Raw genomic sequence first — 144,179 nt, 5'->3', positions numbered from 1 at the left:
AAGAACATTCTATTAACAAGACCCTCATTCTATAGATGAGGAAACTGAGACACAGCCAAGGTATAGGAGTGAGCCCAAGTTCACACAGCTAGAAGTAGTAGCTCCTCATAAAGTGTTATTGCATGATTGTGAACAGCAGAGCCCCTGTTTCCAATGACCTGGAACACTCACCACTCAGGGCCGTCTGTGTCCTTGAACCCACATTCTGAGTGTCCTATCTGGGCGGCTTTTTGTGTAGACGGTACAGCACAAACATGGTGAGAAGCAGTTTTCACCTACTGGAATATTGTTGTCTCACTTCTGAAAGGGCTTCCCCCAGATAGTGCTAATGGTAAAGAATCCACCTACCAATACAGGAGACACAAGAGATGTGGGTTCATTCCCTGGTCAGAAAGATCCCCTTGAGAAGGGTTGGCTATGCACTCCAGTATTCTTGACTAGAGAATCCCATGGACAGAGGAGGGCTGGGCTACGGTCAGGTGGGCTACAGACAGGTGGGCTACAGTCCACAAAGTCACAAAGAGTCAGACACAACTGAAGCAACTAATATGTACCCTTGCACTCCCATCATAGAGCCACCTCCCTGACAGAAGCTGAATTAACAAGATAGGGGACTTGCTAGTACAGACTCCCTTCAGCCATGGCTCTGGCCCAGACTTATGATCTAGGCTGTGTCAACCTGATGCACTCGACAGGACTTTCACCTGGGAACCAAAGGTGAAACAGAGCAGGACCCTATGCTCCTCCCTCAGCCCTCTATGTCCTCTGCCTGCCTTATATCTGTGGAAAGGCTTCAGCCAAAGAAAAAGTTTAATCAGAGAAGTGAGAACATGCAAAAACAAAGGAAGACAAAAAAATAATTAAGCACAATCAAGGACCTTTAATTCTTTCTCAAGGGCTATAGATTATCAGTTCAGTTCAGTTCAGTTGTTCAGTAGTGTCCAACACTTTGTGACCTCATGGACTGCAGCACACCAGGCTTCCCCATCTGTCACCAACTCCCGGAGCTTGCTCAAACTCATGTCCATCGAGTCAGTGATGCCATTTAACCATCTCATCCTCTGTCATCCCCTTCTCCTGCCTGCAATCTTTCCCAACATTAGAGTCTTTTCCAAGGAGTTAGTTCTTCACATCTCATGGCCGAAGTATTGGAGCTTCAGCATCAGTCCTTCCAATGAATATTCAGGACTGATTTCCTTTAGGATTGACTGGTTTAATCTCCTCACAGTCCAAGGGACTCTCAAGAGTCTTCTCCAGTACCACAGTTCAAAAGCATCAGTTCTTCGGCACTCAGCTTTCTTTATAGTCCAACTCTCACATCCATATGTAACTACTGGAAAACAATAGCTTTGACTATATGGACATTCGTTGGTAAAGTTATGACTCTACTTTTTATTTTTATTTTTTTTAAATAAGAACAAAGACTTTATTTCAAACAGATTCAGTGGTATGTCTACTACAGCAAAGTCTGGTTGTAGCAAACAGTTTCCTTTCAAATCTGCACTGATGTATAAATTAGACATTATTTGGGAATGATTAATTTCTGGTAAAATGTAGATTCAATCCAACATGATGCTAATTTCTACATTTATTGTAGGCTGTATTTCAGTACTAGAGGTTAAATTTTCATCACCAAAAAATGAGAATAAGCTTACAGCTACTACTAAGGTAATGAGCTGTGAAATTACTTTCCTACTATTGTTCTGAAAATATACCCCTAGATTGTTAAGAGAAATTCCAACTTCATTCAAATCTGTTATTTAATTTTTCAGTTATCATCTACTGTTGGCTTGATTGTCACTCCTCTTCTTATTTTACACCAAGCAATTAAACGCCAGTGTTTCTCAACTCTTCGGCTAAGTGCAATCTTTTCTCCTACTTCTGTGCACACAGGATTAGTCAAGATGATTTTACCCAAATCAGCCTTGACTGCACTAACTCTTCCTCCTGTCTACAGGGATCCTATATTCACCATAAGCTCTTCATTCTTAGACAGCTTTTGTACTTTCGCTGCTTTCTTGTCTCCTTCAGTGCGAACACCTAGAAGCCTTCTAAGCAGGAAATAGGAAATTTCCAATTCTGTGAAGATCTCAGGTAAAGCTCCAACTGCACCAAGTACTTGCCCCAACATTCTGTCAGCCCAGCACAAAGTGGGGTCAATTTTTATTCCAACTCCAATAAGACCTCCTGGGGCAGCATACTGAAGATCATTATGCTCTGCGAAAAGTGATACAATTTTGGAAAAGATAGGTTTACACATGAGTTTTCCTTCACTGTCTTTGGAAACAATACCAGGTCTGATTTCTATCTCCTGGCCCACCTTTAATACTTCTTTTAGAATACTACCACCAGCTACACCCCCCTTAAGTTCATCAACTTCACAGCCAGGTTTGTTGACATCAAAGGATCTAATAACAATAAGTCTGGGTTCTGAAGTAAAGTCTCTTGGGGGTACTGGAATTTTCTTTACTATGCACTCACAGACAACTTCAATGTTGTATTTTAGCTGAGCAGAAATTGGGATAATAGGAGTGCCTTCTGCTACTGTACCTTGAGCAAATGCAAGGATCTGTTCATACTGTTCTTTAGCCTGGCTTTCTTTTGCCAAATCAATTTTATTTTGTAGAATCAAAATATGCTTCAGTTTCATGATTTATATAGCAGCCAAGTGTTCAGATGTCTGAGGCTGAGGACAAGACTCATTATCAGTTATCAACAGAAGAGCGGCATCCATCACTGCGGCGCCGTTCAGCATAGTAGCCATCAGAATGTCGTGGCCAGGACAGTCAACAAAGGAAACATGCCTGACTAATTTGAAGTTCCCTTTGGTCCCTGGCATGTCTGTAGGAAACTCATCGGGCGTGCTACTTCCACAGGATCTGTAACATTCTGGCTGAGGACAACTTGGGTCATCAAGTTTATAAATCTTAGCATTAGCATAGCCAAGTTTGATTGTAATATTTCTTTCCAGTTCATTTTTGAAATGGACAGTGTGGACTCCAGAAATAGCTTTTACAACTGTAGATTTCCCATGAGCTATGTGACCAATTGTACCTATATTAATTGTGGCTTGTCTGATGATAACTTCATGTGAAAGTGGCATCAACTTGGAAACATCCCACGTGGCAGGCTTCCACGTTGTACAATGGCACACCGGGCCCCCTGCCGGCGGGCCCCACCTCCCTGGGTGGGCCCCCTGTCTCTGCTTTTTAATATGCTGTCTAGGTTGGTAATAGTTTTTCTATAGATTCTGAGCCATATCCTGTGAGCTGCCTTATAGATACTGAAACTCCCAGGTAGAAGAAATTAACTATATGATGACCAGACTGAAGCCATTACATAAGCTGCCACTATTCTGAGAAAATGGGAACAAACTTACCTTGGAACTTAAGAAAAACTATATCTAAAACAATCAAGGTGTTGCTGGTCAGACCACTGATGACCAATTTCAAGATGACAGTTAGAGCTGACTGTGCTCTTTCTGCCCGTAGCCCCCACCCTAAACCTAGAAAAGCTCTTGTCCACTGACTGTCAGGGGCGGAGGAGGGTGGTCAGCCTTTGGACAGGCATTGCTCTCCCTCCCCCACATTGCCAGCATCCAAAATAAAGCAAACTTTCCTTTCCACCAATATTGCTCTTTCAGGTCTCTTTTAACAGCGAGCAGCAGGTCCCTACTTTTGGTTTTAAAGGGAAGCAATAGCCCCTGACAAATTAGGTTGGTATCAGAACAGCAGTGAGGGATCAGTTCCTGGGCTTGACACATGGTCCACCAGATATCTCAACATTTTTGCAAGCCAACAAGTATGCAATTAGTACATCCTTTAGCCAGAGTCACCTACCACTTGCAACTAAACCCTGGGTAATACTGATGTGAAGAACTGACTCACTAGAAAAGACCCCAATACTGGGAAAGATTGAAGGCAGGAGGAGAAGGGGATGACAGAGGATGAGATGGTTGGATGGCAACACCGACTTGATGGACATGACTTTGAATAAGCTTCAGGAGTTGGTGATGGACAGGAAAGTCTGGTGTGCTGCAGTCCAAGAGGTCTCAAAGAGTTGGACATGACTGAGTACCTGAACTGAACTGAATACTTACATTTGCAAATACTTAACAAACATCATGTACCAGGAGTTGGTCTTAAGACCTCCTCATGTACAGACTCACTTCATCCTCACAATAATCCCATGAGGTAGATACTATGATTATGCCCCTTTTACTGGTGAGGAGACTAAGGCATAGTAGAGAAAGTAGTTTGAGGCTAAAATCACTGCAGATGGTGACTGCAGCCATGAAATTAAAAGATGCTTACTCCTTGGAAGAAAAGTTATGACCAACCTAGATAGCATATTCAAAAGCAGAGACATTACTTTGCCAACAAAGGTCTGTTTAGTCAAGGCTATGGTTTTTCCAGTGGTCATGTATGGATGTGAGAGTTGGACTGTGAAGAAAGCTGAGAGCCAAAGAATTGATGCTTTTGAACTGTGGTGTTGGAGAAGACTCTTGAGAGTCCCTTGGACTGCAAGGAGATCCAACAAGTCCATTGTGAAGGAGATCAGCCCTGGGATTTCTTTGGAGGGAATGATGCTAAAGCTGAAACTCCAGTACTTTGGCCACCTCATGTGAAGAGTTGACTCATTGGAAAAGACTCTGATGCTGGGAGGGATTGGGGGCAGCAGGAAAAGGGGACGACAGAGGACGAGATGGCTGGATGGCATCACCGACTCGATGGACGTGAATTTGAGTGAACTCCGGGAGTTGGTGATGGACAGGGAGGCCTGGTGTGCTGTGATTCATGGGGTCACAAAGAGTTGGACACGACTGAGCAACTGAACTGAAATGAACTGAACTGAATTTGCCCCAAATGATAAGCAATGAAGTCACAAGGCTAGGATTTGAACCAGGCTGTGTGGATCTAAACCTGAACTCTTAATCACCACACATACTGTTTCTCTACAGGCTTTTAATTTAATTTATTTATTTTATTGATTACATAATAGTTTCATCATAGAACCATTCAAACACTATAGAAGAGTAGAAAAAAGAAAATAGGACTTCCCTGGTGGTCCAATGGTTAAGAATCTGCCTGCCAATGCAGGGGGCACAGGTTTGATTGCTGGTCCGGGAAGATTCCACATGCTGTGGGGCAATGAACCTAAATGCCACAACTACTGGGGCCCTTGTGCCCTCGAGCCCGTGTTCCATGAGAGAAGCCACCACAACGAGAATCCTGCACACTGCAACTATTGAAAACCCTCATGCAGCGACAAGGACCCAGCACAACTGAAAATAACTTTCTTTTAAAAGCAACTGTACTGTTGATGGTAAACCATTGTCTACAAATGTATTAGCTTCTTAAATTCAATTAAAATTAAATAAATTAAAGATTTGGTTCCTTGGTCGCACTTACCACATTTCACAGGCTCAGTAGCCACATGCATCTCCCGGCTACTGGTTTGGATGACAAAGCACAGATAGAAAATGTTTTCATCATCACAGAAAGTTCTGATTGGTAGCCCTGAGTAACTTGGCCATTTTTTCCACAGTTCTCTGGGACAGTGAACAAATACATGTAATTTTATATAAAAGGAATGTTTTACATGCTGTTTTGGTTATTCTCTTGTCTATGGCTCATTTTTCCCTAGCTTTGACCTCTCCCCTCTCTCACTGGGATAAGCCAGGTATGTAGGAGCCCTTCTGGGCCTTCCCCTGTGCTCTTACCCTCATGGGAAGTTTCATATCACATGTAGAAAGGTTTGTTGTTGGTAAACACTTGCTTTTCTTCTGTTAATAAAACATTGTGGAAATACTTCTGAGTCAGCCAATCCAGATCTAACTTATTCTTGTTTGTGGCCTTGTGGAATTTCACTCTTCATGTATAAGACAGATTTTGAGGCACCTTCAGCGTCTTTCACAGGGGTTGGGTGATTGGATTTAAAAGCATTTTTATGTTTAATTTTCATAGATATTACCAGATTCCAGCCCAAAAGTGAGACTGATCCCCATTTTCTCCAGTAATGAGTGAGTACATTCTGCCTTCCCCCACTGTCCCCAGACACTCCACATTCTGACCCAGCATTAGGTGCTATTGACAGCTTACAGTGAACAGTGTCAGATTCGTGATCTCCAAAGAAGAAGATTTAGCTTCGGGACCAGGTGCCAGGCTTGCTGACTCAAGAGCTTTTGTATCAGTTCAGTTCACTCGCTCAGTTGTGTCCGACTCTTTGTGACCCCATGAACTGCAGCACGCCAGGACGCCCTGTCCATCACCAACTCCCAAAGCCAACCCAAACCCATGTCCATTGAGTCGGTGATGCCGTTCAACCATCTCATCCTCTGTCGCCCCCTTCTCCTCCTGCCCTCAATCTTTCTCAGCATCAGGGTCTTTTCAAATGAGTCAGCTCTTGGTATCAGGTGGCCAAAATATTGTAGTTTCAGCTTCAACATCAGTCTTTCTGATGAACACCCAGGTATGATCTCCTTTAGGATGGACTGGTTGGATCTCCTTGCAGTCCAAGGGACTCTCAAGAGTCTTAACCAATGCCACAGTTCAAAAGCATCAATTCCTCTGCACTCAGCTTTCTTTATAGTCCAACTCTCACATCCATACATGACCACTGGAAAAACCATAGCCTTGACTAGATGGACCTTTGTTGGCAAAGTAATGTCTCTGCGTTTTAATATGCTGTCTAGGTTGGTCATAACTTTCCTTCCAAGAAGTAAGCATCTTTTAATTTCATTTCATGGCTGCAATCACCATCTGCAGTGACTTTGGAGCCCAGAAAAATAAAGTCAGTCACAGTTTCCACTGTTTCCCCATCTATTTGCCATGAAGTGATGGGACTGGATGCCATGATCTTAGTTTTCTGAATGTTGAGCTTTAAGCCAACATTTTCACTCTCCTCTTTCACTTTCATCAAAAGTCTCTTTAGTTCTTCTTCACTTTCTGCCATAAGGGTGGTGTCATCTGCATATCTGAAGTTATTGATATTTCTCCTGGCAATCCTGATTCCAGCTTGTGTTTCATCCAGCCCAGTGTTTCTCATGATCTACTCTGCATATAAGTTAAATAAGCAGGGTGACAGTATACAGCCTTCACATACTCCTTTTCCTATTTAGAACAAGTCTGTTGTTCCATGTCCAGTTCTAACTGTTGCCTCCTGACTTGCATACAGGTTTCTCAAGAGGCAGGTCAGGTGGTCTGGTATTCCCATCTCTTTCAGAATTTTCCACAGTTTATTGCGACCCACACAGTCAAAGGCTTTGGCATAGTCAATAAATCATAAATAGATATTTTTCTGGAACTCCCTTGCTTTTTCAATGATCCAGCAGATGTTGGCAATTTGATGTCTGGTTCCTCTGCCTTTTCTAAAATCAGCTTGAACATCTGGTAGTTCACCGTTCATGTATTGCTGAAGCCTGGCTTGGAGAATTTTGAGCATTACTTTATGAGTGTGTGAGATGAGTGCAATTGTGTGGTAGTTTGAGCATTCTTTGGCATTGCCTTTCTTTGGAATTGGAATGAAAACTGACCTTTTCTCCTGAGCCACTGCTGAGTTTTCCAAATTTGCTGGCATACTGAGTGCAGCACTTTCAGAGCATCATCTTTTATGATTTGAAATAGCTCAACTGGGATTCCATCACCTCCACTAGCTTTCTTCGTAGTGATGCTTCCTAAGGCCCACTTGACTTCACATTCCAGGATGTTTGGCTCTAGGTGAGTGATCACACTATCGTGATTAACTGGGTGTGAAGATCTTTTTGATACAGTTCTGTGTATTCTTGCCACCTCTTCTTAATATCTTCTGCTTCTGTTAGGTCCATACCATTTCTGTCCCCTATTGAGCATATATTTGCATAAAATGTCCCCTTGGTATCTCTAATTTTCTTAAAGAGATCTCTAGGCTTTCCCATTCTATTGTTTCCCTCTATTTCTTTGCATTGATCACTGAGAAAGGCTTTCTTATCTCTCCTTGCTATTCTTTGGAACTCTGCATTCAAATGGGTATATATTTCCTTTTCTCCTTTGCTTTTGGCTTCTCGTCTTTTCTTAGCTATTTGTAAGCCCTCCTCAGACAGCCATTTTGGTTTTTTGCATTTCTTTTTCTTGAGGATGCTCTTGATCCCTGTCTCCTGTACAGTGTCACATACTCTGTCCATAGTTCATCAGACACTCTGTCTAACAGATCTAGTCCCTTAAATCTATTTCCTACTTCCACTGTATAATCATAAGGGATTTGATTTAGGTCATACCAAAAGGGTTTAGTGGTTTTCCCCACTTTCTTCAATTTAAGTCTGAATTTGGCAATAAGGAGTTCATGATCTGAGCCACAGTCAGCTCTGGGTCTTGTTTTTGCTGACTGTATAGAGCTTCTCCATCTTTGGCTGCAAAGAATATAGTCAATCTGATTTCAGTGTTGGCCATCTGATGATATCCATGTGTCTTCTCTTGTGTTGTTGGAAGAGGGTATTTGCTATGACCAGTGTGTTCTCTTGGCAAAACTCTATTAGCCTTTGCCCTGCTTCATTCTGTACTCCTGCAAGGCCAAATTTGCCTATTATTCCAGGTGTTTCTTGACTTCCTACTTTTGCATTCCAGACCCCTATAATGAAAAGAACATCTTTTTTGGGTGCTAGTTCTAAAAGGTCTTGTAGATCTTTGTAGAACCATTCATCTTCAGTTTCTTCAATGTTACTGGTCAGGGCATAGACTTGGATTACTGTGATATTGAATGGTTTGCCTTGGAAATGAGCAGAGATCATTCTGTTGTTTTTGAGATTGCATCCAAGTACTGCATTTTGGACTCTTTTGTTGACTATGATGGCTATTCCATTTCTTCTAAAGGAATCCTGCCCACAGTAGTAGATATAATGGTCATCTGAGTTAAATTCACCCTTTCTGCTTTTGTGTAGCAGAGTTTTATTAAAGTGATAAGAGACAGAGAAAGCTTCTGACATAGACATCAGAATGGAGATGGAGAATCCTTCCCCCCCCCCACCCCCCCACCTCCCAGCTAGTTTTAGCAAGCTGTTTTATTTCTGTTAGAAAGCTATTAATCAGATAAGAGAGACACCTCAAGGCTGTTGGAGTTTCACCAGGCCCCTCTCCCATAATAAGCATTTTTGAGACAGGATGGCACGAGGTATTTCATCCTCCAGCCATAAAACAATTAGTATGAATACTGATTTGTTGAGCTATTATTAACCCGAGATATGCAAAAAAAAAAAAAAAAAAAAAAAAAAAGTCTTCGGTGGAATCATTTTGAAGAAAGGCAAATTCCAAAGCAAAGACAGAGTTTCATTAACATAGCTTAAGAAAAACATTTCCATAGAGAAACCTCCTTTTAATTTTGTATGGAGAAGGAAAAAAAAAATCTGACACCTGTAGTTTGTTTCCTCCTTCCAATTAAGGGAGAGATAAAAAATGTCTGATGCTTGCAGCCTATTTCCTCTGTTTCGAGACCCCTGACCTTCCTGCCTGTTACCCTTTCACTATCACATTCTGGACTTTTTTTAGAATTATGATTAAAAGTGGTGTCTCTCAACAGTGGCAAACTGACTCCTGTGAGAGCAGTTGCCAAGGTACAGGCAATGAAAGATTGAAAACAAGGTCAGTTTGCTTTTAGCAATCACCACATGTAGGCCATTATAACAATGTTATTGCTAATGTACTCCTCTCTCCAAAATCTTTTGTTGCTGTTGGTGGAACATAAACTGGTGCAGCCACTATGCAAAACAGTATGGAGGTTCTTCAAAAAAGTAATAGTAGAGTTGCAGTATGCTCCAGCAATCCCACTCCTGGGCATATATCCAGAAAAAATTATAATTCAAGGAGATAAATGTGCCCTTATGTTCATAGCAGCACAATTCATAATAACCAAGATATGGAAACAACCTACGTGTCCATGGACAGATGAATGGATAAAAAAGATGTGGTGCTGGGACTTCCCTGGTGGTCCAGTGATTGAGAATCTGCCTTCCAATGCAGGGGACCCAGGTTCGATTCCTGGTCAGGTAACTAAGATCCCACATGCCACAGGGCAACCAAGCCCATGTGACACAACTACTTAGCCCACATATTCTGCAGCCTGTGCTTCACAACTGAAGAAAACCACACACTGCAACAAAGACCCAGCATACCCAAAAAAAAGATGTGGTACCTATATACAATGGAATACTACTCAGCCATAAAAAGATGGAAATAATGGCATTTACAGCAAGATGATGGCCCTAGAGATGATTGTGCTAAGTGAAGTAAGTCAGAAAGAGGAAGACAAATGCCATATCAAATACCACATCACTTATTTGTGAAATGTAAAATATGACACAAATGAATTTATGTACAAAACAGAAACAGACTCTCAGACATAGAGAACAGACTGTGGTTGCCAAGGGGGAGTTGGTTGGGGAAATGAGGGATTGGGAGTTTGGGATTAGCAGATGTAAACTATTATATATAGAGTGAATGAACAACTAGGCTCTACTGTATGGCACAGGGAACTATATTCAATATCCTGTGATAAATCATAATGGAAAAGAAAAGGAAAGAATTCATATGTATAACTGAACCACTTTGCAGTATAGTGGAAATTAACACAGCATTGTAAATCAACACTTCAATAAAATAAATGTTAAAAATCTTTTGTTGGCCTGCATTCTAAACTATTGCTGTGGGTACAGTTGAGTTTTAATAATACATGTAAACATCACATCCCAGCTACAAAATTGGCCTTAAATGCACATGAATTCAGCCACACATATTTGTTTCAAAAGTGAATTATGATGGTTCTCAATAATCTTAGTGCAATTCAGGTGTGGCTTGTGCCTTCAGCTGCTGTGGTACCACACATTGAAGAGTTCAGTTTGGTTCAGTCGCTCAGTTGTGTCTGACTCTTTGTGACCCCATGGACTACAGTGTGCCAGGCTTCCCTGTCCATCACCAACTCCCAGAGTTTACTCAAACTCATGTCCATTGAGTCAATGATGCCATCCAACCATCTCATCCTCTATCATCCCCATCACCTCCCACCTTCAATCTTTCCCAGCATCAGAGTCTTTTCCAATGAGTCAGTTCTTCGCATCAGGTGGTCAAAGTATTGGAGTTTCAGCTTCAACATCAGTCCTTCCAATGAATATTCAGGACTGATTTCCTTTAGGATTCACTCCTTGACTCTTTGAAGTTCAAGGGACTCTCAAGAGTCTTCTCCAACAACACAGTTCAAAAGCATCAATTCTTCAGCACTCAGCTTTCTTTATAGTCCAACTTTCACATCCATACATGACTACTGGAAAAACCATAACTTTGACTAGATGGACCTTTGTTGGCAAAGTAATGTGTCTGCTTTTTAATATGCTGTCTAGGTTGGTCATAGTTTTTCTTCCAAGGAGCAAGTGTCTTTTAATTTCATGGCTGCAGTCACCATCTTCAGTGATTTTGGAGCCTAAGATAATAAAGTCTTTCACTGTTTCCATTGTTTCCTCATCTATTCACCATGAAGTGATGGGACTGGATGCCATGATCTTTGTTTTCTGAATGTTGACTTTTAAACCAATTTTCACTCTCCTCTTTCACTTTCATCAAGAGGCTCTTTAGTTCCCCTTCACTTTCTGCCATAAGGGTGGTGTCATCTGCATATCTGAGGTTATTCATATTTCTCCCAGCAATATTGATTCCAAATTGTGCTTCATCCAGCCCGGCATTTCACATGATGTGCAGGGTGACAATATACAGCCTTGACGTACTCCTTTCCCGATTTGGAACCAGTCTGTTGTTCCATGTCCAGTTCTAACTGTTGCTTCTTGATCTGCATACAGATTTCTCAGGAGGCAGGTAAGGTGATCTGGTATTCCCATCTCTTTAAGAATTTTCCACAGTTTGTTGTGATCCACACAGTCAAAAGCTTTGGTGTAGTCAATAAAGCAGATGTAGATGTTTTTCTGGAACTCTCTTGCTTTTTCAATGATCCAATGGAAGTTGAAGAGTACACAACAGTTTTTTCAAATAGAATGAGGCTTGAATCACATATTCTGAAGCACCAAGCTTTAACATTGTTCTTCAAGGGTCAGGGCACAGAAACTGTGCAGAAGGCTAGGAACAATGCAACAACAATGCAAGTAAGGAAATAGACAATCCATGGAAAATAGAGTCAAATTTTGAAGAAGAATGTCAGGAAACATGATGAAAGTGCTGGTCTTCTGTTGCCAAAAGAAATCAGAAGGACGGTTTTTGAACACCTGGATCATTTTTACCAGCAACAAGACACTCATTCTAAAGAAATGGATCCAATAATGTCAGTGTTTGCTCTTTAGTTTTTTTCTCTAAATTCAGTATAAGAGGAAAATATTCAGAGATCTTACTAAATGTAATAGAAACGTGGGCTTCCCCGGTGGTGCTAGAGGTAAAGAACCTGCCTGACAATGCAGGAGACCTAAGAGACGCAGTTTCGATCCTTGAGTCGGGAAGATCCCTTGGAGGAGGGCACAGCAACTCACTCCAATATTCTTGCCTGGGAAATCCCATGGACAGAGGAGCCTGGCTGGCTACAGTCCATAGGGTCGCAAAGAGTTGGACCTGACTGAAGTGATTTAGCACACATGCACACACACAATAGAAATTTATTGATAGCTTATGGTGAATGGTATTGGATTCCTGATCTTCAAAGGAGAGAATTTTGCTTTGGGACCAAAGACATAGCTTCAGTCACTCAGAGCTTTTTGTGGCAAAAGTTTTATTCCAGTAAAAAAGGGACAGAGAAAGCTTCTGACACAGACATCAGGACGGGGCAGAGAGTGCTCCCCTCATGAGTTTGGGTGGGGCTTTATATACTTTTCCAATTGTGTGAAAGCTGATGTAGGACTCTTTGTGATCCCATAACCTACACAGTCCATAGGATTCTCCAGGGCAGAACACTGGAGTAGATAGCTGTTCTCTTCTCCAGGGGATCTTCCCAACCCAGGGATTGAACCCAGGTCTCCCACATTGCAGGCTGATTCTTTACCAACTCAGCTGCCAAGGAAGTCCACTTTTTCAATTGGTTACAAAAAATAGATCAAATGAATATCTCAAGTTTGTAAAGGTCTTACCAGACCCACTCCCACAACACACATCTTAATATAACAGGATTAGTCAGAAGGTTTTTGTTAAGAAGGGGAAACATATCCTTGAGCAAGATACACTGTTGTAAAATTATTAGTACAGAGCTTAAGGAAAAACATACTCTTGAGCAAGATGTGTTGTTTTGCTGTGTTATCATTAGCTCTGGGCTTAAAGAAAGTTAATTTTAGGCAAAATAGATTGTTGCCATAACTCAGAGCTTAAGAAAAAAAGTCTTGGGTGATTAAGATGAAGGAATGTAGGAAAAAAAATGTTTGCCCCTTCCTTCTCCTCAAGGGACCCGGTCTTCTTATCAATCTACCTAAGAATAAGCTCTCTCACTTATGATGAATCTTCTGGTGAAACTCAAGGGAAAAGTTTCAGCTACAGAGACATATGAAAACCACTGAGAACAATCCTGAAGACAAAAAGATGTGGAGAATGCTGCAGTTTCTGAAATTCATTGTAAATTAAGGTTTTTACGAATCAGTCAAATTTATCTTCAAGACTTTTCTTAATGATTTGAATAATTTACTTCAGGTGAAAGAAAACTTTCAGAATTAAAATGAATAAACCTGGGACTTCCCTGGCAGTCCAGTGGCTAAGACTTCACCTCGTAGTGCAGTAAGTGTGGGTTTGATCCTTGGTTGGGTGCTAAGACCCCACATGTGTAGGCGCCAAAAAACCAAAACATAAATAAACCAGAGCAATGTTGTAACAAATTCAATAAAGGCTTTACCAAAGGTTCACATCAAAAAATCTTTTAAAAAAGTTAATAAAAACTGTCTTCTGTGAACTGTAAGTGAAGAGATTGGTAGACCAATCTGGATATTCTATTTAATGTGATGATGCAAATTTTGACCAACTCATTGACATTTTCAAAAGTTAGGGTTTAAGCACAAGAACTATAATGTTATTTCATCATTGAGATGGAGTAGGTAATTTTTTCTTTTTCAAAAATTGCACCAATGTATTTTAAAATATTAACTTTTATCTTTTGTAATATAATCCTTCTTTAGTTTAAAGTTTATTTACTAACATAATTATGCACATGCAATTTAACAACAGAAACATTTACTGTTAGAATAGAAACATTCTGCATTTCCCTTCTGATCATTATCATCATCAGTTTCATTTCATAGTTATCACTGAAAATCCTTTTGCTATAGAGAGGAGATAGGATGTTACAAAATGAATCAAAAGATAGAAAATATTTTCAAACATCTAGAATTGGCCTTAAATTATATCCTGATACACTGAGCTTTATAATTGTTCCTTGAAGGCTGTGCACAGAAAACATGCAGCCAGTGGGCACTTGTTGGTGGGATTAGTGCTCAGGTGACCACAGATGCCAAGCAGAAGAGGCACAGCCATCAAAGCAGCCATAACTGATTGAATGATCCATTTACACCTTTGCTTCACCACCTCAAGTCCTTGGATCCTCTTGGCTTATCTTTGAAATAAACTGCTTTCACATACATTTCCCTGACTGCAGTTAAATTGAATCATTTTTCATGTTTATTGGACATCTAACAACCTTCTTCTGTAAATTTCTCATCCTTATCCTCCCTGGGATGGTGATGCTCAAGCTGTTTGGGTCAGGGACCCTTTTGAGAATATGACGAAGCTTTTGCATCCTTTTCTGAGAAAAATACACACACATTAACTTGTTCAGACCTTCACATTCAACTTCAGGGGGCTCAGAAACCTCCTCTTCCTCATTTTACAGATAAAGAAACTCAGGCCCAAGATCTTAGACTCAGTTCAGCTCAGTTCAGTTCAGTCACTCAGTCGTGTCCGACTCTTTGCGACCCCATGAATCGCAGCACGCCAGGCCTCCCTGTCCATCACCAATTCCCGGAGTTCACTCAGATTCACATCCATCGAGTCAGTGATGCCATCCAGCCATCTCATCCTCTGTCGTCCCCTTCTCCTCCTGTCCCCAGTCCCTCCCAGCATCAGAGTCTTTTCCAATGAGTCAACTCTTCGCATGAGGTGACCAAAGTACTGGAGTTTCAGCTTTAGCATCATTCCTTCCAAAGAAATCCTAATTGGGAGCAAATTCCATGCCCTGGGAGGCTCAGTTTTCTCATCTGCAAAAAGGGGAAAGTCTCACTTACCCTAATAGGACTAACGTTAAGAATGGATTAATGTCTGAACATACTAGTCTAGAAGTTTCAAGATTACTGCAAGGGTTGACCTCGTTTTTCCTTTTCTTCTCTCCCACCCCCTGCCTTGGAAGGCTTTTTTTTTTTTTTTTTTTCCATTTAGTATGAATTAGTCCCAATGTTTAAAAATGAGTGTTCTCACACTTAAATCCATCTTAGAAAACTGTAAGCTGTAGCAGTACTGTCACGTGTGATGGAGGGGCTGGGCTGGAGAAGCAGCATGACCTTGTTAACAAAACAATAGCACAGGTTGCAGTTTATCCTCTGCAAGAGGACTGACATCACTCGTTCACTTTACCTGCCAGGCTGGGTGGTCCCTTGGACTGGGAACTCTTGCCCTGGGCATGTTCCCCTGCACATACCTTTGGTCAGGTTTTGGTCAAATTAGTCACACAAAGGTGGTAAGGCTTGATACAGATTGAGGTGATGCTATCTTTCTCTGGGAAATTTGCATTCTAATGGGATTTAACAGAAGGACTGTCCTAATCCTATCACTCCTTGGCCATGAAAAATTCCAGTAATGATGTGAGAACTTTTTTGCACACTTGGCCAGGGACTAAAACCGTTTCACATTCAGTTTGTTCCTCTCCATCACCACTTTCTGAGATGCTGAAAGCTGGATCAAGAGTTCAGTTTTGGAGAAATGTATTGGAATTGAAGGGCTTCCCTCACAGCTTAGTCAGTGAAGAATTTGCCTGCAGTGCAGGAGATCTGGGTTCAATTTCTGAGTCGGAAAGATGCCCTGGAGAAGGAAATGGCAACCCACTCCAGTATTCTTGCCTGGAGAATCCCAGGGACGGCGGAACCTGGTGGGCTGCCGTCTATGGGGTCACACAAAGTCGGACATGACTGAAGCGACTTAGCAGCAGCAGCAGCAGCAGCAAGTTTGAGAACTACTGTTCTTGAGTATCACTGCAAATCTGAAGAAGCCTCTAAGAACACTAGAACACAGGGAGGTAAGAAGGATGCTTGAAAGGGGGTCAGAGGCAGAGGAAAATGGTGAAGGATGAGCAGCTCGGTGTGTAAATCTGTAAGCAGATAGGATAGGGGATCCCGAGGAAGGGGAACCAGACATTACTTTCTTGATGTAACACAAGCCATTTTGGTATCCAAGCCATTTTGGGATCTAAGCCTGACTTCAATGCTTCCCCGAACAGATTTCAGTAATTAGTGATCGGAAGGGAGCAAAAGAACAAAGACTGTTATCAGGCAAGAGGAGTAACAATAGCAAAGAAAATAAATTAGGTGTAAAGTTTCCCAGTTTTGTTTCAAAGATAAAAATTTGTCTGAAGCTCAACCACTCAGATCAACTGGACCTAAGGGATGATGATGTTGACCTTTCCTGACCCTTCTGACTGTAATCAATTATTGCTTAGACTCTGTTGACTTTTGCCCCAATTCTGTGCTGATTCGTTTCTGCCCCAGCCTCTTCATGAATGTGCGTACACCACCCAAACCCCCTTCAGTTCAGTTCAGTTTAGTCCCTCAGTCGTGTCTGACTCTTTGCAAGCCCCAAGAACCGCAGCATGCCAGGCCTCCCTGTCCATCACCAACTCCCAGAGTCCACCCAAACCCATGTCCATCGTGACTGTGATGTCATCCAACCATCTCATCCTCTGTAGTCCCGTTCTCCTCCTGCCCTCAATCTTTCCCAGCATCAGGGACTTTTCAAATGAGTCAGCTCTCTGCATCAGGTGGCCCAAATATTGGAGTTTCAGCTTCAACATCAGTCTTTCCAATGAACACCCAGGACTGATCTCCTTTAGGATGAACTGGTTGGATCTCCTTGCAGTCCAAGGGACTCTCAAGAGTCTTCTCCAACACCACAGTTCAAAAGCATCAATTCTTCGACACTCAGCTTTCTTTATAGTTCAACTCTCATATCCATACATGACCACTGGAAAAACCATAGCCTTGACTAGATGGACATTTGTTGGCAAAGTAATGTCTCTGTGTTTTAGTATGCCATCTAGGTTGGTCATAACTTTCCTTCCAAGGAGCAAGCGTCTTTAAATTTCATTGCTGCAGTCACCATCCACAGTGATTTTGGAGCCCAGAAAAATAAAGTGAGCCACTGTTCCCACTGTTTCCCATCTATTTGCCATGAAGTGATGGGACCGGATGCCATGATCTTCGTTTTCTGGATGCTGAGCTTTAAACCAACTTTTTCACTCTTGTCTTTCACTTTCATCAAGAGGCTTTTTAGTTCTTCTTCACTTTCTGCCATAAGGGTGGTGTCATCTGCATATCTGGGGTTATTGATATTTCTCTCAGAAATCTTGATTCTAGTGTGTGCTTTCTCCAGCACAGCATTTCTCATGATCTACTCTGCATATAAGTTAAATAAGCAGGGTAACAATATACAGCCTTGACTTACTCCTTTTCCTATTTTGAACCAGTCTGTTGTTCCATGTCCAGTTCTAACTGTTTCTTGCTGACCTGTATACAGGTTTCTCAAGAGGCATGTAAGGGGGTCTGGTATTCCCATCTCTTTCAGAATTTTCCAGTTTGTTGTGATCCATACAGTCAAAGGCTTTGGCATAGTTAATAAAGCAGAAATAGATGTTTTTCTGGAACTCTCTTGCTTTTTCAATGATCCAGCATTTGTTGGCTATTTGATCTCTGGTTCCTCTGCCTTTTCTAAAACCAGCTTGAAAATCTGGAAGTTCATGGTTCATGTATTGCTGAAGCCTGGCTTGGAGAATTTTGAGCATTACTTTACTAGCGTGTGAAATGAGTGCAATTGTGCGGTAGTTTGAGCATTCTTTGGCATTGCCTTTCTTTGGAATTGGAATGAAAACTGACCTTTTCCAGTCCTGTGGCCACTGCCAGGTTTTCCAAATTTGCTGATATAGTGAGTGCAGCACTTTCACAGCATTATCTTTTAGGGTTTGAAATAGCTCAACTGGAATTCCATTACCTCCACTAGCTTTGTTCGTAGTGATGCTTCTTAAGGCCCATCTGACTTCACATTCCAGGATGTCTGGCTCTAGGTGAGTAATCACACCATCGTGATTAACTGGATTGTGAAGCTCTTTTTTGTACAGTTCTTCTGTGTATTCTTGCCACCTCTTAATATCTTCTGCTTCTGTCAGGTCCATACCATTTCTGTCCTTTACTGAGTCCATCTTTGCATGAAATGTTCCCTTGGTATCTCTAATTTTCTTGAGGAGATCTCTAGTCTTTCCTATTCCATTGTTTTCCTCTATTTCTTGGCATTGATTTCTGAGGAAGGCTTTCTTATCTCTCCTTGCTATTCTTTGGAACTCTGCATTCAAGTGGGTATATCTTTCCTTTTCTCCTTTGCTTTTCGCTTCTCTTCTTTCTCAGCTATTTGTAAGGCCTCCTCAGACAGCCATTTTCCTTTTTTGCATTTCTTTTTCTTGGGGATGGTCTTGATTCCTATCTCCTGTACAATGTTGTGAACCTCCATCCATAGTTCATCAGGCACTCTGTCTATCAGATCTAGTACCTTAAATCTATTTCTCACTTCCACTGTATAGTCATAAGGGAATTGATTTAGGTCATACCTGAATAGTCTAGTGGTTTTCCCCACTTTCTTCAATTTAAGTCTGAATTTGGCAATAAGGAGTTCATGATCTGAGCCACAGTCCGTTCCTGGTCTTGTTTTTGCTGACTGTATAGAGCTTTCTTTATCTTTGGCTGCAAAGGATATAATCAATCTGATTTCGGTGTTGACCATCTGGTGATGTCCATGTGTAGAGTCTTCTCTTGTGTTGTTGGAAGAGGGTGTTTGCTATGACCAGTGCATTCTCTTGGCAGAATTCTGTTAGCCTTTGCACGGCTTCATTCTGTACTCCAAAGCCAAATTTGCCTTTTACTTCAGGTGTTTCTTACTCCTTATTTTTGCATTCCAGTCCCCTATAATGAAAAGGACATCTTTTTTGGGTATTAGTTCTAAAAGGTCTTGTAGGTCTTCACAGAACTGTTCAACTTCAGTTTCTTCAGTGTTACTGGTCATAGACTTGGATTACCATGATATTGTACGGTTTGCCTTGGAAACAAACAGAGATCATTCTGTCGTTTTTGAGACTGCATCCAAGTACTGCATTTCGGACTCTTTTGTTGACTATGATGGCTAGTCCATTTCTTCTAGGAATTCCTGCCCACAGTAGTAGATATAATGGTCATCTGAGTTAAATTCACACATTTCAGTCCATCTTAGTTCGCTGGTTCCTTGAATGTCGATGTTCACTGTTGCCATCTCCTGTTTGACCACTTCCAATTTGCCTTGATTGATGGATCTAACATTCCAGGTTCATATGCAATATTGCTCTTTACAGCATCAACTCTTACTTCTATCACCTGTCCCATCCATTACTGGGTGTTGTTTTTGCTTTGGCTCCATCCCTTCATTCTTTCTGGAGTTATATTTTCACTGATCTCCAGTAGCATATTGGGCACCTACTGACCTGGGGAGTTCATCTTTCAATGCCCTATCTTTTTGCCTTGTCATACTGTTCATGGGTTCTCAAGGCAAGAATACTGAAGTGGTTTGCCATTCCCTTCTCCAGTGGAACACATCTGTCAGATCTCTCCACCATGAGCCGTCTGTCTTGGGTGGCTCAACACGGCATGGCTCAGTTTCATTGAGTTAGAGAAGGCTGTGGTCCATGTGATCAGACTGGGTTGTTGTCTGTGATTGTGGTTTCAATCTGTCTACCCTCTGATGCTCTCTCTCAGCGCCTACCATCTTACTTGGGTTTCTCTTACCTTGGACGTGGGGAGTCTCTTCACGGCTGCTCCAGCAAAGTGCAGCAGGCGCTCCTTACCTTGGAAGTGGGGTAGCTCCTCTTGGCCGCCGCCCCACCCTTTAAAGCCCTTCATGAATATGCAAATACCTTTAGCTTAAAACTTCCCCAAGTTTGCTGTTCAGGGTGACACTACTTTGGGAAAGATTTGTGGTGATCTCTTTATTTGCTACAAGTAATAATTCCTTCTTTCTTCTGCTCTTTGGCTTGGCTGTGTCTTTTGGCTCAACACTCACCAAGAGGTGAGCTCAGTTTGGGGGTAATACATCTACAGATTACAGCACTTCTCCAAGTATAACCCCCCAACTGAACGGGGAGTTAGTCTCTTCCAAACACAAGCCCATGTGCCTAATGCTCAGTGAGGCCAAACAAACCAAAACATCAGAGGTTTGTACAGAACAAGGTTTATTGCAGGGCCACACAAGGATGTGTGACTCATGTCCCCCCAAACCCCAAACTCCCTGAAGGGTTTCAGCAAGGCCTTTTCAAGGCCAAGTGAGAGAGGGCGGTTCTAGGGTGTGTGATCAGCTCCTGCATGATTCTTTGATTGGTTGATTTTGAGATAACAGAGCAGTTAACATTATCAATCCGTAGGTACCAGTAGGTCTGGGTCCTCCATTAATATTTATTTTTATTTATTTTATTTATTTGGCTGTACTAGGTCTAAGTTGTGACATGTGGGATCTTTCAGTGGTGGCATGTGAAATCTGGTTCTCTGACCAGGGATCAAAGCCAGATCCCCTGCATTGGGAGCACAGAATCTTGGCCACTGGACCATCAGGGAAGTCCCCACTAATTTTTTCCTTTTGTTGGGGGAAGCACACTGACTGAAGCCTCCCACCCTGACCAGGTACCATAGTAATTATTTGTGTGAATTATTTTATAACAAGAGGTCCTGGTAAGGAACATGGAACTAACAAGCCACCACCAATCAGAAGAGTTTGGGAAAGGTCAACAGGAGATGCCATGTGCCCTTCCACCTCTCAGAACCCCTCTCATTGACATCGATCTTGGCCGAGCAATGTGTGCACCACCAGGAAGGACCTCGTGTCCTAATGATTGGCCAAAGACAACCCAGAAACTAATCCCATCACCATAAAACCCAAGACTTCAAGCCACGCAGCAGAGCAGCTCTCCTGGGTTCTCTTACCCTACTGCTTTCTCCCCAGGAGTCCCTTCCCAATAAAGGGGTACTTTGTCAGAATTTATGTCTCCTTGGACAATTCATTTCTGAGTGTTAGATAAGAGCCTACCTTTGGCCCCGGGAAGGAGATCCCCTTCCTGCAACACTTTTGGTGGTGGTTTCTAGGATCTGAAAAACTCAGGATACATGCATGAGATACTGTTATCTGGGTACTTTGGAAAAGAGCTATGGCACAGGATGTGGCAAAGGGGTGTGTTCAGGGAAGGCCCTGAAGGTTCCTGCTTGGTTACAAGCCTTGTTCCACCTGTATTGGAGACAACTGTAGTTAAATTTTGTCACCACCTGAAATTTCTTGTGACTCAATGTGTTCCCAAAACCACGTTTGATTTGGTCCTCTTCCATCTCAGAGATGAACAGTGACCTGTTTGTGATTGGTTTTCAAGTATCTACTGCAGAGAGACATAAGCCTCCCCACTTTCTTTCCTCATTTACATGCAGAGTATCTTTTAATGAAGATGATTCAGGTTTCCAGCATTTGGCCTCCTCCCTCCCCTCCCCTCTGCTTCCCCACACTATAACCTGCAATGCTAAATAAACACACAAAGGGAGCACATTAAATGCACAGAGAAGTAATGACATGAAGGCAAGCAGGAGTCCCAACCAATCTCATTTTGCTTGTAATTGACACATTATACAATCTTAAAAAAAAAAACTGCAGATATCTAACTGCCTGTATCGCCAAACACTGATGAGTCCAGACTCCTGAGACCCTTCAATATATTCCAAAGCCATATTGCTTAAATCTAGGACTGCAATAGAACTCAATAGTGCTAGAATCTAATCGGAAAAAAAAATCTTTTTTTGCTTCTGAAAGAGCAATGTTAAGAGAGAGGAGCCTGTCTTAATCTGTAGGAAATACATTGAGCCACTTGGTTCAGAATTTCTGCAGGATAGCAGCTTTTGGTGCCCTAAAGGCTGCTTACTGGGAAGGCTTGTGACTTTGCTTGAGCATTTCTGTCTGGAGGAGAGAGCCATGTGCAGAGCGGCTGCAAGTGTCAGGAGACAATGTCCACAGAAGCAACACTCAACTCAAGTAACAGATGGGGAATTAGTCAATAAATACCCACCATGTTCTCACCTCTTGGTTGGCTCTGAAGGCAGTCTTCTATTCCTCAGGACACCCAGTAGAAGCAATCTCCAGTTGTTATGGAATCTGATCCCACAGATTCTCTTGCTCCTTGCTCTTTACAAAATCAATACTCACAGAAGATGGTAGAGAGGAAAGTTACCTTTAATCAGAAACCTGGCTATCAGGGGAGATGGTGGACCCAGAGTCCCCCAAAACTATCTCTGAAGATTCTGCTCAGCCATGAAAGCTTCTAAAGGGAAACTAGGAAGTAATCTCAGTTACTCATTGAGATGGAGGGAGAGACATCACCATCCCCCACTGTGTGCAGGCTTATTGATTTCTCCTGATCTTTCTTCAGATGTTCTTTCACTCAGTTTCTTCGTGAGAATATTGACAGGGAAGCTGAGGAAGAGATCTGGTCATCTGTTAATTCCTTATTCTTTCTACTTTTTTGATCTACAGAAAAAGCCAATAAGTTAGGCAAAATATTGTGTGAACAAAATATTTGAAAAGTATGCTAGAGCCAGAGATGAGTAGATGGGGGTGTCTGATTTAAGATTAGTGAAGAGAAAAGGGGCGTCCTGCAGAGAACACTTTCCTACAGAGTTTTTTTTTTTTTTTTTCTGCAAAAAGGTGCTTACAAATCCCCACTTTTCAGAACATCATTTTGTTTCTATGGGAAAATGGGTGAAAGTCTGTTTTCTGTAACTTCATGCTGACACAGATTGTCATATTCTTAGACTGGAAGATGTCAATGTGAAAGTGAAAGCCTATGCTTTGCAACCCCATGAACTGTAAAGTCCATGAAATTCTCCAGACAAGAATACTGGAGTGAGTAGCCTTTCCCTTCTTCAGGGCATCTTCTCAACCCGGGGATCGAACCCAGGTCTCCCGCATTGCAGGCAGATCCTTTACCAGCTGAGCCATGAGGGAAGCCCAAGAATACTGGAGTGTGTATCCTATCCCTTCTCCAGTGGATCTTCCTAACCCAGGAATTGAACCGGGGTTTCCTGCATTGCAGTTGGATTCTTTACCAGCTGAGCTACCGCCTGCAGCATCTTTTTGCTGACAGCTGCCCACTTACATATACAGGCAGAAGAGGCTACATTATTTTGGCTACATTACTTTGTGGGCTACTTTGCCCACAAAGATATAGATTATTATGAGTAATAGTGTTAACCCCACTCTCCTAAGGCTAGTTCTTGGAATTGTACTAGCCATGGATTCTGTACTTCTCAAGATGGAGCAGCTTAAGTTATAGCTACAGTCTGGTCATCACGCAGTTAGCTTTCCCCTCTGGTGGCAGTTACAGGATCTGTAAGACAAAACAGGAATATTCATCAGACCCTGAGTCTGTGACTCTATCGTCCTAATTATTAGCTGGTTGAACCTGCTCTTTTGTGACTTAAAGAGGCATGGGAGACTTCAGCTTTTCTATAAACATGGAGAGGCCTTTGTACTTTGGGGGATGGGATGCGGGGTTCTGTTTGGATCCACAGTTATTACCATGGGAACTGGCTTCATCACATACCCTCTGTCACACTGCTCTCTTACTGCTTTGCTGGAGTTTTTCTCAGATAATTTCTCAAAATATGATCCCTGAATCCCTGTCTTGGGCTCTACTCCTGGGGAAAGCCAAATGAGAAATACTTTAAGTGGGATACTCAATAAGGGAAAGGGACAACAGCCTTTACTCTTAACAGCAGAAAATAAGCCATTCTATTCAGGTAAATGATATTAATGAGTTTAATCATCCATTTGTTACCAAACATTAATTAGGTACCTACTGTCTACCTGAAGTCAAGGATAGATCTAGAGAGGTTGGGGTATGATTGTAAGAGGCCTGCGATACCAAGCTAATGCTTTTGAACCTTCTTGCATCAAGAGGAGGCAACTATTGAAGAGTTTTAAATATGGGGGTCATATAGCCTGAGCTGGACAATGGAAAGCTTAATCTGGCTCCATGGTGTGGACTGGAGCTTAAGATTGGGCAAAGGAGACACATTAAGAAACTGCTGGAATATTTTTAGTCCATGTGTGATGCAGAAACCTGCCCTCTGTGCAACCAGCACCAAATTGAATCTCAAAGACACAGTTTTGGATGACATAGAAACGAATAGTTTTATTGCTTTGCCGGGCAAAGGGGGCTGCAGCATGCTAATGCCCTCAAAACTGTATGTCCCAACTGGGGGTGGAATAAGTGGATTGTGAGGAGTCTTGTAGTCAAGAGGCAGAGGTGCTGATAAGGATCAGGGTGCATGCAGGGCCTTCACTCCTTCAATCATCTGGCATCAGGTGGTCTTGTGACGGGTTTAATGGTTCTCAAGGTTACTGAATGGTGACCTTGTCTCTGGAATAAAGAATATGTCACCAAGTGGTTAGCAGCTTCCATTTTGGTGGGGGTTTTAGTTCTGCTCAAAGATATTGTTATGTATACCCCTTGAGGAGGAACCAGGACCTTACCCCAAGGTCACACTATTTTTAAACTTTTCTTACTACTCCTCCTTTACTTCTGCATCTGCTCTCTTCCCTGTTTGAAACTCAGAGAAAGTCAAGGAGGCTGCATTAAACCTATTTCCTACAAACAAGAAACAGGGGACACAGAAAGGATTTATATCCAGGAGAACCACAGGATCCTGCTTCACTTCAACATGAGCTACTATGCTCATTTTAATTGTTTAAAAATTTCTATTCTCTCTGCCTAGGATTGTGAATAGATGTGTTTATATGAAAATTAAATCATGTCATATTTTGAGTACAGAGAATAGAGCTTCCATGTAGAGCTGTGCAGCAGCCCCCAGAACCTGCACGTGTAGGATCTTATATGTCTTTGCTACTCACACAGACCAAGGAAGAAACAAGAACTCCAGCAAGTTTTAGGGCTGGTCCCACATGCTGAATATGCTTCCAGGTGCTAGCTTAAATAGCAGTGAGCAGGGAGTGTTGAAAGAAGAGACTTGGGAACTGGTCCTTTGAAGAGACAGGTCAAAGATCCTCAGCCATTTTCCAGCAATTTCACAACCTCTACTGAAGGAAGTCAGTGTATATTTGCAACCTGGTTTGTGCTCGAGAAAAACAAATGAGTGATACACCATCAAAGGAACTGTGGTTTGAATTCTCTCTGAATGTACATTTATTTCTTTTATCTGGATGTATCTGTACACACTTTGCTGTGAAACAGCATAATTAACCACTGCGTTTCAGAGAGGTGATCATTTGCAGCTTATTCGCAGCTCATTTTCAGCCCAAATTTTAGCTTGAAAATGCTTTTTATTCTCCCTTTGGCAGCAGCTCTCAGAAGTTGATTTTGCTGGAAGGTTTCTATTTTTATCACTCTGATTGCTTTATTTATGTTGCAAATCATTGATTTCATGTTTGAGAAATTGCCATGTTTGGGGCAGCAAAGCTTTTAGTTAATAGATTGATGAGTTTTACATTTGTTGATAAAATTTTTTAAAAAAAATAAAGACTCTTAAAATTCCACTCATCATGCCTTACATTCAGGATAGTAATAAACAGTAACCTCTTACCATTTACTTCACCTCTTGGTATTGGAACTGTGTAACTCAGGTGGGACTTGAACCTAGCCAAAGCCCAGCTTGAAACTTGAACTCATGCTCTTTTAATTTGAATCACTTGCCTGGTGTCTGGATTTAACTGAGGCTCAGGTGCCTTGTGACAGAGAAGGCAATGGCAACCCATTCCAATACACTTGCCTGGCAAATCCCATGGATGGAGGAGCCTGGTAGGCTGCAGTCCATGGGGTCGCTAGGAGTCGGACACGACTGAGCGACTTGACTTTCACTTTTCACTTCCATGCATTGGAGAAGGAAATGGCAACCCACTTAAGTGTTCTTGCCTGGAGAATCCCAGGGACGGGGGAGCGTGGTGGGCTGCTGTCTCTGGGGCTGCACAGAGTTGGACACGACTGAAGTGACTTAGTAGCAGCAGCAGCAGCAGCAGGTGCTTTGTGAAAAGAAATAGAGGAAAACAATAGAATGGGAAAGACTAGAGATCTCTTCAAGAATATTAGAGATAACAAGGGGATATTTTATGCAAAGATGGGCTTAATAAAGGACAGAAAAGTATGGACCCAACAGAAACAGAAGATATTAAGAAGAGGTGGCAAGAATACACAGAAGAGCAATGCAAAAAAGATCTTCATGACCCAGATAATCACAATGGTGTAATCACTTAACTAGAGTCAAACATCCTGGAATGTAAAGTCAAGTGGGCCTTAGAAAGCATCACTACGAACAAAGCTAGTGGAGGTGATGGAATTCCAGTTGAGCTATTTCAAATCCTAAAAGATGATGCTCTGAAAGTGCTGCACTCAGTATGCCAGCAAATGTGGAAAACTCAGCAGTGGCCACAGGACTGGAAAAGGTGAGTTTTCATTCCAATCCCAAAGAAAGGCAATGCCAAAGAATGCTCAAACTACCACACAATTGCACTCATCTCACATGCTAGAAAAGTAATGCTCAAAATTCTCCAAGCCAGGCTTCAACAATACGTGAACCGTGAACTTCCAGATGTGCAAGCTGGTTTTAGAAAAGGCAGAGGAACCAGAGATCAAATAGCCAACATCTGCTGGATCACTGAAAAAGCAAAAGAGTTCCAGAAAAACATCTATTTCTGTTTTATTGACTATGCCAAAGCATTTGACTGTGTGGATCACAATAAACTGTGGGAAATTCTCAAAGAGATGGGAATACCAGACCACTTGACCTGTCTCTTGAGAAATCTGTATGCAGGTCAGGAAGCAACAGTGAGAACTGGACATGGAACAACAGACTGGTTCCAAATAGGAAAAGGACTATGTCAAAGCTGTATTTTGTCACCCTGCTTATTTAACTTCTATGCAGAGTACATCATGAGAAAAGCTGGACTGGAAGAAACACAAGCTGGAATCAAGATTGCCGGGAGAAATATCAATAACCTCAGACATGCAGATGACACCACCCTTATGGCAGAAAGTGAAGAAGAACTAAAGAGCCTCTTCATGAAAGTGAAAGAGGAGAGTGAAAACAAAGATCATGGCATCCAGTCCTATCACTTCATGGCAAATAGAAGGGGATACATTGGAAACAGTGGCACATTTTATTTTTGGGGACTCCAAAATTACTGCAGATGGTGATTGCAGCCATGAAATTAAAAGACGCTTACTCCTTAGAGGGAAAGTTATGACCAACTTAGACAGCATATTAAAAAGCAGAGACATTACTTTGCCAACAAAGGTCCATCTAGTCAGGCTATGGTTTTTCCAGTAGTCATGTATGGATGTGAGAGCTTTACCATAAAGAAAGCTGAGCGTTGAAGAATTGATGCTTTTGAACTGTGGTGTTGGAGAAGACACTTGAGAGTTCCTTGGACTGCAAGGAGATCCAACCAGTCCATCCTAAAGGAAATCAGTCCTGAGTATTCATTGAAAAGACTGATGTTGAAGCTGAAACTCCACCTGATGCAAAGAGCTGACTCATTTGCAAAGCCCCTGATGCTGGGAAAGATTGAAGGTGGGAGGAGAAGGTGACAACAGAGGATGAGATGGTTGGATGGCATCACCATGTCGATGGACATGGGTTTGAGTTATCTCTGGGAATTGGTGATGGACAGGGAGGCCTGGCGTGCTGCAGCCCATGGGGTTGCAAAGAGTCAGACAAAACTGAGCGACTGAACTGAACTGAACTGAACTGAGGTGTTTTGTGTCTCTTCACAGAAAGAATTCAGTGAGAGATAAAGTGTCAGGTAAAAAGTGGATTTATGCTTCCCTCATAGCTCAGTTGGTAAAGAATCTGCCTGCAGTGCAGGAGGCCTGGGTTTGATTTCTGGATTGGAAAGATCCCCTGGAGAAGGAAGTGGCAACCCACTCCAGTATGCTTGCCTGGAGAATCCCATGGACAGAGGAGCCTGGCAGGCTACAGTCCATGTGGTCACAAGAATTGGACATGACTTAGTGAATATCTTCCCTGGTGGCTCAGATGGTAAAGCATCTGCCTACAATGCAGGAGATCCGGGTTCAATCCCTGGGTTGGGAAGATCTCCTGGAGAAGGAAATGGCAACCCACTCCAGTATTGTTGCCTGGAAAATCCCATGGATGGAGGAGGCTGGTAGGCTACAGTCCATGGGGTCGCAAAGAGTCGGACACGACTGAGCTTTCACTTTCTTTAGTGACTAAAGAGAGAGACACTCCACAGACAGATTGTAATTGTACTTAATGGCTTGCCTGGAAGACACTGCCCCTCTGCTTGACTGTAAACTAAAGTGCTTTTAGTTTGTCTCTGCCCCCCGTGAATAGAAGAAATTAACACACCCCTTTGGAAAAGGAAATCGCATTCTACTCTGGTATTCTTCCCTTGAAAATCCCATGGACAGAGGAGCCTGGCAGGCTACAGTCCATGGGGTTCAAGAGTTGGACATGGCTGAGTGCTAAGCGCACACACCCAAGACATACCTTCCAAAGGCTTGCCATTCCCTTGCAGATGTTTTTCAAGACTGAAGACCCTTTGACTTTACTTCCCAACTGCTTCTCCCTCTCTATTCTGCCTTTTGACTTTAGTTCCTCATTGCTTTTTTATGATTTATAAAAGAACCTGGCATTCAAACCTCAATAAGATGGTTATTTTGAGGTGCTAGCCTGCCAGCAATGGCACCCCACTCCAGTACTCTTGCCTGGAAAATCCCATGGACGGAGGAGCCTGGTAGGCTGCAGTTCATGGGGTCCCTAGGAGTCGGACACGACTGAACGACTTGACTTTCACTTTTCACTTTCATGCATTGGAGAAGGAAATGGCAACCCACTCCAGTGTTCTTGCCTGGAGAATCCCAGGGATGGGGGAGCGTGGTGGACTGCTGTCTATGGGGTCGCACAGAGTCGGACATGACTGAAGCGACTTAGCAGCAGCCTACCATCTTCTCAGTCACCTGGCTTTCCGAATAAAGGCATTTCCCTTGTCTCAGCACCTCATCTCTGGGATTCATTGGCCTGTCGTGCAGCGAGCAGAGTGAGCTTGGACTCAGTAAAAAGTGGGATGAGATGGTTGGATGCCATCACTGACTCAATGGACATGAGTTGGAGCAAACTCCGGGAGATGGTGAAGGACAGGAAAACCAGGCATGCTGTAGTCCGTGGGGTCCCAAAGAGTGAGACATGACTGTGCAACTGAACAACCAACAACAACACATTTCAATTATTTTGGGGTGGAGATTTCCAGGAATTGGATAACCACCCATTTCTGACCTTTGTACTTGGCCTCAGAACTGTCGTGGCATCTGATGGTGTGTCAGTCTGCTGATGTGTTATGATGAGCGTATATTGAGGTTCAAGGTCTAGTGGAAATTGACTTGTCTGTCTTGGACCCATTTGGTTCTAATTAGTTTATGTGTGTCCTTGAGGTCTGTCATTCTTTTAAAGTTTGTGCCCTGCCCTCTTCCCTCCTGTTTTAAACTGAGGACCAGACTTATCTAATCTTCTCTCATGAAGATACATCTTGATACCTGTCTTCTCAACCAGGTTGGATAAATCAGTATTCTCCCTCAACAAAACTCTGAGTACCTTGTTCCCCAATATCTGATCTTGTTGAATGGGATGGAATAAAGTAGTCATGGAAATCCTTTGCTGGTTTGTCTGTGCCTTGACTTGATTATGTGAAATGAAATATTTCCTGCCATATCAGTGGGCAAGAAATGTCACAGTCATCAGTGATATCTGGCCTCCAAATGTGAATGGGGGCTCCCAAAAGGGAACACAATACTTGTGATCCAGCAGCTGCTGCCACTCCCACGGTGATTGCTGAGGGACACAGAAGGATGCAAGAAGCAGCCATCTGCCACAGCTGCCACCCTTTACAGTGAACAATGACTTTTTAGTTTTTCAGTCGTGTCCCACTCTTTGCAACTCCACGGACTTTAGTATGCCAGGATCTTATGCCTATGGAATTCTCCAGGCAAGAATAGCTATTCCTTTCTCCAGGGCATCTTCCCAACCCAGGGATGAAACCCAGCTCTCCTGCATTGCAGGCAGGTTCTTTACCATCTGAGCCACCAGGGAAGCCCATAAACAATCAAGAAACAGGATTTGGCCCCAGATAACTGAGATGCATATGAAAGGAATGAATTTAGTAAGCCCAGAGGCTTGCATCTTCCCATACATCTTTGTCATTCAGTGACTCAGTCTTGTCCTACTCTTTGTGATCCCATGGACTGTAGCAAGCCAGGCTCCCCTGTCCTTCACCATCTCCCGGAGCTTGCTTAAACTTATGTCTATTGAGTCAGTGATGCCATCCAACCATCTCGTCCTGTCGTCCCTTTCTCCTCCTGCCTTCAATCTTTCCGAGCATCAAGGACTTTTCTAATGAGTCGGCTCTTTGGATCAGGTGGCCAAAGTATTGAAGCTTCCACTTCAGCATTAGTCCTTCCAATGAATATTCAGGATTGATTTCTTTTATGATTGACTGGTTGGATCTCCTTGCAGTTCAAGTGACTCTCAAGAGTCTGCTCCAACACCACAGTTCAAAAGCATCAACCCTCTGGTGCTCAGCCTTTTTTATGGTCCAACTCTCACATCCATACATGACTACTGGAAAAACCATAGCTTTGACTAGTTGGACCTTTGTCAATAAGTAATGTCTCTGGTTTTTAATATGCTGTCTAGGTTTGTCATAGCTTTTCTTCCAAGGAGCAAGTGCATTTCAATTTCATGCCTGGAGTCACCATCTGCAGTGATTTTTGAGCCCCCCAAAATAAAGTCCATCACTGTTTCCATTGTTTCCACATCTGTTTGTCATGAAGTGATGGGACCAGATCTTCGTTTTTTGAATGTTGAGTTTTAAGCCAGCTTTTTCAGTCTCCTCTTGCACTTTTATCAAGAGGCTCTTTAGTTCTTCTTTGCTTTCTGCCATAGGGGTGGTGTCATCTGCATATCTGAGGTTATTGATATTTCTCCTGACAATCTTGATTCCAGCTTGTGCTTCATCTAGCCTGGAATTTCACATGATATACTCTGCATAGAAGTTAAATAAGCAGGGTAACAATATACAGCCTTGATGTACTCCTTTCCCAATTTTGAACCAGTCTGTTGTTCCATGTCAGGTTGTTCCATGTCTGTTTCTAACTGTTGCTCCTTGACCTGCATACAGGTTTTGCAGGAGGCAGGTAAGGTGGTATGGTATTCCTGTCTCTTTAAGAATTTTCCACAGTTTGTTGTGATCTCCACACAGTCAAAGGCTTTAGTGTAGTCCATGAAGCAAAGGTAGATGCTTTTCTGGAATTCTCTTGCTTTTTTGATGATCTAATGGATGTTGGCAATTTGATCTCTGGTTCCTTTGCCTTTTCTAAATCCAGCTTGAACATCTGGAAGTTCTCAGTGTGATCACTCACTTAGAGCCAGACATCCTGGAGCACAAAGTCAAGTGGACCTTAGAAAGCATCTCTATGAACAAAACTAGTGGAGGTGATGGAATCCAGCTGAGCTATTTCAAATCCTAAAAGATGATGCTGTTAAAGTGCTGCACTCAATATGCCAGCAAATTTGGAAAACTCAGTGGTGGTCACAGGACTGGAAAAAGTCAGTTTTCATTCCAGTCCAAAAGAAAGGCAATGCCAAAGAATGTTGAAGCTTTCCATACATAGAAGGATACTAAGTTTCTTAGTTTGATATCTGGTTTTCCTTACTACTTAATAATAATCTTTGATGTTCAGACTGCCTACCCCATTTGTTGTAAACTTCTGAATAGCCTAACTCCCTCTCCTGCCTCCTCAGAGAAGTTTTCTGAGATGCTGCCTCCTGGGCTGAGAGTTCTTAAAATTTGCACCAAATAAAATAACACTCTATTTACAGATTGTGACTAATATTTTTTTAGTCGACAGTTATGTCACCATATTTTGATCTTTCTTGGCTCTATTTCTAATTATTGAATTAAGAAAATTGTGTTACATGTAGATGTCTATCGACAGATGAATGGATAAAGGAGTTGTGGTACATATACACAATGCAATATTACTCAGACATAAAAAGGAAAGCATTTGAGTCAGTTCTAATGAGGTGGATGAACCTAGAGCCTATTATACAGAGTGAAGTAAGCAGATGAGAAAGATAAATATCATATACTAATGCATAAATATGGAATCTACAAAGATGGTACCGAAGAATTTATTTGCAGGCAGCAGTGGAGAAAGAGACATAGAGAACAGACTTATGGACATGGGGAGAAGGGAGGAAAGGGTGAGATGTATGGAAAGAGTAAACATGGAAACTTACAGTACCATATGTAAAATAGATAGCCAACGGGAATATGCTGTATGTCTCAGGAAACTCAAACCAGGGCTCTGTATCAACCTAGAGGGGTGGGATGGGGAGGGAGATGGGAGGGAGGTTCAAGAGGGAGAGGATATATATATATATATCTAAGGCTGATTCATGCTGAGGTTTGACAGAAAACAACATAATTCTGTAAAGCAATTATCCTTCAATTAAAAAATAGATAAATTTAAGAAAAGAAAGTTGGGTTACATGAATACTTTGTAAAGTTTCTTTGTTTGGTATTGTTTTCTTTTATGCAACAGAGTTCTTCAAGTGAAATTTTACTTGGACTTTTGATGTATAAAATCATTTATTGGTTTTATATTACTGCTAAACATATCTTCCCAATACTTAGTGGCCTAAAGAAAGAAAGTGAAAGAAAGTGAAGTCGCTTAGTCGTGTATGACTCTTTGTGAACCCATGGGCTATAGCCTACCAGGCTCCTCTGTCCATGGGATTTTCCAGGCAATAGTCCTGCAGTGGATTGCCATTTCCTTCTCCAGGGGATCTTCCTAACCCAGGGATTGAACCCAGGTCTCCTGCATTGTAGACAGACACTTTATTGTCTGAGCCACCAGGGAAGTGACCTAAAGCAAGTAATAATTTATGATGCCTCACAGTGTTACAGAACCAAACCAGAACATGGAAACATTTGAGTTTGGAACAGAGAAAGGGTTATTGCAGAGCTATGCAAGGAGACAGGTGACTCATGCTCAAAACCCACAAACTCCTAGATAGTTTTTGGGAAAAAGATTTCGTAGGCAAATCTGTGGTGAGAGTTGCAGAATGTTTGATTGGTTGGTGGTAAGGTAATAGGTGGTTCTCCAGGAATCTTGTGCTGAGTCTAAAGTTACCATCCTCCACCTGGGTGGGGCTTTAATTCTGTAGAAGAACTCAAAGATACTATTATGTATATCCCTCGAGGAGGAACCCTGGTCGGAGGAGCCTGGTAGGCTATAGTCCACGCGGTCGCGAAGAGTTGGACTTGACTGAGCGACTTCATTTTCACTTTTCACTTTCACTTTTCACTTTCATGGACTGGAGAAGAAAATGGCAACCCACTCCAGTATTGTTGCCTGGAGAATCCCAGGGGTGGGAGCCTGGTGGGCTGCCATCTATAGGGTCGCACAGAGTCGGACACGACTGACGTGACTTAGCAGCAGCAAGGAGGAACCAAGATTTTGCCCCAAAACTGCACTATTATTTCTTGACTGCTCCACCCTAGTTTCTGTATCTCCTCCTTTCCCTGATCAGCAACTGTTTTCAGTTCAGTCAGTTCAGTCACTCAGACTCTTTGTGACCCCATGGACTGCAGCATGCCAGGCCTCCCTGTTCATCACCAACTCCCAGACTCATGCCCATTGAGTTGATGATGCCATCCAACCATCTCATCCTCTGTTGTCCCCTTCTCCCGCCTTCAATCTTTTCCAGCATCAGGGTCTTTTCAAATGAGTCAGTTCTTTGCATCAGGTGGCCAAAGTATTGGAGTTTCAACATCAGTCCTTCAAAAGAATATTCAGGACTGATTTCCTTTAGGATAGACTGGTTGGATCTCCTTGCAGTCCAAGGGACTCTCAAGAGTCTTCTCCAACACCACAGTTCAAAAGCATCATTTCTTTGGTGCTCAGCTTTCTTTATGGTAAAGCTCTCACATCCATACATGACTACTGGAAAAACCATAGCCTTGACTAGATGGACCACTGTAGGCAAAGTAATGTCTCTGCCTTTTAATATGCTCTCTAGGTTGGTCATGGCTTTTATGTTTTAGCCTGTCTTTTGGAATTCAGGGAAGGTCAAGGAAGCTGAATGAACCTATTTTCTACAAACAAGAAATTGATGCTGAGCAGGGCCCTGCAGGACTCCAGGGCTCAGAAGCCTTTTTGTCCCCCATTCCTCATAAGCATGGAGAACTCCAGCCTCCAGGACCTTCTCTGTGTTCCAAAGGGCAGAACACTTATCAATCAAGGAAGAGGCAGCAACAAAACCAACTGAGGCAGAGGCTCATCAAGATCAGGGGATAGACCACCTAGGATCCTTGCTGTTGTTCAGTTGCTCAGTCATGTCTGACTCTTTGCGACTCCATGGACTGAAGCATGCAAGTCATCCCTGTCCTTCAGTATTTCCCAGAGTTTCCTCAAACTCATGCCCATTGAGTCAGTGATGCCATCCAACCATCTCATCCTCTGTTGTCCCTTTCTCCTCCTATCTTCAATCTTTCCCAGCACCGGGGTCTTTCCCAATGAGTTGACTGTTCACATCAGGTGACTAAAGTATTGGAGTTACAGCATCAATCCTTCCAATGAATATTCAGGGTTGAAACCTAGGATCCTGTGCACACCCTAACTTGTCGGCAACCCCGCCCTTTTGCAACTGCAGAAGAAAGAATAGAGGACTATTCCTGCCTTGATTCTTATCACGTACTCCTGCTTAACTATATAACCATCCCCTACTCACCAAGGATGGAGGGGCACATTTCTCAAGGTACTATGTTCCCCCTTTGCCTGGAAAAGTAATAAAAACAGTCTTTCTTTCTCTTCCAGAACTCTGTCTTGATATTTCTGTTTGTCACTGATGCACAGAGAGCCAAGATTTTGGCAGTGAAACTGGGTAAACAGAAAGGATTTGTAGCAGAGAGGGCTCCACAGGGTCCTGGTTGGTTTTAACTCCCATGGGTGGAGAATTTGGGGCCAAATTGGGTGAATGGTTTAGCGTGGTATTTCTTATGAGGTCAAAATCAGTTGTTAACCAAAGTCTTGACTGGGGCAGCATTTCTAAGGTGTATTACTCATATAGCTGGCAAGGACATGCTGGCTCTTGAGGCCACAGAGGTTGGGGTGGGGTGGTGGTGAAAGTGAAAGTGAAAATTGCTCAGTCGTGTCTGACTCTTTGTGACTCCATTGACTACTTAGTCCATGGAATTCTCCTGGCCAGAATACTGGAGTGGGTAGCCTTTCCCTTCTCCAGGGGATCTTCCCAACCCAGGGATTCAACCCAGGTCTCCCGCATTGCAGGCAGATTCTTTACCAGCTATCAGGGAAGCCCATTGGTGGTGGTGTCAACTGAAAAAAATGCACAATATGAGAGTTGTGAGTTAAGTTTTATTTGGGGCAAAATGAGGACTGTAGCCCAGGAGATAGCACCTAAGATAGCTCTGAGAAATTGTAACAGGAGGGAAAGGGGCAGGGCACAACTTTTGAAAGAATGACATAGCCGAAGGAGACAACATAAACTGATTCGAATCAAATGGGACCAAGATGGCAGACAAGACTAGACCTTGATCCTCAATCAGCAAGTGAAATGACACACCCAGAGTTGCCATGACAGTTCCAGTCAGTCAGTCAGTCAGTTCAGTCGCTCAGTCGTGTCCAACTCTATGCAACCCTATGAATTGCAGCACACCAGGCCTCCCTGTCCATCACCAACTCCCAGAGTTCACTCAAACTCATGTCCATAGAGTTGGTGATGCCATCCAGCCACCTTGTCCTCTGTCATCCCCTTCTCCTCCTGCCCCCAATCCCTCCCAGCCTCAGAGTCTTTTCCAATGAGTCAGCTCTTTGCATGAGGTGGCCAAAGTACTGGAGTTTCAGCTTTAGCATCATTCCTTCCAAAGAACACCCAGGACTGATCTCATTTAGAATGGACTGGTTGGATCTCCTTGCAGTCCAAGGGACTCTCAAGACTCTTCTCCAACACCACAGTTCAAAAGCATCAGCTTTTGATGCTTCGGCGCTCAGCTTTCTTCGCAGTCAAAGTCTCACATCCATACATGACCACAGGAAAAACCATAGCCTTGACTAGGTGGACCTTTGTTGGCAAAGTAATGTCTCTGCTTTTGAATATGCTGTCTAGGTTGGTCATAACTTTCCTTTCAAGGAGTAAGCGTCTTTTAATTTCATGGTTGCAATAACCATCTGCAGTAATTTTGGAGCCCCCCAAAATAAAGTCTGACACTGTTTCCACTGTTTCCCCATCTATTTCCCATGAAGTGATGGGACTAGATACCATGATCTTAGTTCTAAGGCACCATCAAAAGACCAAGGATTGGGGAGTGGCCCAAATTCTGGAAATCTCCATCCCCTCCCCAAAATAGTTGGAATAATCCTCCCACTCACTAGCATATGAAATTACCCAGCCTATAAAAACTAACCAGGCCACATTTCATGTCTGCACTCACCCTCTGCAATGGCCCACACTCTGTGGAGTGTGCTTCTCTCTGAATCTGAATAAATCCACTTCTTACCTATCACTTTGTCTCTCACTGAATTCTTTCTGTGATGAGACAGCAAGAACTTGAGCTTCCTTAGATCCTGAAACCAGGTACCATGGGTTTTGGCTGAGTATGAGACCCAGCCAAATGGGTTCAAGTCCCAAGCAGGGTTTCAGCTGGGTTTGAGTCCCAGCCACATGGGTTCAAGTTCCAAGCAGGGTTTTGGCTGGGTCAGAGTCCCAGCCATGTGGGTTCAAGTCTCAAACAGGGTTTTGGCTGGATTTGAGTACCAGCACATGGGTGCAATTCCCAATCTGTGGTAAATGGTTTCAAAATTGCACCAAAATGGTGGAGAGGGAAGGTCAATAGATGTGATTGTGGTGAAGGGGAAGTTCTTGTGATCAAGCACTTATCTAACAAAAGTAAATAAGTTAAAGTTGCTCAGTCATGTCTGACGCTTTGCGACCCCATGGCTATAGAGTCCATGGAATTCTCCAGGCCAGAATACTGGAGTGGGTAGCCTTTCCCTTCTCCAGGGGATCTTCCTAACCCAGGGATCAAACCCAGGTCTCCTGCATTGCAGGCAGATTCTTTACCAGCTGAGCCACATAAGGAGCTGATGTACTCATAAAGAGATTTAGTGCTTTTCTAGATATGAGGAGATATATGGCCTGGACTCATAAAATCAGTTCCTGAAAATATCTAAGTATCTAAGACTTTTTCTGTTAGGGGAAACACACTGACTGAAATTACCCACCCTGGCTAGGCACCATAGTAACCATTTGCATGAGTTTTGGATGCATATGAGTTACTAGGATGACAAGAGGTCTTAGTAAGGAACAAGGTAGCTAATAAGCTACCACTAATCAGAAGAGTTCAGAAAAAGTAAAAAACAGACACCACGTGTACGACTACCTCCCAGAATCCTTTTTGATGGCATCCATCTAGGCTGAGCAATGCATGCAACACAAGAAAGGACTCTGAGTCAGAATGATTGGCCAAAGACAACCTAGAAAACTAATCCCATTAACATAAAACCCGAGACTGCAAGTCACATGGCAGAGCAGTCCTCCTAGGTTCCCTTACCCTACTGCTCTCTGCCTGGGCGCCCATTCCAATAAAATTGCTTGCTTTGTCAGCTTATGTGTCTCCTCAGACAATTCATTTTTGAGTCCACTCTTGGGCCCTAGAAGGGGTCCCCTTTCCTGCAACAGTTCCACCAGTTTTCCTGGAGCACAAAGTGCCTCATTCTTGTTCTCCACATGAACTCCCTTCAGGGTGTGTTGTAGGTCAACAGTTGCAGCAGCACAAGATTCGGTCCCTGCAGAGGCAGATGGCAAATGCCCTTGGCAAGTGCCAGTTTGCAGTTGACAGGTGGGTAGAGTGGGGAGAGGGCTCAGCTTTTATTCACAAGAGCATCTCCAGAGGGCTGGTTGAGTGTTTTCACAGTGCAGCAGCTTCCTTCCCCCAAGACAGGTTTCTGCCCTTTAAGCTGCAGTAGAATTTTTCTTCCATCCATCCTCCATATATATGGATATATGGATCTTTGTGCCCTGGAGGCATTAAGCTCTGCTGCCCCTCAGCAAGCAGGGTAAGGCTTTTGTTTTATAGGAAACTCTGGTTCAAGGAAGAGACTGGAGCCTTTTGCCTGCTCCCACTCCGAGTTATTGTAAGACAATGAGACCAGCTCAATGAGACCAGAGGTTTGCACCCCATTTCATTCTCTCTTGATTTCCCTCCAGAAGGTCAAGAGACTGGGAGCAGGGACGGGGTCTTCTCTAGGCTTCATACATCATCCTGAGCAAATCCTTTGTTATTTTCAGCTTTTCTCTCTGGGAAAATCAAGGGCCACAGGTTGGGTTGGGAGTGGGACATGAAGGGGACATGGCACAACCTCTAAAAGAATAACATGGCCCAAGGACAGGACATGAACTCAGTTCAGTTCAGTCACTCAGTCATGTCCAACTCTTTGTGACCCCCATGGACTGCAGCATGCCAGGCTTCCCTGTCCATCACCAACTCCCGGAGTTTACTCAAACTCATGTCCATTGAGTTGATGATGCCATTCAACCTTTTCATCCTCTGTCATCCCCTTCTCCTCTCACCTTCAATCTTTCCCAGAATCAGGCTCTTTCCAATGAGTCAGTTCTTCTCATCAAGTGGCCAAAGTATTGGAATTTCAGCTTCAACATCAGTCTTTCCAATGAATATTCAGGACTGATTTCCCCCAGGACTGACTAGTTAAATCTCCTTGCAGTCCAAGGGACTCGCAAGAGTCTTCTCCAACACCACAGTTCAAAAGCATCCATTCTTCAACACTTAGCTTTCTTAGTAGTCCAACTCTCACATCCATATATGATTACTGGAAAAACCATAGCTTTGACTAGATGGACCTTTGTTGGCAAAGCAATGTCTCTGCTTTTTAATATGATGTCTAAATTGGTCATAACTTTCCTTCCAAGGAGTAAGCATCTTTTAATTTCATGGCTGCAATCACCATCTGTAGTGATTTTGGAACCCCCCAAAATAAAGTCTCTCACTGTTTCCATTGTTTCCTTATCTATTTGCCATGAAGTGATGGGACTGGATGCCATGATCTTCGTTTTCTGAATATTGAGCTTTAAGCTAACCTTTTCACTCTCCTCTTTCACTTTCATCAAGAGGCTCTTTAGTTCTTCACTTTCTGCCATAAGGGTGGTGTCATCTGCATATCTGAGGTTATTGATATTTCTCCCAGCAATCTTGATTCCAGCTTGTGTTTCATCCAGCCCAGCATTTCACATGATGCATATAAGTTAAACAAGCAGGGTGACAACATACAGCCTTGATGAACTCCTTTTCCTATTTGGAACCAGTCTATTGTTCCTTGTCCAGTTCTAACTATTGCTTTTTGACCTGCATACAGATTTCTCAGGAGGTAAGTCAGGTGGTCTGGTATTCCCATCTCTTTAAGAATTTTCCACAGTTTGTTGTGATCCATACAGTCAAAGGCTTTGGTGTAGTCAATAAAGCAGAAGTGTATGTTTTTATAAAACTCTCTTGCTTTTTCAATGATCCAACTGATGTTGGCAATTTGATCTCTTGTTCCTCTGCCTTTTCTAAAACCAGCTTAAACATCTGGAAGTTCACAGTTCACGTATTGCTGAAGCCCGGCTTGGAGAATTTTGAGCATTACTTTACTAGCGTGTGAGATGAGTGCAATTGTGCGGCAGTTGGAGCATTCTTTGGCATTGCCTTTCTTTGGGATTGGAATGAAAACTGACCTTTCCCAGTCCTGTGGCCACTGCTGAGTTTTGCAAATTTTCTGGCATATTGAGTGCACCACTTTCACAGCATCATCTTTTAGGACTTGAAATCGCTCAACTGGAATTCCATCACTTCCACTAGATTTGTGGATGCTAAGCTCCACTAGCATGTCATGATGCTTCCTAAGGCCCATTTGACTTTGCATTCCAGGATGTCTGGCTCTAGGTGAGTGATCACACCATTGTGGTTATCTGGGTCGTGAAGATCTTTTTTGTATAGTTCTTCTGTGTATTCTTGCTACCTCTTCTTAATATCTTCTGCTTCTGTTAGGTCCATACTTTTTCTGTCTTTCATTGTGCCCATCTTTGCATGAAATGTTCCCTTGGTATCTCTAATTTTCTTGAGGAGATCTCTAGTCTTTCTTATTCTATTGTTTTCCTCTATTTCTTGGCATTGATTTCTGAGGAAGGCTTTCTTATCTCTCCTTGCTATTCTTTGGAACTCTGCATTCAAATGGGTATATCTTTCCTTTTCTCCTTTGCCTTTAGCTTCTCTTCTTTTCTCAGCTATATGTAAGGCCTCCTCAGACTACCATTTTGCCTTTTTGCATTTCTTTTTCTTGGGGATGGTCTTGATCACTGCCTCTTGTACAATGGCATGAATCTCCATCCATAGTTCATCAGGCACTCTGTCTATCAGATCTAACCCCTTGAATCTATTTGTCACCTCCATGGTATAATCATAAGGGATTTGATTTAGGTCATACCTGAATGGTCTAGTGGTTTTGCCTATTTTCTTCAATTTAAGTCTGAATTTGGCAATAAGGGGTTTATGATCTGAGCCACAGTCAGCTCCCAGTCTTGTTTTTGCTAACTGTATATAGCTTCTCCACCTTTGGCTGCAAAGAATATAATCAATCTGATTTTGGTATTTACTATCTGGTCATGTCCATGTGTAGAGTCTTCTCTTATGTTGTTTCAAGAGGGTTTAAACCTCTGGTTTAAGAGGGACATAAACTGATTATAATCAAATAAGTCCAAGATGGTGGATGAATCAACTTCCCTTTGACCCTGAGCCTCAGCACATACTTGTTATAACACATTAGCACTCTAAATGACACACCTATAGATGCCATGACTATAAAGGTAAAACTGTGTGTGGTGGCCCAATTCCTGGAAATCCCCACCCCCTCCTCAAAATAGCTGGAGTAATCCTCCTACTCTTCAATCTATAACATTATCCACCCCTATAAAAACTGACAACCCCATACCTTAGTGCCTCTTACCTTCTAAAATGGCCTACACTTAATGAAGTGTGCATCTCCATGAATAAATCTTTCACTTTACTGTGGGTTGCTCTCAAATTCTTTCCTGCAAAAAGCCAAAAACATACACTTGGTGGCCTGTCCTAGGGACTTGGATGCACTTTCTTCCCTGCAACAGGAGGATGGGCTTCTTGATCCCATCCCACACACCACAGTTTTGTTAGGAAGCTGTTTTGTTAGGAAGGTCCACAACCTATAGTTAAAACTCAACATTCAGAAACTAAGATCATTGCATCCAGTCCCATTACTTCATGGCAAATAGATGGAAAAAAATGGAAACAGTGACAGATTTTATTTTCTTGGGCTCCAAAATCACTGCAGATGGTGACTGCAGCCATGAAATTAAAAGACACTTGCTCCTTGGAAGAAAAGCTATGACAAAACTAGACAGTGTATTAACAAGCAGAGACATTACTTTACCAATAAAGGTCCATCTAGTCAAAGCTATGGTTTTTCCAGTAGTCATGTTTGGATGTGAGATTTGGACCACAAAGAAGGCTGAGGGCCAAAGCATAGATGCTTTTGAATTGTGGTGTTAGAGAAGACTCTTGGACTGCAAGGAGATCAAACCAGTCAATCCTAAAAGAAATCAATCCTGAATATTCATTGGAAGGGCTAATGCTGAAATGGAAGCTCCAATACTTTGGCCACCTAATGTGAAGAGCCAACTCATTAGAAAAGTCCTTGATGCTGGGAAAGATTGAAGGCAGGAGGAGAAGGCGACGACAAGATGAGATGGTTGGATGGCATCACTGACTCAATAATGGACATGCGTTTGAGCAAAGTCTGGGAGATAGTGAAGGACAGGGAAGCTTGGGATGCTGCAGTCCATGGGGTTGTAAAAAATAGGACATGACTGAGTGACTGAAAAACAACCTGTGTAATTCATAGTGTATGCTTGCAAATACTGACTTTCCTTCAAGTCACGTGATGACCCTCTATTGCCTTTTCAAGCTGACTTGGGGGAAAGAGTAAGTGGTGGGGAGGACTTTGGGTTTTCCAGAGAAAATATAAACTGCTATCTGCTGAGCACCAGCTCTGCTCCAGGCGTATCATGTTCACAATCTTATCCTTAGAGCCCCACTGTAAGCACAGGATTGAGTGGGAGGGAAACGTCCCTTCTTCCTTTCTAGATTATTTGGCAGGTCTAACAATTAAATTGACATAAGACAGACTGAGAGTGGGGGAAAAGAAATTTAATTTACTATGTGTAGGAGTCCCATAAAAATATGAGGCTCAAAGAAGTGACCAAAGCAGGAGGCGTTTGTACATTATAGACAAAGAAATAATATATTTGTGAAGAACTGACAAGACAAGGGGTTTGGGCTTGGGGCAGTGAACTGGTGAAGAAGTAACAGGTTTGTTCATACAGACTACTGGGCCCTGTATTCCCTACTTATGGCGATGAGGGTGCCTTCTCCCTTCCCGGCACTGGGAGGGTACATTTCACGTGGAAGATTCAGAGTGTCTCTTACTGGCTGCCTCTCAAATATCTTTAATTCAGAGTTATCAATATGCCCAAATGGCATGTTTTGAGGTGAGATATTCTGAACTCCCACAACCAGTATTTCTACTGGCAAGGAAACAGGCATCAGGGGTTGCTGCTTTCATAATGCCTCCCATCTCACAGGTGCTGGACCACGTGTGTACCCCAGGCTATCTAGTCTTCCTGCTCCAGGCTGCTGCCTCCTACCCTGGGAAGGCAGGATCCAGGTGGGATTAGCTTTGTGTGTGCTGTGGAAGTGGCACGGGCTCTGTCACAGCTGCTTTTCCTTTTTGCCTCTCCGTGTCACTGTATGTGTTGGGGGAAGAGGCAGGTGGAACAGGGCTGTCTGGTTTGATGAGGGGGATGGCCAGGAGAGGGTCAGAGATTGCAGGCAGAAGCTTTACTGTCTGAGCCACCAGGGAAGCCCTCTGTCCCCTTACCTGCCTACTTTCTGCTGCACAGAAGAACTTAGCAGGTTCTCTTCTGGGTGGTGTGTGAGGGCTTCCCGCAGGGCCTTTGAGGGAAGTGGTCTGGCAGGTGGATAGCTAAGTCCCTGTGTATTTCTCCCTCCAGGTGGCTCCTCTGCAGAGGGGTTCATTGGCAGGCAAGGCCTAGTCCTATTAATGGCAGGAGCATTTATTTTTACTGTGGCTGGAGAAGGGAAAATGTTAGGTCCTGGCAGGGCCCACTCATAGGCGTGATTCCCTTCAGCCCTCAGCAGCCCTCTCTCTGCAGTTCCCCCTCCTCAGCTCTTGAAGGTTTAGCCCAAGGGGAGGGGAAGGCAGGGTCAACTCCAGTCCCAGAGAATCCTCCTTGCCCCTACACATACACACACATAACATGCATGCATACACAGACACACACAAGCACACACACACATGTATATACACACATGCACTCTCTCTCTCTCAGGCAACTTGGGATGGGGCACTATCTCTCTTTCCAATTAGGATTCTTGAAGGGACCTGTTCAGAGAACGTCTAGGCTCTGCCATTGCAGAAGCAGCAGACACTGAGCTGGAGGCATCCAGCCAGTTTCCAATCAGTCTGATCTAGCACCACCTGGATGTGTCAAGTCCAAAATCTTGGCTTCCTTAGCACCTGGGGGAGACTCTTAAAGGCACGTGTTTCTCCTACTTATCACTTACTCTGATTTCCTGTTTTTGTTCACTTCTGGATCCCATTCTGTCTCTTGTGGCCATTCCTACTTTTGGATGTGCTCAACTCCCCAAACACCAGCCCCCACCTCCTTTCCCTGCTGCCTCCCAAACCACCCACACTCCCATGAAGTCTCTGCCACCAACATTCACAGGTCACTGTGGGGCTGGGCGCCTGAGTCAGACCAGCAGGTCAGTAAACACCGGGTACCAGGGATCCCTGTTCTTAGAAGTCCCCAGCACAGCGGCTGCCTGGGCTTTGCCCCTCACCGTCCCTTCTGGCCCCCACTGTCCTGTCCAGTTTGACCTGTGCTCTGTTCCTCCTCCCCCTTCTCTGTATTTCCAGCCCCTTCACTCCCTCCCTCTGGGGTACCCAGAGGAGCTTCATTTGAGAACAGTTGCACTCTTCAGTCATGCCCTAGTTTGATCCAGGGCATGTGTTGAGGATTATCTTTTTCAAGCCAAAATCAATAAACAAAGATAATAGAAGCAGATACCCATCTGTATCTGCATCCTCCCTGAGGCTTTCCCTGCCTAGTATTAAACTAGCAATCATCATTTCAGTCCCTGTTACTCTGGGAAGGGTTTGATACGGGCACAGAGCCAGGGGCATGGGGGCTGTGCAGCAAAGTGGTCAGCCTCTGAGGCTTGTCCAGGATGGGCACACGCGGAGCTTCTTGCTCCTCACACAGAACACTTTGGTCTGACACTGCTGGTCCCCAAGTGCCTGAGCATTTTTCCTTCACCAAGTAATTCTCTGCAACCTGCTGAGTGTTCCACAATTTAGTTCAAGTCTGACACTAACTGGAGTTAGCACAGACCCTGAAGGTTAGGAGCTAAGTTCCACATGACTGTCCCCTGAATGTTAGATGCCAGTCACAAGCAGTGGGTCCCCAGGTGACACACAACTTCTATCCAGCTTGCTTACAAATTGGATGTTTGCACAGTCCCTTCCCTGGATTCCATCATTTGCTAGAACAGCTCACGGAACGAATTGAGCACCCAAACCTAAGTCTGTCTTGTCAATTCCTTTCAAATTTACTGTTTCTTTGTCTAAAAAGTATAAAAGCTGTCTGCTTTGGCTACTTTGTAGGTACCATTTCTATGAGACCTTCGTGCTTACCATTTAAACTATTTCTTTTCCTCCTGTTAATCTGCCTGTGTTAATTTCATTATTGGTCCAGCAGCAAGAACCCAAGAGAGGTAGGGAGGAAAGTTCTTCCTCCCTGACAGGTGTACAAATAGCCCAGTACCTGGATGTGTTTGCTAATCCAGAAGCTCCCCATACGTACTATTGAGATTTTTATGAAACCTCATCACATAATAAAGTAATGCTCAAAAAAAAAAAAAATAAAGTAATGCTCAAAATTCTCCAAGTCAGGCTTCAATAATACGTGAACTGTGAACTTCCAGATGTCCAAGCTGGTTTTAGAAAAGGCAGAGGAACCAGAGATCAAATCGCCAACATCTGTTGGATCATCGAAAAAGCAAGAGAGTTTCAGAAAAACATCTATTTTTGCTTTATTGACTATGCCAAAGCCTTTGACTATGTGGATCATCATAAACTGTGGAAAATTCTGAAAGAGATGGGAATACCAGACCACCTGATCTGCCTCTTGAGAAATCTGTATGCAGGTCAGGAAGCAACAGTTAGAACTGGACATGGAACAACAGACTGGTTCCAAATAGGAAAAGGAGTTCATCAAGGCTGTATATTGTCACCCTGCTTATTTAACTTATATGCAGAGTACATCATGAGAAATGCCGGGCTGGATGAAGCACAAGCTGGAATCAAGATTTCTGGGAGAAATATCAATAACCTCAGATATGCAGATGACACCACCCTTATGGCAGAAAGTGAAGAAGAACTAAAGAGCCTCTTGATGAAAGTGAAAGAGGAGAGTGAAAAAGTTAGCTTAAAGCTCAACATTCAGAAAACGAAGATCATGGCATCTGGTCCCATCAATTCATGGCAAATACATGGGGAAACAACGGAAACAGTGGCTGACTTTGTTTTCCTGGGCTCCAAAATCACTGCAGATGGTGATTGCAGCCATGAAATTAAAAGACGCTTACTCCTTGGGAAAAAAAAAAAATTATGACCAACCTAGACAGTATATTAAAAAGCAGAGACATTATTTTGCCAACAATGGTCCATCTAGTCAAGGCTATGGTTTTTCCAGCAGTCAGGTATGGATGTAAGAGTTGGACCATAAAGAAAGCTGAGCGTTGAAGAATCGATGCTTTTGAACTGTGGTGTTGGAGAAGACTCTTGAGACTCCCTTGGACTGCAAGGAGATCCAACCAGTCCATCCTAAAGGAGATCAGTCCTGAATATTCATTGGAAGGACTGATGTTGAAGCTGAAACTCCAATACTTTGGCCACCTGATGTGAAGAACTGACTCATTTGAAAAGACCCTGATGCTGGGAAAGATTGAAGGTGGGAGGAGAAGGGGATGACAGAGAATGAGATGGTTGGATGGACTCAATGGACATGAGTTTGCATAAGCTCCGGGAGTTGGTGATGGACAGGGATGCGTGGCGTGCTGCAGTCCATGGGGTCACAAAGAGTTGGACACAACTGAGTGACTGAACTGAACATCACATAGCCATGATCAATTAGGAACTCTGATTCCAGTCCCTCTCCCCTCCTTGGAGAATGAAGAGAGGGGCTGACAGTTCCAAGCTTCTAATCATGGCTTGGTCTTTCCTGTGATCAGCCCTGAGCCAAGAGCCCACATAGAGTCACCTTATTTAAACAAAATCTTACCTCCCAGGAAATTCCAGGGGATTTAGAAACTCAATATCAGGAACAAGGGTCAAAAAGACAAAATATTAGAACTAAAGATTCTTCCAGCCACCCTATCTACAAGGATTTTAGGAACTCTGTGTTAGAATCTTGAAGCAGAGACAAGTACATGCATTTCTTATTATTTCATGCTCTGGACACAGAGAGACCCGGCTTTGAATCTTGGCTGCATGACTTATGGGCTTTGTGACCTTGAGCAAGTTACTCAATCTCTCTGAACCTCAAGTTTCGCATCTGTAAAATGGAAATATTAATGGAAACCACCTTGTAAGTTTCCCCGGAAGATTAAATGGGAAAATACACATAAATCCTAGTGTTTGTTGCTTCATGTGCCCTTGTTAAGGAGCTCTTTTATGTGAATCACTGTGTGAAGTTGGATGGACAGGAGACTTTTGCCAAAGGAAGAGTTATAATAATGTTATTAGCCTATCCCCTTCCTTTTGCCAGGCCCTCTACATGCATTTGCTTAGTTAATCCACACAATAACTGTCTAAAACCCACAAAGTGCAAGTGGTCTGTTGCAGGGCCATGCAAGGAGAAGGTAGCTCATGCCCCTCAAACCCAGAACTCCCTGTAGGGTTTCAGCAAAGTATTTCTTAAGGCAAGGAAAGGGAGGGACCTGATTAGTTGTTACTAACTTTTGGGAGTTGGAATCCTTTGTTCTTATAACACGTTCATCAGGTCATGATGTTCCTGTAAACCTCCAACAAATGTTATTCTTTTTTTTTTTTTTTGCAACTTTTACTTCTGACTCTTAAAGGTCAGAGCCCTGAGAATAGGCTCTCCTCTATATTTCAGGCTAGAGACAACATTCTTTTACAAAAGGGGCAGAGCAGTGTGACTAAGCACAGGCAACACAGCACAAAGTTTAAAGTAACAGGAATGCATCTAAATCTCACTCCTGGGCATATACCCAGACAAAACCATAATTCAAAAGATACATGCATGCTTATGTTCATAGCAGCACTATTCACAATAGCCAAGATGTGGAAACAAGCTAAATGCCCATCAACAGATGAATGGATAAAGAAGATGTGAGATATATATATATATATATATATATATATATATATATATATATATATAATGGAATACTGCTGCTGCTGCTGCTGCTAAGTCGCTCCAGTCGTGTCCGACCCTGTGCGACCCCATAGACAGCAGCCCACCAGGCTCCCCCATCCCTGGGATTCTCCAGGCAAGAACACTGGAGTGGGTTGCTATTTCCTTCTACTCAGCCATAAAATGAATGAAATAATACCATTTGTAGCAACATGGATGGACCAAGAGATTATCCTGCTAAGTGAAGTAAGTCATAAAGACAAAGACAAATATCATGATATCGTTTATTTGTGGAACATAAAAGAATCACAAATGTTCACTGATTTGTGGATGCCAAGGGGGAGGGGTGGTGGGGGAAGGAAGGATTAGGAGTTCAGGGCTAGCAGATGCAAACCAGTGTTTCTGATCCAACCAATGTTACCCCAGGATGGAGGTCAGTACTAAGGGAGGTGTGTCAGGACCAGTACTGGCTAAGTATCAGAGATCACTCTAACCTCACAAGACAAATGAGGGACTGGATTTTTCTCTCACATGAAGGATACCTGGCCATCATCATCTCTATAGCACACTTCATGATGTGACCAGGGAAACTTTCCTCTTTGTTTTTTAGTGCCTAGTCCCCATTCTGAAAGTACCTTCAATTCTAGGACAGTTGCTGAAGCTCCAGCCATTACATCCACATTCAGAGAGAAAGTAAAGGAAGCAGGGAGAGGTAAAATATTCACCCCCTGATAGAGGTGACTTTGAAGGGCTATCTTAAAAGCATTACTAGCAGCTTTGTCAAAAAAAAGTAAACATAGAATTGCCAAATGATCAAGTAATTCCACTTCTAGGTATAGATCCAGGATAATGGAAAGAGGGATTTGAACACAGGCTTCCCTGGTGGCTCAAAGGTTAAAGCGTCTGCCCACAATGCGGGAGATCTGGGTTCGATCCCTGGGTCAGGAAGACCCCCTGGAGAAGGAAATGGCAACCCACTCCAGTATTCTTGCCTGGAGAATCCCATGAACAGAGGAGCCTGGTGGGCTACAGTCCACAGGGTCACAAAGAGTCAGACACAACTGAGTGACTTCACTTCACTACTTTATTCATAATAGAATTGTTCACAATAACTAGAAGGTAGAAACAATCCAAGTATATATGGACAGATGAATCAATGAAAAAAATGTGGTATATACACATGCTATGTGTAACCTTCCTTCATGGATTTCAGCCTTGTCATGGAGAAGGGGCTTGTGTAACTCAATGAAGTTGTGCAGGGTCACCTAAAATGGCCAGGTCATAGTGAAGAGTTCTGACAAATTGTGGTCCCTTGGAAATGGAAATGGCAACCCCCTCCAGTATTCTTGTTGTAAGAACTCCATGAACAGTATGAAAAGGCAAAAAGATATGACACCAGAAGATGAGCACCCCCAGCTTTGCAGCCAAGATGGAAAAGCTTTATACTATCAACAAAAATAAGACCTGGAGCTGACTGTGGCTCAGATCATGAGCTCCTTATTACAAAATTGGAGCTTAAATTGAAGAAAGTAGGGAAAACCGCTAGGCCATTCAGGTACAACCTAAGTCAAATCCCTTATGATGTTACAGTGGAGCTGAAGAATAGATTCAAGGGATTAGATCTGGTAGACAGAGGGCCTAAAGAACTATGGACAGAAGTTTGTAACATTGTACAAGAGGCAATGACCAAAACCATCCCAAAGGAAAGGAAATGCAAGAAGGCAAAGTGGTTGTCTCAGAAGGCTTTACAAATAACTGAGGAAAGGAGAGAAGCGAAAGGCAAGGGAGAAAGGGAAAGATATATCCAACCAAATGCAGATCTCCAGAGTATAGCAAGGGGAGATAAGGAGACCTTCATAAATTAACAATGCAAAGAAATAGAGGAAATCAACAAAACGGGAAAGACTAGATATCTTTCAAGAAAATTGGAGATATCAAGGGAATATTTCACTCAAGGATGGGCATGATAAAAGAAATAGTAAGGACCTAACAGAAGCAGAAAAGATTAAGAAGAGGTGACAAGAATACACAGAACTGTACAAAAAAGATCTTCACTATCAAGATAATCACGATGGTGTAATCACTCACCTAGAGCCAGACATCCTGGAATGTGAAGTCAAGTGGACCTTAGGAAGAATTACAATGAGCAAAGCTAGTGGAGGTGATGGAATTTCAGATGAACTATTTCAAATCCTAAAAGATGATGCTGTGAAAGTGCTGCACACAATATGTCAGCAAATTTGGAAAACTCAGCAGTGATCACAGGACTGGAAAAGGTCAGTTTTCATTCCAATCCCAAAGAAAGGCAATGACAACGAATGTTCCAACTACCACACAATTGTGCTCATTCCATACGCTAAAAATGTTTTGCTCAGAATCCTTCAAGCTAGGCCTCAGCAGCATGTAAACTGAGAAATTCCAAATGTACAAGCTGGATTTTGAAGAGGCAGAGAAACCAGAAGTCAAAAAGCCAACATTCATTGGATCATAGAGAATGCAAAGGAATTCCAGAAAAACATCTACTTCTGCTTCATTGACTACATTGAAGCCTTTGAGTGTGTGGATCACACACACACACAAAAAACAAAAACCTGTGGAAAATTCTTAAAGAGATGGAAATACCAGATCACCTTACCTGCCTCCTGAGAAACCCGTATGCAAGACAAGAAGCAACAGTTAGAACTGGAAATGAAACAATGGACTGGTTCAAAATCAGGAAAGGAGTACATCAAGGCTATATATTGCCACCTTCCTTATTGAACATATTCAGAGTACATCCTATCACTTCATGGCAAATAGATGGGGAAACAATGGGAACAGTGACAGACCAAATTGTTTGGAGGCTCCAAAATCACTGCAGATGGTGACTCCAGCCATGAAATTAAAAGACGCTTGCTCTTTGGAAGAAAAGCTATGACAAATCTAGATAGCATATTAAAAAGCAGAGACGTTATTTACTAACAAAGGTCCGTCTAGTCAAAGTTACGGTTTTTCCAGTAGTCATGTATGGATGTGAGAGTTGGACCATAAAGAAGGCTGAGGGCCAAAGCATAGATGCTTTTGAATTGTGGTGTTGGAGAAGACTCTTGAGAGTCCTTTGGACTGCAAGGAGATCAAACCAGTCAATCTTACTGGAAATCAGTCCTGAATAATCATTGGAAGGACTGATGCTGAAGCTGAAGCTCCAATACTTTGGCCACCTGATGCAAAGAACTGACTCATTGGGAAAGACCCTGATGATGGGAAAGATTGAAGGCAGGAGAAGGGCATGACAGAGGATGAGCTTGTTGGATGACATCACCAACTCGATGGACATAAGTTTGTGCAAACTTTGGGAATTCATGAAGGACAGGGAAGCCTGGCATGCTGCAGTCCATGAGGCTGTAAAGAGTTGGACATGACTGAGCGACTGAACTGAACTGAGAGTACATCATGTGAAATGCTTGGCTGGGTGAACAAGCTGGATTCAAGATTGCCAGGAGAAATATCAACAACCTCAGATATGCAGATGATACCACCCTAATGGCAGAAAGTGAAGAGGAACTAAAAAGCCTCTTGATGAAGGTGAAAGAGAGTGAAAAAGCTGGCTTAAAATTCAGTGTTCAAGAAACTAAGATCATAGCATTCAGTCCCATCATTTCATGGCAAATAGAAGGGGAAAATGTGGTAATAGTGACAGAATTTATTTCCTTGGGCTCCAAAATCATTGCTGCCATGAAATTAAAAGATGCTTGATCTTTGCAAGGAAAGCTGTTGCAAACCTAGACAGAATATTCAAAAGCAGGGACATCACTTTGCCAACAAAGGTCCATATAGTCAAAGCTATCGTTTTTCCAGTTGTCATGTATGGATGTGAGAGTTGGACCATAAAGAAGGCTGAGCCCACAGAATTGATGTTTTTGAACTGCGGTGCTGGAGAAGACTTGAGAGTCCCTTGGACTGCAAGGAGATCCAACCAGTCCATCCTAAAGGAGATCAGTCCTGGGTGTTCTTTGGAAGGACTGATGCTGAAGCTGAAGCTCCAGCACTTCAGCCACCGGATGTGAAGAGCCATCTCACTGGAAAGACCACGATGCTGAGAAAGATTGAAGGCAGGAGGAGAAGGGAGAATGAGGATGGCATCACCAACTCAATGGGCGTGGGTTTGAGCAAACTTCAGGATATAGTGAAGGACAGGGAAGTCCGGTGTGCTATAGTCCATGAGGTCTCAAAGTGTCAGACATGACTTAGAGACTGAACAACAACATTGCATATAGTTCCCTATATGTACAACTTTCCTAGTGGCTCAGATGGTAAAGAGTTCGTCTGCAATGCAGGAGACCTGAGTTCGATCCCTGGGTCAGGAAGATTACCTGGAGAAGGAAATGGCAATCCACTCCAGTATTCTTGCTTGGGAAATCTCATGGACAAAGGAGTCTGGCAGGCTACAGCCCATGGGGTCGCAAGGAGTCAGACATGATTGAGTGACTAACACATTCATTCACATGTACAACAGGAACTTGCTGTTTATCCATCCTATATATAGTAGTTTGCATCTGCTACCTCCAAACTTTCAAGCTTTCCAGCCCCCACCCTGGTCTATTTTCCCTGTCTGTGACTCCATTTCATAAATAAGTTCATTTGTGTCATATTTTAGATTCTACATATGAGGGATATCATATGGCACTTTGTCTGACCTACTTCACTTAGTATCATAATCCCTAGGTCCATTCATGCTGCTGCAAATAGCATTATTTCATTTTTTATGGCTGAATAATATTCCATTGTACATATATACCATATCTTCTTTGTCCCTTCATCTGTCAATGCATATTTAGGCAGTTTCTGTGTCCTGGCTATTGTAAATAGTGCTGTTATGAACATAGGGATACATGTATCTTTTCAAATTAGAATTTTCACCAGATATATGCCCAGGAGTGGGACTCAGGATCATATGGCAACTCTATTTTTAGGTTTTTTTTTTTTTTTTTTTTTAAGGAATGCATTTTTAAAAAGGTGTCTAATTGAATCTTGCTATTTGTGGTCCTGATATTCTACAAAGCTGCCATGGACACTGGATTCATGAACCTGGAACCACCCCCCAACCCTCCACCCACCGCTGGTGGAAGTACAGGATTAGAGTCCTGGTCTTCTAGTCATAGTGCTTTTGTCAATCAATTGATACATACTTTGTTTACTGTGTGTTTCTGTTTAAAGACACCTTTTAATATATTTGGTTGATTCATAAGGGTTGAACTCATGCCTAACAGCACTAGAAATTATGCTGGGATGAAGCTCACCTAGCACGTGCCTTTTCTCTGTAAGCTTCATTACCACCTTCTGCATTTGGGATCCTAGACAGCAATTCAGCACTAGGCTCAGAAAATAGCAAAACCACCAACATATAGTGCAAACATGTACACGTATAGCACTAAGTAGACGTCAAAAAGACCCTTGTTTACAGGAGGAACTGAAGTAAGGAGGTGTGTCACTTTGTGTGACCTCTGCTGGGAACATGTGGCAGAGTCTCAAGGTTTTCACTCCTTCCTGTGTGTCTGTAAATGACCATAGGGCTATGAGTATGGATTGTCATACTCATAGGTTACAGAAGAAGTTTGGTGTGTAGGCAAATTCACAAATCCATGAACAATGAGAATCAACTGTATAAAGTCAGTGTTTTCACTTTCGCCACCTGGATTTAGCATTACTAATGAACACTATTTATCCAAATTGAACTTAATTTTGCTTTGGCAGTCTATACCAACTTTCAGTCCCCTTCTCGTTGTCCCTTTTCCCTACAGTGTCTGTGATTGGGCTGCAGATGAGTGTTGCAAAGGATGACGTGGGCTACAAGGAACATAAAAACAGGGAGAGGTGACAGGTGACTGTCTCAGAGTGGGTGGTCAGGTGCAAGCCCTCAGAATTTGAGAATCTAGTCCTCTCTGATTATAGTTTTCTAAAATCAAAGAACAATGTTGTGAAAGAGGGAAATACTCTGGAATTCCATCAGTGGATAAGTGCATTAGAGAGATGGGTGTGTAATTTTTTTTTCCCCTTCTATTTCCTATTTTAAAAATTTTCTGTAAGATGCTTATACATTTTAATTTTGAAAAGAAACTAAGACAAAGAAGCATCGGTTTAAGAGATCCCAGATTCCTTTTGGGCACAGCATAGCTCACAATCCCCCAAAAGGATTATTTTTTGCCATTCACACTAGTCTGGGAAGGGGTAGGTCTGAAACATTTTTATTCATTGAAAGTTTTTGGTTCCTCATCTCCTGCTGGACAACACTGTGTTTAGGTGAACTAAGGAAAGAAGGCAGTTTTCTGCAAACAGTTTCAGCCACTGGTGCTTCCAGCCCCTTTTAAACCAACAGCCCTCATTAGCATCAGCTTATCCTGTGCCTTCCTCTCCTGCCATGGAGCTCTTCATTTTCCAAACTGAACACTGGGAGTTTGCACAGGCCATGACATTTCAAGAAAGGTCACCTCCCTGAAGGCATTCCCTTAAACTTTTTCTATTTCAAAAATGTTCCCCCCCCCCCCCCAAAAGAAGCTGATTTGTAGCTGAGGGCTTGTGGTTCATCTGAAGTAATGGACTTTCTACCTCTTGTTGGGTAGAAACCCTCATTGCCTAGGGACAGGTCAAGAACAGAAACAAACACTTCTGCTGGGATCCCTTTGCTGCTCTGCACACATTTCTTTGTCTTTTTGTGTCTGATGCCCATTCTCTGCTCCAGGCGAGGCAGGAGATGGGGAGGTGGGACCTCCCTGCGCTGGTTTCCTAGGGTGGCTATGACAAACCATCACAATCTCGGTGGCCCAAATAGCAGTATATTCTCTCCAGGTTAGGGGGCAGAAGCTTATATTAAGGTGTCAGCCTGTTGGGCCTCCTCTGGGGTCTCCAGGTGAGAATCCATTCCTGCTTCTTCCAACCTCTGGGGGCTGTGGGTCTTCCTTCTTGTGTGGCTGCACTCCTGTAACCCCTCCCTCCATCCTCACTCTGCTTCTCTTCTGCCTGTCTTCTCTCTGCCTCCCTCCTGGGAGGACACATGTGATTGCATTTAGAGTTCACTCCCATTATCCAGAACAATCTTCCCATCTCGAAATCCTCAACTTCATCACTTCTCAAAGTTCTGCTTTGCCAGATAAGGTAACTTTCACAGCTTCCAAGGATTAGAACAGGTATATTTTTGGGGGCCCATTTTCAGTCTACCACACTCTGTAAGAAAGAACGCCTTCCTACTGCCATATATGGGCATTACCAGTAGATGCTTTATGACTGTGGCTTGAGCAGAAATTTTTTTTTTTATTAACACTGGAGTGCCTTTGGGAAAGAGGCAGGTGATTGGGGAGTTTGAAAGAAGAAGCCTCTAGAGTGGCCCAAATTAAGAGAAGAGATATTCTAAGTCCCAGATGAGCTAGGGGTAGAGGATGGCACATGGGATAAGGCAAAGGGCTTTTGGATTGAAGGGGGTGATTCCCGGGCTGGCTAGTGCTATGGGGGTAGCAACAGTAGTGGGCTCTCCAGAGACCAGGTGTTATGAGACTCTCTACCCCTGTGAACAACGGCAGCACTAAGCTAGTTGGTAGTGCTTTTTTTTTTTTTAAATGAAATGAATGTCTTTCTAAAATATAAAGGGTTTATGTAAAAGGGATGGGATGAATCGGATGGTTAGGATTTTGGAGGATGAAGCATAAAAGGTCACACTTCCAAAAGGAATTTTTTTCTTTCTAAGAAAGTGACACTTTCTCCCACTGGAAGCCAGTATTTCTTAAAATGACCCCTCACTCCTGATCCCCTTTCCTCCCTGTATTCTCCCTTGGAAACTTTCTCTTCTATCTCAAACCCCTCTTCCCTTCCCTCAAGGTTGAACAACTCAAATCACTCTGGGGAAATCGCCTGCCTGATATGTCCCACAGCCTGAAAGCACGTGGGAGTATCAGTAGTCATCCTGCCAATGAGCCTCAGGTGAGGCAACTCAGTTGATGCTGAGAGCTTCTCCAGTCTCCCAGTGGCAGAGGCCAGGCCTGGAGAAGGTGAAAAACCTGGCTTTGCATCTGTAAGATCCATGCCTCTGAGGTCAGGCCAGAAGAATGGGAAATGGTGGTCCAAGAAGAGGATATATAGAATCAGATATTAGGAGATCCATTCCACAGTTAGATCCTGAGTGGCTGGGAGATCTATGTGCTAGGAGAATTCTGTGATTGTATACCCAAGTAATCTCACCTAGAGGTGGGGAGGAAAAGACCAAGGCTGATGTTTGGAAAACCAGGATAGGGAACATAGGTCACTTTTTGATTTGGACGATGATCATAATTTGTCTGTGTTCAGACATTATCATAGGGTGGTCTTGTTTTCATCTCTATCCATCAGCCTCACAGAATGGCCTCATCTGATGTTGATGGTCAGAGGACCACAGCCCAGCAGAGAGCACTAAGCCAGCTCCCAGATGTTAAGTGCAACTTTTCTCTTTTTCACCTTACACAATCGACCAGGCATGAAGGGCAAGAAAACCCCATCTTTCATTACATTGGCTCTGTTGGTGTAACATCCAGGAGAAACAAAAAAGGCAGGGTTACCAAATTTCCCATCTCCCAGCAGCAGACATACAATGCTTTTTGAAGACTAATTAAAATTTCATGTCAAAATCATTTAAATGCAAGAGCACTAAACATAGTTGAATTTCAGTTAGGTACACTCTAGAGACACATAGCCCAGAGTCTGACCTACTTTAAAAGTGGGGTAATCTTGGGGTGATTCTTTCATGGACGCTAAATAATTTACATTGAAATTCCATCACGTTTGCTGTGATGTTTTAAAAATGACAACGGTTTCTATTTTCATGACCTTGAATATATTGTATTTTCTTTTCCCCATGTTATAGTTGTCTTAGTAAAAGAAAAGAAAGCCTCTGGAATAAATATATGCTTCCCAAATTCATACAATTCAGGAGAAAATAAAATAATGAAATATTGATGCTGCAAGGTAGCTACCAGGGCCTAACCATCACAAGGGTGCAAGCTAGAGCAGAAGAGCAGTGTGCTGAACCTGGGTAAGGCAGATGACAAGACCCTGCCCCTCAGGCCTGAGAAAGTCAGCTCTGAGGGTGGGACAGGGGCACAGAAACATCCTCTATCTGGTTTCTTGCTGGATTCCCCAGAGCCAAGCATGATGTTGATGAACCACAGGTGCTCAATAAGTGAACAAAAGCACTTTTCTGAATAAATAGAGATACAAAATACATTTCTGGAAAGTCAGTGCTTTACAGGTGTTCAGTTCAGTCACTCAGTCATGTCCGACCCTTTGCGACCCCATGGACTGCAGCACCCCAGGCCTCCCTGTCCATCACCAACTTCTGGAGTTTACTCAAACTCATGTCCATTGAGTTGGTGATGCCATCGAACCATCTCATTCTGTAATTCCTTTCTCCCGCCTTCAATCTTTTCCAGAATCAATGTCTTCTCAAATGAGTCAGTTCTTCACATCAGGTGGCCAAAGTATTGGAGTTTCAGCTTTAGCATCAGTCCTTCCAATGAACACCCAGGACTGATCTTCTTTAGGATGGACTGGTTGGATCTCCTTGCAGTTCAAGAGACTCTCAAAAGTCTTCTCCAACACCACAGTTCAAAAGCATCAATTCTTTGGCGCTCAGCTTTCTTTACAGTCCAACTCTCACATCCATACATGACTATTGGAAAAACCATAGCTGTGACTAGATGGACCTTTATTGGCAAAGTAATGTGTCTGCTTTTTAATAAGCTATCTAGGTTGGTCATAGCTTTTCCTCCAAGGAGCAAGCACCTTTTAATTTCATGGCTGAAGCCACCATCTGCAATGATTTTGGAGCCCCAAAAAATAAAGTCTGACACTGTTTCCCCATCCATTTGCCATGAAGTGATGGGACCAGATGCCATGATCTTCGTTTTCTGAATGTTGAGTTTTAAGCCAACTTTTCCACTCTCCACTTTCACTTTCATTAAGAGGCTTTTTAGTTCCTCTTCACTTTCTGCCATAAGAGTAGTGTCATCTGCATATCTGAGGTTATTGATATTTCTCCCGGCAATCTTGATTCCAGCTTGTGCTTCTTCCAGCCCAGCATTTCTCATGATGTACTCTGCATAGAAGTTAAATAAGCAGGGTGACAATATACAGCCTTGACTTACTCCTTTTCCTATTTGGAACCAGTCTATTGTTCCATGTCCAGTTCTAACTGTTGCTTCCTGACCTGCATATAGGTTTCTCAAGAGGCAGGTCAGGTGGTCTGGTATTTCCATCTCTTTCAGAATTTTCCACAGTTTATTGTGATCCACACGGTCAAAGGCTTTGGCATAGTCAATAAAACAGAAATAGATGTTTTTCTGGAACTCTCTTGCCTTTTCAATGATCCAGCGGATGTTGGCAATTTGATCTCTGGTTCCTCTGCCTTTTCTAAAACCAGCTTGGACATCTGGAAGTTCACGGTTCACATATTGCTGAAGCCTGGCTTGGAGAATTTTGAGCATTACTTTACTAGCGTGTGAGATGAGTACAATTGTGCGGTAGTATGAGAATTCTTTGGCATTGCCTTTCTTTGATATTGGAATGAAAACTGACCTTTTTTTTGTGGCCACTGCTGAGTTTTCCAAATTTGCTGCCATATTGAATGAAACACTTTCACAGCATCATCTTTTAGGATTTGAAATAGCTCAACTGGAACTCCATCATCTCCACTAGCTTTGTTCATAGTGATGCTTTCTAAGGCCCACTTGACTTCACATTGCAGGATGTCTGGCTCTAGGTGAGTGATTACACCATCGTGATTATCTGGGTGGTGAAGATCTTTTTTGTACAGTTCTTCTGTGTATTCTTGCCACCTGTTCTTAATATCTTCTGCTTCTGTTAGGTCCATATCATTTCTGTCCTTTATCGTGCCCATCTTTGCATGAAATGTTCCCTTGGTATTTCTAATTTTCTTAAAGAGATTTCTAGTCTTTCCCACTCTGTTGTTTTCCTCTATTTCTTTGCATTGCTCGCTGAGAAAGGCTTTCTTATCTCTCCTTGCTATTCTTTGGAACTCTGCATTCAGATGCTTGTATCTTTCCTTTTCTCCTATGCTTTTTGCTTCTCTTCTTTTCACAGCTATTTGTAAGGCCTCCTTAGACAGCCATTTTGCTTTTTTGCATTTCTTTTCCATGGGGATGGTCTTGATCCCTGTCTCCTGTACAATGTCACGAACCTCCATCCATAGTTCATTAGGCACTCTGTCTATCAGATCTAGTCCCCTAAATCTATTTCTCACTTCCACTGTATAGTCATAAGGGAATTGATTTAGGTCATACCTGAATGGTCTGGTGATTTTCCCCACTTTCTTCAATTTAAGTCTGAATCTGGCAATAAGGAGTTCATGATCTGTGCCACAGTCAGCTCCTGGTCTTGTTTTTGCTGACTGTATAGAGCTTCTCCATCTTTGGCTGCAAAGAATATAATCAATCTGATTTCGGTGTGGACCATCTGGTGATGTCCATGTGTAGAGTCTTCTCTTGTGTTGTTGGAAGAGGGTGTTTGCTATAACCAGTGCGTTCTCTTGGCAAAACTCTATTAACCTTTGCCCTGCTGCATTCTGTACTCCAAGGCCAAATTTGCCTGTTACTCGAGGTGTTTCTTGACTTCCTACTTTTGCATTCCAGTGCCCTATAACAAAAAGGACATCTTTTTTGGGTGTTAGTTCTAAAAGGTCTTGTAGGTCTTCATAGAACCGTTCAACTTCAGCTTCTTCAGCATTACTGGTTGGGGCATAGACTTGGATATTACCGTGATATTGTATGGTTTGCCTTGGAAACGAACAGAGATCATTCTGTTGATTTTGAGATTGCATCCAAGTACTGCATTTTGGACTCTTTTGTTGACCATGATGGCTACCTCATTTCTTCTAGGGATTCCAGCCCACAGTAGTAGATATAATGGTCATTTGAGTTACATTCACCCATTCCAGTCCATTTTAGTTAGCTGATTCCTAGAATGTCGACATTCACTCTTGCCCTCTCCTGTTTGACCACTTCCAATTTGCCTTGATTCATGGACCTAACATTCCAGGTTCCTATGCAATATTGCTCTTTACAGTGTTGAATCTTGCTTCTAAAACCAGTCACATCCACAACTGGGTGTTATTTTTGTTTGGGTCCATCCCTTCATTCTTTCTGGAGTTATTTCTCCACTGATCTCCAGTGGCATAATGGGCACTTACTGATCTGGGAAATTCCTTTTTCACTATCCTATCATTTTGCCTTTTCATACTGTTCATGGGTTCTCAAGGCAAGAATACTGAAGTGGTTTGCCATTCCCTTCTCCAGCTGACCATATTCTGTCCGACCTCTCCACCATGACCTGTCCGTCTTGGGTGGCCCCACACGGCAGGGCTTAGTTTCACTGAGTTAGACAAGGCTGTGGTCTGTATGATTAGATTGGCTAGTTTCCTGTGATTATGGTTTCAGTGTGCCTGCCCTCTGATGCCCTCTCCCAGCACTTACCATCTTACTTGATCGTGGGGTATCTCTTACTTTGGTCGTGGGGTATCTCTTCATGGCTGCTCCTTCAAGCCCAGCCACTGCTCCTTACTTTGGACGAGTCACCCCTCCTGACCTTGAACATGGAGTAAGTCTATTGGCCCTCCTGTGCCCGCGCAGCCACCACTCTTTGGACATGGGGTTGCTCTTCTCGGCCGCCGCCCCTGACCTTGGGCGTTGGGTAGCTCCTCTCGGAGGTGCTTCCTGCGTGGTCCGTCGCAGCCTCCGTGTTTTCTGCGCGGTCCGTCGCAGCCGACTATACTAAAATAAAACAAAAAATAAAGCCCATGTTCCAGTTTTACCAATTGCCCCAGTAATGTTCTCTCTTGAACTCTTCCCACGTCTTCCCCCTCCTATACAGGACCTAGTTTAGGATCAGGTATTACATTTGGTTGTCATATCTCTAATCACTTTTAACCTGGTATCTATACCCAGTCTTTTTTGTTTTAATGCACTTGACATGTTTTGAAAGCATTCAGTCTCTTTTTCCTTTGGGGGAATTGCCTGACATTCCTAAATGATTAAATTCAAATTAAACATTCTAGCTGGGATATGGCAGAAGTGACATTTTGTCTCAATGTATTATATCTGGCTTCACAATATTCATTTGACCCTCAGTGGTACTATTAATTTTGATCATCTGGTAATTACTGTATAGTTAGCATTTTCCCCTTTTAACTAATAAGCAATCCATGGTTGGGGGGACACTTTGTTTTTCTCAATTAAATGTAAAAACAAAACAAAACAAAACAACAAAGTTGGATATACAGTTCAGTTCAGTTCGGTCGCTCAGTCGTGTCCGACTCTTTGCGACCCCATGAATTGCAGCACGCCAGGCCTCCCTGTCCATCACCAACTCCCGGAGTTCAACCAAACTCACGTCCGTCGAGTCGGTGATGCCATCCAGCCATTTCATCCTCTTTTGTCCCCTTCTCCTCCTGCCCCCAATCCCTCCCAGCATCAGAGTCTTTTCCAATGAGTCAACTCTTCGCATGAGGTGGCCAAAGTATTGGAGCTTGAGCTTCAGCATCAGTCCTTCCAAAGAACACCCAGGACTGATCTCCTTTAGAATGGACTGGTTGGATCTCCTTTCAGTCCAAGGGACTCTCAAGAATCTTCTCCAACACCACAGTTCAAAAGCATCAATTCTTCGGCACTCAGCTTTCTTCACAGTCCAACTCTCACATCCATACATGACCACTGGAAAAACCATAGCCTTGACTAGAAAGACCTTTGTTGGCAAAGCAACGTCTTACTTCTCAATATGCTATCTAGGTTGGTCATAACTTTCCTTCCAAGGAATAAGCGTCTTTTAATTTCATGGTTGCAATCACCATCTGCAGTGATTTTGGAGCTCTCCCCCCGCCCCAAAAAAAAGTCTGACACCCTTTCCACTGTTTCCCCATCTATTTCCCATGAAGTGATGGGACCAGATGCCATGATCTTCGTTTTCTGAATGTTGAGTTTTAAGCCAACTTTTTCACTCTCCTCTTTCACCTTCATGAATAGGCTTTTTAGTTCCTCTTCACTTTCTGCCATAAGGGTGGTATCATCTGCATATCTGAGGTTATTGATATTTCTCCCGGCAATCTTGATTCCAGCTTGTGCTTCTTCCAGCCCAGCGTTTCTCATGATGTACTCTGCATATAACAGTAGGACCTTGATATTTATCCATTCTATACATAACAGGTTGCACCTGTTAACTCCTAACTCCCAATTCATCTTCCAGCCACCTTAACAACCACAAGTCTGTTCTATATGTCTGTGAGTCTGTTTTTATTTTGATGATAAGCTCATTTGCATCGAATTTTAGATTCCACATACAAGTGATATCCTATGGTATTTGTCTTCCTCTGTTTGACTTGAAAAGCGAAAGTCGCTCAGTCTGTCCGACTGAGCGTCCGACTCTTTGTGACCCCATTGACTGTACATATAATCCATGGAACTCTCCAGGCCAGAACACTGGAGTGGGTAGCCTTTTCCTTCTCCAGGGGATCTTCCCAACCCAGGGATCGAACCCAGGTCTCCCACACTGCATGCGGATTCTTTACCAGCTGAGCCACAAGGGAAGCCCAAGAATACTCAGGTGGGTAGTCTATCCCTTCTTCAGTGCATCTTCCCGACCGAGGAATCAAACTGAGATCTCCTACATTGCAGGCAGATTCTTTGCCAACTGAGCTATCAGGGAAGCTTATTTCACTTAATATGATAATCTCCAGGCCCATCCATGTTGTTGTCTAGGGTACCAGTTACTCTTATCTTCAATAGAGGAGATTTTGAGCACATGTAACTTGGTACAGTCTTCCTGAGGGGGAATTTGATATTCCACATCTTTGATTCAGTCATTTCCCTTTCAGTAATTTACTTAAGAACAATTAATGATGTCCACAAAGGTTTAGCTATAAGGATGCCCATCATAGGCCTGTTTCCAACTGAAAAAACAAATGCCCTCAAACCTTAGGGCACTGAAAGATGAATTATCTACTGATAAAATACTATGAAACAGCATTCACAGTATAATCTTATATATTACACAAATGTACACATATATAGGCACAGAAGTTCTAGAAGATGTTAACAGTCTTAGTAATGCTACAAGGTGGGATCATGAAGTGTTTTTTTCCTTTAAAAATTTTTTGTAATAAAATATTTTATACTATAGTCTATTTTTTAAATATAGTTACCCCTTTTCTTTTGTGTCCTCTTACGTGGTCAAACAGGAGATGGCAAGAGTGAACATCAATATCTTAGGAATCAGTAAACTAAAATGGATGGGAATGGGTGAATTTAATTCAGATGACCATTATATCTACTACTGTGGGCAAGAATCCCTTGAAGAAATGGAGTAGCCCTAATAGTCAACAAAAGAGTCCAAAATGCAGTAGTTGGATGCAACCTCAAAAATGACAGAATGATATCAGTTTCTTTCCAAGGCAAATCATTCAATATCACAGTAATCCAAGTCGATGCCCCAACAACTGATGCTGAAGACATTGAAGTTGACTGAACCTATGAAGACCTACAACACCTTCTAGAACTAACACCAAAAAAAGACGTTCTTTTCATCATAGTGGATTGGAATGCAAAAATATGAAGTCAAGAGATAACAGGCAAGTTTGGCCTTGGAGTACAAAATGAAGCAGGGCAAAGTCTAACAGAGTTTTGTCAAATGAACATGCTGGTCATAACAAACATCCTTTTCCAACAACCCAAGAGACGACTCTACACATGGACATCAACAGATGCTCAATACCAAAATCAGATTAATTATGTTTTTTGCATCCAAAGATGGAGAAGCTCTATATTGCCTGTTAAAACAGTCTGAAACTGATCGTGAGCACCTTGTTACAAAAATCAGGCTTAAATTGAAGATAGTAGGGAAAACCACTAGGCTATTCAGTTATGACTAAATCAAATCACTTATGATTATACAGTGGAGGTGATGCACAGATTCAAGGTATTGGATTTGGTAGACAGAGTGCCTGAAAAACTATGGACAGAGGTTCATAACATTGTACACGAGTCAGTGACCTAAATCATCTCAAAGAAAAAGAAATGCAAAATGGCAAAGTAATTGTCTGAGGAGGCTTTCCAGATAGCTGAGGAAAGAAGAGAAGCAAAAGGCAAGGGAGAAAAGGAAAGATATGTCCATCTGAATGCAGAGTTCCAGAGAATAGAAAGGAGAGATAAGCAAGTCTTCTGAAGTGAACAATGCAAAGAAATAGAGGAAAACAACAGAATAGGAAAGACTAGTGATCTCTTAAAGAAAATTGGAGATATTAAGGGAGTATTTCATGCAAGGATGGGCACAATAAAGGACAGAAATGATAAGGACTTAACAGAAGCGGAAGAAATTAAGAAGAGGTGGCAGGAATACACAGAAGAACTATATAAAAAGATCTTCATGACCCAGATAACCACGATGGTGTGATCACTCACCTAGAGCCAGACATCCTGAAATGTGAAGTCAAGTGGACCTTAGTAAGCATTACTATGAACAAAGCTAATGGAGGTGATATAATCCTAGCTGAGCTATTTAAAATCCTAAAATGTGATGCTGTTAAAGTGCTGCACTCAATATGTCAGCAAATTTGGAAAATTCAAAAGTGGCCACAGAACTGGAAAAGGTTAGTTTTCATTTCAATCCCAAAGAAGGGCAATGCCATTGAATGTTCCAACTACTGTACAATTGTGTTATTTTCACATGCCAGCAAGGTTATGTTCAGAATCCCTCAAGCTAGGCTTCAGTAGTATGTGAACCAAGAACTCCTTATGTACAAGCTGGATTTAGAAAAGGCAGAGGAACCAGAGATCAAATTGCCAACATTCGTTGGATCATAGAGAAAGCAAGGGAATTCCAGAAAAGCATCTACTTCTGCTTCATGGACTATCTAAACACTTTGACTGTGTGGATCACAACAAACTGTGAAAAATTTTTTCTTAAAGGGATGGAAATACTAGATCACCTTATCTGTCTCCTAAGAAACCTATATGCAGATCAAGAAGCAACAGTTAGAACTGGACGTGGAACAATTGACTGGTTCAAAGTTGGGAAAGGAGTATGACAAGACTGGATATTGTCACCCTGCTTATTTCACTTCTATGGAGAGTTCATCATGTGAAATGCTGGGCTGAATGAATCACAAGCTGGAATCAAGGTTGCAAGGAAAAATATCAATAACCTCAGATATGTAGATGATACCAATCTAATGGCAGAAAGTGAAGAGGAACTAAAGAGCCTCTTGATGAAGATGAAAGAGGAAAGTGAAAAAGCTGGCTTAAAACTCAAAGTTAAAAAAAAACTAAGATCATGGCATCCAGTCCCATTACTTCATGACAAATAGAAGGATAAAAAGTGGAAGCAGTGTCAAATTTTGTTTTCTTGGGCTCCAAAATCACTGTGGACTGTGACTGCAACCATGAAATTAAAAGACACTTGTTCTTTGGAGGGAAAGCTATGACAGACCTAGACAATGTATTAAAAAGCAGCAGCATTACTTTGCTGACAAAGGTCTGTGTAGTCAAAAAGTTTTTTTCAGTAGTCATGTATGGATATGGGAGTTGGACCATACAGAAGGCTGAGCACTGAAAAATTGATGCTTTTGAATTGTGGTGCTGGAGAAGACTCTTGAGAGTCCCTTGGAATGTAAGGAGATCCAATCAATTAATCTTAAAGGAAATCATCCTTGAATATTCATTGGAAGGACTGATGTTGAAACTAAAGCACCAATACTTTGGCCACCAAAAGGGAAGAGCCGACTCATTAGAAAAGATCCTGATGCTGGGAAAAATTGAGGGCAAGAGGAGAAGGAAGCGACAGCAGATGTAATGGTTGAATGACATCACTGACTCAAAGGACATGCGTCTGAGCCAACTCCTGGAGATAGTTAAGGACAGGAAAACCTGACATGAGGCAGTCCATGAGGTCACAAAGAGTCAGACAGGACTGAGTGACTGAATAACAACAACAAAATCCAACTGGATGATTGACCTACATTGATTTTTTCCCTAATTTTTATTTATTCAGTCAGTGGGTTCTCTGGACTTCTTTCTAATTTCAATGAGAATAAGAAATACCTGTATCTCAAGGTAGAATCAACACACCAAGAGCTTAGGAGGTAACAAAGACCACTCCCCTAACCATTGTCAGACAAATACTTACACACAGAGACAAGCAGATAAGAAATGATGGAGCTTCTCTGGTGGTCCAGTGGTTAAGAATCTGTCTGCCAATGCAGAGGACATGGGTTCTATCCCTGTTCTGGGAGGATCCAATATGCTGAGGGTCAACTAAGCCCATGCACCACAACTCCTGAAACCCACACTCTCTAGAACCTGTGCTCTGCAATGAGAGAAGCCACCACGATGAGAAATCCTCATACCCCAACTAGAGAGTAACTGCTGTTTGCTGCAACAAGGGAAAACCTGCTTGCAACAAAGAAGCCTCAGAGCAGCCATAAATAAATATTTTGTAAAAAAGGAAATGGTGGGGGGACTTCCCTGGTGGCCCAGTAGTTAACAATAAACCTTCAATATAAGGGACATGGGTTCCATTCCTGGTTGGGGAACTATGATCCCACATGTCTCAGGACAACTAAGCATGAGCACTGCAACTAAGACCTGAAGCAGTCAAAAATAAAATACAGAAAGAAAGGTTAAAAAGAAAATTGTAGGATCCATGCCAGGAGTGTCAAGGTCCTTTTAGGACACTTTTCTGACTGATAGTGAAATAGAAGGGTCACTAGATGATTCCTCAAAGTTGGCCTGATTTTGACCTTCTGTGCCTCATAATTATGTCAACCTAACTTATTCCATAAATAGGATTGACTAATCCATACATTCTTCATAGGCCACCCAGCCATTAAAAGGCACAGAGGCCAAGAGTGCCTATCCGTCCTGTCCAGTGTCCTACCCCCCTCATTAGATGGAGAGAAAATTGGGACGACACTTAAAAACCTGCAAGTGTTCTCTATTCAATGATATTTTGAATCAATGCTCATTTTTAAAGAAGTTGGTTCAGCAGTTTTAGCTGGTATGACCACTGGTATTCTGGAACTCCAGGGTTTTATAAAGTTTTACTACCTGAAGCTATTTTGCAGGTCTGATCAATATCTGTTAGTCAGGCGTAAGACCTTTGCTCAGGTGAAAACAGTAATTTTGGAGTTGATCGAGAGGGTATTGTAACTATTTTAACTTGTGACATGGAGTGTTACATCACCACGTATTCACCACCATCTGCATCTGCCCCCTCAGATGCATATTCAGCCTTCTTGCTCTTTGAAGATGGGAAGCTCAGGTAGCCCTGCCATGAAAGCTCAGTTGTAAATATGAGTGGTGTCAACCAGAGCTCCAGTCTAGCAGTAGGTGATCCCACACTCAAGGCCTTCTTCCAACACTCACTCCCACACAGTTCTCATCAGGCCTGGCTCTTGTGAATCAGTCTTCTTTCCACTCTTCTCCCATTTCAAGTGATGGGAGAAGAGGTGAGAAGTGGTAAATTTAAGAGACATGACACCCACCTTTTCTTCTGCAGACTTGGGAGAAATTGCCTTCCAGAAAAGTTGTTTAAACTATGTCAACAGGTGTGGCCAGGGGAAAGGGACTCCCTCTCTCCACAGCTGAAGAGAAGGCTTTTCCACCAGAATGATTACAAAGCTGGGGCCCTGCCCAGAATGCAGGGCCAGGAGTCCCCAGGGGAGCGGCCTTCAGCTCTCAGCCCAGCTTGGCCATTCACTGGATATTTGATTTGGAGATGGCACATAGTCTCTGAGTCACAAATCCTCATCTATAAGTAGAGGTGGTAACAACAGACTCGCAGGGTGGTTGAGGATTAAATGAGAAGCTGTGTGAAAAACATCTGACATTGGTGAGTTCAGTAATTGCCATGCAGTTATTACCTTCAAGTCCTGAGGGGGAGAAGCCCTGATGAGGCCTGAGAGAGGGACTCACTGATCAGTCAGTCAGCTTCATCCCCACCCAAAGCCTTCCACTTCCACATCTATTCCAATTTGCATCCAAAGAAACTAAGTTCATAAAGTTCTCTGTGTTTCCATTTTTCCTCTTAGTAGTTTTTCCTAAACCTCTGATACTTGCTGCAAGTGCAGGACAAGTGAAAATACAATTGTAAATATTACAAAAACAGTAACAAAACTTTGAAAACTTCAGATGAGCTAAAATTGAGCTTGTTTCACTCATGACCTTACCATGGAGATACTGAAGCAACATATTTCTAAGGCAACTTGCTGCTGCTGCTAAGTCGCTTCAGTCGTGTCCGACTCTGTGCGACCCCATAGACGGCAGCCCATGAAGCTCCCCCGTCCCTGAGATTCTCCAGGCAAGAACACTGGAGTGGGTTGCCATTTCCTTCTCCAAAGGCAACTTAGAGCAATTTTTAATACATGTTTGCATATGAGGCTAAGTCACAGCTCATAATAGAGGAAACCAAATGTGTCAGTCTTTTAGGGAGATCTGACTAAAAAAGTCAGGAGTCAGGAGATAATCCTGACTCCCAGGTTGTCACAGGAAAGCCAGGGGCCCGATTTTGGTGTAAGGTCTGCCACCACTTGTTTGCTGAGACCTGACCTCATCCCAGGCCCATCATTCCTCAGTGATCAAACAGGCTGATTACATCTTATTTATTTATTTTTTGGTTGTGAGGCATGTGAGAGCTTAGTTTCCTGGCCAGAGACTGACCCCTTGTTCCCTGCAGTGGAAGCACAGAATCTTAACCACTGGACCCCTGGGGAAGTCCCAGGCTGACTACATCTAACATGTGTATAGTTTTAAGCATTTTCCTGGGGGGCACTCTCACAAGGACATAAAAGCACTTTATAATATAAAGTAGTACTGTGTACATATACATGTTACTATTACTACATTTTATTTTTTTATTAAAAACGATTTATTTATTTGCCTGCACTGGATCTTCTTTGTGGCACACTGGATCTTTAGTTGCAGTATGTGGGCTCTAGTTCTCTGACCAGGGATCAAGCCCAGTTCCCCTGCATTGGGAGAATGGAATCTTAGCCACTGGACCACCAGGAAAGTCCCTATTATTACATTTTAATAAAATTTTCTCCAACACGACTTGCTCTAGGGAGGTTCCCCCAAAACTGGCAGAGGTGTCCTACATGACTTGCCTATCTGTGCATCGTGCTAGGGGTTCTGAATCTCCACTGTGCATTGTATTACCTAAGACAAGAAACATTGGCATCTGGCGACCAGCCCCAGAGAATCTGAGGACACTGGGCTAGGGTTTTAGAAGCTCCCTGTGTGGTTCTGAGGTGCAGCCAACATTGACAAGCACTGTGTCAGGTGAAGGCGTTTCTGTTTGACATAGTTTGGATGAACCTCATCATAAAAACACATTTTGATGGCTCCTGGGGGCCAGATCCTTGAACCTCTCTTTTTGTGAGAAATGGTATTTAAAAACTATCTATTTATTTATTTGGCTGCATAGGGTTTCATTGCATCACACAGGCTCTCTAGTTGTGGCACAAGGGCTTAGCTGCCCCGTAACATGTGGGATCTTAGTTCCCTGATCAGGGATCGAACCTGTGTCCTTGGCACTGGAAGGTGGATTCTTAATCACTGAATGACCAGGGAAGTCCTAGGAAGTGGCATTTAACAAAGAACTTTGGTTCATTAAATCACAGTATTATTCCCATGGTAAGGGCATCCTCACGGTTAGTGACTAGAGAAAAGGAACCATGTACACAGGGCAGAGATGCTGCTTGTTCTAGTTTTACAGGTAGACAGTCTACAGTTTTTATAGATCTTTTCCTTATTACTTCGTTTTCATCAGTTGTCCTTTGCCAACTTCCTCTGCTTTGACTCATGTTTTCCTACATATCCACATCCTCTGTGCATACTATAACTCAGTTCTCTTAAGATGACATTTTAGTGTCAGGCTGGTGGTTATTGGCAGCTGGTAAAACTCTCTATTGGAGGAGGGGAGGGGCCTCCTCCTTACAATTCCCAGTACTCCTTTATGAGGTGAAACATCACATTCAATGTTTTTGCAATTAACAGATAAAAATGGGCAGTCAACCAACAGTTCTGATGCCATCTTTGCTTCATCATCTCAACATACTATTTTAAATAAGGACATCTTTGTTGGATACCCAAGAAAATCATTATTACTCATTCTGATGAGTGGATTAATACAGTCAGCCATGCATTTTTGTCCAGACTTTTGTGATGCAGTGTTTATTTCCTTCTCAAATAAAGCAAACTCAATGCAGTGGCAGAACTTGATGGGCCTCTTATCCTTTTTCTTGAAAAATAACAAACTTTCTAAATGTCTTGACACATACTTGATGTTCATAAAATATCTGTTTTAGGAGAAGCAAGATCACAACTGTCACTTTCACTCTTTCTGTCAAATGTCAAGAAAGAACAATTAGGCAACTCCCATGCCAGGCAAGTGGAGTTAAAGTCATTTATTTACTTTAATGGTGTTATGAGTTGCATTCATTGAGATTAATTTGGCTCATCTAACTTGAGCAGGCTACCTCATTAATCTAAAAAGAATGAAAAACAACGCATGACAGGGACTGCTGTAAGTTCTTTGAAAGCAAAATTTAAAAGCAGGAAAGCAAATGATGGGGTGGAGACTGGCAATCATGCACAAATAGGACTTTGGCTGTTTTCCAAAAGGGATGATGACACTTCTGTTGGGTCCTCTCACTTCAGGGGGGCCTGGGCAGTTGCTAGAGGCGGGATGTGTATAGTGGCTGTCTTGTACCATATGCTTTGAGGGATCATTGTTGTTTTGGGGGACTAGTTCCCATTAGTCCTCAGGAGTTATGATCGGAAACTGGCAGATCTGGCTGTAGCAGATACAGCAGTAACACTGGAAGCTGAAAGGGAACGGTCTCACATTACAGAGGAGTCAACTTCTTTCACAGAAAATCCCTGAAAGCAGGGGAAACTTCATTCATCATTAGTCAAGTAAACTCTTCTGTGAAGAACTAGTTCCTGTCCAGAAGATAGGTAGCCAACAAGTGACATGTGAGTACAAAGCTCCCAACTAAAGATGTCTGTCTAAGGGGGCTTCACAGCACAAGACCTACTTTGGTCTGAACGTGTTTACCTGCTTTCGGGATAGCAGTTCAGCAACACCAGTATCAGTAATGTTCCCCACCTCATCACAAAAGTGCTTCATTATGAAATAAATTATAGAAACCAGATCACCATAAGCCCATTCTCCTGCCATACTTCCTGCAACAGTGTGGGAAGGGGATTTCCAAAGTAGTGACTTTCAGCCAAAACTCACACTTATGGGCATTAAAAAAATTTTTTTTATTGAAATATAGCTGATTTACAATGTTCTGTTAACTTCTTCAGTACAGAAACATAATTCAGGTATACATACTCTTCTCCTGGTGGACTTCCCTGATGGCTCAGACAGTAAAGCATCTCCCTACAATGCAGGAGACCTGGGTTCGATCCCTGGGTAGGGAAGATCCCCTGGAGAAGGAAATGGCAACCCACTCCAGTACTCTTGCCTGGAAAATCCCATGGATGGAGGAGCCTGGTAGGCTACAGTCCATGGGGTTGCAAAGAGTTGGACACGACTGAGTGACTTCACTTCACTTCATACTCTTCTCCATTATGGTTTATCGCAGGATATTATTCCTTGTGCTATATAGGACCTTGTTGTCTATGCATTCTATATACAATAGTTTGCATCTGCTAATCCCAACTCCCAATCCATCCCTCCCCTGCCTCTCCTCCCCCTTGGCAACCACAAGTCTGTTTTCTATGTCTCTTCCTGTTTTGTAAGTTATTTTGTGTCATATTTTAGATTCCACACATAAGTGATATTGTATGGTATGTCTTTCTCTTTCGGACTTATTTTGCTTAGTATTATAATCTCTAGTTGCATCCAGTTCAGTTCAGTTACTCAGTTGTGTCCGACTCTTTGCGACCTTATGGACTGCAGCACACCCGGCTACCCTGTACTTCACTATCTCCCAGAGCTTGCTCAAACTCATGTCCATTGAGTTGGTGATGCCATCCAACCATCTCACTCTCTATCATCCCCTTCTTGTCCTGCCTTCAATCTTTCCCAGCATCAGGGTCTTTTCCATTGAGTCAGTTCTTTGCATCAGGTGGGGAGCTCCAGTGTCAGCATCAGTCCTTTCAATGAATATTCAGGATTGATTTCCTTTAGGATTGGCTGGTTTGATCTCCTTGCAGTCCAGGGGACTCTCAAGAGTCTTCTCCAACACCACAGTTCAAAAGCATCAATTCTTCAGTGCTCAGCTTTCTTTATGGTCCAACTCTCACATCCATACATAACTACTGCAAAAACCAAAGCTTTGACTACACAGACCTTTGTTGGTAATGTCTCTGTTTTTTAATATGCTGTCTAGGTTTGTCATAGCTTTTCTTCCAAGGAGTGAGCGTCTTTTAATATCATGGCTTCAGTTGCATCCATGTTGCTGCAAATGGCATTATTTCGTTCTTTTTTATGGCTCAACAGTATTCTCTATCTTCTTTATCTATTCCTCTGTCAATGGACATTTAGGTTTTCTTATCTTGGCTATTGTGAATAATGCTAAAGCAGTTATGTTTTGACCAATTGGCCTTCCTGAGCCTTTCAGAATTTATAGAAGGTCCAGTATTTACCAATTTTATAACTAATAGCTAGTACCAACTAAGGAAGAAATGTCTAATCTGAAAGAAGTTTGGCTACAGAAAGTTCCCCCATTTCAAGACAAAATCTAAAACAGTAGATCAAGTTCAAGCTCACTTGAACTCCATGTCTTCCCACTTACCCAGAAGCCAACACAGCTCAAGAGTTGGCCACTGTTACTGCATGGGCTCCAAACAGAAAGGCAAGTGAATGGCCCATGTCCAGACCATGTACTGCTTATCTATAGCAGGCAAAGTTCTGTTTTCCTCAAGTTGACTATTGGATGAAAAAAGCTGGAGTTGGAAATTGCGACCCAAGTTTCTTAGCAGATTACATGTGTTTTGCTCAGTGTCTGTTGGACCAGGCAGACTTGGGCTTTTTTATCCCATAAGGGTGGAGAAGGTATCCTCCTCTACCATCTGGCTCAGTAGAACTCATGTCACTTCTAGGCAACTGAAATATTCTGCAGGAATGGGGCCTGATCTCTTCAAAGATAGGTACCTGTACAAGGTGCTGGTGGTGGGGAGTGGGATGGAGTGGATGTTCTGCTCCCTGTTTGGCTATAAGTGGCAGGGCTCACATTTGTGATCCTAAGAGGTGATCAGAAAATTTCTCCTTCAAACTCAAATGCAGACACACAGTCCATCTGTAGGTGTAGTGGGGAAGAACCTTTGTATTTGACTATGAGTTAATCACCAAAGGCATGTTGCCTACAAGTTCATATTTTACATAACGGCCCATCTTTGGGAACCCTGCCTCCCAGGAAATAAACATTAAGGTAAAATACCTTTGTTTGGAGTCCATTTTGGAGGAAGGAAAGAGTTGTTAGACTTCTACTCGATTTGTGAACTGGTTCATTTGCTTCTTTGAATGCTAGTATTTGTATGTGCCATTTGTGTTTTGTCTTGAATTTCTGTCTTAAAAAAGAGGAATATTTCAACTATTCCTTAGAGAAAGTCCTCTCAGGTGGATTTTGGATAAGTGATCTTAATTTCTGATTACAAAAATTAACCTGTGAGTGAGAAGATGATATTTTACTGTAAAAATATGTGGCCAGAGTACCTGTTAGGATCTCCACGATGGGTTAAGATAGGGTTATCTTGGAATCCTGTGCACCATGCTCTGCTAACCTTGCTGTGTTAATTATATCATTTATGGCCTCCAATGTCATTGTATATGTAAAACCCCAAAACCAAACTTGAGGGTCCTCTGAGTTCTTTGTTTCATTTTGTTTGCTAATGCTTCTCTACTTACAGCTGAATCAATTTTGTGATGTTTAAAAATTTTACTGATGTCAAATAGAAGAAAGAAACAGAAGATTCCACTTCGTTCCTATAATCACCAAAAGCCTCAACCCAAAATCAGTCCTGTTGGTGGAGGCCAAGGCAAAAAGGCATCCTGTTAAAGGTTAGAGGTGATCAATAGATATTTATGGTTTTATGGTGGCTATTCTGTGAAGAAGCAGGTAAGAATGATGATCACATCCTGGGCTATAAATCTAGCATTAGTGACTTTAAAAAAACTGAAATCATTTCAAGAATCTTCTCTGGTCACAATGCAGTAAGATTAGATGTCAACTACAGGAGAAGGCAATAGCAACCCACTCCAGTACTTTTGCCTGGAAAATCCCATGGGTGGAGGAGTCTGGTAGGCTGCAGTCCATGAGGTCGCAAAGAGTTGGACACGACTGAGCGACTTCACTTTGACTTTTTACTTTCATGCATTGGAAAAGGAAATGGCAACCCACTCCAGTGTTCTTGCCTGGAGAATCCCAGGGACGGGGGAGCCTGGTGGGCTGCCGTCTATGGGGTTGCAGAGTCAGACATGACTGAAGCGACTTAGCAGCAGCAGCACAGGAAAACAAAAACAAAAACGATTAAAAACACAAACATATAGAGACTAAACAACATGCTTCTGAATAATCAACAGATCATGGAAGAAATCAAAAGGAAATGGAAATATGCATAGAAACAAATGAAAATGGAAACACAACAATCTGAAACCTATGGAATTCAGTGACAGCAATACTAAGAGCAATACAAAGTTCATAGCAATAGAAGCCTACCTCAAGAAAAAAGAGAAACATCAAATAAACAACCTAACTTTACACCTAATGCAACTAGAAAAAGAAGAAAAGAAAAACCCCAAAGTTAGTAGAAGGAATGAAATCATAAAAATGAGAATAGCAATAAATGAAAAGACATGAAAGAGACTATAGCAAAAACTAAAAGCTGGTTCTCTGAGAAAATAAATAATATAGACAAACCATTAGCCAGACTCATCAAAAAAAATAAAAGGATTTGCATTTCTCTGATAATGAGTGATGTTGAGCATCTTTTCATGTGTTTGTTAGCCATCTGTATGTCTTCTTTGGAGAAATGTCTATTTAGTTCTTTGGCCCATTTTTTGATTGGGTCATTTATTTTTCTGGAGTTGAGCTGTAGGAGTTGCTTGTATATTCTCGAGATTAGTTGTTTGTCAGTTGCTTCATTTGCTATTATCTTCTCCCATTCTGAAGGCTGTCTTTTCACCTTGCTAATAGTTTCCTTTGATGTGCAGAAGCTTTTAAGGTTAATTAGGTCCCATTTGTTTATTTTTGCTTTTATTTCCAATATTCTGGGAGGTGGGTCATAGAGGATCCTGCTGTGATGTATGTCAGAGAGTGTTTTGCCTATGTTCTCCTCTAGGAGTTTTATAGTTTCTGGTCTTACGTTTAGATCTTTAATCCATTTTGAGTTTATTTTTGTGTATGGTGTTAGAAAGTGTTCTAGTTTCATTCTTTTACAAGTGGTTGACCAGATTTCCCAGCACCACTTGTTAAAGAGATTGTCTTTAATCCATTGTATATTCTTGCCTCCTTTGTCGAAGATAAGGTGTCCATATGTGCGTGGATTTATCTCTGGGCTTTCTATTTTGTTCCATTGATCTATATTTCTGTCTTTGTGCCAGTACCATACTGTCTTGATAACTGTGGCTTTGTAGTAGAGCCTGAAGTCAGGTAGGTTGATTCCTCCAGTTCCATTCTTCTTTCTCAAGATCGCTTTGGCTATTCGAGGTTTTTTGTTTTTCCATACAAATTGTGAATGCAAATCAAAACCACTATGAGGTACCATTTCACACCAGTCAGAATGGCTGCGATCCAAAAGTCTACAAGCAATAAATGCTGGAGAGGGTGTGGAGAAAAGGGAACCCTCTTCCACTGTTGGTGGGAATGCAAACTAGTACAGCCACTATGGAGAACAGTGTGGAGATTCCTTAAAAAACTGGAAATAGACATGCCTTATGATCCAGCAATCCCACTGCTGGGCATACACACTGAGAAAACCAGAAGGGAAAGAGACACGAGTACCCCAATGTTCATCGCAGCACTGTTTATAATAGCCAGGACATGGAAGCAACCTAGATGTCCATCAGCAGATGAATGGATAAGAAAGCTGTGGTACATATACACAATGGAGTATTACTCAGCCATTAAAAAGAATACATTTGAATCAGTTCTAATGAGGTGGATGAAACTGGAGCCTATTATACAGAGTGAAGTAAGCCAGACAGAAAAACACCAATACAGTATACTAACGCATATATATGGAATTTAGAAAGATGGTAACAATAACCCTGTGTACGAGAAAGCAAAAGAGACACTGATGTATAGAACAGTCTTATGGACTCTGTGGGAGAGGGAGAGGGTGGGAAGATTTGGGAGAATGGCATTGAAACATGTAAAATATCATGTATGAAATGAGTTGCCAGTCCAGGTTCGATGCACGATACTGGATGCTTGGGGCTGGTGCACTGGGACGACCCAGAGGGATGGAATGGGGAGGGGGGAGGGAGGAGGGTTTGGGATGGGGAACACATGTGTACCTGTGGTGGATTCATTTTGATATTTGGCAAATCTAATACAGTTATGTAAATTTTAAAAATAAAATAAAATTAAAAAAAAATAATAATATTTAAAAAAAAAAAAAAGGAGGTGGGGGAGAAGAATCAAATCAATAATATTAGAAATGAAAATGGAGAAATCACAACAGACAACACAGAAATCAAAAGATCATGAGAGACCACTATGAGCAATTATATGTCAAAAAAAAAAAAAAGGACAATTTGGAAGAAATGGACAAAATTCACTTCCAGAACTAAAACAGGAAAAGTAGAAAATCTTAACAGACTCATCTCAAGGATGGAAATCGAAACTGAGTAAAAAATCTTCCAACAAACAAAAGCCCAGGACTAGATGGCTTCACAGGTGAATTCTACGAAAAATTTAGAGAGAAGCTAACACATATCTTACTCAAACTATTCCAGGAAATTGCAGAGGAAGGCAAATTTCCAAACTCATTCTATGAGGCCGCCATCACCCTGATATCAAAGCCAGATAAAGATGCCACAAAACAAGAAAACTACAGGCCAATATCACTGATGAACATACATGCAAAAATCTGTAACAAAATTCTAGCAAACAGAATCCAACAACACATTAAAAAGATCATACATACATCATGACCAAGTGGACGTTATCCCAGGAATGTAAGGATTCTTCAATATTTGCAAATCAATCAATGTGATACCCCATTTAACAAATTGAAAGATAAAAACGTATGATTATCTCAATAGATGCAGAGAAAGCCTTTGACAAAATTCAACATCCATTTATGATAAAAACTCTCCAGAAAGCAGGCAAAGAAGGAACATACCACAACATAATAGAAGCCATATATGACAAACCCACAGCAAACATTATCTTTAATGGTGAAAAACTGAAAGCATTTCCTCTAAAATCAGGAAAAAGACAAGGGTGTCCACTCTCACCATACTATCCAACATAGTTTTGGAAGTCCTAGCCACAGCAATAAGAGAAAAGAAAGAAATAAAAGGAATCCAGATTGGAAAAGAAGTGAAACTCTCACTGTTTGCAGATGACCTGATCCTCTACATAGAAAACCCTAAAGACAGCACCAGAAAATCACTAGAGCTAATCAATGAATATAGTAAAGTTGCAGGATATAAAATTAATACACAGAAATCCTTTGCATTTCTATCCACTGACAATGAAAAAATAGAAAGAAATTAAGGAAACAATGCCATTCACCATTGCAACAAAAAGAATAAAACACTTAGGAATAAATTTACCTAAAGAAATGACCTACATGTAGAAAACCTACATGTAGAAAACTATAAAACACTGATGAAAGAAATCAAAGATGACACAAATAGATGGAGAAATATATCATGTTTGTGGATTGGCAGAATCAATATAGTGAAAATGAGTTTACTACTCAAAGCAATCTATAGATTCAATGCAATCCCTACCAAGCTACCAACGGCATTTTTCACAGAACTTGAACAAATAATTTCACAATTTGTATGGAAACACAAAAAACTTTGAATAGCAAAATCAATCTTGAGAAAGAAGAATGGAACTGGAGGAATCAACCTTCCTGACTTCAGACTATACCACAAAGCTACAGTCATCAAGACGATATGGTACAGGCACAAAGACAGAAATATAGGTCAATGGAACAAAATGGAAAGCACCTATGGATGCCTTATCTTTAACAAAGGAGGCAAAAATATACAATGGAGAAAAGTCAATCTCTTTAACAAGTGGTGCTGGGAAACCTGGTCAACTACCTGTAAAACAATGAAACTAGAACACTTTCTAACATTATACATAAAAATAAACTCAAAATGGATTAAAGATCTAAATGTAAGACCAGAAACTATAAAACTCTTAGAGGAAAACATAGGCAGAACACTCTCTGACATAAATCACAGCAATACCCTCTATGACTCACTTTCCAGAGTAATGGAAATAAAAACAAAAATAAACAAGTGGAATGTAATTAAACTTTTTTGCACACAAAGTAAGCTGTAAGCAAGGTGAAAGGCAGCCTTCAGAATGGGAGAAAATAATAGCAAATGAAACAACTGACAAAGAATTAATCTCCAAAATATACAAACAGCTCATGCAGCTCAATACCAGAAAAATAAACTACTCAATCAAAAAGTGGGCCAAAGAACTAAACAGACATTTCTCCAAAGAGATATACAGATGGCTAACAAACACATGAGAAGATGCTCAACATCACTCATTATCAGAGAAATGCAAATCAAAACCACAATGAGGTAACATCTCATGCCAGTCAGAATGGCTGCCATCAAAAAGTCAACAAACAATAAATGCTGGAGAGGGTGTGGAGAAAAGGAAACCCTCTTACACTGTTGGTGGGAATGAAAACTAGTATAGCCACTATGGAGAACAGTGTGGAGATTCCTTGAAAAACTGGAAATAGAACTGCCATAAGACCCAGCAATCCCACTGCTGGGCATACACACTGAGGAAGCCAGAACTGAAAGAGACACATGTACCCCAGTGTTCATTGCAGCACTGTTTACAAAAGCTAGGACATGGAAGCAACCTAGATGCCCATCAGCACATGAATGGATAAGGAAGTAGTGGTACATATACATAATGGAATATTATTCAGCTATAAAAAAACACATTTGAACTCAGTTCTAATGAGGTGAATGAAACTGGAGCTTATTATACAGAGTGAAGTAAATCAGAAACAGAAACATCAATAAAGTATATTAACACATATATATGGAATTTGGAAAGATGGTGATGACCCTATATGCAAGACAGCAAAAGAGACACGGATGTAAATAACAGACTTTTGGACTCCATGGGAAAAGATGAGGGTGGGATGATTTGAGAATAGCATTGAGACATGTATATTACTGTATATAAAATAGATGACCAGTGCAAATTGTTGCATGAATAGGGCACTCAAAGCTGGTGCTCTGGGACAACCCAGAGGGATGGGGTGGGGAGGGAGGGGAGTGGGGGGCTCAGGAATGGGAGGACACATGTACACCCATGGCTGATTCATGTCGATGAGTGGCAAAAAACAATACTGTAAAGTAATTAGCCTCCAATTAAAATAAACAAACAAAAAAAACTAAGATCATAACATCTGTTCCCATTACTTCCTCGCAAATAGAAGGGAAAAAGTGGAAGTAGTGATAGATTTTACTTTTTTGGGCTCCAAAATCATTGTGGACATTGATTGTAGCCATGATATTCAGACATTTGTTCCCTGGAAGGATCGCTATAGAAACCTAGATTAAATATTAAAAAGCAGAGACATCACTTTGCTGACAAAGTTCCATATAGTCAATGCTATGGTTTCCCTAGTAATCATGTACAGATGTGAGAATTGGTCCATAAAGAAGGTTGAATGCTGAAGAATTTATGCTTTCAAATTGGGGTGCTAGAGAAAACTCTTGAGAGTTCCTTGGACTGCAAGGAGATCAAACCAGCCAATCCTAAAGGATATCAACCCTGAATATTCATTGGAAGGACTGTTGCTAAAGGTGAAGTGCCAAAACTCTGGGCACCTGATGTGAACAGCTAACTCATTAGAAAAGACCTTGATGCTGTGAAAGATTAAGGGCAGGAGAAGATGGGTGTGGGGTGGGGCGCGACAAAAGATAAGATGTTTAGATAGCATCACTGATTCAATGGATATGCATTTGAGCAGACTCTGGGAGATAGTGGAGGACAGATAAACCTGGCATGCTGCAGTCCATGGGGTCGCAAAGAGTCAGACATGACTTAGCGACTGAACAGTGACAACAAGGCTTGCTCTGGATCAGTTGCTCTCAGAAATAGGATTAAATTAAGTCCCTTTGAAATACTGTATGGTTGTTTTTTCTAGGCATCTTCCTAGATGGGATAAATCTATAAATGCTCTGAAAAACCTAGAAGTTGACAATTATATTAAAACTTTGCACATTATACTAAACATTCCTCAGGAATTTGCCTCCAACAGGTCTGCATACACAACTGAAGTAAATGGTAATTTCATTATGGCTGGAGAGGAGTCAATGTATTTTATTCTATAGCATAGGCATTTAGTATATATGTATTGAGAACTAGAACCCAAGTCCATCCCTATGCCCAATCCTATGTTCAATTACAGATTAGAAACAAAGAGCTAAGAGTTTCCATCAGGTCTAAATCAGATCAGATCAGCTGTTCAGTCGTGTCCGACTCTTTGCAACCCCATGAATTGCAGCACGCCAGGCCTCCTTGTGCATCACCAACTCCCGGAGTTCACTGAGACTTACATCCATCGAGTCAGTGATGCCATCCAGCCATCTCATCCTCTGTCGTCCCCTTCTCCTCCTGCCCCCAATCCCTCCCAGCCTCAGAGTCTTTTCCAATGAGTCAATGCTTCGCATGAGGTGGCCAAAGTACTGGAGTTTCAGGTTTAGCATCATTCCTTGCAAAGAAATCCCAGGGCTGATCTCCTTCAGAATGGACTGGTTGGATCTCCTTGCAGTCCAAGGGACTCTCAAGAGTCTTCTCCAACACCACAGTTCAAAAGCATCAATTCTTCGGCGCTCAGCTTTCTTCACAGTCCAACTCTCACATCCATACATGACCACAGGACTAAATAGTTGTAGATAATAAAGGAAAGACAATTTTACTACTAAAGATTCTAAAGAATCTTCATTGCCCCTGTTCAGGAGGAAAGAGCCACAACTGCCTTTGTCCCTTTTCTCACGGGAATGGACACTGACTGTAGGGAATTTTAATGGGTAAGAAACTTTGTTTTGTTATAAGTTAATCACTAAAGGGATGCTGCCTATAAGGTTAAATTATACATAATGGCCCATCTCTGGGAACCCTGCCTCGAAGGTAATGAGCATTAAGCTAAAATACCTCTGTTTAGCTCAGAGGAAACACTCTGACCAGGCCCACCTGTGAATGACTGCAGGAGGAAATTAAAACATCCTCTCAAGAGTCTGATCAGAACCAGGGGGGTATTTGACTTTACTCCCTACCCTTTTAGTATAAAAGAAACTTGAATCCTAATTTAGGCAACATTGCTTTTTTGGGACATGAGCCTACCATCTTCTTGGTCTGCTGGTTTTCCTTGCCCCAACAACTCATCTCCTGGTTTGCTGGGTTGGACTGGGTAACATAAACTCTGGTCAAAGATGATGATGGGTCTGGGGCAGGTTCTCTGGTGTAGAGGATTTCCTGCCTTCTTCAAAAGGCCACACATCCTGCCCTTCTTCTGTCATCTGGTTACTTTCAGATGATATGATTCGTTTCCTGCACTGCATAAAGCATCTTTCCTGAGTAATTATTTCCCCCATCAATGGCTTCTGAAATTAAACAGTTTTTCATTCAGAAGAGGTTGGGGACTCCTGATACAAACCTCAGCAAATACCTTACTCAGAAACAAGATTTTATGTTCTCCAGCAATAACTGTTCATCTGTCTTGTAGGTTAACAACTACTTCCCATCATTTCATCAGCAACCTTGACACATCTATAAGTTTACTAAAATCTTTTGGTCAAATGCACTTAATTAAAGGAGTGAACTGATGTACACAATATTCTGAATTTCAAAATTAAATAGGTATAAATAATCCCTAAATAAACAATGGGGCAAACCTAACGAATGGGTACCATTTTAAGTTTTGGTTATTCTTACATTTATGCATTAATTCCATTTTTACAATCAGTTTGAATAGTTCTATGGTAAGTCATATTGAGATTTTAAAAATAGGATTAGGCTAAATTCTTTACAATATTACATCTCCTCATTCATAACTTAAATAATAGAGAGGACCATCGTGGTTTCTTTCATGTTCTTCAATTACATTTTTAGTTCTCCAGTAAGACCTCAGAATATGTAACTTTTTAAAAAATTGCTGCTGTGGATGGTATTCACTTCCATACCACAGAACTTCCTAATATTGCTGATCTATGTTTGTATAAAGTATGTTAGTCACTCAGTCATGTCTGACTCTTTGCGACCCATGGACTGTACTCCATTAGGCTCCTCTGTCCATGTTTGTATATTGATGCTGTATTTAGTCACCAGAACTGTCTTCATTTGTTCTGACAGCTTATCAGTTGACTGTCTTAAATCTTCTAGGTAGATCATATTTCTTACAAATGAGATTTATTCTCATTTCCCTGTATCTGTATCACTACTCTTTCTTGTTTTACTGCATTGGCTAAGATCTCCAAAACCACTGTTGCCTAGAAGTAGTAAAGGATAGCCTTACTTGATCTCTGACAACAATGTGTCTAATATTTTACCCTTGAATATGTTTATTTTTAACAAGTTCAGAAATTTCTAGTTTGATAAATTATTTTTAATAAAAAATAACGTTAAACAAGATTTACTGCAGTTTAAAATTACTCCTCGTGAGGACATCGAAATTAAAGAGAAACATGAAACAAATCAACGTTGTTTGTTTTACTTTGCTATCCAGGAAGCTCAGAGCCATATAACACCTCTGCTCAACTGAGACCACAGCCTGCTCAACTGTATTATATTGGCACCATTCCTTCTCAACCCCCACTTATACTAATTTATATAATCCTACATGCTTTCTCCTTACTTTACTATTTTAACACATGGATATGTCAACTACCACAAATCGTTAATAAAACGAGATGAAGTATAAATGAAAACTTTAAGAGAGACGTGGCTTTAGCTGGATTTAAAATTAAGAATGAGAAATGCAATGTGGACCCCAAAATACTGGTAGGTCTTTGTGTGATTTCCTGATAACTAATGAATTTGTTATTAAAATGTGTAATACTGTGGTTAGTGAGTCTTTTGGGTGGCTATGTGAATCAAGTCTTAGAAGACACCTGAAGTTTAAAAAGTTAAAATTCTGTGTATCCTCAGGAATCTAGTCCAGAGGAATCCAGTAGTTAAGTAAGGCTTGCTTATACTTACACTGGCCCAGAGCATGGCTCAGAGGTAAAGAATCTGCTTGCCAATGCAGGAGATGCAAGAGACTCAGGTTTTATCTCTGGGTTGGGAATATCCTCTGGAACAGGAAATGGTAACCCACTTCAGTATCCTTGCCTGGAAAATTCCATAGGCAGAGGAGCCTGGCAGGCTACAGTCCATGAAATTGCAAAGAGACTGCCATGACTGAACAACTGAACATGAGCATGATACCAACACTGTTAGGCTTAATTATCTGTCACAAGTAGCCATTAGTAAATATTTTCATTTCATACAATGAAGAAAAACCCAGGAGCTATTATTAACATTTTGAGTAATAGGTGGTTAATAAGTTTGTTGAATGCACACCCAGGTTGTTTCAAATCCCTTTTGGAAGGCATCAAGGAAAAATGATTACAAGACTTCCCTGGTGATTCAGTGCAGAGTCTTAACCACTGTATGCTGTGAGACACAGCCAAAAAAAAAAAAAAAAAAGTTATAGTTCAGTGATCAAGCTAAAAAATAACTATACCTCCCAACACAAGTGTAATATGTAAGACCCATAATTTGTGATTTTATTATGTGTCAGGCCTTTAACTATAACATAAACATTTCTATAATTTAGATAAAGATTTGAATTTTCTCTGTTTTGGAGGCTCAAGAAACGGTTTTCTTTTTTCTTTAATCTAGATAAGTTATCTAGTCTCCATATGACTTGACACTGTTCCACAACCCCCTTTCACAAAGACAGACAAATCTTTAGTAGAAATTAAATTTATAAACATTTAAGATAATTTGAGAAATACACGGTAAAAGAGAACCATGTGGTTATGTGGTATGTTGTGACTAAGGAAAAAACCCCATAATTCCTGGTTATATTACTGTTCTGGCTCATCAGAATTCACAGCATATGTGGGGTTCTCTCATGTCCAATGAAGTCAAGCAAACGTAATAGAAGGTGCTCCAGGCTGACAGACTTCTTCATCATACAAATCTTCTGGTAGCTCCTTTTCATCCTCATCAGGGAAATATGTTGGAAATGGTAGATTTTTACAGAAATCCTTATATGCAGGCAGTACAGAATCTTTGATCTGGGGGGGGGTGGGGGAAGCAAAGATCTTATTAATAAGTTATTTAAAGATAGTCTGGTTTACTTATTTATAATCCTAGAATATCTGTTCTTGCATTTTGTTTATTTTTTCTTTGTTTTTGGTTTCTATATTTTCTAATGTGAATAATATAGTTGTTACACACTGAGTTCCTCTTACTTTATATATACGTATATATATATTTATTCCAATAAACTTAACTAATCCAATGACAGAAACATAGACTTCCTCAAGTTAATCAACTACCTCATGAGAATTCCATGGATAGAGGAGCCTGGTGGGCTACAGTCCATAGGATTGCAGAGTCAGACACAACTGAAGTGACTGAGCACAAACGCACACAAATGCTATTAGAACTATCTTATGGAAAAAAACTGAACTGAACCAACTTTTTTGCCAACCCAATGTTATTATTCTATATTCTACCATAGAATTTTTTGAGCTCAAAGAAAATAAAATTTATCTAGTACTTTTGTTAGTCTTAATTCTAACACATAACCCCAAATAACAAGTTTTATTAAGGAAATTAGCATATATTTAACAAGTAGTGTTCTCTCTGAGTAGCTAAGGATAATAGAGGAGTAGTATTTAACAAAAAACAATAATAACCCCAGAGTCTCTAAATTAGCTCTATTAACTAATCTTTATATTCTAAAAATATTTTAATTACATTTGTGAATTCATAAACTGAGGAATAACATAGATATTGATATGATCTAAAATGTTGTTATATTTTTGGAAAGTATTATTGGATTCTTTAAAGCTTCTGACTCATTCCACAACCTCCGTTCAGGGATAAATAAAAAAAATTACATGTTAATTATACACACAGATTAAAATAAGACATTTTGGCAATAAGAAATGAGTAATTTGGTTGATGTTAGTACACAGCTGCTAGGAATAGCAAAGTACAAAAAAAATCTATATTTATTTCTCTCATTAAAATTGTTAGAAATTATCAGTCAGTTGCCTAAAAGGAAACACTTGTTTTAATTTTTTTTCTAATTCACTAATCTGGGTTCAACTTTAACTTGGAAAAAAAAGATATTCTTACCAATTAAACTCTCTCAGAATTTATAAAAGAAAACCCAAGCAAATACACAATAAAGAGAACAACAAAACTTTCTGTGGTAATATACTGCAAGATATTGAGTATACTTCCCTTTGCCATACAGTAAATCCTTGTTGGTTATCTATTTTGATATATAGTAGTCTGCATCTGCTAATTCCAAACTACAAATTTATTCCTCTCCTATTCTTTTCCCCTTTGTTAACCACAAGTTTGTGTTCTATGTTTGTGAGTCTATTTCTGTTTTTGTAAATAAGTTCATTTATATTATTTTTTTTAGATGCCACATATCAGTGACATATGATATTTCTCTTTGACTTAGTATGGTAATCTCTAGGTTCATCCATGTTGCTGCAAATGGCATTTTCTTTTTTATAGCTGAGTAATATTCCACCGTGGGCTTCCCAGGTGATGCAGTAGTAAAGAATCCTGTCAATGCAGGAGACACACACTCGATCCCAGGATTGGGAAGATCCCCTGGAGTAGGAAATGGCAACTCACTCCAGTATTTTTGCCAGGAAAACTCAATGGACAGAGGAGCCTGGTGGGTTATAGTCCATGGGGTTGCACAGAATTAGTTAGATATGACTGAGTGAGTGCACGCACACACACGCACACACAATTTTCCACTGTATAAATGTACCATGGATTCTTTATATCTCTTTCGATGTACATTTAGGTTGTTTCCATGTCTTAGCTACTGTAAATAGGGTTGTGATGAACAATGGCAAACGTTTACTCCTTTGAATTATCATTTTCTCTGGTTATACATCCAGGAGTCAGACTGCTGGGCTATATGGTAACTCAGATTTTTAGTTTAAGGAATTTCCATACTATTTCCTACAGTAGCTGCACCAATTTACATTCCCACCAACAGTGTAGGAGGGTTCCCTCATCTCCATACCAACTCCAGCATTTATTACTGATAGACATTTTAATGATGGTCATTCTGACTGGTATGAGGTGACTTCCCCACTATAGTTTTGATTTGCATTTCCCTACTAATTAGCAAGATTGAGCTTTTTTTTTTCTTTCTCATATGCCTTTTAGCTATCTGTATGTCTTCTTTGGAGAAATGCCTGCTTAGATCTTTTGCCTGTTATTTGGGTTGTTTGTTTTTTTGAAGTTGAGCTGTATGAGCTGTTTATATATTTTGGAAATTATTCTCTGTTGGTAGCATCATTTGCAAATATTTTCTCCCATTCTACAGGTTGTTTTCCCACTTTGTTTATGGTTTCCTTTGTTGTGAAAAGCTTTTAAGTTTCATTAGGTTCCATTTGTTAATTTTTGTATATCCATTACTCTATGCGATGGATCAAAAAAGATATTGCTGTGATTTATGTCAGAGTGTTCTGCCTGTTTTCCTGTAGAAGTTTATAGCATCCCATATTATTTTTAGATCTTTAATCCAATTCATTTTTGTAAATGGTGTTAGAGAATGTTCGAATCTTATACATGCAGTTGTCCAATTTTACCAGCACTACTTATTGAGAAGACTATCTTTCTCCATTGTATATTATTGCCTTTTTTATGTAGGTTAGCTGACCATAGGTGTGTGGCTTTATTTTGGGGCTTTCTATTCTATTCCATTGATCTATATGTCTGTCTTTGTGCCAGTACCAAACTGTTTGGATTACTGTAACTTTGTAGTATAAAGTCAGGGAACCTGATTCCTTCAGCTCTGTACTTCTTTCTCAAGATTGAATTTGCCTATCCTGGATTTTGTGTTTCCATACAAAATTTAAAATTTCTTATCTAGTTCTATGCAAAATGTCAATGTAAATTTCATAGTGAATACATTAAGTCTATAGATTGCCTTGGTCAGTATGATCATTTTAATAATGTTGATACCTCCAATCCAAGAACACGGTATATCTTTTCATCTGTTTGTGTCTTCTTCAATTTTCTTCATCAGTATCTCAGTTTTCTGAGTATAGGTATTTTGCCTCCTTTAGTAGATTTGTTCCTAAATATTTTATTCTTTTTGATGTGATGGTAAATGGGATTATTTCCATAATTTTATCATGATTTTTATTGTTAGTGTAAAGAAGTACAACAGACTTCTGTGTATTAATTTTGTATCCTGCAATTTTACTAAATTCATTGATGAGATCTAGTAGTTTTCTGATAGCATCTTCAGGATTTTCTATGTACAGTCTCATTTCATCTGCAAACAGTGATAATTTTACTACTTCTTTTGCAATCTGGATTGTTTTTCTTCTGATTGCTGTGGCCAGAAGTTCCAAAACTATGTTGAATAGAAGTGGCAAGAGTGGGTACTTGTCTTCTGCCTGATCTTAGAGGAAATGCTTTCAGCTTTTTGCTGTTGATTATGATGCTAGATGTGGGTTTGTCATATATGGCCTTTATTATGTTGAGGCAGGTTCCCTCAATGGCTGCTTTCTGGAGAGTTTTACCGTAAATGGATGTTGAATTTTATCAAAAGCTTTTCCTGCACGTATTAAGATGACCATATTGTTTTTATTCTTCAACTTGTTAATGTGCTGTATAATATTAATTGATTTGCAGATACTGAAAAATCATTACATCCTTGGGATAAATCCCAATTGATTGGGATGTATGATTCTTTTAATGTATTTTTGGATTCAGCTGGCTAGATTTTTTAAATTTTATTTTATTGGGGAGTTTTGCATCTATGATCATCAATGATATTGGCCTGTAATTTTCTTTTTTTGTAATTATCTTTGATTTTGATATCTGGGTGATGGTGCATGTGTGCTAAGTTGTTTCACTTGTGTCTGACTCTGTGTGACCCTATGGACTTGTAGCCTGCCAGGCTCCTCTGTCTATGGAATTCTCCAGTCAAGAATACTGGAGTGGGTTGCCATGCCCTTCTCCAGGGGATCTTCCCAACCCAGGGACTGAACCTGAGTCTCACGTCTCCTGCATTGGCAGGTGGGTTCTTTACTGCTAGCACCACCTGGGAAACCCAGGGTGATGGTAGCTTCACAGAATGAGTTCAGAAGTGCTCGTTCCTCTGTAATTTTCTGAAACTGCTTCAGAAGGATAGGTGTTAACTCTTCTTTAAATGTTTGATACAATTTTTCTGTGAAGTTATCTGGTCCTGGACTTTTGTCTGTTAAGTTTTAAAATTACTGCTTCAATTTCAGTACTGGTAACTGGTCTGTTCATATTTTCTGTTTCTTCCTTGCTTAGTCTTGGGAGACTGCATCTTCTAAAGAATTTGTCCATTTCTTCCAGGTTGTCCATTTTATGGTTATATACTTGCTTGTGGTGGTGGTTTAGTCACTAAGTCGTGTCCTATTCTTGCGACCCCATGGACGCACACCAGGCTCCTCGTCCACGGGATTCTCCAGGCCAGAATACTCGAGCAGGTTGCCATTTCCTTCTGTAATACTTGCTTGTAGCAGCCTCTTATGATCTTTTGTATTTCTGTGGTATAGGCTTTAACTTCTGCTTTTTCATTTCTGATTTGGGTCCTCTCCTTTTTTTCCCCATAATGAATCTAGCTAAAAGTTTATCAACTTTGTTTATCTTTTTAAAGTATCAGCTTTTAGTTTCATTGATCTTTTCTACATTTTTTTTTGTTTGTTTTTAGTGTCTATTTATTTCTGCCCTGATCTTCATGATTTCTTATTTTCTACTAACTGTGGATTTCAATTGTTTTTCTTTCTCTAGTTGCTTTAGGTATAAAGCTATGTTGATATTTTTCTTATTTCCTAAGGCAAGTTTGTACTGCTATAAACTTCCTTCTTAGAACTGCTTTTGTTCAATAGGTTTTCAGTCATCATGATTTCATTTTCATTTTTCTCTAGGTATTTTTTTTATTTCTTCAGTGATCCATTGGTTGTTTAGTAGCATATTGTTTAGCTTTCACATGTTTATGTTTTTGATTTTTTTCTTGTGGTTGTTTTCTTTTTCACTGTCTGCACCAAACAGCTTGTGGTATATCAGTTCCATGGCCAAAGAATGAATCCACATCCTCAGAAGAGAAAGTGCTGAGTCCTAACCACTGGATCACTAGGGAATTCCCTGGTTGCTTTTTAATCTCATAGCACTGTGATCAGAAAAGATGCCTGATGCAATTTCAGTTTTCTTAAATTTACCAAGGCTTGCTTTGTGACCCAACACACGACCAAATCTATAGAATGGTACATGTGCCCTTGAAACATATATTTCCATCTGGTCTAATGTGTCATTTAAGGCCTGTGTTTCCTTAGTGATTTTTCTGTCTGGATGATCTGTCCATTGATGTAAGTGGGGCATTAAAGTTCCCCACTAGTATTACTGTCAATTTCCACTTTTATGTCTATTAATATCTGTCTTGTTGCGGTGCTCCCATGTTGGGTGTGTATACACTCACAATTGTTACATTTTCTTTCCTTGATCATTATGTAATTTCCTTGTCTCTTTCAACATTTATTTTTAAAAGTGGTCTGATATGAATATTGCTACTCCAGCTTTCCTTTTAATTCCATTTGCATGGAATGTCTTTTTCCATCCTAATGCTTTCAGTTTGTATGTCTCTAGAACTGAAGTGGGTCTCCTCTAGACAACACATATACAAGTCTAGCTTCTGTATCCATTTAGCCAGTCTATGCCTTCTGATTGGAGCAATTAATCCCCTTCAGTTCAATTCAGTCACTTAGTTGTGTCCAACTCTTTGCAACCCCATGGACTACAGCATGCCAGGCATCCCTGTCCATCACTAACTCCCGGGGCTTACTCAAACTCATGTCCATTGAGTTGGTGATGTCATCCAACCATTTCATCCTCTGTCATCCCCTTCTCCTCCCACCTTCAATCTTTCCCAGCATCAGGGTCTCTTCACATCAGGTGGCCAAATATTGGAGTTTCAGCTTTAGCATCAGTCTTTCCAATGAATATCCAGGACTGATTTCCTTTAGGATGGACTGGTTGGATCTCCTTGAAGTCCAAGGAACTCTCAAGAGTCTTCTCCAACACCACAGTTCAAAAGCATCAATTCTTCGGCACTCAGCTTTCCTTATGGTCCAACTCTCACATCCATACATGACTATTGGAAAAATCATAGCTTTGACTAGACAGACCTTTCTTGGCAAAGTCATGTCTCTGCCTTTTAATATGTTGTCTAGGTTGGTCATAGATTTTCTTCCAAGGAGCAAGTGTCTTTTAATTTCATGGCTGCAGTCACCATCTGCAGTGATTTTGAAGCCCCCCAAAATAAAGTCTGTCACTATTTCCCTTGGTTCCCCATCTATTTGCCATGAAGTGATGGGACTAGATGCCATGATCTTAGTTTTCTGAATGTTGAGTTTTAAGCCAACTTTTTCACTATCCTCTTTCACTTTCATCAAGAAGCTCTTTAGTTCTTCACTTTTTGCTATAAGTGTGGTGTCATCTGCATATCTGAGGTTATTGATATTGCTCCCAGCAATCCTGATTCCAGCTTGTGCTTCATCCAGTCCAGCATTTCTCATGATGTACTCTTGCATTTAAGGTAATTGTCAATATATGTTCTTATTGTCATTTTGTTAACTGTTGTGGACTTCTGTAGGTCTCCCCCACACCACTTTCTTTTGTTCTCTGATCTTATGATTTGATGATTACCTTTAGTGTTATGTTTGGGTTCCTTTTACTTTTGTGTATGTGTTAGTCACTTAGTTATGTCCAACTCTTTTGCAACTCCATGGACTGTAGCCTGCCAGGCTCCTTTGTCCATGGAATTGTCCAGGCAAGAATACTGCAGTGGGTTGCCATTTCCTCCTCCAAGGGTTTTTCCTGATGCAGAGACTGAACCCAGGTCTCCTGAATTGCAGGCAGATTCTTACCATCTGAGCTATGGAGAAGTCCTACAGCTCAGATGGTAAAGCTATTTGTGTATATATATATTATATATTTTTGGTTTGTGATTGCCATGAGGTTTTGGTACATCAGCTATATACATATGATTAAGTTGCTGATTTTGTAATTTCAATTGCATTTTATATACCCCACATTAGTACTCTTCTCCCGTCATGATTACTGTTTTTTGGTTTCATATTTTACATCTAATTGTTTTATGTATACCTTAACTGTGTATTGTGGATACAGATGATTTTACTGCTTTTGTCTTTTAACCTCCCAACTAGTATGCGTGGATGATTTCCTACCTTTATTGTATGTCTGCTCACTGTTTATCAGTGAGCTTTTCCATTTCATAATTTTCTTGTTTCTAATTGTGGCCTTTTCTTTTCTGCTTAGAGAACTTCCTTTAGTATCTGCTATAAAGCTGGTTTGGTGATGTTGAAATCTTTATCTTTTGCTTGTCTATAAAGCTTCTGAGTTCTCCATCAAATCTGAATGAGAGTCTTGCTGGGTATCCTTGTTCATAGATTTTTTTCATCACTTTAAATGTATCATGCCATTCTTTTCTGGCCTGCAGAATTTCTGTTCAAAAATCAGCAGACAGTCTTATGGGAGTTCACTTGTATGTTATAGTTTTTCCCTAGTAGCTGTTAATATTTTCTCTATCTTTAATTATTGTCAATTTGATTCTTATGTGTCCTGGTGTGCCCCTCTTTGGGTTAGTCCTATATGAGACTTTCTTCACTTCCTGCTGCTACTGCTGCTGTTAAGTTGCTTCAGTCGTGTCCGAGTCTGTGCGACCCCAGAGACAGCAGCCCACCAGGCTCCCCCATCCCCGGGATTCTCCAGGCAAGAACACTGGAGTGGGTTGCCATTTCCTTCTCCAATGCATGAAAGTGAAAAGTGAAAGTGAAGTTGCTCAGTCGTGTCCGACTCCTAGCGACCCCATGGATTGCCGCCTACCAGGCTCCTCTGTCCATGGGATTTGCCAGGCAAGAGTACTGGAGTGGGTTGCCATTGCCTTCTTCACTTCCTGGACTTGGGTAATTGTTTCCTTTCCCAGGTTACGGAAATTTTTAGCTATTACCTCTTCAAATATTTTCTCATGCCCTTTCTCTCTTCTATGATCCCAATAATAAGAATGTTAGTGTGCCTGATGTGAGCCCAAAGGTCTCTTCAACTGTCCTCATTATTCATCTCTGTTTGCTTGTTTTCTGACTGTTAAAAACTTCTAACTACTTGGTCTGCATATCCATTCTTTTTCTAAGTTCTTGGATAATCTTTTAATCATTACTTTGAACTCCTTGAATACAATGCCTAAACTTCACTTCACTTAGTTGTTCTTCTGGGGTTTTATCTTGTTCCTCCATCTGAAACATACTCCTCTGTTGCCTCATTCTGTCTAAATTTCTACTTGTATTTCTTTGTGTGTGGTACGTTAGTTAGGTTTCTCAATCTTGGAGAAGTGGCCCTCTATATGGGATGTCCTGTGTATCCCAGCAGTACACTCCTAGCTCATCATCAAAGGCTCAGAACCAGTTGTCCCCAGTGGACGATCTGATCTGTTTGCAGACTCAGTTCCACAGGCTGTGTGATTTAGTTTTCTTGTTTCTGGTATCTGTCCCCTGCTGGATGGGGCTGCTCTATAAGCTTGTGCAGGCTTCTTGAAGGGACAGCGGTTGGTGACTGCTCACTGATAGGTAGAACTGGTTCTTGGCCCTCTGGTGGGTAGGCTTGTATCAAGAGGTGTGTCCAAAGGTGGCTATGGGCTCAGGAAGTCTTTAGGCAGCCTGTCTGTTGATGGATGCAGCTGTGTCTTTGCCCACTTGGTTGCTTGACCTCCAGGTGTCCTAGCACTGGAGCCTATAAGCTGTTGGGTGGGGCCAGGTCTTTGTACTAATGACCCAAGCAAGACATCAGCCTCCAATGAGAGTTCATGATGAATACTCCCTAATATATCTGCCACAGGTTTTTACATCCCCATGTTGAACCACAGCTGCTTGACAACTTCTAGGAAATCCTCCAAGACCACAAGGTAGGTCTGACCCAGGCTCCTAGGAAATGACTGCTTTTGCCATGGTTTCAGGTGCACATGAGATTTTGCATGTTCTCTTCAAGAGTACGGTCTCTGCTTCCCCCAGTCCTGTGGAGCTCCTGCTATCAAGCTCTGCTGGCCTTCAAAGCCAAATGCTCTGGGAGCTCCTCTTTCTGATGTCAGGCCTGGGGAGGTTCAGAACTCACTCCTGTGGGAGAACTTCTGTGATATACTCATTCTCCAGGTTGTGGGTAGCCAGGTGGTAGAGGATTTGATTATATCACAAATGTACACTCTACCATCTCATTGTGGTTTCTTCTTTATACCACTGGATGTAGAGTAACTTTTTTGGGAGATTCCAGTCTTTTTTTTTTTTTTTTTAAATTGATGGCTGGTCAGCAGTTAGTTGTGATTTTGGTATGCTCCTAAGAGGTGAACTCAAGGTCCCTCTACTCCACTATCTTTTGCCAAAGTTGCTGGTACATGTTTTTGTGTACTGAATCTTACCACTGGCTTTATTATTTCCCTGCCTTCAGGACTCTCCTTTCATTCTTTTATATTTACGTATATTGGCAAACCAGTTCAAATCCTTTTTAGGAAAGCTGGAGGTAGAACACACACATGAAACAGGAAAAACTGAAAATAAACTCACATTATAAATCAGGATATAGGGACAAGTACACATGCATAGTAAGTACATTATGTTGTAGAAAACAGTTCTTTAGGCTCACTTAATACATTTAGTGAATTCCAACAACAAAAAGCTTACATTGATTAAACAGGTTTTATTATCCCTAAGACACTTACTAACTTTAGAATGAAAAAAAAAAGTTATTGGCAGCCTAGTACTCTGTATTCTGATGGAGCCAAAAGCTCCCGTGGAGTGAGTAAATTGATGTGGCTGCCTGTCCAGCAAGAAGAGCCTAGACCCCCAAGGACAAGGGGCTTATTCACCTGCTATGGAATCATTGGGAAGAATGGACAAAGTGGGGTGAATAGTTTCAGAAGATTTACCAAACCTCTGACATTTAAAGCACAAACCCACAAAACACTCCCCTAAACCCACACTTTAATATAAAGACAGTTAAAGGATAGCATATTTCAAAGACTTTTTTCAAGATGAGTTTTTTTATCAAAATCTGTTTGTTGGAAATATATTTACTAGTGTGTTAACACTTCAAAGTGGCCAGACATTTCTCTGATGGTACAGTTTCTCAAAATGTATTTGGATTCCTCTTTTGGAATTGCCTTCAGTGTACTTTCTGAACATCTTCAGTGATAGCAAGCCACCAGTCATTAAGTGGACTGAGTTTTTGGAAGCAATCTTTGTTGAAGTGCATGGAAAATCTAAATAGTAAGTGTTGTTGATTGTAAACTGTTTATAACAACCAGATCTGAACCCTGTACATATGGTATTTCAAGGTAGTTGACCTATTCATCCCTGTTGGTGTCAAGGACAATAGTGAGGTAAACCTGAGCAGTTCTTAGCTGGAAGCTAGCCTAGAACTGTATACAGCAAATGGAGAGAAAAGGAGGATTTGGCAATGTTTAAAATGTCATCTGCTATCTAGTATAATTTATTATGAAAAATAGTCATTTTCCTTTTTTTCTCTTTTATTAGGTTGTGATTTAAAATGATGTAACAAAATCTGGAGAAAGGAATGCATTGAATTCTGAGGCCAAAATGTTAGGAGAAGCACAGTGATAATCTGCTGGCTTCCAGTACCAGTATGACTTGGGTGACCTGGAGCTTGGAAACACCTAAACCTAAAAACCTGAAAACCAAAACCAAAACAAAACAAAAAACAAAAACCTGCCCAAATCTTGCAATAATTAATCAAATGTATTTTTTTCCCTTAAAAAAAAATGAGAATTCAATCAAAGAAGTGAAGAGTTCCAGAAAAGTGAAAGTGTTAGTCACTTAGTCGTGCCCAACTCTTTGTGACCGTATGGACTGCAGCCTACCAGGCTCCTCCGTCCATGGGATTCTCTAGGCAAGAATTCTGGAGTGGGTTGCCATGCCCTCCTCCAGGGATCTTTCCAACCCAGGGATCAAACCCAGGGCGCCTGCATTGCAGGTGGATTCTTTACCATCTGAGCCACCAGGTAAGTCAGAAAGTGAATTTTAATTACTGTAAGACTGATGGTGACTGAAGCCATGAAATTAAAAGACGCTCACTCCTTGCAAGAAAAGTTATGACCAACCTAGATAGCATATTCAAAAGCAGAGACATTACTTTGCCAACAAACGTCCATCTACTCAAGGCTATGGTTTTTCCAGTAGTCATGTATGGATGTGAGACTTGGACTGTGAAGAAAGCTGAGCGCCAAAGAATTGATGCTTTTGAACTGTGGTGTTGGAGAAGACTCTTGAGAGTCCCTTGAACTGCAAGGAGATCCAACCAGTCCATTCTGAAGGAGATCAGCCCTGGGATTTCTTTGGAAGAAATGATGCTAAAGCTGAAACTCCAGTACTTTGGCCACCTCATGCGAAGAGTTGACTCATTGGAAAAGAGTCTGATGCTGGGAGGGATTGGGGGCAAGAGGAGAAGGGGACGACAGAGGATGAGATGGCTGGATGGCATCACTGACTTGATGGATGTGAGTCTGAGTAAACTCTAGGAGTTGGTGATGGACAGGGAGGCCTGGCGTGCTGCGATTCATGGGGTCGCAAAGAGTCGGACACGACTGAGCCACTGAACTGAACTGAAGACTGAAACAAATTCGGTACTTTATGCTAGTAATGCAACCTACTTGACCTGACTGGAAAAATCTAGGATTTAAGTTTCAGCCTATTCTGTTGTTCTTGTTAGAATAATGAAGAGCCTATTTCTGGGAGCTGCTGATACACTTCTACTACAAGTTCACTTTTCAGAATGGACAATTCAAAATTCAAAAGTTATCTCTCATTTTGTATTATGTTGACTTAAATCCCAGGTTGAATATTTATTTTGTTTTTATTTGATGGGAAAAAATGTCTCTAAGAGCTTAAGAATTTTTTTCAAGTCTATCTCATACAACATGTTTTCTTATCTTCATGTTTGAACACAAAAATGCATTTTCAAGGAAAAGACAGAGCAATGCTAATAATAATAAATCTCTCAAAATGTCCACTTCAAACCACCTTTCCTGTTGACTCTCATTTAACTTTCACCTCACATAATTCCAGTTCCCATGTCAAAGTACTCTTTAAAAATGAAAAAGTTTTTGGAAGGATGGAGATATATTGGTATTTTTAATAAGTAGTTTTGCTAATAACCTTTTTGTATTTCTAAAGAGCCTCTTAGACCTACCCTTTGTGTGGGCTTATGGTTTTAGAGACATAACCTATAGGTTATTTTATGCAATTTTCTCACTCAGGTGCTCCTACATAAGTAGAAAAATTATCAAAGAACATGTGGGGAAATAGCAACTTATTTTCAAGTCACATATGGGTGAGAAGAGAACTCATGGCACACATCCACATCTCTGAACAAGAGAAAATAAAGACCGTTACACATACCTTTACTAAGCAATTTCTGTGTCCAGGGACAGAACCATTGACATAGATTATATTGTGTTTTGTGTTTATTCGCCACACCTAAAGTAGAAATAAAATCAAACTTTAAGAGTTGAAAGTATGAGAATACACTTACATTAATACAAAAGCTGAGGCTATAAGTAGCCTGGAGTCATAATCATGTTAGCAACTCAAAATACTGAATGAGAATAAAAATTTCAAATCCTATGGATGACTTGTGTTGTAATACCACAACACATGTCTGATGTAAGTGGTAGAAAACTCTCATTTTAAGTATAAATGTGACTGAACAATCAAGACTACTAGGATATCTCAATATTCTGCTGGCACCATTAAGAGTAACAAGTGGAAATTCAAGTTTATTTTTAGTTAATATGAGCTTGCAACTAGAAACTAGGAAGCCACCATCTCTCTGGGTCTAATTTTTTAAAAAAGTGTGCTAAGCAGATGGCCTTCAAACAGGCCTTCAAACAAATGTGGGGAAAACATTTATACAAGTGAGAATGATCAAGAAATAGTACTGAGAAAAGGTTTGGGGGAAAATCCAGTTTGACCTACACCTCATGGGTAAATGTTAAATACTAGGGAAACTGAAATCTCTCCTGTCACACATATGCACACATGAAAAGAAAATACACACAGTAGATACAAATAGATGTCTGTGTAAAGAGAAGAGTGAAAAAGTTGACTTAAAACTCAACATTCAGAAAACGAAGATCATGGCATCTGGTCCAATCACTTCATGGTAAATAGATGGGGAAACAATGGAAATAGTGAGACTATTTCCCTGGGCTCCAAAATCACTGCAGATGGTGACTGCAGCCATGAAATTAAAAGATGCTTGCTCCTTGGAAGAAAAGCTATGACCAACCTAGACAGCATATTAAAAAGCAGATTTGTCGACAAAGGTCCATTTAGTCAAAGCTATGGTTTTTCTAGTAGTTATGTATGGATGTGAGACTTGGATTATAAAGAAAGCTGAGTGCCGAAGAATTGATGCTTCTGAACTGTGGTGTTGGAGAAGACTCTTGAGAGTCCCTTGGACTGCAAGGAGATCAAATCAGTCAATCTTACAGGAATCAGTCCTGAATACTCATTGGAAGGACTGATGCTGAAGCTGAAACTCCAATATTTTGGCCACCTGATGTGAAGAACTGACTCATTGGAAAAGACCCTGATGCTGGGAAAGATGAAGGTGGGAAGAGAAGGGGATGACAGAGGATGAGATGGTTGGATGGCATCACCAACTCGATAGACATAAGTTTGAGTAAGCTCTGGGAGTTGGTGATGGACAGGGAAGCCTGGCATGCTGCAGTTCATGGGGTCACAAAGAATTGGACACGACTGAGAGACTGAACTGAACTGGCATATATAAAATTAATAGAAGAGGAAAAATAATTATATAAATTTAAAAATTTATTATTTTTAATTATATAAAATTTTAAAAAGTTCTGCTGATTAAAATTTATAAATAACATATATCTAGAATAAGAATGAAAGAATGTGCACCAAAATGTTACCAAAGATTATCTTCGGAGGTGGTTCTTTTGAATGTCTTATTTTCTTCATGTACTTTCTATGTGTTTCACACATATACACAGATTAGTTGTTTTAATAAAAATATAATTATATGCCACCTATTATCTACAACTCATTTTCACTTAGATATTACATATATTCCTCAAGTTCAAAGAGAGTGAATTTAACTCCCCTCTTTTAAATATATAATTATTTTACAATGGATGTATAACACAATGCTTTTTTAGTACTTTTTTTCCTATTTTGATTGTCTCTATTGTCTCCCTCTCTTCTTTTCCTCACCCACATCCACCCACACATTTGACATTTAATAAAAAATAATCTGGTATATAACCATCTATTCTGTGTTTACATGGTGTGGCAACATGTACATAGGGAGCTTATGTTTATTATAAGAGTATTACACATAATGTTCTGAATATTTATTTTTTCACATAACACCTTGCGGAAATTTTCAAGTCAAATAATATATAATTAACCTTTTCTTTTTAATGAGGGCATTTTCCAAGGCTTGGATGTTAAATGAATACATATGATAGCAACTCCAATGCATGCACACATACACACAGCTCATGTAGCCCCACCCCTCAATAATTGTAAAACCATACACTGACACATGTTAAATACATATACTGTTGCATTTGCATTTAGGCATTAATTTATTCCTAAAAAGAGTCGCTCCAGAAACTTACTTTTAGTCCAAATGCTGTCCTATCCACATTCCCCAACTGTCCAGGCATTTTAGTTCCAGGCCAGACTCTGGCAACATCCTAAAGAAGAGAACCCAAATTAGCACTTTTCAAGTAATGCCTCTCAATTTCCAACAGTAACAATCTAACCAAAATGCAAGTAAGAAATGTCATAAAAATTTTCCATACCCTCCCCCCATTTTGCTAGGCCCCAGTAAAAAACTAAACACGGACTTAGTCACATTTACCTCTAGAAAATTCCCTTTCTAAATTAGATTAGAACAATAAAAGCACAGACGGAGAACATCTTTAGGAGAAAACTTCAGTAACAAGAGAGCAGCAAACAAGGTGTTTAGAAGGACATACAAACACATCTCAATATCATTCAGAGAAAAAATGTGGACTGCCTGGCCTGTTCTCATCAATCTTCTATAATAACTGACTTGAACTCCATCCATCCACTGCAGCTGGAATGGTCCTACTCTCCCACTCCTGCTTCTGATGTTATTATCTTTCTGCAGAGTGACTGAAGGACAGACTCAGTTATCTCTAACAGTGAGAAACTTGGCTTCCATTATCAATATATTTATTCATCTGGTCAATCCTACAGTTCACAGAAAATTATCTCAGAATGGCTAATTAACACTACTTCAAAAAACAAAATTAGAACTCAATACTTGCACACAGAACATTTTAAGTTTAGATTCTGGGTATAGAGCCAACAACTGTGTTCACAAATTACTTGAGTTAGTCCACTCTAGACCTCCATTTTAGTGAGGGTCTGTTACTCATCTGAAATAGGTTTATTTTCTTATATTTCATTATGGATCCCTCCACCCGTTTTTATTTTACTTTGAATATGTAAAACATTAACATGGTTCCAAAGTAAAAAGTGTAATAAAAAAGTATATCTTCAGTGTCACTCCTGCCACTACTGGGCTCTTAACTCATCCTTAGTAGGCAATCAATCTTATTAGTTTCTGGTTTATCTTTTTCATCCTTCTTTTTGCAAAAACAAGCAGGTAACGTGTGCATTTGTTACATCCTGGAAATCATGTCATTGTTTCACAATGACCTTGCTGTTTGTTTTTCAGCTGCGAACTCATCCCAACTCCCAGGTATGAACATTTATGCTTATAAATAACAAATAATGTTACAATGACTAATTTTGTACAAATGCATCTTTATATTTTGGGGAGAATATCTTTAGGGTAAACTCTGAGAAGTAGGATTGCTGTGTCAAAAGCAAATACGTGGGTAGTTTGTTAGATATCACCACATTTCCCCCCATAAAGAATACAATCTTTTATATTTCCATTAGCAATGGATGAGAGAACTTCCTTGCCAAGAGAGTGGAAAAAATTAAACAGCTTGACAGCACAATCTGCTAGGTGAGAAATTAACTCAGGAGTGTTTTTAAACTGTATCTCTCTTATAAAACGTAGAATACATTATCGAGCTTCAGAATTGACTTTGCATCCTCTGATGCTCCAAAGAGTAACATTCCCCCAGGTTCTTCAGGCTATACCTTTGGGAGAGGTGTTCACTAGGGCTGAATTAGTAATAGAAAACTCCTTCTCTCCTTCCTATGCCCCTATTGTCTATTTCTCATTTCTTTCTCTACTACTTTCCCCTTTATCATTATATTGTCCTTGACAACTTTTACCAATGGTCTCTTTTAAGGCAGAAACAAATCTGTTAAGGAACCAGTGAAGCCAGATGGAAGGGCACTCTGATCCCTGATCATAGTGGACTTCAGAGTTTAGCATGGGAGGCAGAGATGGGAAAGAAAGTAGGCAGACAGTACTGAGAACATTGGCTGTAAGTACACAGGATATAACCAGATAATTCGTGTATGGCTTTGGAAAGTGAAAAAGGCCAGAACCCATAGAAGTGTGACTTTTACTAGCACCCAACTGAAATAAGATTCAAATTATGTGACTTGATCCTAAAGACAGACCAATAGCACCATATGCACAAAAGCTGAATCTTCACCACTAAAAAGAGGATCACTATCTTATACTTACACCAGTTGAAATAGCTCCAGGCCTCCTGTGGGTTTTTGTTTGACCGTGAGTAGCCGGCTGGCCTTTAAATCCCCATCTTTTCATGACACCTTGAAAACCTTTACCAATACTGAGCAAGATAAATCGGTTACAATTTACGTAATGAAGAGAGGTAAAATATCCCCAACTGCATACTTTGATAGTATTTTAGAGTTTCAGCGAAGTTCCTTATCTAAATAACTAGAAAAGGCCATATAAGCAAAACTGCAAATGAACATGCCTTTATCTTTCTCCTGATTGCACCACTTCCTGGAGTCTCATTCTATATAAAGATCGTAAGACAACAGCAAGTTAAGCAGAAGTTCTATCATCCTAATCCTATGCAACGACACAGTAAAAGTGGGACATTTTAGAAGTTCAAGGTACTTGCAAGAGATGCAGTAGGCAATCATTAAGATCCCCACCTCCTATAAAGCAACTGTACTCCAATAAAAGTTAAAAAAGCAAAACAAACAAACAAAAATCCCCTACCCCCCAGTATGCATGCCCCTGTATGATCAATCACCTCCCCTTGAGTCTGTGTAGACCAGCAACTCATCTCTAAGCAATAAACTATGGCAGAACTGATAAACATCACCTCTGACTCTACATTACAAAGAGACTGGCTTCATCTCTGCGCTCTCAGCTCTGAAAGAAGCCAGGTGCCATAACATAAGCTATCCTATTGAGAGTCATGCAGCAAAGACCTCTGTAGCCAACAACTGTGGGCCTGATGCTCACCAGTGGCCACATTAATGAGCTTGTAGGCAATTATCCCCACGTTGAACTCAGAGATGACTGCAGTCTTGAGTGATGAGTCGGCTGCAGCTTCGTGAGACACTCTAAGCCAGAGGCACCCAGCTAAGCTGTACTGGGAGTCATGATCACAGAAACTGTGAGGTAATAAATGCTTATTGTTTCAGGCTATTGTGTTTTAAAACTCTAGGCAGGTATATACAATATAACATGAAATAAAATATTAATAATGCCCTAAATGCTCAGCAAGATGAGAAGTTGGATCTTGGTTTCAAGGTCTGAATCAGAAGCCAATGGAGAAATAAAGTCAGACACGAACAATTTCTTAAAAGTCTTAATATTTCAATTTTTAAACAAAACCATTCTATTTTCAAATTCTGCTAACTAGAGAAACATCATGCAATGTAGACAGAAACAATACTAAGGTTCAAACAGTATTAAAGTTTGTCTCTGATTGTTAAATATATGCGGACGATTGGTACAAAGAAATGCCTAGAATGAGTTGTAAGACTCTATCAGGCATATTGTGTGGATCACAATAAACTGTGGGAAATTCTGAAAGAGATGGGAATATCAGACCACCTGACCTGCCCCTTGAGAAATCTGTATGCAGGTCAGGAAGCAACAGTTAGAACTGGACATGGAACAACAGACTGGTTCCAAATAGGAAAAGGAGTACGTCAGGGCTGTATATTGTCACCCTGCTTATTTAAATTATATGCAGAGTACATCATGAGAAACGCTGGACTGGAAAAAACACAAGCTGAAATGAAGACTGCCGGGAGAAATATCAATAACCTCAGATATGCAGATGACACCACCCTTATGGCAGAAAGTGAAGAGGAACTAAAAAGCCTCTTGATGCAAGTGAAAGAGGAGAGTGAAAAGTTGGCTTAAAGCTCAACATTCAGAAAACGAAGATCATAGCATCCAGTCCCATCACTTCATGACAAATAGATAGGGAAACAGTGGAAACAGTGTCAGACTTTATTTTTTTGGGCTCCAAAATCACTGCAGGTAGTGACTGCAGCCATGAAATTAAAAGACGCTTACTCCTTGGAAGAAAAGTTATGTCCAACCTAGATAGCATATTCAAAAGCAGAGACATTACTTTGCACAAAGGTCTGTCTAGTCAAGGCTATGGTTTTTCCTGTGGTCATATATGGATGTGAGAGCTGGACTGTGAAGAAGGCTGAGCGCAGTAGAATTGATGCTTTTGAACTGTGGTGTTGGAGAAGACTCTTGAGAGTCCCTTGGACTGCAAGGAGATCCAACCAGTCCATTCTGAAGGAGATCAGCCCTGGGATTTCTTTGGAAGGAATGATGCTAAAGCTGAAACTCCAGTACTTTGGCCACCTCATGTGAAGAGTTGACTCATTGGAAAAAGACTCTGATGCTGGGAGGGATTGGGGGCAGGAGGAGAAGGGGACGACAGAGGATGAGATGGCTGGATGGCATCACTGACTCAATGGACATGAGTCTGAGTGAACTCCGGGAGTTGGTGATGGACAGGGAGGCCTGGCGTGCTGCGATTTATGGGGTCACAAAGAGTCGGACACGACTGAGTGACTGAACTGAACTGAAGATAAAAACAATTTCTCTACCTTTCATTAGATATTAATATGTCAACATTTTTTTAATGTTATGTTCCCTTAATTTAACAAAGCCATCACTAAATAAATAATCATCAGAGATTAATGGATTGAAGTAAATAAGCCCACCTGACTAAGACGACTTGTTTTAGACAAATCAAGATGATATCAACATAAAAACAATATGAATATGTATAGGATATAACAGCTAAATATTATCAAATCACAGGTCAAAGCTATTTGTATATGAATAATTTAAATGTAGCTTTTTTTCACATTAATCAACTAACACATCACTTGTGGTATACACTGACCAGCATACCTTGTTTTATTGTGCTCCACATATGCTGTGGATTTTACAATTTGAAAGGTTTGTGGCAACCCTGTGTAATCAGATGACAGTTTCTTTTAAGCCAGAAGTATTTTTAAATTAAGGCACATAAATTGTTTTTTTTTTTTTAGACATAAAGCTATTGCACACTTAACAGACTATGATACAGTGTAAACATAACTTCTACATGCACTGCTGCTGTTGCTAAGTCGCTTCAGTCATGTCTGACTCTGTGCAACCCCACAGACAGCAGCCCACCAAGCTCCCCTGTCCCTGGGATTCTCCAGGCAAGAACACTGGAGTGGGTTGCCATTTCCTTCTCCAATGCATGAAAGTGAAAAGTGAAAGTGAAGTCGCTCAGTCATGTACGACTCTTCGCGACCCCATGGACTGCAGCCCACCAGGCTCCTCTGCCTATGGGATCTTCCAGGCAAGAGTACTGGAGTGGGTTGTCAATGCCTTCTCTGTCTACATGCACTGCTGCTGCTAAGTTGCTTCAGTTGTGTCCGACTCTGTGCGACCCCACAGACGGCAGTGCATCAGGCTCCCTCGTCTCTGGGATTCTCCAGGCAAGAACACTGGAGTGGTTGCCATTTCCTTCTCCAATGCATGAAAGTGAAAAGTGAAAGTGAAGTTGCTCAGCTGTGTCCAACTCGTAGCGACCTCATGGACTGCAGCCTACCAGACTCCTCCGTCCATGGGATTTTCCAGGCAAGAGTACTGGAGTGGGGTGCCATTGCCTTCTACTACATGCACTAGGAAACGAAAAAATTTGTTTGACTTGCTTTACCACAGTGGTCTGGAACTGAACTGTAAAATATCCAAGGCATGCCTGTATGTAATTCTTTTTGGCCTCAAGAACTCAAAATAATGCTTATCCTTGATCAAAGAGGTAAAGTAGGAATTTAATGAATTTCCATATTCACTGAAAGTCACCATAAACTTTGTAAGATTAGCATCTAGGAAGTAAATAATAAAATATTTCACTGCAGTTTTGTTTCAGAAACTTAACACTGAATTTTAGAATGTGTTTGAAAAATAAATTCTTTGCAATTTAAAAATGGAATAGTACCTAAAAAGTCATTTGACCTTATGATACTGTTCAGCAAATAACACTTTAAAGAAAAAAAGGGAAGGGAGTGGCAATGCCAAATCTAAAGTGAGCATGGTTTCAAAATACTAACAGTGGTCATTCTTGGTAGAAAGTTTGTTGGTACCTTCTGAGTTCTCAAACTGATTCAGCTCCTGCTTACAGAGAGAGCATGCAAGTGTGCACTGGTAAAAAAACCATTCTGGGTAAATTTCAGAAGATAATTTAGCTCATTTTACCAGCAGATGATTACAAAATCAAAGTGGTATCCTGAAAGTGTTAATTACTGTCAGCTAATTACAGACTGTTTTTCAATCTAGTTCTAGAACACATCATGTTGTTATACTGCATACAATGGGAGTCTCTTCAATAAATAATCTTTAAACAAAAGGATAAGACACACATGATGTGACAAATCACTGGCTGAATTGAGACCATAGAGAACAAAAGGCACCTGTTGCTCTGGGGTGGGGGGTGGGGGTGCAGAACAGGTGTCTATTCCTTTGTTTCTCTCAGTTGTCACCCAACTGGAGAACAAAAACAATACAAAAGCAGGAAATAAAGGAATATACACTTAGTATACCCATGCACAGTTCCAACATAGGATTTTCACAGGTCGCATAAAATAAAACCTTCATCTTACTAGGGATATAAAATACATAATATGCTTTAATCTCACCCACCCCTTTTTTGCTGCCATTTTTAGTTAATGACAGCAGAATAAATGAAATAAAGGAAAATTCAAATCAGCTAAGAACACAATGTTAAGGTCCAAATCTAGTGAAACATATGTGAAAATTAGGTAAACATAAAATGCGTACTTTATTTACAGCATTCATACTTGCTAAAACAAAATTTCAAAAAACCTCAGAGATACGATTTAAATTTAGACTTCACTGTCCTGTTTCTCAGTGTTTCTCCTCACTGAACTTTAAGTTCATGAAGCACAGGGATTGTGCAGCATCTGAAAGTAGCACCCTATCTTGAGAACTCAGAGTAACCCTGTTACTGGCTTTAACTGTGTCTGGAAGAAATAATTATTTCCTTGATTTGGTCCTATAGTTTCCAAATGCTATATATAATGGGCTTTTTAATAGAAGTTTAAGAAGACTGTATTAAGAAAAGGGGAGGAAGGGTGTGAAGGTCTGACTGTTAAGAACCTTGCAGAAGAGAATGCATAATTTAGTGTTTCTAACTGTATTCCATAAATCTCCAGAGATTACTACTATGAATTTAATTTCTCTGTCATACTCTGACAAACACTTAAATGTCTACCAGCAGATATAAAGATTTAATACACACTCATCAAATATTTCCCTACTTAGTGGGTAACTGCCTTTGATTGCATGGTTCGGGATACACTTGTATATGAGGATAAAGTAAGGTCTATAGGTGAGGAGTACTCTCAAGTCCATCCATTCTGAGTTGTCTGAGGAATTTTGAAGGAATTTCACCAAGTTTTGCCCTGGCCACTGAAGACCCCTGTAAATGTCTGAAGTCAGTTTCTACCCAATGCAGTGTTCTTGTCTAACCCTATTCAATCAGAGACGTAAAAAGCTCCTGAGCACACAGTAAGTCATCGTGGAATGTTTCAGGTGCTTTGCATTTCATCACACACAAGGTAAAAGCTAGCATGGAAGATCTGTTTGGCTGTTACTCTCCAGGATGAATTCGTGACAGCCTGACCTGAACAGGAGGTATTCTGTTTCTGTCAAAAAACTATAAAGCTATAAACTATCAATAAAAACTATAAAACTATAAACTATCAATGTCTGTGAATATTTTTATCAACAACTGACTGCTAAGTGTGCACTGCTTACAGCTTTCTGACATTAAATCTAGATCATACAATATTTGTTGTTTAAGTTGCTAAGTTGTGTCTGACTCTTTTGTGACCCTATGGACTGTATCCTGCCAGGCTCCTCTGTCCATGGGATTCTCCAGGCAAGAATACTAGAGTGGGTTGCCATTCCTTCTCCAGGGATCTTCCTGACACAGGTATTGAACCTGCGTCTCCTGCATTGCAGGCAGATCCTTTACCATCTGAGCCACCAGGGAAGCCCCTCATTCAGTAGGACAAAGAGCCAAATGTGCAGGGATTCTTTTGGGCCCTTTTATAGAAGGGAGCATTTTCTGGCTGTCCTAATTAAACCCAGACACCATGTTTGCTGTCCTAAGTTCAGTCTGCTCTTCTCAAAACAGAAAACTCAAATAATTCTGTAACATCATGAAAAGACAAAACAGTTTTCTGAGTATTACTTCATTAATTATTTCATTAATATAGAAAACAGTGAATTATGCCACTTGGAAAATTGAGGGATCATTTTTTGGAAACAGATTTATATAACTGAAAGGAACTTAGAAATATGTAGAATCTAAAAAAAAAAGATACAAATGAACTTATTTAAAAAACAGAAATAGACTCATAGATACACAACAGAAACTTACAGTCACCAAAGGGGAAAAGGGTAGGAGAGGGATAAATTAGGAGTTCAGGATTAGCAGATACAAACTACTATATACACAACAGATAATCAACAAAGTCCCACCATATAGTACAGGGAACTATATTCAGTATATTGTGATAAGTCATAATGAAAAAGAATATGAAAAAGATGTATATATATATATAACTCAATCACTTTGCTGTACACCTGAAACTAACATAATATTGTCAACCAACTGTATTAAAACAAAAAACTAAATAAAAAATTAAAAAAAAAAACAAAAACAAAACCCACATTAAAAAAAAAAAAAAAGAAACTTAGAAACCATTTAATCCTAAACCTTTATGCTAAAGATAATGAAATGTATCCAGAGAAGTTAAGGCACTTGCCCAAGGTTAAATCCCTGGTAAATGAAAGCATCTGGTTATGCTTTCAACCCAGGTCACACTGCCTCCTGATAAACAGAGTAAAGCAAAAATAAAGTAGCATATCAGAGAAGCATGGAGTTATTTCAAGGGCATCCTCATTACACTGTAAATTCTAGATGTGGCAGGTATTATGTATTCTTAAAACTACCTAGAGTGCTTTGTAAGGTTACTACTTGGGTATACAAAACAGTTTAAGAGGCCATAACTTGATGTATTAGAAAATACCACAATTGAATTCTAAATAACTTAATGTAGTTAATTAATTTTAAAAGATATTTCCTATTGAGGAAAACATAGATTTTTCCTTTAAAATTTTGAAACCAAAAAAAAAAATTTGAAACAAATGAAAAAACAGTAATACTGACAGCAGCCAATACTTTCAAGCATTTACTACATCCCAGATCTTGAGCTAAGAGCCTTATGTGCATTATTTCATTCAATCTTAACACTAGGAGGCTATGAGGCAGGTGGTATGATTAGTCTCATGTTAAAATAAATAAATTTATATTAAAAAAAAAAGAAAAAGAAAAAAGAAAAAAAGATGAGGCTCTTGATGAAAGTCAAAGAGGTGAGTAAAAAAGCTGGCTTAAAACTCAACATTCAAAAAACAAAGATCATGGCATCCAATCCCATCACTTCATGGCAAATACAATGGGGAAAATGGAAACAGTGAGAGACTTTATTTTCTTGGGCTTCAAAATCACTACGAACGGTGACTGCAGTCATGAAATTAAAAGACACTTGCTGCTTGGAAGGAAAGCTATGACCAATCTAGACAACATATGAAAACAGGAGAGTTATCACTTTGCCAATAAAGGTCCATATAGTCAAAGCTATGGTTTTTCCAGTAGTCATGTATGGATGTGAGAGTTGGACCATAAAGAAGTCTGAGTGCTGAAGAATTGATGCTTTCTAACTGTGATGTTAGAGAAGACTCTTGAGAGTCCTGTGGACAGCAAGGAGATCAAACCAGTCAATCCTAAAGGAAATCAACCCTGAATATTCATTGGAAAGACTGATGCTGAAGCTCCAATAATTTGGCCACCTGATGCGAAGAGCCAACTCATTGGAAAGGACCCTGATGCTGGGAAAGATTGAAGGCAGGAGAAGGGGGAGACAGAGGATGAGATGGATGGATGGCATCAATGATTCAATGGACATGAGTTTGAGCAAACTCCAGGAGACCATGAAGGACAGGGAAGCCTGGTGTGCTACAGTCCGTGGGGTGGCAAAGAGTCGGACATAACTAAGCAACTGAACAACAGCAAAGATGAGGTGACAGAGAGGTTAAGAAAGCTGTCTAGGTCACAGAGCTGTGGAGAAGCAGAGTCATGCTTTGACCACACTCCCTAGACTACCTCACTTTGACTGACTGAAAACATGTTGTTTTTTCACAGAGACTATTTCCCTCTATAGCTTACTCATTTAGAAAATTTTTCACTAGTATGCTTAATATTTTACTGCTTTGAATAACCAGTAAATAAAGTAACTTATTAAAATGTGCAGGGCTGGAGAACAGTTATTCCCTGAAGGCAGCATGTATCTTGTTTTCCCTCAAGCTTCTGACTGTGTGGAAGCACCCTTCTTTGAACAGTATGCAGGAGTGAGCACACAGCTCAAAAGAGTCTCTGCTTTGTTAAGAACCTACCTAGCTTTTTAATCACCTGAAGGCTCTGATGGACAACATTTCTGTACATACTTCCATGTTTTAATGAAAGAACCCAAATTAACTCTTCCCTACTCCTTTCATTTTTACTACCAGTGGCATTATCAAAGTAAGAACCCTGTCTGTCTCTCCTGGCAGCTGCTTCTCTTTGGGCTTCCCAGTGGCTCAGTGGTAAAGAATCTGCCTGCCAATACAGGAGACACAAGAGATGTGGGTTCGATCCTTGGGTCAGGAAGATCCCCTGGAGAAGGAAATGGCAACCCATTCCAGTATTCTTGCCTGGGAAATCCCATGGACAGAGTAGCTTGGTGGGCTACAGTCCACTGGCTCACAAAGAGTCAAACATGACTGAGCATACATACATATTTTTCCTATTTTGAGCCAAAGGGTAATGAGAATTTAAATGACCACTGATAACTTCAAAAATAATAAGATTATGACAGAAATTGCTATTTAAGTAATACGATTATGCCTGAAAATATATGGGTTGTTTTCATTAGCCCAGACTCATAGACAGATTTTTTAGATGATCTTATGTACAGAAAGAAAAAAATCTTTTAAGTAACTGAATGAAATGTTTTCTGATTTCAATCTGAGATTTGAGAAATTACTTCAGGGATGCCACTGTCATGAATTCAAAGTTCAGTAAGACACCTGGCAGGAAAGTGTCCCATGCCCACCAAGATGGGCTCATCACCATCGCCAGTGTCTTCCAAGTTCTTTAAGAGAGACCTAACATTTATCTCCTAAACAATGCAGAATGTGTATTTACAGTTTTCTTTTTGTTTATCTTACTTTCATTCTTTCCAGAGTTCTCCTTTAAAATAAAAAAAGAAAAACTCAAAAGTTAAAATAAGCACTACTAGAATTCAACAGAAAACAATGGACTAAACACCGCATGTTAAGGGTAGAACCAACAGTCATACTTTATATTAGTGACTCTTTCTACATTATCTAGAGATGTTTCCTCCTCAAAACTGAGAGAGAAAGAAAGGGAAAAACGTTGAACCTCCAAATCCATCATCTGTTAGAAACTACAGTGGAATATAATTGCCGTTACAGAACAAGGATATAGCCTTTAAAAGGGTCCTAGTACACTAGGGAGTACCACTACCTAGCGGTAGTTGTGGTGTGGGGATTGCATCATTATACATGCTAGACTTTAATTAGAATAAATTACATAAAACTGATACATTTCAAAGACTGAGACTTATTGTCTATTCATAGAATAATGAAAACTGAAAAATTATTCTGATAGAAAAGTTTTATATATTAGATGTTAAGGATCTTTCCCACATAATCTAAATAGAATTTGTATTCCCAGACTCTTTAGATAAAAAACTATTTCTGATTTAAAAATACAGCACAGGTAAATATATATTTTTTTCGATGTAAGCAAATTTTCCAAAGTAATCATTAAAAGAGGAACATTTTATAAATGCAGGAAGCCTGTTGTGGACTATGGGCCCCGGGTCAATAAAGGTCCTCAAGGTGGTTGGATGGGAACTTGCTCTAAAAGCCATTGACTGGGTAGCTTTCAGGGAGATTATCTCCCAAAGGCCACTGCTAATTCTGTGAAATTCTGGAATGAGACCCTCACCTCCATGTTGGCTAACCTGCCTGAGAAACCACCTGCCATTGACTGGGCTTGCAAGGCCAATATGGCAAAGGCTGGCTTGAAAGATGACTTTGAGAAGGAGTTAATGCCCCGAAGTTTCCTATGCCAGAGGATAAATACACTGCCCAGGTAGACACTGAAGAAAAAGAAGATGTGAAAAGCTGTGCTGAGTTTCTGTCTCTCTCAAAGACCAGAATTCAGGAATATGAGAAAGAGCTGGAGAAGATGAGGAACTTAATAACACTTGATCAGATAACCACTGAGGACTTGTATGAAGTTTTCCCAGAAACAATATCAGACAAGAAAAAAGTACTCCTACTAGCCTCACAAGCCAACAGAGAATTTATAAACTTCAGTCTGGGAGAAGGCTCTGGACCCTGAATTATAAACTCTGGACATTAAAGATAATTATAGTGAAAAGACAATTTAAGGAAGTCTTCAAGAAGAGGCTCCCAGCCATAAAAAGGAACACATCTGAGTCAGTTCTAATGAGGCAGATGAACCTAGAGCCTATTATGCAGAATGAAGTAAGTCAGAAAGAGAAAAATATCGTATATTAATGCATATATATGGAATGTACAAAGATGGTCCTGATGAACCTATCTGCAGAGCAGCAATGGAGATCCAGACATAGGGAACAGACTTGGGGACACCGTGGGCGAAGGAGAGGGTGGGACAAATGGAGAGAGTAGCATGAAAACACATACATTTACCATACATAAAACAGATAGCCAGTGGGAATTTGCTGCATGACGCAGAGCTCGAGCCGGGGCTTTGTGACAACCTAGAGGGGTGGGACAGAGGTTCAAGAGGGAAGGGACATATGTATACCTATGGCTGATTCACGTTGATGAATGGCAGAAACCAACACAATATTGTAAAGCAATTATCCTCCAATTAAAAATAAATAAATGTTTTAAAAATGTAAAAAAAAAGGGGGTTGCTAGTGTTGGTTACTGGTCACTTAAAAGAAAATGTCTGTGGATAATTTCGTTCTTCAAGTAGATAGATTCTATTAACACCATATTTTCTTAAATTACTATTTTTCCATTTAAAATTTTTCTTAAGTTATTTCTAACGTATATTTAATCCAGTAATTAAAACTGAAAGTATATGGTAAAAAATTTGAAATACTCAAAATATAAGTGTAGACTTAACAATTAAATATAATTATTACAACATGAGAAAAATAAATTTCAATTAGAAACAAGTCTCAAATTAATCTCTAATGGAAAGGAGATGATGAGGCCGGTTACTAAGGAGACCAGTTTTCAGTTTCATGCTAACTAAAACGTGAGTAATACACAGGCTTACTTTTACTGCAATGTTATTTGAAATCAGATTGACTAGACTTGAATACTTTAAAACAGACGTCCATATGTTATCATTTGAGTTCAGTTCAGTTCAGTTGCTCAGTCGTGTCCGACCCCATGGACTGTAGCACACCAGGCCTCCCTGTCCATCACCATCCCCTGGAGCTTGCTCAAACACATGTCCATAGAGTCAGTGATGCCATCCAACCATCCCATCCTCTGTCATCCCCTTCTCCTGCCTTCAATCTTTCCCAGCATCAGGGTCTTCCCAATGGGTCAGTTCTTCACATCAGGTGGCCAAAATATTGGAACTTCAGCTTCAGCATCAGTCCTTCCAATGAATACTCAGGACTGATTTCCTTTAGGACAGACTGGTTGGATCTCCTTGCAGTCCAAGTGACTCTCAAGAATCTTTTCCAACACCACAGTTCGAAAGCATCAATTCTTTGGTGCTTAGCTTTCTTTATGGTCCAACTCTCACACTGACACAATGTGGAAAAACCACAGCTTTGACTATATGGATCTTTGTCGGCAAAGTAATGTCTCTGCTTTTTAATATGTTGTCTAGGTTGGTCATAGCTTTTCTTCCAATGAGCAAGCGTCTTTTAATTTCATGGCTGCAGTCACCATCTGCAGTGATTTTGGAGCTCCCAAAAATAAAGTCAGCCACTGTTTCCATTGTTTCCCCATCTAATCACTATGGAGTGATGGGACCAGATGCCATGATCTTCTTTTTTTGAATGCTGAGTTTTAAGCCAACTTTTTCACTCTCCTCTTTCACTTTTATCAAGAGGTTCTTTAGTTCTTCTTCACTTTCTGCCATGAGGTGGTGTCATCTGCATATCTGAGGTTATTGATACTTCTCCTGGCAATCTTGATTCCAGCTTGTGCTTCATCCAGCTCAGCATTTCACATGATGTCCTCTGCATATAAGTTAAATAAGCAGGGTGACAATATTCAGCCTTGACATACTCCTTTCCCAACTTGGAACCAGTCTATTGTTCCATGTCTGGTTCTAACTTGCTTCTTGACCTGCATACAGATTCCTCGGGACTAATTTGAGAAGAGCTGAGAAAAGGCAGGCACTGGGCCTCTGTGCTGGGTAAAGGAGCACAAAAAGCAAGTTCACTGATGAGCTCCTGACTGTTCTTCAGTCCAGTGGTTCTCAGTGTTGTCCCTGGACTAGCAGCATCCACACAACCTGGGAACTTGTTGGAAATGCAAATTCTCAAGTACTTCCCAGATTTAATGAATCTGAAGATTGATAGTAGATAAAAGATTGTTTAACAAGCCTTCTTGGAGATGCTGAAGCCCACTCAAGTGTGGGAACTGATGCTCCAGGCTATGAATCCTTGTCCCTCATCTGACTTAACTATGTCAGTGCAACATTTTTTCTCCAGTGTGTACATTTATAACATCATTAATAATCAAGATGATGGAACCCAGAAGTTTCAAAATTTTAAAACAAGGGCTGCAAAAGGAGGACAAAGTATAAAAAAGGAGGACAAAGTTGACTGCCACAACTTGGAGCCTATGTCTAAAAGATAATGGTTCCATTTATAGTCAAGAAAGAAAAAACATTCTCACTGGATGTAAAGGACTAAAACTCCAAGCTGGGGGAACTGTTCAAAAAGTGAGAAGCATCATGGAAAGGAGATATAAGAATTTAAAGAGGAGAAAGAAAAGCAAGCAGATTCATGTTTGCGTGCATTGTACACAGGTACACATACATATGGGGAAAGTCAATGGCAGTGACAGCTGCCACCAGGACTGTGTGTAGCTTAGATGCAAGCCTGCCCAGGAGAGATCCAAAATGTCTCCATATGAGGAGGACAAAGTTCTGTAAATTTGAAAGCACTTACAAGCACCCTGAGGCCATAATAACATGCCAGCTATGAAAACTACAGTTATCAGCAGCATTTAGCAAAAGATCAGTCTGTTTCATTTTGATCTCAGGTAATACCCCAAACGGAGAAGGCAATGGCACCCCACTCCAGTACTCTTGCTTGGAAAATCCCACGGATGGAGGAGCCTGTTAGGCTGCAATCCATGGGGTCGCTAAGAGTCGGACACGACTGAGCGACTTCACTTTCACTTTTCACTTTCATGCGTTGGAGAAGGGAATGGCAGCCCACTCCAGTGTTCTTGTCTGGAGAATCCCAGGGACGGGGGAGCCTGGTGGGCTGCCGTCTATGGGGTCACACAGAGTCGGAAATGACTGAAGTGACTTAGCATAGCAATACCCCCATAAGGTACATACACTAGAGTACTGTGCACACATTATACAGTCAAACAGAAGGTGGTACAGCAGCCACACAACAAATGCAGGTCCCCCTTCACAGGTGTGTGTCAACTACTCTAGAGCCTAAGGCTATTTCCTCTCTCAGTTCTCATCAGCTGTTTAGTCCTGAGGCTGAAATGCATATGGCTATACACACTCTTGTCTTCTAGATATATGCTCTTAAAACACAAAACCAACACACTCTCACAAGAAGGCTGAAGTTTTAAAAACAGCTTCTAAGAAGTTAAGGAATGGGGGGCAGGGAGGGAGGTTCAAGAGGGAAGTAATATATGTATAACTTTGGCTGATTTGCATTGCTATATGGCAGAAACCAACACAACATGGTAAAGCAATTTTCCTTCAATTAAAAAATTAAAAAAAAAAAAAGAAGTCAAAGAAACCCAACAACAGCATATGAAATAAAAGCATCTGCTGAACACAGACACTAAAAAGGCTAGGCTCCAATCCAAGCTAGTCACAAACATTGCCACAAGGCATCTGTTAACAAAGGAAACTGATCTGGTGGGGCTTCTTGAATATCTCATTTACCCTACAAAATATGTAGTGGAAAGCACACATTATTAACTGTAAGTTAACAAATTACCATGAAGTATTTTATTATATGTAATAATTTAGGAATTTAAAAAGTAAAACCATCTGATTCATAACACATGTCTCTCTATCTACCCAAACCAAAGCTTTATAGCTCCAATATTTTGACTTCTTCACAAGGGCACGCAGGACAAATGTTACCATGAGACCAGTAATTTCAGAGGCCCCAGCAAGTAGGAATGAGTTCACAGAAATCAGGAAGAAGGGAGAAGAGGACGGTTCACAGTCTCTTTAAAGCCTTACTCTCCTCTCCAGGCCAAACCCCCTCCATTTCTAAATAGCTAATCAAAACCTAAGGTCCCTAGGACCTGTGTGCCATGGCCCATATTAGAAAGTAGGCAATAATAATGAGGAAGCTAAGAAGTATCTGACTGCATTTAGGAAACTGACACTAGATTTATCTGGTTTCCGTGGATACAAGCAGCAGCTCTGGCTCAGTCACTGTGATCTAAGGTTATCCCAGAGCACCTCTAGGCTATTTTCATTTTCAAACAGTTCTCAGTCAGAATATTCCTGGAACATAGGCTGCATACCTTGTCAAATGGCAAAAGGAAAACTGAGACACATAAAGCAGTGAAACTGTCCTCAATGTTAACAGAACAAGAAATAAGAGTGAACAAGAACTTGGGAATTCCCTGGCAGTCCAGTGGTTAGGACTAGGTGCTTTCACTACCATGGATTGGGGGTTCAATCCCTATAGGGGAACTTAAGATCAAACAAGCCAAGCCAAACAAAAGAATGGACAGGAGCTGATATCTGGAGTTAAGCTTAGCCTAGATCATATGGATTATAAGAAATGATACTGAAAAGGGCTTGGTGACTTTATTCCATAGTGAGATAACATCAACTGATTTTTAAAAATGTTTAACTGGAGGATAACTGCTTTACAATGTTGTGTCGGTTTCTGCCACACAATCTGAATTAGCCGAAGTATACATATACTCACTTCCACTTGAGCCTCCCCTGCCCTTCCCATTCCATTCCTCTAGGTTGTCACAACTGAGTTTTAAAAAACTACTTCTACAAGTTCTAAAGTTTCCTGCAGATTATCTAGTCAGTGCTGAACTTAAAGTATGATTCAAAGTCAGCATTTCTGTTAGTGACAATTAAGTGTTCATTTCTACCAAATCTGAACTCTTCTTTACATATGACAAAATATTTTGTCCCTTCTAGTGCCAAGAGATGATGTCATGCTACTGAAGAGGCCTAAGGTGTGATTGTGTTTTCTTCTTCCAGTTTCTGATAGGATTTTAACACAGTTCCAAAAATGCTCTACAGTACAAGATATCTGTAATTTAACTGCTTCCTGTATCTTTTACCGATAGAATATACACAGCCTTTTGTCTTCAAATAGATGTGGGCCCACCCCACAAGGAACTTGAGTAACGTAACCTTTCTCTTAGTCCCATCTCAAGAAGCACACATCTCAATTTAAAATGTAAACTCTTCATGCACAACTAATTCAGTGCAATTTAAAAACTGGTACCATCAGTTACATTAAAGATTAGAATAATGAATGAGAATAATGATTACTTATCTTTTATTCACTGACTTTGAAAGACTGCACTTCTTTCACTCACTCTGCTGTTTTTTAATATACAAGGAAAACAAAAGGAAAAAACCTGTTATGTGGACCTACGTTTTGGCTGTGACATCCACATATTGTCCTGGGCGAAAGTGAGCAGCATAAAGAGGAGTGCCTTTATGAAAATAAAACAAAAAATCAATATGAAATTTGTTAGGTCAGAAACAATTTCATTAAACAAACTAGATAGGAAGTTTTCTAGCTACCAGATTTCAACATGTCAGGATAGTCTCTTCTGCCATTTTAATGATTAGAAACATCAACAATAAAATAGCTCAATAAATGCATTTTAATGGACAGTACGGGGGCTGAAGTATGGGGCACATGGTGCTAGAGTGGTCAGCAGCCCACAGCCACTGACTTGCTTGTACCTTCACAGATACTAGGTGAAACAGGCAACTCCTGTGACAATACTGTTTCTGCTGGTAAATACATGAGATTCTTTTTTTCTTGTGAATAACAATATATTAAGATATAGTTCCCATTTCTAATAAGAAAAATAAAAGTAAGAGAATGACTCAAAAATCGTAGGATATCATAGCTTTTCTTTTTTTCCTATTGGAGATAAGTTATCCAAAAATAGGAACCAACATTAACATCACTCAATAAGATTTCAAAAAAAAACAAACAAAACAAAACTGGAACCAATGTAGTAGACAATATAATCAAAAGCTAATTTGTATTTGTTTTAAAACAAGGAGTAAAGTGCTGCAGGGTTTCAGAAGATAGGGTCCTTTAAGTAGAACCCAACGTGGATTTATATGGGCAGAGAAAAACCTTGAATTAAGAAAAAATAGATTGAAAATGATCAAATTTCTACGGCTGAATCACCTGAATTGATATTTGGCCATTTTTCATGCAAAAAAAAACCCCCAGTATCATACAGTTTGAGCTATAGCAGAAGTTAACACAGACTTCATGTTTATACTAGTTAACTCCATTTACTTTACCTCAAAGATGAAAAATTTGCTCTTAAAAAAAATACCTTCAATTCTAGCTTTTATCAAGGTTGACTCTATCACCCCAATTAACAAGGCCTACTGCAATTGTATTCTACATCAAGAAATTCAGTTCAGGTATTAGAATATCAAATCTTAAAACATCCTTCTACAGTCCACTTCTCAAGAACTCAAGTTCAAGACATTAGGAAGTTTTTCTAAAGTTCAAAGACATCAAAATGCCATTAACTATGTGAACCAATATAATCATATTGCCAAATTTGACTTTTTGATATTCCATGGAATAGGTAAAATACTTTGGAATTTTTAAGTAAGAATCTTTACATCGAGGTGCCATGGTCAGTCACTTTTCTGTTTCTGGCTATATTTTCTTATTCTATCGCAGTGAGAGTCTATTCCTCACTTAATAAAATACCAGCCTACAAACAGCGAACTTCACATTTTAAAAGTTCACTTACTTATTTGGAGAGGCTTTTCCAAATGTGAAACACTCTGTACATTAAAAACAAAAGCGTTCCTCCTTCTTTCATGGAAAACAAAGAGTTCTCTACAGTTCCTTCCACTTAAAAAAGAAAAAGACCTGTTTGTCCCTAGTGATTAAATCAGACATGGTTTTATACTTAAAAATAAATGTTTGGGACTTTGTATTGTGAAATCAGCTTTATTGAAAGGGCTGACATTAAACAAATCACATATTTGGGTATTTTTACCTCCCTCCTCTCCCCGATCTCAGATTACCTGGCTTAATAACAGCATTATCTGTTATGTTAAACATTTTAATTTTCTGCTTTGGTGGCAATCCAAGTTCTTGGTAAAATTCCAATATAGATGCAGATTTCTAGAGGAAAAGCAGCACATAAAAACAACACATTAAATAAAGATGTGGAATTTAATGCATAGAAAACTAAATTAAGTTACTAACAGCCCAGAAAACAAATCAGAGTGCACTCTGCTTTCCTAATGAACAAAGAATACCCCATTCCCCTTATTTAAGGGAGGTGAGAGTTTCATCCATTACATTCTTCCCTTCTCTTCCCCGCTTTGAGCTGATAATGTTGCTTCTCACTTTACTGAAAAAATAAAACGGAGAGACCTTCCCCAAGCTTTTTTCACCAAGCTGATCAAACTGCCTGCACCAGCCCTACACACTGTCATTCTCCCATCCCTCTCCAAGTGCCAAGAGGCAAAGAGGGAGCTCTCAGAGAACACCAGTGCCAGGGCCTCAGCTTGGAGCCTGTAACTTCACTGGTCTAGGGGGCAGCCAGGCAGCAGTGTGTTTTCAGCATTCCATATGTTTCTGATGTGAATCTGGGGCTGGGAACCACAATGACAGATGAACTGTCGATGCTCTCATTAAAGCCAAATCCTCCACTGTGTACTAATTCTTAAGCCCTCTCACCAGTTCAGTGGCTTTACTCCTGAAATCGTCCGCACCACCTTCTGAATCAATAATTTCCCCCTTTCCACTGGAACTTTCCTATCAGCACACAAAGAATCACAATAACTCATATTAAAACAAAAACTTTTCTTCAGCCATAAATACTCCTCCCTTTTTCAAATCCACTTTCACCAGGGGATTCTAGCCCCTGTGAAACATACTGGTTAAAATCACCAAACACACTGGTGCTGCTGCTAAGTTACGTCAATCGTGTCCGACTCTGTGTAACCCTGTAGACGGCAGCCCACCAGGCTCCATCCCTGGGATTCTCCAGGCAAGAACACTGGAGTGGGTTGCCATTTCCTTCTCCAGTGCATGAAAGTGAAAAGTGAAAGTGAAGTCGCTCAGTCGTGCCCAACTCTTAGCGACCCCAAGGACTGCAGCCAACCAGGCTCCTCCATCCATGGGATTTTCCAGGCAAGTGCATGAGCAAAAATGGGCACAGGCAGTCACTCTCTCTTGGAAGGCCTTGACTTGACTTGACTTCTAGCTACTACCCTCTGGTTTTTGCACAAGTTAATGACCCAATTCTCCAATATCCATCCCAAATTCTACTCTGAACTACAGATTCTTCTGCCCTACTGCCAAGTCAACATTTCACTTTGATATCATAGAACAACTCAAGTTCAACATGTCTTAAATTTGAACTCAGCATGACTCATACTCTATGAGGTCTGCTTGCCTCTTCTTCTGAGTCTCAACAGCAGCTCTGTACTGATGTTTAGACCAAAAATCCTGTGGTCACCTACAACTCCTCTCTTTTGCACATCTCATGTCCATCCAACAGCCATTCCTCTAGCCTCTATTTAAACACACAGGCCACATCAGCCACTTCTCACCCCTATCCCAGCCAGTTGTATACTGTCTGGATTATTTCAGTAGCCTCCTATTAGTTCTCCAGCTTCCATAATCCTGACTGACTCCCTGGTCTATTTTCCATTCACGGGCTGGCATGATCATTCTAAACTCAAGCTACATTAATCTCCACAAAGGTGTGCATCTTATGTAGAATCAAGTCCTAAGTCCTCACCATGGTTTACAAGGTTCTAACACCACCTACTCTCCCAACTTTCCCTGCCTCAGGGACAATGTGCTCCTTACCAGTCTAAGAACTCACCTAATAACAACCTCAGGTCCTCCACACCTACTGGCCCTCTGCCTAGAAGGCCATTCTGCCAGATTTGTTTTCCCCTCTCCTCTTCAAAGTCTTAAACTGCCTATCCTATTTACAGCTGTGCAAAATGTCTGCCTCACTATTTTAAAAAAGGTCAAGAAGGAAACCTTTTCTATGCTTTTCCAGGGTTTCAATCTTTTCCCCCAGTGGCTTATGGATTCTATATGAATTCTATATGTTATGCAAATTTAACATGTCCGTTCTTTTTAAGTTTGTACCACTTCTATCCACTGTAGACGGGAGATTTACTTTATTTAAATTTAGGAGTATGCTTTTGTTAAGGGAAATTTCAAACATATGCATGAATGCTGACATTCTGAGTCAATAATTATCAAAATTTGGCCCATTTGTTTCTATTTCTGACATACCATACTGTGTAAGTTTAAGGTGTACAGAATAATGATTTGACTTACATACATGACATAATGATTATCACAATAAGTTTAGTGAACATTCATCATCTCATGTTGATAAAAAATTAAAGGAAAACAAATTTTTTCCTTTTGACGAAAACTCTTAGAAGATTAGCTTTCACATGTAATGCACAGTAGTGTTAATTATATTTATCATATTGTACATTTTAACCCTGGTATTTATTTACCTTATAACTGAAAGTTTGTACCTTTTGACTGACTTCATCCAATTCCCCTTCCCCCCATCACCTGCCTCTGGTAACCGCAAATCTGAAAACTTTTTCTATGAATTTGTTAAAGTATAATCGACCTATAACACTGTTAGTTCCTGGTATAAAACAAAGTGATGCAATATTCCTATACATTACATAAGATTCAATATGATAAGCCTAGTTACCATCTGTCACATACAAAGATATTACATAATTACTGACTGTCTTCCCCACACTGTACATTTCATACCCATGACTCATTTATTTTGCAACTGGAAGCCTGTACCTCTTAACCTCCCTCACTTATGTCTCTCCTCACGCCTCTGCCAGATTTTGGTATGATATGCTCCCCCATTTTATTCAGGTTCCCACCCAAATATCAACCTACCTTTCCTAATTATTCTACCTAAAATAGATAGCACCATTTTCTGTCTCTTGCAATGCCCTGAGCTCACTTTATTAATCTTCAAAGCACTTCCCTCCATCTGTCATAATATATATTTTTTGAGTTGTTTATTTTCTGTACAAGAGCTTCTGACTCACACCCAACTGCACCAAAATGTACGCTTCCAGAGAGCAGACACTTTAATGGCTGCTCCATCCCCAGCTCCTGGTAGGTCCTGCTGTCTGCTCTTCCCTTCACTCTTACTGTTTTGTGTGTGCTATTGTGAATATTCTTGAACAGAAGATTTTATGGACAACTTATTTCCTTAACATAATGTCCTAGTATCTTTTTAAATTAACACTCTTGACATAGATTGCTGTTAAGACTTATCCAAAAAGTTGTACCACTTTACATTTCCTGATGTGAAGAGCCTCTCTCCTGAGAATATAATCAACAGTGTTTATCTTCCTGCTGTTCCCTCTCCCTCAGCTTCCCCTCTGATCCTACACAAAGCACTTGCAGGGCCCTGATGAGCCACAGTACTCCATATATGCTTACCTGTGCCTGCCTACCCCAGTCTCTTGGTCCATAATCTCCTCCCACTATGTACCACTTTCTGTTAAATACATGCCCAGTCCCAGCTCCAGTGATAAGCCACTCTTATCTGAAGAACATATATTTGAATATCCAGCAAACTTAAGGTACTTGCTAATTTCAGTTGGAAATATGAACTGTTCCCCTTGATAACTTACTGAGTAGGCTGCTCTTAGGTGACATGAAATTGGGTGGCACTGGCCCAAGGGCACAGAACTTTAGTTTTGGATCAGTCCACATGCCACCCACCTCCCCCACCCAAGAATCTCCCTGGAGTCCCACAGTGAGACCATGTAACAAATACTGAGAAGTCATGCTCTGGATGTCCACAGAAGACTGTTCTCTACTTCAAAGGCCCCTCGGAAGCTGTCCTTTCCTCCAAGAGTGATAATATACATTCAATCCTGTCACTCTCTATGGTTTCACTTCCCATATGCTGAAACCTAAGACTGATATTCAACATCACCAAGGACCCTGCTTTTCATCTTTAATCATACTCAATTCTATGAAAGCAAACACAAAGTTTTCATTTAAAAATATAGCTCCTTGAAAGGGAAATAAAAGGAATCCAGACAGGAAAGGAACAAGTAAAACTATCACTGTTTGCAGATGATACTATATATGGAAAAAATTTTAAAAACTTTTAGATAAAATGAATTCAGAAAAGTGGCAGCAAACAAAATTAACAGACAGAAATCTGTTGTTTTTCTACATACTAACAATGAACAGAGAAATTAAGAAAAAAAATTCCATATGCAATTGTACTCAAAAAAACCCTAAAAACCTAGGAATAAATCTATACTGGACAACTAAAAGATGTCCAGTAACTAAAAGATACTGATGAAAGAAACTGAAGATGACATAAAGAAATGGAAAGGTTATTGTGCTAATGGACTGAAAGCATACGTTGAAGATAATCATACTACCCCAGGAGCGGTGGCGCGCTGCGTGGCGCCAGAGCAGCTGAGAGGAGATACCCAACGTCCAAGGTAAGGTGCAACGGTGGCACTCTGCTGGAGCAGCCGTGAAGAGATACCCCTCGTCCAAGGGAAGAGAAACCCCAGTAAGACAGCAGGTGCTGAGAGACGGCATCAGAGGGTAGACAGACTGAAACCACAATCAGAGAAAACTAGCCAACCTGACCACATGGACCACAGCCTTGTCTAACTCAATGAAACTAAGCCATGCCATGTGGGGCCACCCAAGATGATGGGTAATGGTGGAGAGTTCTGACAAAATGTGGTCCACTGGAGAAGGGAATGGGAAACCACTTCAGAATTCTTGCCTTGAGAACCCCATGAGCAGTATGAAAAGGCAAAGATATAGGACACTGAAAGATGAACTCCCCAGGTTGGTAGGTGCCCAATATGCTACTGGAGAACTCCAGAAAGCATGAAGGGACAGAGCCAAAGCAAAAACAACACCCAGTTGTAGATGTGACTGGTGATAGAAGCAATGTCCGATGCTGTAAAGAGCAATATTGCACAGGAACCTGGAATGTCAGGTCCATAAATTAAGGCAAATTGGAAGTGGTCAAACAGGAGATGGCAAGAGTGAACGTCGACATTCTAGGAATTAGCGAATTGAAATGGACGGGAATGGGTGAATTTAACTCAGATGACCATTACATCACTACTATGGGCAGGAATCCCTTAGGAGAAATGGAGTAGCCATCATGGTCAACAAAAGAGTGCGAAATGCAGTACTTGGATGCAATCTCAAAAACGACAGAATGATCTCTGTTCGTTTCCAAGGCAAACCATTCAATATCATGGTAATCCAAGTCTATGCCCCAACCAGTAATGCTGAAGAAGCTGAAGTTGAATGGTTCTATGAAGACCTACAAGACCTTTTAGAACTAACACCCAAAAAAGATGTCCTTTTCATTATATGGGACTGGAATGCAAAAGTAGGAAGTCAAGAAACACCTGGAGTAACAGGCAAATTTGGCCTTAAATACAGAATGAAGCAGGGCAAAGGCTAATAGAATTTTGCCAAGAAAATGCACTGGTCATAACAAACACCCTCTTCCAACAACACAAGAGAAGACTCTATACATGGACATCACCAGATGATCAACACCGAAATCAGATTGATTATATTCTTTGCAGCCAAAGATGGAGAAGCTATATACAGTCAGCAAAAACAAGACTGGGAGCTGATTGTGTCTCAGATCATAAACCCCTTGCCAAATTCCGATTTAAATTGAAGAAAGTGGGGAAAAGCACTAGACCATTCAGGTATGACCTAAATCAAATCCCTTATGATTATACAGTGGAAGTGAGAAATAGATTTAAGGGACTAGATCTGATAGGCAGAGTGCCTGATGAATTATGGACAGAGGTTCATGACATTGTACAGGAGACAGGAAGCAAGACCATCCCCAAGAAAAAGAACTGAAAAAAAGTAAAATGGCTGTCTGAGGAGGCCTTACAAATAGCTGTGAAAGAAGGAAAGCCAAAAGCAAAGGAGAAAAGGAAAGATATACGCATCTGAATGCTGAGTTCCAAAGAATAGCAAGGAGAGATAAGAAAGCCTTCCTCAGCGATCAATGCAAAGAAATAGAGGAAAACAACAGAATAGGAAACAGTAGAGATCTCTTCAAGAAAATTAGAGATGCCAAGGGAACATTTCATGCAAAGATGGACTCAATAAAGGACAGAAATGGTAGGGCCCTGACAGAAGCAGAAGATATTAAGAAGAGGTGGCAAGAATACACAGAAACTGTACAAAAAAGATCTTCACGACCCAGATAATCATGATGGTGTGATCACTCACCTAGAGCTAGACATCCTGGAGTGTGAAGTCAAGTGGGCCTTAGGAAGCATCACTACAAAGAAAGCTAGTGGAGGTAATGGAATTCCAGTTGAGCCATTTCAAATCCTAAAAGATGATGTTGTGAAAGTGCTGCACTCAATATGCCAGCAAATTTGGAAAACGCAGCAGTGGCCACAGGACTGGAAAAGGTCAGTTTTCATTCCAATCCCAAAGAAAGGCAATGCCAAAGAATGCTCGAACTACGACACAATTGCACTCATCTCACACGCTAGTAAAGTAATGCTCAAAATTCTCCAAGCCAGGCTTCAGCAATACGTGAATCATGAACTTCCAGATGTTCAAGCTGGTTTTAGAAAAGGCAGAGGAACCAGAGATCAAATTGCCAACATCTGCTGGATCACTAAAAAAGCAAGAGAGTTCCAGAAAAACATCTATTTCTGCTTTATTGCTTATGCCAAAGCCTTTGACTGTATGGATCACAATAAACTGTGGAAAATTCTGAAAGAGATGGGAACACCAGATCACATGACTTGCCTCTTGACAAATCTGCATGGAGGTCAGGAAGCAACAGTTAGAGCTGGACATGGAACAAAAGACTGGTTCCAAATAGGAAAAGGAGTACATCAAGGCTGTATATTGTCACCCTGCTTATCTAACTTATATGCAGAGTACATCATGAGAAACGCTGGGTTGGATGAAGCACAAGCTGGAATCAAGATTGCTGGGAGAAATATCAGTAACCTCAGATATGCAGATGACACTGCCCTTATAGTAGAAAGTAAAGAAGAACGAAAGAGCTTCTTGATGAAAGTGAAAGAAGAGAGTGAAAAAGCTGGCTTAAAGCTCAACCAACATTCAGAAAACTAAGATCATGGAATCTGGTCCCATCATTTCATGGCAAATAGATGGGGAAACAGTGGTTGATTATTTTTCTGTACTCCAAATTCACTGCAGATGGTGACTGCAGCCATGAAATTAAAAGACGCTTACTCCTTGGAAGGAAAGTTATGACCAACCTAGACAGCATATGAAATTGCAGAGACATTACTTTGCCAACAAATGTTCATTTCATCAAGGTTATAGTTTTTTCAGTAGTCGTGTATGGATGTGAGTTGGACTGTGAAGAAAGCTGAGCACCGAAGAATTGATGATTTTGAACTGTGGTGTTGGAGAAGACTCTTGAGAGTCCCTTTGACTGCAAGGAGATCCAACCAGTCCATCCTAAAGGAGATCAGTCCTGGGTGTTCACTGGAAAGACTGATGTTGAAGCTGAAACTCCAATACTTTGGCCACCTGATGCAAAGAACTGACTCGTTTGAAAAGCGCCTGATGCTGAGGAAGATTGAGGGTGGGAGGAAAAGGGGACGACAGAGGATGAGATGGTTGGATGGCATCACTGACTCAATGGACATGAGTTTGGGTAAACTCCAGGAGTTGGTGATGGACAGGGAGGCCTGGTGTGCTGCAGTCCATGGGGTCGCAAAGAGTCCGACACAATTGAGCAACTGAACTGAATTGAACTGAACCCGAGGCAATGGAAAGATTCAATGTAATCTCTATCAAAATACCTATGGCTCTGCTCACAGACCCAAAACAGAAATCCTAAAATTTATATGGAAATACAAAAAACCCAGAATAGACAAAACGGTTTTTAGAAAGAACAACAAAGCTGGAGGTATCATGCTCCCTGATTTTAAACTCTATACAAAGCTATGGTAATCAAAGCAGTGAAGTACTGGCACAAAAACAGACACATAGATCAACAGAACAGGACAGAGAGCCCAGAAATAAGCCCATAGTTAAATGGTCAACTAATCTATGACAAAAGAGGCAAGAAAATACAAAGGGGAAAAGACAGCCTCTTCATCAAATGGTGTTGGGAAAACTGGACAGCTACTTGCAAAAGAATCAAACTGGATCACTTTCTCATATCATATCCAAAAATAAACTCAAAATGAATGAAAGACTTAAACGTAAGAGCTGAAACCAAAAAACTCCAAGAAAGCACAGGTAGCATGATCTTTATCCTCAGGCAAGGGAAACAAAAACAATAAATGGGACTACATCAAACTAAAGTTTTTGTACAGTGAAGAAAACTATTAACAAGACAAAAAGACCACCCTCTGAATGGGAGAAGATATTTGTAAAAGATAAATCTGATAAGGGGTCAACATTCAAAATTTCAAAGAATTTATACAATAGCAAAAGAAACCCAACAACCTGCTTAACAAATTAACAGTAAACATGAACAGTCATTTTTTCAAAGACATACAGATGACCAAAAGACACATGAGAAGACACATGAAAAAAAATGTACACATTACTTATCAGTTCAGTTCAGTCGCTCAGTCGTACCCGACTCTTTGCAACCCCATGAATCGCAGCATGCCAGGCCTCCCTGTCCATCACCAACTCCCAGAGTTTACCCAAACTCATGTCAATCAAGTCGGTGATGCCATCCAGCCATCTCATCCTCTGTCATCCCCTTCTCCTCCTACCTTCAATCTTTCCCAGCATCAGGGTCTTTTCCAATGAGTCAACTCTTTGCATGAGGTGGCCAAAGTATTGGAGTTTCAGCTTTAGCATCAGTCCTTCCAATGAACACCCAGGACTGGTCTCCTTTAGGATGGACTGGTTGGATCTCCTTGCAGTCCATGGGACTCTCAAGAATTTTCTCCAACACCACAGTTCAAAAGCATCAATTCTTCGGTGCTTACCTTTCTTCACAGTCCAACTCTCACATCCATACATGACCACTGGAAAAACCATAGCCTTGACTAGACGAACCTTTGTTGGCAAAGTAATGTCTCTTCTTTTTAATATGCTGTCTAGGTTGGTCATAACTTTCCTTCCACGGTGTAAGCGTCTTTTAATTTCATGGCTGCATTAACCTCTGCAGTGATTTTGGAGCCCCCAGAAATAAAGTCTGACACTGTTTCCACTGTTTCCCCATCTATTTCCCATGAAGTGATGGGACCAGATGCCATGATCTTAGTTTTCTGAATGTTGAGCTTTAAGCCAACTTTTTCACTCTCCTCTTCAGGGAACTGCAAATAAAACTACAAGAAGATATTGTCTCCCCCTGTCAGAATGGCTAGTATCAAAAAGACAAAAAGTAACATGTTCTGTAGAGGATGTGGAGAAAACGGAACCCTCATGCACTGTTGACGGGAACATACACTTGTGCAGCCACTATGGAAAACAACATGGAGGTTCCCCAAAAATTAAAAATAGAAACACCATATTATTTAAGTTACTCTATTTCTGGGTATTGTTCTAAAGAAAACAAAAACACTCATAGGAAAAGATATATGCACATTTATTTTCACCACAGCATTATTTATAATAGCTAAGATATGAAAGCAACCTAAGTGTCTGTCAACAGATGAATGGATAAGGAAGATGTTTGTGTACACATGCACACGTGTACACACACACACACACACACACACACAAAATGGAATATTACTCAGCCATGAAAAAATAAAATCTTGCCATTTGCAACAACATGGATGGGTCTAGAGGATATTATGCAAAGTGAAGTAAGTCAGATGAAGAAAGACAAATACCATATGATTTCACTTATATGCAGAATCTAAAAAACAAATGAATGGAAGGTAACAAAACAGAAAACAGACTCATAGATACAGAGAACACACAGGTGGTTGCCAGATGGGAGGGGCTGGGGGGATGAATGAAATAGTGAGGGCAGTTAAGATGTAAACTTCCAGTTACAAAATAAAGGAGTCTTGAGGATGAATATAGTAGCATGGAGAATATAGTCAACAATATTGTAATAAGTTTGAATGGCCATGGATGGTAACTATACTGATCATGGGAATCATTTTGTAATGTACAGAAATACTGAATCACTATGTTGCACATCTGTAAGTAACAGTGTTTTAGATCAATTTAATTTCAATAAAACATCTAAAAATGTGGATACTTAAAATTATTTCCCTGATGTATCAGATTCAAATTTATTGAATTTTAGAACAGAATTTCAATTTTATATTTGACCTTCACATATTCTACTTGGCAATTTAAAAAACATATTTTATTAATATCAGTTTTTAAGTATTCCAGGAGGCTTATGAGAAAAATCTTGTACTTTTTTTAGTAATACAAAATGGACAAGATAAACATCTTGACTAAGTAACTCTAGACTGAGACATAAGGAGGACAAAGGTAATACATACTTCCTGGTTATCTTCCAATTTCACTAAAGTTGAATAATTTTTTTCTTTTAAATAAAAATATCATAAAACTAATCATGCATCTGTCCTGAGAAAAACCAAATGTTCAAGCTGAGCTGAAGTCAACAGTAGTGTTACAGGGGTTTTTTTCTAACTTCCAAATAAATGATTTCAAAAGGCAATTTAAAGGACTGACGGCAGTGTCACACTTGGATAATCCCATCTACGAGGTTGCATTTTTTTCTCCCTCTTCAAAGTTCTCTTCAATTATCCTTCTCACAATGAAAATGCTTCTCTGCTCCAAATATGAATTGATTTAATCAACTTGTAAGGCATTTAAACTTCCTTATTCAAAAACATTATGTACCACATCAGTTTTTATTTATAATATGGTACACAAATAGCAAAAGCCAAGTAGTCTAATTTCTTGGAGGCATAAATTCTTTACAGATTAAGAAAAATAACATTTCAGCCTTAGTATAAATAAAACTGATTCAATCAACTCATTGTAAAATGCTACACTATTTAATATTCATAGATCTCTCTCTCTCTCTCTCTCTCAGACCCTCCAAAATCAATCTACTTGCAGTTTCACTGAGGGTTACAATGTGCAAATGAAAGTTTGAAGTCTGTATACATTGAATTTCAAAAATCTTTCTTTCTGAACCAAAATGCTTTACTTCTAAAGAATTCTATAACTTCATTTTCACATCCTATTCTGACAAAAGGTCATTCAAAGACAAACTTGTTTCTTAATATTGCAATACATGACCTCTGGACCTAGAAAATTAATATCTTGAAGAATAAATGGGCCTCTGAAGCACTTCCTATACCACAGTAGTGAATAGTTTACAAAATTCATGTCAGTTATGTGGTTAAAATTCACCACAGTATTAAGAATCAGCATCCAAATCAGCATCCTGCTGTGCTATACATTCACTGGTGAGATAAAATTTAAGGTATGAAGACCAGTCTCAACTACAAAAGTAGAAATAAAAGTACTAACATTTCTCTAATAGTTTAGTTATTAAGATTTTATCATCAAGACTGTCTTCATCATTAAGGAAAATAAATAAATTGAGCTGGCAAGTAGGAGGGGAACTTTTGTTTTTTGTTAAAAACCAAAGTATTTGAGAATCAGTGTGAAACTTCTAGAACTGGGAGGGAATTCAGAAACCATCAAGTCCAATTGCTTATTTTGGTGGGTAATAAAATGGATGTTCTGAAAGGTGGAGTGAAGGAGCTAATGGCAGCCATGGAAACAGAACTCAGCTCTTCTGATGCCATGCCCACTCATTTCCCACTGTCTCACAGTCCTGAGGAGGTAGTGTTCACAAATCTGCTACAGCAGAATGGATTACCCCAACATGACACCTGATTTACAAATATGAAGGCTATAGAGCCAGAAATTTACAAAATTGGTAATGAAATAAAGATGACAGTGCTAGTCCTAACAAAAACACAGAAATATAATCAATTAGAAAACAGTGGTATCTAGCAAAGTAAAGAATTGCTCATATGATTCACAGGAGGTCTGGCAAATATTTACACTTAAAAATTCAAACATTTGACTTTTTTTTTAAGTTTCCAAAAATATCACATTGTACTTTTAACTACCTTATCTGAACCCATAATTATTAGTCAATAAACTGTCAAGAGTAGCAGATATTACTATGAAGTTTTAATGAAAAATAAGCTAAACATACTACCATAATATGCAAAAATAAATCCTGTAATACTTATGAGACAGGCCTATTAAACCATAGGACTTCAACCATTGCCAATTTACTAATCAGTATATCCCATGTGGCGCTAGTGGTAAAGAATCCGCCTGCCAATACAAGAGACATAAGAGATTCTATTCCTGGGTCTGGGAGATTTCCTGGAAGAGTCATGACAACCCACTCCCAGTATTCTTGCCTGAGAATCCCCATGGACAGAGGACCTGATGGGCTGTAGTCCATGGGGTCACAAAGAGTCGAACACGACTGAAGTGACTTAGACACATACCCCACTACCTATAAGACAGTTCCACCTGCCTTTTCTGTAAACTCTTTACATCTTTCCTCCAAAGCAATCCGTTCCTTGTCTCTGTCCCAGGTCACAGCATCAGCACTGACCTGCTGGGTCCTGTCCCACCAGCTCATCCTCACCTGGTCTTTTATAATGCTTGCCTTTCCCAAGCCCAAGGCAACTGCTCCAGCGCAAAAGACTTTTATCAACTCTCCCAGAGGGCTCACCCCTTAAAAGTCCTCCCAGCATGGGGGATTTTCTAATTTAGTTAACCATGATAACAATATGACAGTTCAGTTCAGTTGCTCAGTCATGTCCGACCCTTTGTGACCCCACAGACTGCAGCACACCAGGCCTCCCTGTTCATCACCAACTCCTGGAGTTAACTCAAACTCATGTCCCTTGAGTCGGTGATGCCATCCAACCATCTCATCCTCTGTCATCCCCTTCTCCTCCCGCCTTCAATCTTTCCCAGCATCAGGGTCTTGTCAAATGAGTCAGTTCTTCACATCAGGTGGCCAAAGTACTGGAGTTTCAGCTTCAGCATCAGTCTTTCCAATGAATATTCAGGACTGATTTCCTTTAGGATGGACTGGTTGGATCTCCTTGCAGTCCAAGGGAGTCTCAAGAGTCTTCCCCAACACCACAGTTCAAAAGTATCAATTCTTCAGCACTCAGCTTTCTTTATATAGTCCAACTCTCACATCCATACATGACTACTGGAAAAACCATAGCCTGCCCTGGTTAAAGTAGTGAGTAGTAATGGCTCTGTCTGCAATGCAAGAAACTCAGGTTCTGTCCCTGAGTTGGGAAGATCCCCTGGAAAAGGGAATCACAACCCACGCCTGAATTCTTGCCTGAAGAATTACATGGACAGAGGAGCCTGGCATGCTACAGTCCATAAAGTTACAAAGAGTCAACAAGCTTGAGCAACTAACACTTTCTTTCACTTTCTGGTTAAAGAATTCAGAAACTCTAAACTCCATCCTGACAGCCCCACCTTTCACACCTTTATCATGCTCTCCCACCAGCCCCACCACACATTAAGATCCAGACACACTGCCCTTCTCCTCCCAGGCAGCAATCCTCCTCCACAGGTCTGCTTCTATAAAGCCCACTCCCCCTGGCATACCTTTAACACCCGCCCTTCTTTCTGGTCTCCTCCCTGTGAAACCTCCTAAGATTTCCACAAGCAGAACTGGCCAGTGTGCTTGCTGCATTTATAGTACTGTATTGAGATGGCTCGACAGAGGATGAGATGCCTGGATGGCATCACTGACTCGATGGACGTGAGTCTGAGTGAACTCTGGGAGTTGGTGAGGGACAGGAAGGCCTGGCGTGCTGCGATTCATGGGGTCGCAAGGAGTCAGACACGACTGAGCGACTGATCTGATCTGATTGAGATGGCTGATTTATTAGTCCACCTTCCCTGTATGTTTCCAAAGGGTGGATATCAAGAGACAATTAAGAAAGTAAGGCTTTTGGAGTCTGACTGTCTACCTTTTATCAGTGGGTGTCCCTGAGGGAGTTACTTATCCTTATTAGAGTCTGAAAAAGTTCATTGGTTAATAAATGTAAAAGACTTATGCCTATATACTCAGCATGTAACAAGTGCTGAAAAGTTAACTATGGGGCTTCCCTGGTAGCTCAGTGGTAAAGAATCCTCCTGCCAATGCAGGCGACAAGGGTTTGATCCCTGATCCAGGAAGATCCCATATGCCAATGGGCAACTAAGCCCATGGGCCACAACTATTGAGCCTGCCATCCAGAGCCTGGGAGCCACAACTACTAAAGACCGCGCACCCCCGGGCCCATGCTCTGCAGCAAGAGAAACCACTGCAGTGAGAAGCCTGAGCACTGCAACTAGAGAAAAGCCTGCACAGCCGCAAAGACCCAGCACAGCCAGAAATAAATAAATTAAATAATTCCAAAATAAAAAAGAAAATTAAAATTTTTAAATAAAAAATTAACTATGACAAGGAAATAAAAGGTAAACGATAAACACTTGCTAGTTTTGGCAGCTGCATAGCACAGGTTATCTCCTAATTTCCATTCATGCTCACTTCATAAACAATTTATAATAAAAAAATATTAATCTAGAGACAAGCAATGTTTTAGTAAACGTAAAGACGTTTCAGCAGCCATTAGTGAAAATCATCACCATTTCTTAAAAGGTATTCTCTGCTTTTAGTTATCAAAAAAAACTCCAATACTAATTGTGCAGATGTTTTCACATTTAAACAACCAACTCAGCATTCTCCTTGGGAATTGTTGTTGTTCAGTCGCTCAGTTGTGTCTGACTCTTTTGTGATCCCACGGATTGCAGCACACCAAGTTTCCCTGTCATTCACCATCTTGCAAAGCTTGCCCAAACTCATGTCCACTGAATTGGTGATGCCATCCAACCATCTTATCCTCTGTTGTCCCCTTCCCCTCCTGTCTTCAATCTTTCCCAGCATCAGAGTCTTTTCCAATGAGTCAGCTCTTTGCATCAGGTGGTCAAATACTATTGCTTCAGCTTTAGCATCAGTCCTTCCAATGAGTATTCAGGGTTGATTTCCCTTAAGACTGACTGGTTTGATCTCCTTGCTGTCCAAGGGACTCTCAGGAGTCTTCTCCAGACCACAGTTTGAAGGCATAAATTCTCTGGTGCTGTCTTCTTTACGGTCCAGCTCTCACAACCGCATATGACCACTGGAAAGACTATAGCCTTGATATACTAATCTTTGTCAGCACAGTAATGTTTTGGCTTTTCAGCACATTGTCTAGATTTGTCATAGTTTTCCTGCCAAGAAGCAAACGTCTTCTGATTTCATGGCCGCAGTCACCATCCACAGTGATTTTAGAGCCCAAGAAGAGGAAATCTGCCACTACTTCCACTTTTCCCCCTTCTATTTACCATGAAGTAATGGGGCTGATGCCAAGATATTAGTGTGTTTTTTCCCTAATATTTAGTTTAAGCCTGATCTTTCACTCTCCTCCTTCACCCTCATCAAGAGGCTCTTTAGTTCCTTCTCACTTTCTGCCATTAGAGTGGTATCATCTGCATATCTGAGGTTGTTGATGTTTCTCCTGCCTGTCTTGATTCCAGCTTGTAACTCATCCAGCCCTGCATTTCTCATGGTGTGCTCAGTGTATAAGTTAAATAAACAGGGTGACAGCAGACAGCACTGTCATACTCCTTTCTCAATCCTGAGCCAATCAGTTGTTCCACACAGGATTCTAACTGTTGCTCCTGACCCGCATACAGATTTCTCAGGAGACAGGTAAGATGGTCTAGTATTCCCATCTCTTTAAGAGCTTTCCACAGTTTGTTATGATCCACACAGTCAAAGGCTTTAGCGAAGTTAATGAAACAGAGTAGATGTTTTTCTGGAATTCCCTTGCTTTCTCTATGATTAAGCAAATGTTGGCAATTTGATTTCTGGCTCCCCTGCCTTTTTTAAACCCAGCCTGGATGTCTGGAAGTTCTTGGTTCGCATAACGCTAAAGCCTAGCAAGCAAGATTTTAAGCATGACCTTACTAGCATGGGACATGAGTGGAAATGTTGGATGGTTAGAATACTCTTTAGTACTTTAGTACTAAAAATGTTTAGTACCAAACATGCTTTAGTCCCGTCTCTTCTTGGGAACTGGGGTGAGGACTGACCTTTTCCAGTCCTATGGCCACTGCTAGGTCTTCCAGATTTGCTGACATATTCAGTGCAATACTTTGATGGCATCATCTTTTAGAATTTTGAATAGCTCTACTGGAATTCTATTGCATGCACTAGCTTTATTCACAGCAGTGCTTCCTAAGGCCCACTTGACTTCACACTCCAGAATGCCTAGCTCTGGGTAACATGAACTAGTTATTCAGTTCATTAAGATATTTTTTGTACAGTCCTTCCGTGTGTTCTTTCCATCTCTTCTTGATCTCTTCAGCATCTACTAGATCTCTACCACTTCTGTCCTTTATTGTGCCCATCTTAGGGTGAAATATTCCCTTGGTATTTCCAATTTTCCAGAAGAGATCTCTAGTCTTTCTCCTTCTGTTGTTTTCCTCTATTTTTATACACTGTTCATTGAAGAAGGCCTTCTTGTCTCTCCTTGGCTTCTCTTCTATGGAATTCTTCAGGCAAGAATACTGGAGTGGGTTGCCATTCCCTTCTCCAGGGGATCTTCCCAACCCAGGGACTAAATCTAGGTTTCCCGCATCGCAGGTAGATTCTTTACCACCAGGGATGCCCCTCTATCAGACTGTCTTCCCCCAAATCCACAGTTTACCTCCAGGACAAGTTTATGACTATGGGATAGCTCAAAACTTAATTCAGAATTTCAAAGAATTCAGATTTAAAGCTAATGAAATGCAGTATTCTGGGAATGAAAATGCATCCTTACGTGGAAACGTGACACAGTTTTTCCTCCTACAGTCAGGGCTGCCATTTTTCCATTATGATTTTCTTTTGGAGTATATTTTAGAACATGACAGTCTTGTACCTAAAAAACAAAACACACACACACACAAAATCAATGTGCTGGAATACATGTTAATATTACATACCAGCCACACTGAGTCCCTAGGACAGTTAAGAATTCTCTAAAGTTTCTGATCTCATCATCCCTCTAAAACCAATCACAATCTAAAAGAACCATTAACCACAGTACATAATGTGCATAAAACACAAATATACAACAAAATGGAGTATTTACAAAGAAAATATGCATATAACCGCTACCCATATCAAAAATCCCCCAAACCTCTGTGTCTCTTCCCAATCCCCACCTCACATCCATTCCTCCCTGTCCTTTTTACCCCTTGAGCAGTGGTTCTCAAAGTGTGGTCCCTAGACAAGCTGCATCAGCATCCCCTGGGAACTGTGTGAAAATGCAGGGTGTCAGGCCCCTGCCAGAACCTACTAAAACAGAACCTGTGTTTTCTGATCCCCCCAGGTGATTCTGAGGTACAGAAAAGTTTGAGAAGCACTGCCCTTCAAATAAACAACCATCCCTCTTGACACTGTGGTAATTGTTTATCTAACTTTTCATTATAATTACTACCTTTGAAAGCACTGCTTAATCTTGTAGTTTAGTGCTATCTGTTGAAACATCATGTAAGTGGAGTCAGACCACATAGACTCCTCCAGATTTTCCTGCTTTTGCTCAAGATTCTATTGGTAAGGTTCACCCACACTGCTTTTTGCAGCTCCATTCTGTGCATTTTCACTGCCACCCAGCACTTTATCATGTAAATATACCATGATTTCTTTATCCATTTTACCATGATGGAAACATGAGTTATTTCTATTTTTGGAGTATTAAGAGTAATGCTGCTATAACTCATCTGTTTGAGTTTTCTAGCAACACTCAGGAGTGAAACTGGAAGACCACAGGTTCACCTACCTCAACTTTCCCTAATGCTATTTCCTGAAGTAGTTGTTCCAAGTTACAATCCCACCCGTCATTCCTGAAAGTTCCCAAAGTTCTGTAGAGTTCTAGAAACTATTGATATAATTCTTTCCTTGATCATTCAGAGTCAGTAAAAACTTACTAAGGGCTTGCAGGCCACCTGTGCCTGACAGTACCGGAAGCACTTCCATGTATGGGCTCTCACTTTAATCTCCATCGCTTGCTTAATCGCTTGTCCAAGGCTTAACTCCAAAGATGAAGTGAGCTGTTTAAAGTGATCTGGAGAATGATGGTCTCAACTTACCAGTGATTTTTATAATAATGATAAAGGCATCAACAGCTAATGCTGGACATTGAACACTGTTTAAAATTTAAGTGCCTGACATTTATCATCTTGTGCAAGCCTCACAGTAACCCTTTGAGGGAGGTCATAGTGATTTCTCCTGAAGAATAAAATCCTATCTTTTACAGATGAGGCAGTGCTTCAAAGAACACAGCTAGGAAATGGTATAACCGAGATATGAGATATTCAGGTTCCAGGGCCTACATTCTTAACCAGTAACCTTATTTCAGACAACAAAATGCTTCTTCTCCAGTTAAGTGTTATACCCTGAGTTAGTAAAGAGGTCAAAATTACAACTTGGAGTTGAAAGAATTGCATAAATGAAAATAAGATGGGACTGAGACTTTTTTCTGACTGTGAGCTAAACTAGTAGATCTGTAAGAAGTTAGGTTCCAATTTTTTTTTTTTTTTTAATTTATTGCTCCAGTTATCCCAACACCAGTATCAAGAAAGCCACCACTCAGGCATGAGTAAGAACATTAACTGACATCCTCAGAAGCCTCTTTCACAGAATTTATGCTCCATTCTACCTCTTCTTCACATGTTTTAGGATACAAATATTGTCTATTGCACAACAGGTTTGTACAAATAGATCTCAACACACACAACAGATTTGCTATTATTTTCTATTTCTTTCTCACCTGAAGTAATGTGACCACATGCTTCTTACCATCTTTGGTCCATAATGGCATCATGCCTAGCTTCAGTGCAACAAGGCCTACTCTAGAGGAACCTGGCAATTAAAGACAAATCAGTATTCACATAGTTCTTTCCAACATTTGTCAACTTGATACTATAGGATTTCCTGAATTTTGGTTTCATATAAGGAGTAGGCAGATAACAAACATGCTGATATATCCATAGAGTAAACTATAACTGTTCCTTTCAGACGAAGTGCCTTCAACCATGCCTGACATAGTATTACTCAATAAATCTTGGTAAAATAAAAAAATATGAGAACTATACAAAATAAAGAAAACACTTAAAGTGATATATTCTAGTATTTAGAACAGTGGTAATTAATAGAGAGCATGATGAATGCACCTTTATGCCTTGCTTTCCTAGTATCAATTCATATCCAACCTCATTAATCAGAAAATATCTACTACTCAAACTCTAAGAAGTTAGCTGGAGTTACAGAGATGAGCTAAGTGGTTATGTGGCTAAAAAATGTTATCATCTACCATGGCATTCAGTTTGTTGTATAAACTGATGAAGTTGCTCCACTGAGATGTCTAGTCATTAAACAATTTGACAGCCACAATAGCCCCCAGTCAAAGACAACACCTTAAACAGGAAAGGTCTTATGCTTTTTGGTCTGGCCAAAGATGGATGTACACTCTATCTGGCACTAAGAGCTGATTGTGGGCTTATGCTTGGCAGGCATTGAGTGCAACACCTCAAATGCAAATCTCTAAGTGATACATTTTAGTTCACTGCACTCTTCCAGCTTTTCTTTTCTATTTTTTATCCGAAGAAAGTAAAAAAAAAAAAAAATTGCAGAATGATTCTCTTTTCACCTACTATGCAGTTTCTTGAGGAAGTTTTGATGATCATCAGACAGTCACTAACAGTAGACTAGGATGCTGGAAATATACTTGCAAACCAAACCACAATGAAACAGACACCGTTATGTCATGAAAAACAGAGATGACAAATTTATCCAGAAGTCACTATGACTTTAAATGTGCCAGTCAGACAGTAATCAGGCAACGAGAACACAACATACACAAAATAACCACCTGGTTCCCAAGGATGTATAGGCCACGGCTCATCTTTCAGAGGACAGAGTTTACTTGCTAATTGGGCTTTATTTTCATCAGAGACCAATTGCTTAACAAAGGAAACATTCTCTTCAGAAAGATGTTCATCCCACCAAGTACCACTCTTGCCATGGAGACTTCTGACCAAAACCCAGATGTCTGTTCTGCAGAAATAAAATTAGAGAACAAAGTACAATTCAAAAGGCTCCCCATTTAATACATTTAATACAGGAGGTTACATCAGCTGGAAAGTATAGTCAGGGCCTTAGGGAAAGGTGTGCATCCTGTTTCAGTTTTTTTCACTGACATTCCTCATGAAAATAACGGGGCTCATACTTTAACCGTTAATAAATATCCTGGAGGAAAAGTTCTCCCTTTCTCCTCTGGGATAAACAGATTTCCAACAGGGTAGTCCTATGTAGACAAGAGAAGTCACAGGCCCATTTGAACATGTATGGTAACAGTTTACATCCAGCAGAGGTGACAGAATGTGGGCTTACTGATATTTTTCTGATAAACTCACCTCTTATCTGTAATGACATGGCTTAGGCTCAGAATGGTGAAAAAATGGAGTGTGCAAATTCTAAAAATCCATAAAAGACCTGACCTCTACTAGCTGAACACACAAGAAAGACTTTAGGGCACAGAGGTCAGGAAAGAGGTGTGTAATTCTTGAGAGGAGGGTCAGAAAGAAGTAAAGCTTTCTAAGGTCTATCTCTTTTGTAGACAGGAAGATATAGCCAGGCTAGAGTCTCAATTCTGCACTTCTTAGTTAAATGACCTTGGGCAAATCGCTTATCTCTAAGACTCTTATCTGTAAAACAGAATAATAATAGGACGGAATAATGGTGGTGTCTGTAAAACGGATGATTACAGCTCTCATGAGGCTACATGAGCCAAGGTGCCTAATGTTTCTAAAAGAACATTTATTATAAACACTCACTAATTGGAAGATATTATTGCTGTTGGTACTTCTTGCTGCTAGTCGCTGGCTCATCAGCATTGAAAATAAAAAACCTACCCCTTCAACTCTTCAAAGGGCACGTCCTTTGAGTAGTGATTCTTAACTCTTTAGGCCTAGACGGAGCTCCCTCCTACCCTGGGCCGGGCCAAGCCACAGCCCGTGGCAGCGAGTGCAAGGATCATCCCCAACGCTCGTCTCTCCCCAGCACCCACCTGTTTCCCGAGCCCTGGGCAGTGCCTAGGCCACCCGTGCCGCGGTCCAGCACCCGGGCGCCGGCCCAAGCCAGCAGCCTCCAACCAGGCATGGTGAGGCCGGGAGAGCGCAGCCCCTTCACCCTCGGGCGCCCTGACGCCGCAGCGACCGTGTCCCAGTCCTGTGAACCGTCCGGAGCTGTCCCGCAGCCTCCCTCACTGCCTTCCCGGACGAAAAAGAACTGCCGGAGCCATTTCCGGTCCGTTCGCAAAGCGCCCCGGTGCTGGGATCGGCTCCAAGAACTAGAGTTCCGCCTTCGGAATAGTCCTAACTCTAAGCTCTGAGTAGGGTGGGGTGGGTAGGATATGGCTCTCCATGGGGTGGGAAAAAGAACTTGACTCTTGGAATTTAAACTTTAAGAGAATGAGGCAAACTAGGGACAGACGTCTTAAGGAAGCGAAGTTACTTCTAAGTAGTGCCCGTTGTGGGGCAGCTCATTGTACTAAGCAGCTCTTGATATTCTTATATTGGGTTATGTTCAAAACATCCCTGAAAGAAGGTCGTTACTTTTATATTACAAATGAAGGAATACAGACAGTGCTGGGTCCAAAACAGATGGAAGAATTGGTACTAAAACGGGACTGACATGCGCTAGTAGACTATGGCCAAGTTGATGTGGTGTGACTTCCAGGGGTGGATCATAAAAGGTATTGCTAGTGTATCTTGGGCTCTTGGACAGCTCTGTATGAGGGAAGCCAGCAGTCTTGTCCTGCAGGCACTCAAACATCCCTATGGAGGGGCCCATGTGGAGAGGAACCATCTTTCCAACTAGGAATTAACCACTTAGGAAGGGATTCCTCTGGTTCCAGGCAACATTTCCAATGACTGCAATCATGAAAGACTGAGCCTGAACCACCAAGTTAAGAAACTCATGAGTTCCTGACCAGGAGAAACTCCTGGAGAGAGTAAAAGATTACTAAATTATTCTGTGGAATCATTTATTCCTAATATACTTTGCTGCTGCTGCTGTTAAGTGGCTTCAGTCGTGTCCGACTCTGTGTGACCCCATAGATGGCAGCCCAACCCTGGGATTCTCCAGGCAAGAACACTGGAGTGGGTTGCCATTTCCTTCTCCAATGCATGAAAGTAAAAAGTGAAAGTAAAGTCGCTCAATCGTGTTGGACTCTTAGTGACCCCATGGACTGCAGCCTACCAGGCTCCTCCGTCCATGGGATTTTCCAGGCAAGAGTACTGGAGTGGGGTGCCATTGCCTTCTCTGTTAGGTACAAATAAACCCTCTCTTTTGTTCCAGAGTCAGCCTAATCACCATGTGTGATCTTGGGTATCCATTCTATTACTTTGTTTCCTTCTTTGTCAGATGAGTGCTTGTAGAAATTCAGAAATAGAAAGACTTAAGCTATTTCAACACCCTCTTTTATCTGAGATATGGCTATGCTGGCTTAAAAAGTCCAGGCCATGGTCAATTCCTGATAACTACTTGGACTGTTCTATAAAGATAAAAATTAGAAAACAAAGGATGGTCTCAAAATCTTTGTTTGCTCATGCTAGCCTGGCTTCCCAGTTATTTGAGAATAGCCCTTTACTGAACAAGCATATCTTGAGGTATGCTGTATGCAAGCAGCTAGGAATAAAAAGACTTGCCTACAACAGCCAATGGCTAGCATTTCTTGAGCATATAATATGGGATGAATATTGTGGAAGCCCCGGAAATCTCAGTCAGAGACCACCAGAAGCACACTTGAATTTATAAATTTAAGTTTCATTAGCTTCCTGCAGCAAGAGAGAACATACACCTACAAATGAGTCATAATATTTGAACTTACACTGAGTGGCGTGAAGGAAACAGACTTCTTTTGAAATGGATACTATTCAGCAAAAGTTCAGCATTTGGGCATCACAGTAATTTTGTTGGAGGTAAGAAGGACAGCATGAAACTAGGGATAATGATGGTGAGGGAGCAGATCTGTTTTGAGGATAAGATTTTTTGAAGAAATAACTGTTTTGTAACTGGAGTGTGGCCTTGGGTGTGATCTGTTAGAAGTATTATGTTGACATTCTATTATAAATTAAACACTGAAGTCTGATTCCTAATAGAATTCATGTTCACTCTTTGGTGTATTTCCTCATTTGATCTTTATAATAACCCCATAGGATAATATGATAATTATCTCCATTTTACAGTTTAGAAAATAAACACAGGGAGACTACATGACTTAAGTTCTTTTGACTAGTTAGGGCCAAGATTTAAATCTTAGCAGTGTGATCACAGAGCCTGTGCTCCCAGCCATTCTGTTTCTTTGATTCTCTAAGACAAGTATGTTATTACCCTTGCATTGAAATTCCTATATCGCTGAGAGGAAAATTGGTAAGTGATCATATCACACATGGCAGTCTGTGAGGCCTGAGGAGGCAGCCAGTCAGTCTAACTTTTGCCCTTAGTGCCAAAATTCTCCTAGTCTATGATGGCAACCTTGAACGAAGAAATCCTTAGCAGACACCATTGCTAAACTGAATCAAAGCAAAACATGCTCTGTCTTCTGTCACATATTTCCTGATTGACTGGGTCAATCAGCTGGGTCTGGGAAGTATTGTCTTAATTTCATCACTACAGTGTACTTCTAATTGACAAGAACCAATCCAATTCTTGAGGGACCTAGCCAGGGCTTCTCTAGGGCACTGATCTCCAGCTTCCCAGCATTTCTGACATCATCCTTCAGACAGTACCATGGGCCTGGGACCCTGTTACCATTTTGCCTCTCTGGGACTTCTGTTTCTCACTGGAAAAAAAGATAACCCTGTTATCTTTTAGTGTTTTGTTGTTGTTGTTCAGTCACTAAGCCATGTCTGACTCCTTGTGACCTAATGCCAGCCTCCTCTGTCCTCCACTATCTCCCAGAGTTTGCTTCAATTCTTGTCTATTGAGTCGGTGATACTATCTAACCATCTTATCCTCTGCCACCCCTTCTCCTTTTGCCTTCAATCTTTCCAGGCATCAGGGTCTTTTCCAATGAGTTGGCTCTACCATTAGGTGGCCAAAGTATTGGAGCTTCAGCTTCAGCATCAGTCCTTCCAGTCGATATACAGGATTGCTTTCCTTTAGGATTAACTGGTTTGATACCCTTGCATTCCAAGGGACTCTCAAGAGTCTTCTCCAGCGCCACAATTCAGAAGCATCAGTTCTTCGGTGCTGACTCTTCTTTATGGTCCAGCTCTCACATATGTACACGACTACTGGAAAAACCATAGCTTTGACTATCCCAACCTTTGTCAGTAAAGTGATGTCTCTGCTTTTTAATACACTGTTTAGGTTTGTCAAGCTTTCTTTCCAAGGAACAAGCATCTTTTAATTTCATGGCTACAGTCACTGTCTACAGTTATTTTGGAGCCCAAGAAAAGAAAATCTGTCACTGCTTCCACTTTTTCCCCTTCAATTTGCCGTGAAGAGATGGGACCATGTGCCATAAACTTATTTTTAAAAATTTTGAGTTTTAAACCAGCTTTTTCACTCTGCTCTTTCACCTTCAAGAGGCTCTTTAGTTCCTCTTCCCTTTCTGCACTAGAGTGGTACCATCTGTGTATCTGAGGTTGTTGATGTTTCTCCTGGCAATCTTAATTCCAGCTTGTGATTCATCCAACCCAGCATTTCACATAGAAGTGAAATAATTAGGGTGACAATATTCAGCCTTGTCATATATGTTTCCCAATTTTGAACCAGTCTGTTGTTCTACATCCAGTTCTAACCATTGTTTCTTGAACTGCATACAGTTTTCTCAGGAGACAAGTAAGGGATCTGGTACTCCCATCTCTTTAAGAATTTTCCACAGTTTGTGTGATCCACACAGTCAAAGGCTTTAGCATAGTCAGAGAAGTAGGTGTTTTTCTGAAATTCCCTTGCTTTCTCTGTGATCCAAATGGATGTTGGCAATTTGAATTCATGTGAATTCAGTGCAATTGTGTGACAGTTTGAACATTCTTTGGCATTACCGTTCTTTGGGGTTGGAATGAAAACTGACTTTTTCCAGTCCTGTGGCCACTGCTGAGTTTTCCAAATTTGCTGGCATATTGAGTGAAGCACTTCCACAGCACGATCTTTCAGGATTTTATTTATTTTTTAATTAATTAATTTTATTTAATTTTTAAATATAAATTTATTTATTTTAATTGGAGGCTAATTACTTTACAATATTGTATTGGTTTTGCCATACATCAACATGAATCTGCCATGGGTGTACATGTATTGCCCATCCTGAACCTCCCTCTCACCTCCTTCCTCATACCATCCCTCTGGGTCATCCCAGTATACCAGCTCTAAGCATCCTGTATCATGCATCGAACCTGGACTGGCTATTCATTTCACATATAATATTATACATGTTTCAGTGCCATTCTCCCAAGTCATCCCACCCTCACCCTATCCCACAGAAGTCCAAAAGGCTGTTCTATATATCTGTGTCTCTTTTGCTGTCTCACATACAGGGTTATCATT

At 40.8% G+C, this 144,179-nt stretch overlaps 1 protein-coding gene and 2 pseudogenes across 1 annotated transcript; 1 reads left to right on the top strand and 2 right to left on the bottom strand.

Annotated features, from left to right (window-relative positions):
• Nucleotides 1-1,389: 1,389 nt before the first annotated feature.
• Nucleotides 1,390-5,442, bottom strand: LOC129644537 (eukaryotic translation initiation factor 2 subunit 3-like; annotated as a pseudogene).
• Nucleotides 5,443-84,085: 78,643 nt separating this feature from the next.
• Nucleotides 84,086-139,910, bottom strand: MRPL3 (mitochondrial ribosomal protein L3). The gene is made up of 10 exons (XM_055569695.1): nt 139,693-139,910; nt 138,496-138,680; nt 137,395-137,486; nt 135,403-135,501; nt 118,558-118,657; nt 116,915-116,975; nt 101,124-101,232; nt 99,100-99,177; nt 96,851-96,928; nt 84,086-84,418 (listed from the first exon to the last, which is right to left on the bottom strand). Exons 1-10 carry the CDS (start codon nt 139,782-139,784, stop codon nt 84,266-84,268), a joined length of 1,047 nt encoding a protein of 348 aa, XP_055425670.1. The 5' UTR covers nt 139,785-139,910; the 3' UTR covers nt 84,086-84,265.
• LOC129642916 (ATP synthase subunit d, mitochondrial-like) lies at nt 110,913-111,418 on the top strand (annotated as a pseudogene).
• Nucleotides 139,911-144,179: the final 4,269 nt, after the last annotated feature.

The sequence above is a fragment of the Bubalus kerabau genome, chromosome 2 (assembly GCF_029407905.1).
Source record: "Bubalus kerabau isolate K-KA32 ecotype Philippines breed swamp buffalo chromosome 2, PCC_UOA_SB_1v2, whole genome shotgun sequence".
In the NCBI taxonomy this organism is placed as follows: Eukaryota; Metazoa; Chordata; class Mammalia; order Artiodactyla; family Bovidae; genus Bubalus; species Bubalus kerabau.
The sequence above is the reverse complement of the archived record's forward strand: the minus strand, read 5'-3'. Positions and strand labels throughout refer to the sequence as shown.

What these genes read in the sequence shown, in the direction of transcription:
- MRPL3 (XM_055569695.1), bottom strand. Translation starts at nt 139,784, where the DNA reads ATGCCTGGTTGGAGGCTGCTGGCTTGGGCCGGCGCCCGGGTGCTGGAC. An exon ending in TAATGCTGTTATTAAGCCAG is followed by an intron (nt 116,976 to 118,557) that starts GTAATCTGAGAT and finishes ATTTTCATAAAG; the next exon opens with GCACTCCTCTTTATGCTGCT. An exon ending in GTGGATGTCACAGCCAAAAC is followed by an intron (nt 101,233 to 116,914) that starts GTAGGTCCACAT and finishes TATCTTGCTCAG; the next exon opens with TATTGGTAAAGGTTTTCAAG.